The 104,306-nt window shown below is 52.2% G+C and overlaps 4 protein-coding genes and 1 long non-coding RNA gene across 10 annotated transcripts; 1 reads left to right on the forward strand and 4 right to left on the reverse strand.

Annotated features, from left to right (window-relative positions):
• Positions 1–991: 991 nt before the first annotated feature.
• On the reverse strand, positions 992–22,446 carry LOC112442316 (uncharacterized). 2 transcript variants are annotated; one of them, XR_009491392.1, is made up of 5 exons: positions 22,211–22,446; positions 4,626–4,745; positions 2,040–2,159; positions 1,881–1,970; positions 994–1,549 (listed from the first exon to the last, which is right to left on the reverse strand). It is a non-coding gene; the product is annotated as an uncharacterized lncRNA (long non-coding RNA). The 2 variants fall into 2 exon arrangements; XR_009491391.1 differs by having other exon boundaries at positions 992–1,549; positions 1,881–2,159.
• Positions 22,447–22,480: 34 nt separating this feature from the next.
• On the forward strand, positions 22,481–38,867 carry MAP3K10 (mitogen-activated protein kinase kinase kinase 10). Its single transcript, XM_024979088.2, has 10 exons — positions 22,481–23,757; positions 27,320–27,500; positions 30,450–30,598; positions 31,082–31,257; positions 31,891–32,137; positions 34,164–34,280; positions 35,850–36,027; positions 36,159–36,271; positions 36,653–37,333; positions 38,067–38,867. The coding sequence occupies exons 1-10, from the start codon at positions 23,076–23,078 to the stop codon at positions 38,387–38,389; spliced, it is 2,847 nt and encodes a 948-aa protein (XP_024834856.1). The 5' UTR covers positions 22,481–23,075; the 3' UTR covers positions 38,390–38,867.
• TTC9B (tetratricopeptide repeat domain 9B) lies at positions 38,839–41,182 on the reverse strand. Its single transcript, NM_001105507.1, has 3 exons — positions 40,754–41,182; positions 39,994–40,176; positions 38,839–39,056 (listed from the first exon to the last, which is right to left on the reverse strand). The coding sequence occupies exons 1-3, from the start codon at positions 41,166–41,168 to the stop codon at positions 38,947–38,949; spliced, it is 708 nt and encodes a 235-aa protein (NP_001098977.1). The 5' UTR covers positions 41,169–41,182; the 3' UTR covers positions 38,839–38,946.
• Positions 41,183–43,855: 2,673 nt separating this feature from the next.
• Positions 43,856–49,322, reverse strand: CCNP (cyclin P). The gene is given in 7 exon segments (XM_059877324.1): positions 43,856–44,021; positions 44,741–44,892; positions 45,064–45,222; positions 45,816–45,971; positions 46,049–46,138; positions 47,805–48,037; positions 48,040–49,322. Coding segments are annotated over 7 exon segments (1,005 nt in total). The 5' UTR covers positions 48,089–49,322.
• A 4,122-nt stretch (positions 49,323–53,444) lies between these two features.
• AKT2 (AKT serine/threonine kinase 2) lies at positions 53,445–101,009 on the reverse strand. Of its 5 annotated transcripts, XM_059876831.1 has the most exons (15): positions 87,440–100,930; positions 85,998–86,107; positions 80,899–81,028; positions 72,916–73,044; positions 71,409–71,520; positions 62,851–63,004; positions 62,264–62,395; positions 60,747–60,812; positions 59,449–59,517; positions 58,203–58,325; positions 57,036–57,164; positions 56,717–56,931; positions 56,127–56,214; positions 55,935–56,037; positions 53,445–54,966 (listed from the first exon to the last, which is right to left on the reverse strand). In XM_059876831.1, exons 3-15 carry the CDS (start codon positions 80,942–80,944, stop codon positions 54,887–54,889), a joined length of 1,446 nt encoding a protein of 481 aa, XP_059732814.1. In that variant the 5' UTR covers positions 80,945–81,028; positions 85,998–86,107; positions 87,440–100,930; the 3' UTR covers positions 53,445–54,886. The 5 variants fall into 5 exon arrangements, with proteins under 5 accessions (XP_059732814.1, XP_005219038.1, XP_059732815.1 ...); XM_005218981.5 differs by lacking the exon at positions 85,998–86,107 and having other exon boundaries at positions 100,843–101,009; XM_059876832.1 differs by lacking the exons at positions 85,998–86,107; positions 87,440–100,930 and adding an exon at positions 81,896–82,097.
• Between the last annotated feature and the right edge of the window lie 3,297 nt (positions 101,010–104,306).

Genomic DNA, 104,306 nt, shown 5'->3' on the forward strand with positions numbered 1-104,306 from the left:
TGCGATTGCAGGGAAAGAGAAAATTAGCCAAGATGGCGTAGAAAGGCTCTTGCCCCTCGGCCTCTTGCTCTTGCCCCACATTTTGTAAATAATGATCATGTCACAGATGAGATTATTTAAAGCACTGCACATGTGTATCACGAGGCACTCACTTGACCAAGGGCTACTTTCGGTCTGTGGGGCTATATAAGCCCCACCTGGAACGCCCTTGCAGGTATGTGCCTTTAAGTTATGGCTGCTGTTACGGCTGCTGCATCAGCTAGGAGAGAAGGTTATGTTATGGCTGTTGCCCGGAAAGAATAAACATGTCTGCAGTTTCTACGGCTCCTCGAGTTTTCTTCCAGCTTCCTCTCTCATGCCTGGTCTACCCTGGGTTCAGCAAACCCTGTGAGAAGTGAGACAGTGCTAATTTGTTACAGGAGCTGTAGGAAACTCCCATGCCTGCTGGATATTTCTTTCCTTCTTCCTTCTTTCCTTTCTTTTTTTCTGGGTATTTCTTTGAGTCACATTCCTCACTAGCTGAGAGAGCCACTTCCTTCTACAGTGTAGTAGGGCAAGTTCTGGCTGGGTCTTCAATAGCCCCAGAGGGTCTATTCAAACAGGCCCCTTTTCCTCTGTACTAAAGTTGCTAAGCAAGGAGATTGGGGAAACTGTGTGGGGTTCTGGTAAAGAGGACTGGTGTGGGTATGTGTGTGTGTGTGTGTTTCCATGGACTGTAGCCCACCAGGCTCCTCTGTCCCTGGAATTTTCCAGGCAGGAATACTGGAGTGGGTTGCCATTTCCCTCTCCAGGGGATCTTCTCAACCCAGGAATCAAACCTAAGTGTCCTGCATTTCCTACATTGCAGGAGGGTTCTTTACTGCTGAGCCACCTGGGAAGCCCAAGGACTGGCATATTTGTCTGCAGTGGCCATCAGCATAGATGTCTTTCTATAATTAGGACAAGTACCCCAAAATTGGATAGTTGTTCAACATGCTGAGTCCTTTAAATGAGATAAATCATCTCATTTAATTCTGAAAACAACACTATGACTCAGATAACTATCAGTATCTCGTTTTTAAATAAAACATTTTTATAAAATATTGATATTTATTTATTTTGCTGTGCCAGGTCTTAGTTATGGCATTTGGGATCTCCAGTTTTCGTTGCAGTATGTGGGATCCTTTTTAGTTGCAGCACGTGGGATCTAATCCGGAACCCCTGCACTGGGATGGTGGCCACTGGACCACCAAGAAAGTCCCTAGCATCTCATTTTAAACCTAAGAAAACAAAGTCTGAGAGGTTGGGTAATTTGCCCACAATGACTAAGACAGAAAAACATAAGCCAAGAGCTAAACTTAGGCTTACATATTGCTGAGAACCATCCTTTACTGATGTGAGAGACTATGACGAACAGGATGGATCTGTAAGTTTCCTTCATTCATCTCACAGGTAGCTGGGTCCCTGTGTTCAGCATTCAGGGTAGAGTGATGAACAACTCAGGCCAGGCTCTTGCAGCACGGGAGTCACATTCTATCAGAAGGACAGCAGCAACTGAGAAGTCAGCCCACTATGATGAAAGGGATGATGAACATTAAGAGAGAGAGGTGAGAGGGAGTGGACGGGATGGGGAGGAGACTTTTTGAAGCAATATGTGGTTCTGAACTTGAAAGCCCACTGCCCTCCAAAGAGTGTCATAACCAAATTCATCATGTTCCCTATCTTTTGTTTCCCTTGGTAATTCCCCCAACACAAGCTCCTCTTGTTCTCTCAGGTTCTCTCATCTCCATCATTCTCTGTGCTGTCCTCTGCTCTACCCGCTCCTGCCTCCCTCCATCCTTCCCAAATTCTGCCACTGCAACCCCTGTTAGCCTTTCACTCCATGTTCCCTCAGACTCTACCTTAACTAACACCAGATCCTTCTCCAGAGATACTCCCCACAATCTTTACTGAAGGCGCTTCATCCACCCGCTCGCGAAACACCTCAAGGTCTGGAGGAGGAGAGGGGAGTAATCAGGATATGCTACGGAAACAAATGAACCCAAATCCCAGTGACTCACATAAAGGTAGAGACTCCTTCATGTGCCATGTCCAACCTGGGTGGCCCAAGTTCTTCTCCACATGCTCCTTCCTTCACCCAGACTGATGGAGCAGTGTCTAAAACACCACCAATCTCCTAGCTGAGGGAAAAGAGATGTGAACAGCTGTGAGCTGGCTCTTGGAGTTTCAGCTCAAAAGAGATATACATTGATGTGTTCACATTTCATTGGCTAAAGCAGGTCATGTGGCCAAGCTTGATATTAAGTATCTTTAGACTCTGCTATCCCTTAGCAACTTAATGCTGTTTCCAGATATTATTAATCTTTCCCCACACTCTTTTTTTAAATCTTGTTGTTGTTCTTCATTAGCTAAGTCATGTCCGACTCTTTGTGACCCCATGGACTGCAGCTCGCCAGGCTTCCCTGTCCTTCACCATGTCCCAGAGCTTGCTCAAATTCATGTCCACTGAGTCAGTGATGCCATCCAACCATCTTGTCCTCTGTCATCCCCTTTTCCTCCTGTCTTCAATCTTTCCCAGCATCAGGGTCTTTTTCAATGAGTCAGCTCTTCGCATCAGGTACCCAAAGTATTTAAGCTTCAGCATCAGTCTTTCCAACTCTCACATCCATACATGACTACTGGAAAAACCATAGCTTTGACTATATGGACCTTTATTGGCAAAGTAATGTCTCTGCTTTTTAATATGCTGTCTAGGTTCATCCAAGTTTTTTTTAATCTATTTATTTTATTTTTGGCTGTGCTGGGTCTTTGTCATTGTGCATGGGTTTTCTTTGGTTGTGGCAAGCAGGGGCTACTCTTTTTTAATAATTTCATTTATTTGTTTGTTTTTGGCTATGCTGGGTGTGTGTTGCTCCTCGAGCTTTCTCTAGTTGTGGTGAACAGGGGCTACTCTTTAGTTGAGGTGGGCAGGCTTCTCACTGCAGTGGCTTCTCTTGCTGTAGTACATGTGCTCTACAGCGTGCAGGCTCAGTAGTCATGGAGCACAGGTTTAGTCGCCCTGTGGCACGTGGGAGCTTCCCAGACCAGGGATCAGGCCCATGTGCCCTGCATTGCCAGATGGATTCTTAACCATGGGATATCAGGGAAGCCCCTCCTTCTCCATGCTCTTAAAAAAAGTTCCTTCTTCCCCTTGACAGACCTCCTAGAGTAACAGCTAGATCCTCTTCTCTCTTCTCTTCTGATTCCTTAGTCTCCCTAGAAATCTGAGAATCACACTTAGCTCCTCCCACTCCCTCATTCCATATCAGACCCTTTAGAATGTTCCAGAGGTTCAAAATCTATCACTTCTCTCATTCCCCACTGAATCTACCCTCTTCCAAATCACCATCATCTCTCACCTGTACTACTGAGTTGCCCTAAAAGTTCATTCAAGTTTTTCCATAAGCTGTTGCTGAATACAACAGCAACCTTTCAAATCTTACTCCACAGTTCATGCATGACCTAGTTGTTGCTCCCCAGCCTAATCCTTCTGTAGATTCCCATGTCCTTCAGGGAGAGTCTAAAATCCTTGCTGTTCATTTTGTTCAGTCACTAAGTCATGTCTGACTCTTTGCAATTCCATGTAAACCACATATTACTGCAAGCCCTATTTTCCCATTCCATAGGTTGTCTTTTCCGGTTTTGCTTGCTTGTTTATTTACAATTACCTTTGCTGTGCAAAAGTTTGTAAGTTTGATTAGGTCTCATTTGTTTGTTTTTATTTGGACCATAAAGAAGGCTAAGTGATGAAGAATTGATGCTTTTGAACTGTGATGTTAGAGCAGACTCTAGAGAGTCCCTTGGACTGCAAGATCAAACCAGTCAACCCTAGAGGAAACTGATCCTGAATATTCATTGGAAGGCAAATATTATGGCCACCTGATGCGAAGAGCCAACTCACTGGAAAAGACCTTGATGCTGATAAAGATTGAAGGCAAGATGAGAAGGGGATGACAGAGAATGAGATGATTGGATGGCATCACCGACTCAATGGACATGAGCTTGAGCAAGCTCTGGAAGATGGTGAAGGACAGGGAAGCCTGGCGTGCTGCAGTCCATGGGGTTGCAGAGTCAGACACGACTGAGCAACTGAACAGCAATAATAATATGTCAGAGAATGTTTTGCATATACTTTCTTCTAGGAGTTCTATGGTGTCACATCTTAGGTTTAAGTTTTTAAGCCATTTGGTGAAACACTCACTCTGTGAGCACTTGCTCTCCCAGATCTGGAACTGGATGAAGGCAGAGACTGCCACGTGCCCAACACATTGACCATGCTCAGGAAATATTTTTCCAATGAGAGAATGAGTTTGTCATACATGAAGTCAGGGGAAGGGAAATAGTAAAGGTGACTAGATGCAATTATATATGAGTGAATCAGCTTCCCAAGATAATCAAGAGAGGCAGAGGAGGGCTGGGACGCTTGCGCCACTTCTGATTCACTTAGTCCTGAACTCATCGGACATCACTCCCTTCCTGCATTTCCCTCTGTGTTTCTAGACCTCAGAAAATGCTTTCCTCACCCACACTTATTCAGAGAATCTGGTTTCAAGCCTGAGAGAGTGTTCCCGTCCCTCGTCCCCCTCCCTAGCTCCTGCTGTTCTCACCTCTCCCCCAGTTCTCCTTCTCCGCACATCCCACAGGTCCTCTAAGCCAAGGCATCTGCAGAGTCTGAAGCATCCCCGAGATGCTGCCCGTCCTCAGCTTCATTCCTGAGCAGAAGGGCCCTGGAAAAAGAAACATGATGCATGAGTGAGACACATCCCAGGCCTGGGCAGAAGTCTCTCTGCCAAACCGGCCGCGTAATGGGCGTGATGGGAACAGCTTGGTGTTTTGGGGTTTTGTTTATTTATTTGGTTAGCTTTTGCTTTTTCTTTCCTTTTTTTTTGTTTGTTGTTGTTGTTGTTTGTTTTTTGGAATAGCCTTGACAAGGCCCCTGTGTCAAATCATAGTTTCTTCCCTCGAGGCCAAGATGGTGCCTGAAATCATAGCATCAGAGACGCTAGGACTAGCCTTCTGGGACAGTCATAACAACGTACCACAGGCTGGGTGGCTTAAACAATAGAAATTCATTTCTCATGGTTCCAGAGGCAAATACCCAAGAGCAGGGTGAGGGTGGGTGTGGCTTCTTCTGAGCCTCTCTCCTTGCCTTGTAGATGACTGCCTTCTTTCCCCTGCGGACACACACCCCTGATGTTTCTTTGTGTGTCCAAATTTCCTCTTCATGTAAGGACTCCAATCATGATTGAATTAGGACCCATCTAATGGCCTCATTTTCACCTAATCACCTCTTTAAAGGTCCTATCTCCAAAGAAAGTCATTTCAAGGTATTGAGGATTAGGGCTTCAACACATGAATTTGGGGGTAGGGATGGAAGGGAGACAGTTCAGCCCATAAGAGACATTCCTTGGTTTTAGGATATTAACAGTCCTTCAGGGACTTCCCAGTTGGCCCAGTGGTTAAGAATCACTTGCCTATGCAGGGAATATGGGTTCAATCCCTGGTCCAGGAAGATTCCACATCCCACAAGGCAACTGTGGAGCCCGTGCACCATAACGACTGAATTCGAGCTCTAGAGCCTGAGAGCCACAGCTACTGAGCCCACATGCTGCAACTGCTGAACCCCAAGCATGAGGAGCCCCCTCACCACAACGAAGAGTAACCCCCTCTTGCCACAATTAGAGAAAGCCCATGCGCAGCAATGAAGACCTAGGGCAACCAAAAATAAACTAATTTTAAAAAACAGAACTTCAGTGTTCTCTGAATAAAAGCAGTAATGATTAGATTAATGAGTAATTGAATTTGCTGTCTGTGAATGCTAGGGACAGGGTATAATTAATTTAAAAATGAATAGGTACAATTAATTGTATGTAAACTAGCACTCTAATTCAATGCCAGTGGGGGAGGCCTAGGGCCCCAGACATTCCCTCTTGGTTTGGCCAGTCTTGAAGGAGAGAGAGTGTGCGTTAAGTACATCCTTAGAGCTCCAGAAACAAGAAAGCATGAATCTAGAAAAGTAAAGATAGCTCTAGACTCGATGCTTTTTCTGGGGTTATCAGCATAAAGCCAGGATGATAAAGGGCCATTTTCAGAGAAGAAAAATCCTGGGACTTAATCAGAGTGAAAGGAAAGATCACAGTTCTAGATATAAAATTCTAGAACCTGAGAGCAAACCCTTGGTTGGTACTTTTTTAAAAGCCCTTCCTCTAAAAAACACGATGGGAATATATGTTTGTCTCTGCCTTCATGATGAGTAAAGCAAGAGAAAAATTTCCCCTGAGAATTTGCAACAGTAAATCCATATTCCTGTGTGTTTAAAGTCTAAATTTGTACTATCTATGTAGCCTGAAAGATGTCCAGACAAAATTTTAGAGTGGTCCCAAGTTGGCTATATCAACCCTGAATATTAATTGGAAGAACTGATGCTGAAGCTGAAGCTCCAATACTTTAGCCATGTGATGGGAAGAGCCAGATCCCTGGAAAAGGCCCTGATGCTGGGAGAGATTGAAGGTGGGAGGAGAAGGGGATGATAGAGGATGAGATGGTTGGGTGGCATCACCGACTCAATGGACATGGGTTTGAGCAAACTCCAAGAGATGGTGAAGGACAGGGAAGCCTGGCATGCTGTAGTCCATGCGGTCTCAAAGAGTCGACATGACTGAGGGGTTGAATAACAACCCAAGCTAGCTATTCCCACAGGTACATGGCAGAAGTAAACACTAACTCTACCCAGGGAAATGCATTTTAAACCCAGGCTTTAAGGAATTTCCACAGATAAAATCCCAAGGAACATGAGTTCCACAAACCTAACAAGCAGAAGTGACAAACCTCAAGAGTCAGACTCAGAGCTGGTATGAATATTAAATTATAAGGTATTGAATACAAGATAAATAAATGTTTTAAGAAATCAAAGATGGTATTTTGAAAATACTGAAGGGAAAAACAGACTCTCAAGACTGGCAAGGAAGATTTGAACAAGGGAAACTATAAATTACATATGTGAACATTTAAAAACCCAGTGGAAAAATGAAATAGATTATATCACCATTGAAAGGAGAAGAAACTATAACACATATATATTTTAAGAAAGTACACAGGGTGCAGCATAGGGAGAAAAAATGATGGATATTAGGAACAATGGGTTAAGAAATATGGAACAGAGTAGGAAGGTCCAACATACATCTAATTTGTGGGTTTTTTTAAAAAAAGATAGGGGCTTCTCTGGTGGTTTCCTGGTAGTAAAGAGTCTGCCTGCCAATGAGGGAGACATGAGTTCAATCCCTGGTAGGAGAAGATCCCACATGCTGTGCCACAACCACCGAGCCTGTGCTCTAGAACCTGGGAGCCACAGCCACTGAAGACCGTACACCCTAGAGCCTGTGCCTTTCAACAAGAGAAGCCACTGCAGTGAGAATCCCGTGCATTACAAGAGAGTAACCCCTGCCTGCTGCAACTAGAGAAAAGCCCGGGCAGCAATGGAGACCCAGCAGAGCCAGAATAAATAAAAAGATAATAGAAGGGAGAGAAGCACATTTGATAATGTCTGGAAAATTTTCAGAATTGATAAGAAAGATTCTTCCTCAAATTCAGGAAACCCAATGAATCCCAAGCAGAATATTTTTTTTAAATATCCACACTAGGTAATTAGTAAACCTTAGCCCACTAGAGAGAATATCATTAGAATAGCCCAAGCATTACTTTTTATTTTTCAATAGCAATAATCCAGAAGATAGTGGAATGAGATCCTCAAAGGGCTAAAATAAAATAACTGTCACACTAGCACTGTATGCCCAGCAAAATACCTTTCAAGAACAAAAAGAAAATGATTGTTTAGACAAACTAAAAAGTAGGAATTAATTCCCAAGATACCCTTTTCAAAAGAATTTCTAAGAGATATACTTTGGGAGGAAGAAAACTAATCCTAGAATGAAGTTCTGAAACACAAGAAAGAATAAGAAAAGAAAAAGTAAACAAAGGCATGAGGGAAACATACCAAAAATATCAAAACTCTACCAAAAGTACAGTAACAATGTCAAATTTTAATGTTTAAAAAAGAACTAAAATCTTGAACAACTTATAAATGGAGAAGATTTTGTGGAAAGCACATGATGATATTTTTAGAGTAAGCACGAAAAGAACAGAAAGTAACTGTAAAACTTTCAGTATAGCATAGAGAGGAAAACGGAAATGGTGGGAGCAGACTCAATCCAAATGAATGCCGGAAGGAGAATAATGGGAAAGGCAAAACAGAAATGGATAATATGACAGGAGGAATTCTGTATCTCCCCTTTTTGGAGAATAGATGAGAGAATCTTTGTGCAAATCAGTTGAAACATGATGTTTATAGTTGTTAAATGGAAGTCTGAATATGTGTAGAAAGATACATATGGGACTTCCCTGGTGGTCCAGTGGCCAAGACTCCATGCTTCCATAGTGGGGGGCATGGGTTGATCCCTGGTCAGGGAACTAAGATCCATTTGCTGCATGGCATGGCCAAAAAAAACCCACATATGTATGGATGCTGAGTAGTCAAAAGGGTGGGTGAACTGCCTTCGTGACTAATTGTTTCTTAGCCCAAACCCACCCTTTCACACTCCACTTTCTGGCTCTGAGGCTGCCAGCTCCCTCTTTGATTCTGCTGAGAGGGAGCACAAGAAAGACAAAAGGCTGGAAGGAGAAAGTACATGTTTCTTCCTGTTTCGCTTGCTGTTCCTGTCAGCATTACTCCAGCAGTAGTTCTTCTCCCTGATGGCAGCAGCTGACTCCTGTCTTTTCCACATTCTCAGTCTCATTTCTGTCTCTGAAACACCGAAACCAGCTGTCCCCTCATCAGAGGACTGGGTTCTGGCTCTACAGGAGTATTCCTTCAACCTTCTAGATTCTAATAACCTTATTATAATAACTCTATGATGTTCACATCATAGTAAACAGGGCTTTCCTGGTGGCTCAGTGGTAAAGAATCTGCCTGCCAAAGTAGGAGATTCGGGTTTGATCCTTGGGTTGGGAAAATCCCCTGGAGAAGGGAATGGCAACCCACTCCAGTATTCTTGCTTGGAGAATCCTATGGACAGAGGAGTCTGGCTGGCTCTAGTCCACGGGGTTGAAAAAGAGCTGGACGCAACTTAGGGACTAAGCAACAACAACAGTCACAACTAGAAACCTATTCCCTTTGTTGCCTCAGTCCCGGGGGCTGAATGCCTGCATCTGTTATCTCTGATTAATACAACGTCCCCATTTTGTCATCTCAACATCTATTTCACCAACTCAGCCAATTCCTTATATTAAATTCTCTCTGTTAAAATAACTGGTACAGTTTCTGTTTTTCTGACCAAACCCTAGTTAGTATTGTCTCCTGTAGCTATATGACCAAATTTTGGCCAGTGGAATAAGAGCAGATGTAAGGTAGGTAACTTCTGGGTCTTGTCTTTAAAATGAAGCTAATTATTCCATACTTCTGCCTTCTGTCTTCTGATACAGGGGAACAGATTTAGTGACCCTAAGATGGCTTTACCCATATGAGCCAGGATGATGCCTCGAGCGAAGCAGTAAGATAGCTGGGACCTGATGACCTCTTGGGGCGGGGCCACCCACCTACTCTGGGACATTTTGTGAAATAAATGTCTTCTGAGGCAGCGTGTTCTAGACTCTCTTTATTATACCATAGTCATTCATCCTAGTGTAAATGGCTCTAAACACCAAAAACACAGGATCCCCAAAACTTAAATAATATAATACAAATAACTCTCGGCTTAGAAAATAAAACACAGGAATTTCCTAGTGGTCCAGTAGTTAAGAATCTGCCTGTCAATGCAGGGAACATGGGCTTGATCCCTGGGCCAGGAAGATTTCACATGGCATGACGCAATTAAGCCTATGCACCACAACTACTGAGCCTGAGCTCCAGCACACGAGCACCGCAGCTGCTGAAGCCAGCATGTCTCAGAGCTAGCGCTCTGCAAAAGGACAAGCTGCTGCAGTCAGAAGCCCGTGCACCGCAACTAGAGAGTAGCCTCTGTTCTGTGCAACTAGAGAAAGCCCATACACAGCAACAAAGACTCAGTGCGGCCAAAAATAAATGAAATAAATCCTATAACTGAATGGCAATAAAAGCGCTACGAAAGCAAAGTTTCAAGGGTAATTCGTTGCTTTGAACATTTTTATCAAAAGACTGAAAACAAATGGAGGAAGCCTCAGCTTAGAACTTAAATATGAAACAACAGAGGAAAATCCAAAAAGGAAAAAGAAAATGATTTAAAGGCTGAAATTGATAGAGTGAAAACACAGAGAAGACCAAGAATAAAAAAAAGCTCAAAACTTGGCAATTTGAAATTCTAATAAGATAGAAATGCTTCAGGCAAGACTGATAGAAAAAAGAAAGATGCAAATAAAAACAAAATGCATAACTTAAAAGGGGGAACTATAGATAGAGATATTTTCAAATGATAAAATAAATTTTTGAACTACATAGACCAGTGCACTTGAAAATCTTGACAAAACAGACAAATTTCCACAAGAATAGAAAACGCCAATACTGAAATAGGAAACAGGAAACTCTGAAGAGACCAACAGCCATTAAAGAAACTTTAGTTAAAAGAACTGATGCTGAAGCTGAAACTCCAGTACTTTGGCCACCTCATGCGAAGAGCTGACTCATTTGAAAAGACCCTGATGCTGGGAAAGATTAAGGGCAGGCGGAGAAGGGGACAACAGAGGATAAGATGGTTGGATGACATCACCGACTCAATGGACATGAGTTTGGGTAAACTCTGGGAGTTGGTGATGGACAGGGAGGCCTGGTCTCAAAGAGTCGGACACAACTGAGCGACTGAACTAAACTGAACTGATATGATAGTAAACAACTAGAAACTCTAACAAAAATAAGATCCCATTCAGAACAGTAACAAAATTTAAAGGTAATCTAGGAATTCATCTGTCAATCCACAAGATGTTTATGAAGAAACAAAATTTAGGGAATTCCCTGGCAGTCTAATGGTTAGAACTCCGAGCTTTCACTGCCGAGTACTTGGATTCAATCCCTGGTCTGGGAATTAAGATCCCAGAAGTCACGTGGCATGGCCAAAAAAGAAAATAATAATAATGTTATTAAAGGAAACAGAAGAAATCTAACAAGGGGAGATGTACCATGTTCGTGAATGCAACAATTTAATATTATTAAGATGTTTCTTCTATCTAAATCGAGCTATAAATTCAACACAAGCCCAAATTCCAAAAAGATTTTTTTAAGAAACAAAATAAATGGATTAAAAAATGTATGTGGAAGAATCAAGACTCACAAACAGATAAGAGGATCTGTATCAAGTAAGATATGCCAAATGGACTTCCTGGTGATCCAGGTGATCCAGTAGCTAAGACTTCATGTCCCCAATCACATGCTGCAACAAAGACCTGCCACAGCCAAACAAATAAATAAAAATAGTTTATCAAAAAGATACCAAAAAGCCAGAGTAAAGAAAGAAAACAAAGGTGGAATGGCACATGGTCAGACAAACTGATCAAAGGAACAGGAAAGAGACATGTGTATATGAAAGACCTTGAGATATTCCAGAATAAGCATCCTAATCAGAAGGGAAGAGATGGGCTGTTAAAGGATAACATCGTGAAAACTGATTCTTTATAAGGAGAAAAGAAAAGTTGGTTCCCTACTTTTCACCACAATACAAAGGTCCAACAAATGGATTAGAGACCTAAACATGAAAGATAATAAGTCTATAAGGCTAGCATATGCCTTTCACAAGGCTGCAGGAACAAGGGACCACAGACTGGGTGGCTTAACACAACAGAAATGTACTGTCTCCCAGTTCTCCAGGCTAGAAGTCGAAAACCGAGGTGTTAAGGGGCCAAGCTCCCTCTGGAATCTGTAGGGGAATCCTTCCTTGCTTTGTCTTAGCTTTGGGTGATTTGCTGGCAATCCTTGCGGTTCCTGGGCTTGCAGCTGCACTGCGGAACTCCAGTCTCAGCCTTTCTCATCACATGGCACTTTTCCCTCTGGGTGTCTGTCTCCAAGTGGCTGTCTTCTTATAAGGACATCAGTCCTATTGGGCTAGGGCCCCGCCCTACTCCAGTATGACCTCATCTTCATTTAATTCATTACATCTGCATCCACTCTGTTTCCAAATAAAAGCACATTCTGGACTACTCGGGGTAAGGATTTCAGCATATCTGTTTTTAAGAGATGTAAGTCAACCCAGAACAGCTAGTAGAAAAATGCAGAATATTTTTATGACTTTGGAGTGAATACAGATGTTTAAACCAAGAAAACAGAAACCATATAATGAGATGGATTTGACTGTATTAAGATTAAAGTTTTCCTGCAAACAAAGACATGATTGAAAAAGTTTAATAAGTGACAAACCAGGAGAACATATTTCTAGCTTCAAAAAAAAATGTGATTAAAATCCAGAATATACAACAAAATCCTGCAAATATTTAAGAATGCATGCATGCATACTCAATCGCTCAGTCAGGAACCCCAATATAAAAATGGGCAAAAGATATGAATAGGCCTATTTCCCTGGTACTCCAGTGGTTAAGAATCTGCCTGACAAAAGTTCCTTCTGGGTAACAAAACACTCATGTATTAGCCAGGAATATAGCCATCCGGAATCAAGATTACATTTCAAAGAATCTCTTGAAGCTAAAAAGCCAGGCAACAATGTTCAGATCCATTGAATACAAGTGGAAGTGATTAGATCACTTCCAGGAAATGTCCTCAAACGGATATGTCATGATTATCTGTCCTTTCTTCCTTTCCTATGTCCAGAATGTGGTCAGGATGGCTGGAGACAAATAAGTCATCTTTGACTACATAGTGATTTGGGGATGGAGGAAACTCATGGTGGAGCCTGAGTCCCTAACACTATGGAGACAAGTCAACCATGAATCATCTTCTTTCCGGGATACAAAAGTAAATGTATATCTTGTTTAACTGAGTGTTATTTGACAAACCACACAACCCAACATAATCCTACCAGAACTCCCCAAAGGAAAATCTTGGCACATCTGGAAAAAGATAGAGGCAGGGATTAAGCACAGGCATGTCCACTATCTCACTCCCTGAAAAATGTTGTCTCAGTCATGGTCATTACTCCGGTTGGAAATCTGAAGAGGGAAATCTGTCTGTCTCTGATCAATCTGAATAATCCAGAAATTTCAGAGTTTATTAATTTCAAGACAAAACTAATCTGAAAGTTGAGTCAAGCACAAAATTATCAGAAATGGCTATATCCATGGTTTTCTCCACCCAGGAAAACAAGCACCTGTCAGAGTAGATTAATCCACAATTAACCTGCAGGTTTGCAATGCGGAGAACTGCTGAAAGTACATATTAGAACTTCTTTCAATATTTGTTTTGACATTTTTATTAAGAGTTTGAGTGAGGAATTAAATTGTAATCAAAAACAGAGATGGCATGATGCCAATAGAACAGTTCATGCCTTGAATAATGGAATCAGAATTACACAACATCAGAACCCCGAGAGGTTTTAAGCTATCATAACTCCCCATTTTACAGCCCAGAAAACTGAGGCTCAGAGTTGTCAACTTGCTTGCCTGGAATCAAGGGTAAAGTTGTTGGTATACCTTCTTTCTACTTTTTCTTTTTGAATGAATGAAAACTATGTCATTAAAAAAAAAAAGGAGAATCTGTCTGATAATGCATGTCCTGGTCCAGGAAGATCCCACATGCCCCAGGATATCTAAGCCCATGCCCCAACTACTGAGCCTGCGCACTAGAGTGGGGAGCTGCAACTACGGAAGCCCGAGTGCCCTACAGCCCGTGCTCTGCAACAAGAGAAGTCACTGCAGTGAGACGCCCATGCAGCGCAACTAGAGGGTAACCCCTGCTCACCACAACTAGAGAAAGCCCACACGCAGAAATGAATACCCAGTGTAGCCAAATAAATAAAATTTTAAAGATATGAATAGGCAATTAACATAAAAGGAAATCTAACTGGTTAACAAGTCTGAAGAGATGCTCAACTTCCTTCATAATCAGTTAGAAAATTATAACTTTTTTAAACTTTTTATTTTGTATTGCGGTATGGCCAGTTACAACATGACATTTTAAATCTATCAGACTGGTCAAAATTAAAAGGTCAGTGAGGGACTAGTATTAGTGAAGTCATGTAGAATTTGGAACTATCATGCACTTTGGTTAGCATAATTCAGTATGTATATCGTATGATCCAGCAACCCCAATCTTGGTGTATAATCCAGAGAAACTGTCACTCAAATCCCAAAGGATGTAAGTACAAGACTCTTAATTGAAGTGCTGTTTGTAGTAGCTAAGAATTCAAGGCAATGTAGGTCTTCTTCATTGGTAGGTGAATAATTAAGGATGGCGAACTAATAAATTAGAGTGCTATGCAGCAAACAGAAGCAATTACCTAGATACACAAACAATATAGAATGCTCTTAAAACAATATTGAGCAAAAAATGTAAAAACAGAAACATAGTTGGTTCAATTTTTATAAATTAAAACCATATACATATACAAAGCACTATACATCTTTTAGAAATACAGACATAAAAGTACTACTATATTTAAAAAAAAAGAAATAAAGACATATCCAAGAACCACAAACACATCAGAAAGTGTGCCTTTGAGGAGGAGGAAGAAATGAAAGTTGGAATGGGAATATGGAGAAAAAAATAACGTAAGAGAATAACTTCATACAAACTACTGTTACAGTGTATCAGAAATGAAACAGCATGGTAAAATCAACTCTCAGAAAAAGAAAAGAAAAAAGAATAATGGAAGAATGAAAAAAGAAGTACCAAGGAAATGTTAAGAAAAAAGTTGCATTAAAAGCAAAACTCATTAGGAAAGACAACAAAGGCTTTTTCATATTGATAAAAGAAATAATTCACTTATGTCATACTAATATCATAAACCCTTATGCTCCTAACAACGTAACTTCAAAATATATGAAGCAAACACTGTTACAGTTAAAAGGAGAAATGAACATAGCCTCACTCATAATAGGAGACTTACTTGCACCTTCCAGAAGCCAACAGATCAGAGGGGGAAAAAAGGACGGACGTAATAGTTAAGAATTAGATCATTAATAAACTTGTATGGTCAGACCTCTTATCCCAACAACTGGAATGCACATCATTTAAAGACGGAACACAGTCGGGCTCAGCCCCAGGCCGAGGCCAGGTCAGGGCTCCTGCTCGGGGTCCTTGGGCCCCTCGTCGGGGCGCCCGGGGTCCCTATGTACGCACCAAGTTCTTGCAAGGACCGGTCGAAGCTGGGGCCGGAGGGAGGGGACCTTATTTCCTAGGGTCAATTCTCTTGCGGTCTCGGCCTGCTGACCCTTTGACCTCTCACCTACAGGGCCCTTGGCGGCCGTAAACCAGCCGGTCGCCCGAGCTCCGCCCCGTCGCCTCCCGGCCTCATTAGGCCGGCCGGGCTGTAAAGCAGGAATCAGCCGCTGCCTAATCCGGACCTGGGGTCAATGCGAGCCCAAACAATGTGCACAAAGACGGCTTTGGAGCAAGAATTTGGAATATGCATTTAAGTTGTCCTGCTTTGCACTGGAAACCCCTGGGCGATTAAAATAAGCCTGCCTCGTCGTATTTTCTGTCTTTTTTTTATGTGTAGTTCCTGCAAGTCAAAGAGGCCGGAGTCCCTTCTGCAGTTTGGGAACTTGTTTTGAAATAGCCACCAAACAGATTTTTTCCCCTTTTGGGTGAAGTTTCCTTCCAGGCTTCAGCCTCTTCACCCCACCCTCTGACTGGAATAGAGTATTGACATCTTTGAGAGCGCAAAGGAGGTAGATGGTGCTTGCTGTATACTTTATTTTTGATGATGCTTGCTGTATGCTTTATTTTTCCATGCTATAGTTTGAACCCTGAGGTTTGAGCTTTTTCCTGGTTAAATCTCTTGGTACCAAAAGTGTGGAAAATGAAATGTTCATTAACTTGAAAAATCTTTAGCCAATGGATAGGCAGTTTGTCTCTTTGAGAACTGCAGTACCCAGTCTCTAACATTGACTTTAAAATCAAGCTAAAGATGCACTGGTGAACTATCTCCCCTGGATACCTGCGGTGTTCTTTGGGTCATTTGATATGGTAAAACTGTGGTTGATTTTCACAAGACTTACGTGAATGGAATTTCTATAAAACTGGACGAGTGACAAATTGGTAGAGATCTTTTTGTTTGTTTGAATGATAACTCCAAAGGGCTCTCCCTTTCCCTCTGAGGTGTGGTTTCTACCATCACTCTTGAAATTTACGGCCTGAAAAACACTAAGTTCGTGGAAGCCTTTAAAGGGGGGAGTGTTCAGAACACTTGGACTAATAATAACTTAACACAGGAGCAAAACTTCTTTGAATAAGATTCTTGTTGTCAAAAACCTGTTGAAACTAAAGAAAACATATTTCTTTGAAAATCATCTAATAGAGCAAACAGTTTTGTATATTTTTAATGTGATGACAGTCCAACCTGTCTACTGATCTGATGAATAGAGAAATGTGAGCTCTATAGTAACTAGAAGAATCAGATCAGATCAGATCAGATCAGTCACTCAGTCGTGTCCGACTCTTTGCGACCCCATGAATCGCAGCACGCCAGGCCTCCCTGTCCATCACCAACTCCCGGAGTTCACTCAGACTCACGTCCATCGAGTCAGTGATGCCATCCAGCCATCTCATCCTCTGTCGTCCCCTTCTCCTCCTGCCCCCAATCCCTCCCAGCATCAGAGTCTTTTCCAATGAGTCAACTCTTCGCATGAGGTGGCCAAAGCACTGGAGTTTCAGCTTTAGCATCATTCCCTCCAAAGAAATCCCAGGGCTGATCTCCTTCAGAATGGACTGGTTGGATCTCCTTGCAGTCCAGGGGACTCTCAAGAGTCTTCTCCAACACCACAGTTCAAAAGCATCAATTCTTCGGCGCTCAGCCTTCTTCACAGTCCAACTCTCACATCCATACATGACCACAGGAAAAACCATAGCCTTGACTAGACGAACCTTTGTTGGCAAAGTAATGTCTCTGCTTTTGAATATGCTATCTAGGTGGGTCATAACTTTCCTTCCAAGGAGTAAGCGTCTTTTAATTTCATGGCTGCAGTCACCATCTGTAGTGATTTTGGAGCCCAGAAAAATAAAGTCTGACACCGTTTCCACTGTTTCCCCATCTATTTCCCATGAAGTGGTGGGACCGGATGCCATGATCTTCGTTTTCTGAATGTTGAGCTTTAAGCCAACTTTTTCACTCTCCACTTTCACTTTCATCAACAGACTTTTGAGTTCCTCTTCACTTTCTGCCATAAGGGTGGTGTCATCTGCATATCTGGGGTTATTGATATTTCTCCCAGCAATCTTGATTCCAGCTTGTGCTTCTTCCAGTCCAGCGTTTCTCATGATGTACTCTGCATATAAATTAAATAAACAGGGTAACAATATACAGCCTTGACGAACTCCTTTGCCTATTTGGAACCAGTCTGTTGTTCCATGTCCAGTTCTAACTGTTGCTTCCTGACCTGCATACAAATTTCTCAAGAGGCAGATCAGGTGGTCTGGTATTCCCATCTCTTTCAGAATTTTCCACAGTTTACTGTGATCCACACAGTCAAAGGCTTTGGCATAGTCAATAAAGCAGAACTAGAAGAATAACCTTCACCAAATGGCAAGTTTCTAATGTTTGTTCTCTGATCGGGTGTGTATGTTGTTTTATTAAAACACAACCTATGTAAAGACCATTTGAGCATAAGATGTTAAAAATAGAAGATTCCATTGTGTTTTATAATAAGCTAGCTTTTAAAACAACATATCCAATAACATTTTATGATATTTTTCTAAGAGTAAATGTAGCTTGTTTTGACCTATCTGCAGTTCACTTTTTGTTTTTTTTTGCCAGTGTTGTCCTGCTTGGTATCTGGGACAGTCTCTAATTCCTGACAGTGAACTTGATACTGATGTTGGTATATAGCAGCCAGCCCTCCATAACACTATCTATCCTAAATTCAGGGTTAATGCCAAACCTACTGTGTAAGAAATGATTTACCGAAGTTTCAAAGAAAACCACATCAATTTGGATGTCTGTTACCTTGAAGTGATCATTTTAAGAGGAGTAGCTTCTTCCCTAGGTATAAAAAGACTATTTTCTTCTTTTGGTGTATTTCATTCTGTATTGAGCAATCATTTGTGAAATGAAAAAGCAAAAAAACACCCCCTCCACACACACAAACCTCCAGCCAATTTAGGATCATAAACATGAAGATGGAGGTGAAGACTAGCCTAATTCAGTGTGTATTATCTCATGCATTGTGTTGACTGTTGAAAATCTCTTTCAAATATCCGCATTCCACATGTAGAACTAAAGTGTTTAAAACTAGAAATATGAATGCTTGTTTTGTTAGTTTCATGTTTGTGTTCAAAAAGCAACATCCAGGATCTCTACAATTGACTTAAATAAAACCATTTAAATTAAAAAAAAAAAAAAAAAAACAGAACACTTCCAAAACAAAACCAAAAAATGCTGCATACTAGGTCAAAAACGAAATCTCAATAAATTCCTAGAATTTATGTCATTCAAAATACATTCATTAAATAAAATTAGAAATCAACTACAAAAAGAAAATCAAAGAAAAATCCATTACCTAGATATTAAAAACCACATTTCTAAATAATTTGGGGGTTAATAGGAATTGAAATTACATTTTTTTGGAACTGAATGACAGTGAAAGCACTACATATTAAAACCTGGGGTATACATAATAACAATAAATACTAATGTGGAAAAAATGAATCAACAAGGCAGAAATTAATGAAATAAAATATCCCTCCAAAAAATTAGTAAAAGGGATTATCTTCTACTTATTTTCAGCAAACAAAAAGCTGAAAGCTTTTTAAAGACCAATAAAACTGTAAATTTTGTTTCAAATCTGATCCAGAAAGATAAGAGAAGGAATAAATAAACATCAGGAAAGCCAAAAGAAATATAACTTCGGATCCATATGATTCATCAGAAATAATAAGCATAAAGTTATGCCAATGAATCTGAAATCCCAGCTAAAATACTGTTCTAGGCATATATAAATTACAAAAATGTATTCTGGGAGAAAGTAATAAATTTGAATAAACCAATATCCACAGAAGAGGTTGAAATTGTAGTCAAAGACCTACTAAAAAGGCACCCAATACGAATGCTCTGACACTCAAATTCTACACTCAAATGTCCAAGGGACAGATACCTCTAATGTATCACAAACCATTCCAGAGTGTAAGCAAAGGTAGGTGGCTCCCTCCCGCAAAGCACAGAGCACTGCTAGCTTCCCTTACGTCATAACTGGGCAAGGACAGCGCAAGAAGGAAAACCATGAGTCAGTCAATTCCACTCATGAAAACAAATGCACAGCAACTCTGAATAAAATGGTATTAAATCAAATCCAGCAATAGTGAAAGAAAGGCGGATGATACTACATTAACAACACAAAAGTCATCTGATTATATCAATAAATGTATAGAAAGCATTTAATAAGAGTCAATACCTACTAAAAAAAACCTTCATAGCAATAAGGAATAAATTTTTTAAATGTACTGAAAACATCATACTTGATGAAATCTTAGGGGCATTCTTTTAAAAAGTCTAGAACAAGAACAAGGATTGTCCATTATCATGACTGTCATTCAACACTGTATTGGAACTCTGAACCAAAGAGCGAGGGGTGAGAAATGAGTTATAAAGATTGGAAAAATTAAGCTTTTATTTCTCTCCTGGACACCAGAACCATCTAGCTAGAATAGTGTGGAGAATTATCTGTCAAGCTATTCTAGAATGAATAAGAGTGAGTTCAACAAGGTAGCCAGATCCAAGCTCAGCATTAAAAACAGCAGTAACTGATTAGGAGAGAAAAAAAAAAAAAACCTCAGCCATTAGTAAAAAAGTAAAAACAGTCAAGTCCAGCCAGTGAACCAAAAAGCCATGTATAACATATCCCAGGAAAAAATTGTATGTACACCCAAGAACGGAAGACTCAGTATTACAAAGTAATAGATTCTCCCCAAATTAATAATTATTCATTATATTCCCAACCAAAATCCGAAGGATTTTTTTATGGATTACACAAATGCCACCCCACTCCCCATTCCCATCGCAGAGTCCCCCGGGTTTAGAACCAAGCCAAGTCCTCCTCACCAAAGTCTAGGCATCTGCTTGGAGACCACCTGTTCTGCTGCTCACCTTCTTCGACTTGAATCACCCCATAAACAATTGGTAAACAAAATAAGATGGTAGCATATCACCGTCATATTGGTTAATAGGCAATTTTCTCTAGGAGGCCAATGTTTTGAAGCAATCAGAGGTAAATTTTCTCATAATTAAAGGGGAAGACTTAGTAATAAAAGAAGATATTAAAGGGAAAAGCTGCAACTCTACAAAAATGTGTTCCTTTAGATCCACAATGGATGGTTTAGTGATTTCAAAAACCATAACATTTATTACAATGATATTGTTCAGTCACAAAGTCCTGTCTGGCTCTTTGCGATCCCATGGATTGCTGCAAACCAGGTTTCTCTGTCCTTCGCTATTCCCCAGAGTTACTCAAACTAATGTCCATTGAGTTGGTGATGCTATTCAACCCTCTCATCCTCTGTTGCCCCCTTCTCCTCTTGCCCTCAATCTTTCCCAGCATCAGGGTCTTTTCCAGTGAGATAGTATGTGCCAAAGCTGTGAAAGCAGGTGAAGAAACTACAACATTTTCCCACATTAAAATAACAGATTAATGAAGACTACATCTTGGATCAGATTTTCTTTTTTTTGGCAGCCCTGGGCAGCTTACAGGGATCTTAGTTCCCTGACACACAGGAAGTATTACTAAGTGCATATGACCTACGGAGATTTAACTGTGATTGTATTTTTATTAGGGTTTCCCAGGTGGCTCAGTGATAAAAGAATCTGCCTGCCAAGGCAGGAGACATGGGCACCCTCCCTGGGTTGGGAAGATCCCCTGGAGGAGGAAATGACAACCCACTCCCAATATTCTTGCCTGGGAATCCCCTGAACAGAGGCGTCTGGCGGGCTACAGTCCAGGGGGTCAAAAAGAATGGGACGGCTGAGCACATTTTTATTGGAATTCGTTACTGGTTTTGTATAACTCATTATACAGTTACATGTGTTTTCAGCAAGCTGTCCCTAATTCTGTTTTTCCCCATAAAGCCTTTTTATTTTTAACATGCACTGTTTTGCAGAACTACAGGTTTTTCAGGAAAGCATGTATCAGGTTATAGCAGAAAGACGTGTCCTCAAGAAGCTGGGGCCTCTCTTGTAACAAGCAACCAATTCTTGAGAATTCCTGAGCTTCCCTCACATGTAGCCAGGAGAGCAGGTACCCTTTTCCCTCTGAGCCGGGAACAATTTCCCAGGAGACTGTGGGGCAGTTCTCTAGGGTTCAGGCACCAGAGCCCGTCATTGTCCTCTTCTCTCCTCCTGCCAGACCCCCACACCAGTCAGGAGAGGCTCAGTGAAAAGATCCAGAATTTTGCTGCTTACAAGCTTTCGGATCTTGAGCAATTCCCAGAACCTCTGCAGGACTGTTTACCCACTCTTTAAATGGGAAGGCATGTTTTTTCCCCCTAATCATTACTGTCGTTGCGGCCGTGGTGGGTTTTCATTTAAAAATCTGCCTTTGATTTTTGCTTTGTCATTTACCTTTGTGACCTTGGACAAGACACTTTACTTCCCTAGGCGTCATCTGTAAAATGGGGCTTTGAGAGCATTTAGTACTGCCGTGTGGGCAGGCACTTAGCAATAAGATGCATATTAAGCCTCAGGAAATTGAAGTTCCCATTATGAAAGGCGGGGATTCTCGAGTTGTGACTGTGGAGGCAGAGGAACCCAGGGCTGGTGGCGAAAGCAGATGTGGCGGTGATTTCCTCAGGGACACTCCACACATCCTCCCAGCCCCGTCTTCCCAGCAGAGGCCTCACGGTCAGCTCGACCCGCGAGCTTGTGGGAGCTCTCTGGGGGGCTGCCTCCCCACAGCTCCGGTCCGGCGTGTAGTCCGAACGGACTACACTTCCCGGCGTGCACCTCGGGTCGGGCCCCCGAGGGGCAGTCCAGCCGTGGGGACCTCGTCCTGGCCGCGTTAGAGGCGCTGGGCAGTAACCACCATTCACGCAGCTCCTACTTTTCCCTTTGCGAAGCGCGTCAGTCACCATCAACCCCACCTTGGGCCGCGGCCCTCGAAGGGACTGTGAGGAGCGCTCGGCCCTTTCCTCCTCTCCTCCTCCAGGGGTCCGGCCCACCGCGTCCCAGGGAGGGTCCGAGGCCAGGCTTATCTACCCGGGAGGATTCCTTCGTCCCCGCGTAGTCCCCACTTCGGCCCGAGGCTGGCAGTCAGGCTCTGGAGGCTGAGGGACCGGGACGGACTTCGAAGCCGCGCTGCCGGAGACTACAACTCCCAGGCGGCACCGCGGCTCGGCGGCAGCGAGCACGTCACTCAGGCACCGCCGGCGGCCCCGGGAAGCGGCGCGGGCGGGGGCAGGGGCTGGGGCCAACCGGGAGGCCGGTGCTGAGGATGGGGGCCGCCCGGCCGCCCCGCGCGTGAGGAGGCCGAGGGGCGCGCCACCCCGTCCTGGGGCGGGCGCCCCCGGAGCCCTGCCAGCCCCGCCCCGCCCGGAGGTTGTGGCCCGGGATGCGGAGCCGGGGGCCGCCGGTGGAGCTGCGCGGGGTGAGAGGCGCGGGGAAGGGGGCTGCCTGCTTCCCTCACCCTCGTCCCCCACCGGCGGACCCCGGCAGGAATTCGGCAGCTGAGCGGCCAGGCCTTCTTAGCGCCCTGACGTTTAGGGGGGACAGGTGAACCCGCTGCCCTTCCCCCACCCCACCCTGCCTGGACAGCTGAATCAGGGGGCACGACCCTGCCCTTTTAAAGAGGCTTTTTCTTGCTCCTGTGGAGGGCCCCCTAGCCATGGCGCCCAGGAGTCCCCTAGAATCCGCAGGGACTGCCCCCCATCCTGGCCGCCGGGGCCCGCCCTCTGCATCCCGCGGGCAGCCTGTGTGAAGCGGCCTCCCGCAGCCCCCGGCCCCTCCCCCATGGAGGAGGAGGAGTGGGGGGCGGCCAAGGAGTGGGGCACGACCCCCGCGGGGCCCGTCTGGACCGCAGTGTTCGACTACGAGGCGGCGGGCGAAGAGGAGCTGACCCTGCGGAGGGGTGACCGCGTCCAGGTGCTTTCCCAGGACTGTGCCGTGTCGGGCGACGAGGGCTGGTGGACCGGGCAGCTACCCAGCGGTCGTGTGGGCGTCTTCCCCAGCAACTACGTGGCCCTCGGCACCCCCGCCGCGCCCGCCGGCCTCCAGCTGCCCCAGGAGATCCCCTTCCACGAGCTGCAGCTAGAGGAGATCATCGGCGTAGGGGGCTTTGGCAAGGTCTATCGGGCCCTGTGGCGAGGCGAGGAGGTGGCCGTCAAGGCCGCCCGGCTGGACCCTGAACGGGACCCGGCAGTGACAGCAGAGCAGGTGCGCCAGGAGGCCCGACTCTTCGGAGCCCTGCAGCACCCCAACATCATTGCCCTCAGGGGCGCCTGCCTCAGCCCCCCACACCTCTGCCTGGTGATGGAGTATGCCAGAGGGGGCGCCCTGAGCAGGGTGCTGGCAGGGCGCCGGGTGCCCCCTCACGTGCTGGTCAACTGGGCTGTGCAGGTGGCCCGGGGCATGAACTACCTACACAATGATGCCCCTGTGCCCATCATCCACCGGGACCTCAAGTCCATCAACAGTAAGTGGTGTCCTCCTCCAAAAACTTGCTTCCATTGAACTTTGTGAGGCCAAGCCTTGGTGGCGGGAGGGGGACACCAGAAAATCTTGGCTGGGGCAAGAGGGGGCAGCAGTATACCTTCAGGGCTGGGTGAGACAGTCCTTGTCCCATTAAGGGAGGAAAAGGAAGCCCAGAAAGGTTGAAGACTACAGTCACAGTAGCTCTGTAAACATGTATCCATGAACACTGTGACAGGCCCTGTGTTCCCTGCTGTGAACAGGACAGGTACAGTGCCTGCCCTCGTGGCCCTTACCGTCCAGCGCTACCACAGTCCACCAGGCAGAGGCAGAAAGAGCCTGGCCAGAGTCAGGGGTTCTCAGCCTCAGTGCTATGGACATTTGCACCGGAGGGTTGCAGAGGGGCTGACCTGGGTGCTGTAAGTTATGGAGTAGCATCCTTGGCCTCTACCCACTAGATGCCATTAGCATTCCCCACCCCCCAGTTAGGAGAACCAAAAACGTTTTCAGACATTGCCAAATGTCCTCTGTAGGGCAAAATAGCCCTCAGTTGAGAACCACTTCCTGGTGTCCTCCTGGGCCTCTGTCCCAGCTAGCCAAGACAAACTGGGAAAGAGGAGGAGAAGGAAGAAAAGGGATGTAGCTTATGTAAAAGCTTCCAGGCTGCCTGACCTATCATAAGACTCTCAAAAGTTGATTGGTTGCTTGAAGGAGAACTGGGGCCAGATGGAAGGGAAGGTTCCCCAGAACTTACATCTAGATCAACCAGCTTCTCATGATGTCAGTTAATATTGACTGAGTAGCTATTATGTTGAAGCCCAACAGGGACCAAAAGAGCCATGGTTTCTGCCCTTCTGGCACTCACCATCTAGGGGTTTCGTTCATTTCCTGGATATTTCCTGAGCACCTGTTGGGTACCAGACCCTGTCCTGACTGTTAGGACACAGCCGGGAAAGAAAAATCCTACCTTGCTGGCTCTCCCATCCTTCGTCTGCCCCATGTCACTCCCTTTCTTGTCTGCGTTGATTTGTTTATTCTGCCGTCTGGTATTTACTGGATCAGATCATATACTAAGAAAAAGAGGTCCATTGTGAGTGAGGCCAACGTGTTCCCTGCCCTCACATAATATGGGAGGGTTTTCTCTTTGCCCTCAACCCTCACGTCTCATCTATTTCTGATTCATGTCAATTCTACATCTTGAAATGTTTGACTCCACCGCACTATTTTTCTGCGAGCCCCTGGAGTAGAGGGGTGGGGTCTTCGTCACTTGTTAGGTCTGGCATTCACCCAACAGACAGCTACCATGTGCCCAGGGTGTGACCAGTCCTGCGCCAGGGCCGGGGAATTGAGCAAGACAGACAGACAGCCCCCATCCTCTTTGACTCTCACGCTCTAACTCTGAAATTCTGGGTAAATGGAGGCAGGACTGCCAACACACTCCTCTTGAAGCCCGGGGTCCCTTCTCAGTCCTTCCCCCCACCCCTGCTGATTCACAGCCTGCAGGTGGGGTGCAAGGACATGCTCCCATGGACCCCAATTTTTCTGTAGCCAATGCCACTTGGACAAGGGGTCAGTGGGGCCCTTAGCCTGGCTTCCTGGTTGGGCACTGGGACTGATGCATGCCTGAGACAGAGGGAACAGGGCCTCCACAGCACAGCTTCCCCCGTTTAGCCTCCCCTGAGGAACTCCTCATCTGATGTCATTCATTCATTGGTTCATTCAGCTAATAATTCTGAAGCAGAATTAAGTGTAGGCACTGTCCTGGGCTCTGGGGATTACAGAAGTGAACAAGATAAGATTACCCCCCACACACACTTATGGAAGTTATATTCTAGTGGACAGAAATAGATGGTTGATGTTTAAATAGATAGATAACAAAATATCAGAGTATCAAGGGCTCTGAAGGAAATAAAGCAGGTTAAGAATGGGGCAGAAGGAGCTCTTTAGATCAGATGGTCCAGGAAGGCAACATTTGAGCAGAGACCTGAACCCATAGGACCCAGCTTTATGAAGACCTGGGCAGGGCAAAGGTCCTAAGGTGCCTGGAAGAGCAGGAGTCAGGCAGAAGAAGGAGATGAGGTCGTAAAAGTAGAAGGGCCAGATCACGTCAGTCTTGAGGGGCTACGGTGAAGACTTTGATAGAAGCCATTAGAGGGTCTTAAGCAGGGGCAACATAATTATATATGTATATAATTATGTTATATATATATAACGTATATGTAACATGGGCTTCCCTTGTGGCTCAGCTGGTAAAGAATCCGACTGCAATGTGGGAGACCTGGGTTCAGTCCCTGGGTTGGGAAGATCCCCTGGAGAAAGGAATGGCTACCCACTCCAGTATTCTGACCTGGAGAATTCCATGGGCTGTATAGTATATATATGTGTGTTGTATATACATATATACGTGTGTGTGTGTGTGTGTGTGTGTGTGTGTGTATAAGTGAATTGAATTAGGCCCAGCATGGGAGAAATAAAGTGTAAGATCATGGGGTGTTCCCTGTGTCACAGGGTCACACCACAAACAGGAGTTGGTGACTTGAGAAGGGAAGACTTGTAGAAGGTAGAGTCACATGCCAAAGCCTCAGTTTTCTTGTCAATAAAATGGGTTGCTTGCTAGTTAATTTGCTAAAGGGTTCAGCCCTGTACCTGCCATATAATAGGCTCCTGATAAACACTGGCCGTGATTGTTACTGTTGTTAGTAATCACTCTAGGCAGCAAGTAAGCTGGAACCATTCCATATGCTTGGGGGATAGATCAGTCAGTCAGATTTTGTTATAATACTGCTGTGTAACAAGCCATCCTCACACACACACACACCGGCAAACTTGGTGTCTTAAAACTCAGTGTCCTTCGTTACTCCTCATGCATTTGCAGGCCTGCTGGAGGTCAACTGATTTAGGTGGGGCTCCTCTTCCTTGGACCAGCAGGCTAGCCAAGGCATGTTGTCGTGGTGATGGCGGAAGGGCAAGAGGGCAAGTAGATATGAGAGGCCGGGGCTTGGGACTGGCATTCTGTCTCTTCTGCCTCATTTTATCAGACAAGTTGAGTCATACAGCCAACCCAAAGTAAAGGATGGGGAGATACATGCTGCCTCTTTAGTGGAAAGAACTTCAAAGTCACATGGCAAAGAGTGTGACGAAAAAAAGAGTAGAACTGGGGCCACGGAGGCCCCATAGCAGGTGACAAAATGGGGAGGAAAACCGTCCCCTCCCGCTCATGTCTGCAGTTGCCACTTTTGGGGTGATTGGGAATCTGAGACGTAGACCAAGGAGAACCAAGGCCATGGCTATCAAACCTTTCACTGAACTCCTGGGAGCCCAGGTTAGACTCAGGAGGCCAGTGAACTCAGGAGAAGCTCCCCAACCCTTGGTGGGAGGCTAAGGCAGCAATTAGACCAGGGGGAGAGGGTTCATGGTCTTCTGGCCTGGAAAGGAGCTACTGCAGAAGGGGGTGACCCACGGTGACAGGGAGAGAACAAATAGGAGATTCCAGGTGAGGTGGAGGTAGGATGCAGGACTGCAGCCAAGCAGATCCAGGATGACCCCCCTTTCTTTCCACCCTGCAGTCCTTATCCTGGAGGCCATAGAGAACCACAACCTCGCAGACACGGTGCTCAAGATCACGGACTTTGGCCTCGCCCGCGAGTGGCACAAGACCACCAAAATGAGCGCTGCGGGGACATACGCCTGGATGGCCCCAGAGGTTATCCGTCTCTCCCTCTTCTCCAAAAGCAGTGACGTCTGGAGGTGCTGATGCTGGGGGCGGGGAGGGGGGAGGCCTCCTGGGCGTGGAGGAGGGAGGAAGGGGGAGAAGGGCAGAGTGGGAGGGACCGGCTGCCACAGCCACTGGGAGCTGGGATCTGGGTCCAGGGGCAGCCAGCAAGGTCAGACCAGCAGATGAGCACCAAAGCAGGTGCCTGCTCTGCTAGCAGAAGTGGTATAAAGATAGGCTGTCAGTACCAAAGACCCTCAAAACCCCGTCCATGACATGGCCCCCACTCCTGAGACAGGAAACTGAGACCTTTATAGGTAACCATTCATCATTCATCCAACTGCCCTGGGCTCAGGGGATACAGCAGCATATAAAAACAGACCCAGTTCCTGCCCACAGGAATAATACATACATACATGGGCTTCCCTAATGGTTCAGTGGGTAAAGAATGCCTTGCAATGCAGGAGACACAGAAGACATGGGTTCAATCCCTGGGTTGGGAAGAGCCCCTGGAGGAGGGCATGGCAACCCACTCCAGTATTCTTGCCTGGAGAATCCCATGGACTGAGGAGCCTGGCTGGCTGCAGTCCAAAGGGTCACAAAGAGTCAGACACGACTGAGCAACTTTCACTTCACTTTCACATACATACATGTGAAGCTGAAAAGGCTGTTTTTAAGTTAAGAAAATTGTAAAATAATTTTTAAAAGATAATAAGTTAATAATAAGTTAACCCACCAGATAAAGGACTAGACAGTATTACGAGCTAAGAAGCTAACTGAAAAGCACTCTGTGGTCTGGCAATGACTTTGGGGAAGGTTTTTATGAGAAATGGCACTTGAGCCCGGTTCTGGATGACGAGAAGGAGCCAGTCATGCAGAGTTTAGGGGAAGAAGCTTCCCAGGCAGGGGGAGCAGCTGCCACAAAGGAAATACTGAGGTGAGAACAAGCAGGACGTGCTCCAGAAAAGGACACATGGCTGGAGCAGAGCAGGCAGGGAGGAAAGTCGTGGGAAATGACGGAGGGGAGAGAGAGCCGAGGGCTCCACAGAGAAGGGAGCAGACTCCAGGTTTATTCCAAGTGCACTGGAAAGCCACTGGAGGCATTTGTGAATGACACTATCTGATGGAGCATCACAAAGGCTCCCTCGGCTGATGGACTTCAGGGGACAGGAGTGGGGGCAGGAGGCCAGGGAGGCGGCTGTTTGTCACCTGCAGGACCTGGTGACAGCAGAAACTCAGCCTTCTCTTGGGAGGAAGCCAAACCCAGGTCAGTCCCCAGCTGAGGCTCCAGATGGACCAAGCAGCAAAGTCATGGTCCTGGGGCAGAGAGATCAGACAGGAAGTCTCAACTAGAGCAGCGCAGCCCTTGGGGGGAAGTTTAGTCTTGCTTCACATAAGGCATTCATTTATGATCCCAAACATTTATAGAAGCCATATTTCAGTGACAACAGAAAACCCAAAATAAAAATAATACGGATGCTTTTGCACTCATGTAAAAGCCCAGGACTGATGTAATATTAGGAATTCAGAGTCCTATTTTAGGGTTTTAATGGGGATGTCATTCACGTTGGGCAATCACAACATCCCCACAGGTTTCCAGAGATGTAGAAGAGGTAGAGGGGGTGGGGTCTGGCTACCCACACTTACAACCCACTGTTATCTTCCTCCACCTTGTATGGCCTCCATTCCCAAGGCTACTTCATGGTCCAGGATGGCCAGCTTTTATTGTCTGTATTCCAACCAGTAGGACGGAGCAAAGAGGAAAGGGGACCCCTTCCCTTTAAGGAGACTTTTTGGAAATTAGTTGCACGCTGCACAGTTCATATCCCACTGGCCAGAACCCTTGCCATATGGGCATACTTTGATGCAAAGGAGGATGGAAAATTATCCCAGGCAGCATTCCTCCAGCTCAAATTTACCAGAGCTGTCACTGAGAAAGGAGAGGCTGTGAGCTACATGAGGGCAGGGGCTGTGTCTATCTTATTCCAGTACCCGGAACAGTGCCTAGCACACAGCAGATGTTTAATAAGTGTACGGTGAATGAATGCATGCCTGGATATGGGGGAGCGTGGGGATCCGCTCCGTGTTAGGCAGTACGTAAAACACCGGTGAGGACCAGAAGGAGCGTGGTTTACTGGAGAAGATGAGTTTGCAGGTGGCAGTGGCACAGTGATGCGTGCTCTGGAAGGTGTAGCCGCCAGGGCTGCTGCGGGCTTCAGGAGGGCCCGAGTGCAGCGGGGCTCCACCGCTTACAAGCTCTGTGACCTTGGGCAAACAACTTAACCTCTCTGAGCCTGCACCCACTCACTGGATAAAATAGGGATCATACCCAGTGCCTTCTGCCTTACAGGACTTGAGTAATGCTGGCCTGGAGTGAGTGCTCTGTAAATGTTAAACAGTGTTAACTTGTATTTAGAGGTAAGTGCAGAGGGTTCAATGGAAATGTAGTGAAGGGGCCTCCGACCCAGATTTGGAGGCTGTGGAATCAAGGAAGCCTTCCTGGTTAGAGAGGGCACCTGAGTTGTGACTTAAAGGACAGTTAGGCAAAGGGGAAGGGTGTTCTCAACCAAGGGAACAATGTGTGCAAAGGCCAGAGGTTAGGAAAAATAGGATTTGTTCAACTGTTTAGCATGGCTGCGAGATGCAACCGGGGTTGGTACAGGGGCCAAGAGTGTTTAGAGGGGGAAGCTGCAGGGTCAGCAAGATCAGGGTGGATTTGCCCAGTGGGCACAAGGAACCCACCGAAGGTTTTCAGGCAGAGGAGAGGAAAGGGGGACAGAGCAAAGGAGAGACACCAGAGGACCAACCCCACCACATCTGTTTGAGATCAGGCTGTGACGGTCAAAGGCAGTTCTTGTGGCCTCACTGGCCGGGGCTGGGTGCTGGGGGGAGGGAGGCTCACCACGGGACTGGAAGCAGGGCTGGGGTGTGGGTGAGGATGAGGGTGGGCTCTGGCGTCACCCCTCCCTCTCCCCCACCTGCAGCTTCGGGGTACTGCTCTGGGAGCTGCTGACGGGTGAGGTCCCCTACCGTGAAATCGACGCCTTGGCCGTGGCATATGGCGTGGCTATGAACAAGCTGACTCTGCCCATTCCCTCCACATGCCCCGAGCCCTTTGCCCGCCTACTGGAGGGTGAGCCAGGGCCCCGTGGAGAGGGTAGGCTCAGCTTGGGGTGGCAAGGAGCCCTCAGGCCCAGACCTCACCCCTTCACACCCATCCATTCCATTGGGCCCAGGAGTGAGGGAGAAGGGGCTGGAACCATGGGTCCATGATCAGTCTCCCCTCCGGTTGGCTCCATGGCCTCCAGACCTTTGTTCTGGCCAGGCAAGCCCACAGCGCTTGAGGGCAGCCTATTAGGATTCACTGGCCCTGGGATTCCTCCCTGACCCTTGATTCTACCACCAGTCAGGGAACAGGTCCCTGAGTTTCTCTCCCCAGAGTTTCACCAAGTGAAACGCTTCCAAAAGCTTGGCTTTGAATTCCTTCCCCCGGGCTCCATGGGAGCTATTTGTCCACAGTCCCTTAAAGTCCTGCCTCCACTGAGCAGGCTGATGCCCCAGAGCATGGCCATTGACATCTCCACTCCCACTGCTGTCCTTCCCACCCCAACCCCAGAATGCTGGGACCCAGACCCCCACGGGCGGCCAGATTTTGGCAGCATCTTGAAGCAACTTGAAGTCATCGAACAGTCAGCCCTGTTCCAGATGCCGCTGGAGTCTTTTCACTCGCTGCAGGAAGACTGGAAGCTGGAGATTCAACACATGTTTGATGACCTCCGGACCAAGGAGAAGGTGAAGGCGGGGGTGAGGTGGGAGGGATGGAGCAAGATCCCTGAGTTCTGATACCATGGATGGGGCAGAGTCCCTTTCCGTGAGCCCAGGGGTCTTCGGGTCCCATGCAGGGTGAGGGAGCCTTTTTCACATGTTAAGGAAAGACAGTCTCCTGTTGGCAGATTGATAAGAAAAAGACACCCTACCCTGAAGTACTTACAGGTGACACTGCATGAGGTCTAGAAATTGGCTTTAAAACCCCACAGCAAAAGTGAGAGGAAGAGAGGAGCAGGAAGGTAATGCGTGAAAAAAGATTTGTAAAGTAACTATCGAAGTTGGACGAATGGTGAGTGCGTCGGATGCACCAATGCTTTTGTGGATGTTTTCCAAATTGAAAACTTCAAAAATTAAAAATCAAAGAGAAAGAGAAAAAAAAAAGAAGAAGAAAGAAAAGCCAGCCCTTTCTTTGGGCCAACACAGCCTCCTGCCCTGGCCCCCAACCTGGTTAGTGAAGAGTAAGTCGGATCGTGCTCCCAATTTGCCCCACAGCAGGATGGCCTGTGCGGGACACCAAACAAGCCCAGCAGCCCCGGGACCATCCCTGGGGGCAGGGTAGCTCCGGCCCTCTCCCCAAGCCGCCCATCTCCTCTGCAGGAGCTCCGGAGCCGTGAAGAGGAGCTGCTGCGGGCGGCTCAGGAGCAGCGCTTCCAGGAGGAGCAGCTGCGGCGGCGCGAGCAGGAGCTGGCCGAGCGCGAGATGGACATCGTGGAGCGGGAGCTGCACCTGCTCATGTGCCAGCTGAGCCAGGAGAAGCCCCGGGTCCGCAAACGCAAGGGCAACTTCAAGCGCAGCCGCCTGCTCAAGCTGCGGGAAGGTGGCAGCCACATCAGCCTGCCCTCCGGTACCCGGCCACACCCCTTCAGCAGCCCCGAGAGGCCGCTGGGAGCAGCGCTAACCCAGGGGTCATCTCTTCCTTTTATTTCTTTACTTTTCAAGCCTTTTTTATTATTATTACTAAGTATATCACAACTACAGAAAATGACCCCCCCCAAAAAAAAAACAAAAAACTGCATAGCTTAATGCATTAATAGAATCTCCCAGGAGAGCAGAGAGACCCTACAGCCACCCCAGATGCCTGCATACACACCCTCCAAACAATCCCCCTGCCATTCCCTAAGAGTAAACGCCTGCCTTGACTTTCAGGGCCATCACTTCCTTACTTTTCCTCATAGTTTCGTCTCCCAGCTATTAGTTTAATATCTTTTTAAATCTTCTTTGTCCTCCTTGCCTCATTTATGCCAGAGCATTTCCCATAGTCTGGATTTTGCTGCTTGCAGCTCCCTGGTATCTCTTAACATGTCCCTCTGTCCCCTGAATTTCCTGTTAATTGGTATTAGGTTGAACCATGTGAAATTGCTGGTGTTCAGCCATTTTTGACCTACAGAAACAGAAGTTTCACATGGCTCAACCTAAGAGTTGGATCTCAAGGCTTACTCAGTTTTAAGTTCAGGTTTGATTTCTTTTTTGGCCGGGGAGGGGTGGGGGGGGGGGGAGACTGCTTTCTAGGTAACGTCAGAAGGCACTTCATGCTGATATTCTCTGTTACAAGAGATGTTACAAGCCCTATAGCAGTGCCTAGAATAACACCAGCCAACAGAAATAATGCAGGCTGCGTGTGTCATTTACATTTTCCAGTAGCCATATGGAAAAGGGGAAAACAGGTGAAATTAACTTTGTATTAATATAATTTAACAGTGTATAATTTAACAGTGTATTCTGTTTAGCCCAATATTCACATGTAGTCGTTACAAGAAAAATTTTAAATAAGATATTTTACCTTTTTTCCACACTAAATCTTTGAAATCCAGGGTGCATCTTACGGGCTTCCCAGGTGGCACTGAAAGTGAAAGTCACTCAGTCGTGTCCAGCTCTTTGCGACCCCATGGACTATACAGTCCATAGAATTCTCCAGGCCAGAATACTGCAATGGGTAGCCTTTCCCTTCTCCAGGGGATCTTCCCAACCCAGGGATCAAACCCAGGTCTTCCACATTGCAGGCGGGTTCTTCACCAGCTGAGCCACCAGGGAAGCCAGGCGGCACTAGTTGTGAAGAACTCACCTGCCTGCCAATGCAGGAGGTGTAAGCATTTCAGGTTTGCTCCCTGGATCGGGAAGATCCCCTGGAGGAGGGCATGGCAACCCACTCCAGTATTCTTGCTTGGAGAATCCCTATGAACAGAGGAGCCTGGCGGGCTCCAGTCCATGGGGTCTCAGAGTCAGATATGACTGAAGCGACTTCACTCAGGCATTCTTATGCCTGAGTTCATTTTATATTCTTAGTGCATCTCAATCTGGGCTCTAAATTTTCCTCAAAATTTCTTGACCTATATTTAGGTTTCATAAAATGTACAGTTAAAAGAGCAGATTCACATACCACAGTTGTTCCAAACATACTTAAATGTTTCCAATGACTGAACTGAGTATCTGTTTTTAAAAGTAAATTTAAATTACTTACAACTAAATAACTAAAGGTAACACTCTCCAGTTCCTCGGTTGCACAAGCCACATTTCAAGCGCTTACTTTCCATGTGTGGCTAATGGCTGCCATATTGGACGCTCAAGCCTAGATCCTCGGGGCAGCGGCTCTCAAACCTGAGTGAGCAGCAGAGGTCACTTGGGTACTGTTACACAGCAGTTGGATTGCTGCACCTCACCCCCACAGTTCCTGATTCAGGGAGGGCATCAAGATTCTGCATTTCCAAGAGGTTTCCACTTGACGTCGATGCTGCTGGTCTGGGAACACACTTTGAGAACCACTGCATTAAGGAATATAAAATGGTGGCATTCCTTCTATCTTCCTTCAAAGGGAACTTCTCTTTGGCTACTCATGGAATCCTGTGCTTAGGAAAGTCTCTTTCTTTTTGCAGGCTTTGAACATAAGATCACAGTCCAGGCCTCTCCAACCCTGGACAAGCGGAAAGGATCAGATGGGGCCAGCCCACCCGCAAGCCCCAGCATCATTCCCCGGCTGAGGGCCATTCGCTGTGAGTATCTCCCAAGGCCCTGACCAGTCAGTGAACAGACTTCCCTGAGCACATACCTGGCACCAAGCCAGAGCAACATCAGGGTGGCAGGCAGGCAGGAAGGACTCCCCTCCCTCATTCTCATCGGGGGAAACAGACAACAAGTAAACAAACTGGTGAACAGGAAATTTCCTGTAGTGATACGCACCCTAAAGGAAATCAGGGAAGGAGCTAAACAGAAGAGCTCCTATTTTTAAATCACAAAGAAAGCCTGCAGAGAAGCTGAGGTTTAAGTAGGGACCTGCATGGTCAGGAGGAGTAACATATGCAGAGATCTGAAGGAACAGTGTCCCTGGCAGAGGAAACAGCAGAGGCGGAAGCCCAGAGGCAGGAACAAGTATGCTGATTATCAGCTGGAAAGGCCAACTTGGATGAAGTAGAAAGAATGGGAGGGAGAGCAGTGAGTTTATGGTCGAGGGTTCAGCAGGAGAGGATTGCCCTGGGCCTCAAGAGCGGGGATAAGGAATCTGGATTTTATCTAACATCTGAGGGGGAGCCTCTGGAGGGCTGTGAGCAAGGCAGTGATGGAGGCAACTTGACCTTTTCCCTCTGACTGCCGTGAGGAGTAGGGATTGTAGGCGGGCAGGAGTCAAGAGGGGAGACAGGTGGGACGAGGGTGCTGGGCCAGGGCAGGGACCTTGAATGGGGCAGACGGCCTGTCAGCCGCATGGCAGGTACAGGGTTCACTGAGGAGGTGAAGGATTCCCGGTCAGCTTCCCCACTCCATTCTGCTCCATCATTCACCCCTGGCCTTACCCCACACACCACCCCTGCCACACACTACTGTTTGGGCACCTGCTTTGTACCCAGAGGTCATTCTTCTGGGAGGACGCAGAGACAAATAATGACTGAACCATGGTGGTCAGGATGTTCAACGTGTGATGGGAACAGAGGAGAGAGAGCAGTCGACTCTGCAGGCGACAGACTGTTCCGGAACACTCCACAGGGACTTGGCATCTGCTCCTCCCTCTGCCTTGTGTCCCCCCTGACTCCCTCCCTCACCTCCTTCAAGTCTCTGCTCAGATCTCTCCTTCTCACACACCAGACCATCCCTAACTCCCCAAGCCCCCTGTCAGCTTTCCATGCCCCACACTGCTGATCACCTTCTAGCCCCCGACCCAGATGACAACCTAGGGTGACTCCTGTTGATCATTTGTCCTCAGCCCCTAAAATGTAAACTCTTCCAGGGCCAGGGCAGGGTGTCTGGTCTACTCTTAGCACTGCTGTCTTCTCAGCATCTCCCACAGGGCTTGGCACATAGACGGTGCTAGTGAACATTTGGGAATGAAGGGATGGCTGAAGAGTTAACCGGTGAGGGGTGACCGGTGATGACACGGAGGAAGCCAGGACATCAGGATAGCTGGGGGGAGCTATGTGAGGATGGATAGCAGGGAAGGGTCATGACTGGAGTCAGAATCTCAGCTCCCTTGGGCTTCCAGGTGGAGGGGGAGACGAAGGCGGGGAGATTAAGGCTGGAGATCAACTGGGACAGGCTGAGACCCAGTGACCAAGTGGCTTCTCTGGGCCCAGTGACCCCTGTGGATGGTGGTGGCTGTAGCACCAGTTGCAGCAGCAGTGGTGGCGGTGGGACGTGGGGCCGCAGCAGTGGACCCCCAAAGAAGGAAGAGCTGGTCGGGGGCAAGAAGAAGGGCCGGACCTGGGGGCCCAGCTCCACGCTGCAGAAGGAACGGGCTGGCGGAGAGGAGAGGTACTGGCCGCATGGAGCACCACCCCCCCACGCGCCCCCCCTCCCCACGCCCTGTGCCTCTCTCCTAGGCCCTTGACAGCCAGGAGGCCTATGACTGCCCCCACCCCCCCAATCTTTGGTGCCCCCTGCAGGCTGAAGGCCCTGGGAGAAGGAAGCAAACAGTGGTCATCAAGTGCCCCCAACCTGGGCAAATCCCCCAAACACACACCCATCGCCCCAGGCTTTGCCAGCCTCAATGAAATGGGTAAGAGGGCGAGGGTGCCTTTAAAAGGGAGGGAGAGGGACATTCCCTGGCAAAGGGGAACATAACCCAAGACCAAGGGGTGACCATTCCCCAGGGTTGCGCGGAGGGAGCCGGATTTCACTGGCCAGAGGGTAGGACGCATTCCTGGAATGGGAGATAGCTGGTCCCTGGGAGGTGGGGGTCATTCCCAAGGGAAGGGGGATTTGGGGGAGAAATGCTCAAGAACCACGCTTAGTGGGACTTGGTGATCTTGGCGGGGGGGGGGGGGTCACTGGGGACAACTCCTTGCCTCCAAGTCCTGGGGTGGGGGGATGGGCCGAAAGGCCCTGGGCCCAGAGTTAAGTGAGTCAGAGGCCAGTGACAGCCCTCTCCCGGTTGCAGAGGAGTTTGCGGAGTCGGACGGAGGCAACAGCGTGCCCCCGTCCCCCTACACCACCCCGTCCTACCTCACGGTGCCGCTGCCCGCCCAGCCCTCCCCGGGGGCGCGGGCGCCATGGGAGCCGAGTCCGCCCGCCCGGCTCGGGCACGGCTCCCGGCGGCGCTGCGAGCTCGCCCTGCTGGGCTGCGCCACGCTGCTGGGCGCCGTGGGCCTGGGCGCCGACGTGGCCGAGGCGCGCGCGGCGGACGGCGAGGAGCAGCGGCGCTGGCTCGACGGCCTTTTCTTCCCCCGTGGCGGCCGCTTCCCGCGGGGCCTGAGCCCGACCGGGCGCTCTCCCGGCCGCCGTGACGACGCGGCCCCCGGCCCGGGCCTGGCGCCCTCCGCCACCCTCGTGTCACTGTCGTCGGTGTCCGACTGCAACTCCACGCGTTCGCTGCTGCGCTCCGACAGCGACGAGGCTGCGCCGGCCGCGCCCTCCCCGCCACCCTCCCCACCCCCGCCCCAACCCAGCACCAACCCCCTGGTGGACCTGGAGCTGGAGAGCTTCAAGAAGGACCCCCGGCAGTCGCTCACGCCCACCCACGTCACGGCCGCGCGCGCTGTGAGCCGCGGACACCGGCGGACGCCGTCGGATGGGGCGCTGGGGCAGCGAGGGGCGCCGGAGCCCATGGGCCCCGGCCCTGGTGAGTGAGGCTCCAAGCGCTCAGAAAAGGGCCAATCTCCCTTGACCCCGCCAAAGCTCTATGTCCCAGCCCAGCGGAGTCCTCTTGCTTAGCGTGGGGAGAGTCAGTGTCCCCATGGCCCCCACTGCTTCAAGAGGCTTTGTGGATCCCTGGGTAACTGAGACGCAGGAGGAAGCAGGGGTGGCAACTCTAATGCCTACAGGGGCCAGGCAGGTGACATTAATGGCAACGATTACTAGCGCTAACAGGTGTTAGGTACCCGTTCTCTATTAGCAGGACAAAGACGATTAGAACAGAAAGGAACTAAGGACCTCCTATCAGGCACTGTGCTCCTTGTTCTACAATTACTGTATTTAATCCTGGCCTGTGTAGCGAGGTGCTGAAATCCCCGTTCACAGACAGCAACATGCCTAAGGTGCCTCTGGGTCTTGGTGAGCCTGCCCAGGGTTGGAGAGGCGGGAGGGATGAGGCTTTGTCTGGAGTACTAGCAAGGAGACAGGCTCTGAGAGATAAAGGGCTGCCCAGAGTCGCACCCAGACGAGTGAGCAGTTAGGAGTCGGGGGCGGGTGGGGGTGGCGAGGTAGATGTCCAAACCCTGCTGGACAGCGGGCCCAAGAAAATCAGATTTTTTTGTCAAGAGAAGTCCAATTCCAATCTTCATGTAAATGCTCCTGCCTTTTAAACACCACCGTCTGGCCCACCTCACTCACCTCCTCCGATCCTCTCTTACCAGGCCCTCGAGATCCCCTGGACTTCCCCCGCCTGCCCGACCCCCAGGCCCTGTTCCCCACCCGCCGTCGGCCCCCCGAGTTCCCGGGCCGCCCCACCACCCTGACCTTCGCCCCAAGGCCCCGGCCAGCCTCCAGCCGTCCCCGCCTGGACCCCTGGAAACTGGTCTCCTTCGGCCAGACGCTCAGCATCTCGCCTCCCAGCAGGCCAGACACTCCGGAGAGCCCGGGGCTCCCCAGCATGCAGCCCACGCTGCTCGACATGGACATGGAGGGGCAAAGCCAGGACAGCACAGTCCCCCTGTGCGGGGCCCATGGCTCCCGCTGAGGCCTGCCCGCAGCCGCCCGCCTGGGCAGCCATGAATGTAGCGCCCCAGGCCCCGCCCCAGCCCACCGTGCCACACGGCAGGGGAGGCCCTGGGCAGGATACTCACTATTTATTGGGGAAGGGGGGAGGGAGGACACTTAATTTATTCCTTTGTACCCCAGGGGTGGGGCCCTGTGCCTGCCCTGCGGTGGGGGGGAGGGTGGGCAGGGGTACTCAGGGACAGGGCGTCATAAGGGATTCGGCACAAAATGCAGCATTAAAGGTAACCCCTGCCCCCTACCGCGTTTGGCTGTGTGTCTTTCCCTGGCCCAGCCCCAGATCCTAGATCATCCCCAGTGGCACAGCACCCCCCATGCTCCGTCCTAGGCCTCTCTAGATTTCTGAGTCCAGGGGTTGTAGCCTAGGCCCTTGTCCCCTCCCAGGCCCCACAAGAATACCACACAAAGAGGTTATGGTCACCAGTGATGAGTGCTTTACCAGAGAACATGAGTCAGAGAAAGTTACACGGTGAGGTGAGGTGGGGTGGGGAGGAGGAGGGACACTCCCCCACGTTGGCCTCAGCCAACGACGTCCCGAGTCCCAGGCCCGGCCCCACTGTCTTCCCGCTGTAGGCTGCAGCGGTTCATCTTGAGCTGAGTCAGCTGGATGTATCGCAGAACGTTGGTGTCTGCAGGGGAGGCAGGCAGGGCATTATCTGTGTGTCCTGGGGCAGCAGGTAACATCCGCACCACCTTGGCTCATATGAGGAGGTCCCCATCCTCCACTGGCTCCCACACACAGCCTGTGTCGCCAGAGCCCTTCTCACAAAGCCCAGCCAAGCTGGCAGAGCAGGACGTGTCACACCTCCATACTTTCGTATCTGCCGTGCCCTCAGCCAGGCACGCCTGAGCTCAGAGACTCCTGTCACACTTCTCACCCTCCAGCGACACTGCAGGAAGTGTGTTCTCTCCAAACCCCTTAGAGGAAAACTCACCTCACATCCTGGGCCACGCACCTGTTGTGCTCCTACTTCACTGGTTATTAATACAGAACTGAGTCTTCTGCCTCCTCCAGCCGATGTGCGCGCGCGCGCGCGCGGATACACACACACACCCTGACACACACACACACACACACACACCCCGATCTCCCACTGGGCAAGGAACAAGCCTCCAGGTCTGCCAACCCCTCCCCCTGCTATTTTCTGGAAGGTGAATGAGTAGGTGAGTGTGTGAATGGGTTAGTGAGTAGGTGAATGAGTTTGAGGGGGGAGGGGTAAATGGAGATGGAGGCGCGGCGGGGGGGGGGGGGGTTGCGGGGGCGGGGGGAAGCGGGGGGGCGGAGGTTGTAAGTGGCCAGGAAAGTGACTGAATAGGTAAACAGAAGGTATCAGAGTGGGTTAATGACCGAAGAGATGAAGTGGTTGGGTGAATGTCAGGAACGACAGGTGAGTGGACACGAGTAACTGGCAGGTGAGTGGATGAGTGTGTGTGTGTGTAAGTAGATGGGTAAAGAGTGGGCGTGGGGTAGGGGGTACAGCACTCCCTGAAGCCGCTCTGCTTTCATGCTCCTTCCCTTGTTTCCTCCTCTCTCCCACCCTCGCTTGCTCCCACCCCGCCCCTCACCTGTGGGCTCCCGGCTGCGGGCCTCCTGCAGGTAGCGCAAGGCGTGTGCATAGTCGCCCAGGTGGTAGAAGGCAATGCCGGCGCGGTAAGTAGCCTTGAAATTGCCCTGCTGCTTCTCCAGCACCTTGAGGCAGTACTCGCGCACCCGCTCATAGTTTACCAGCTCCGACTGCAGGAGGCAGGCTGCGGGAGCACCAGAACCGGTGCTCTCACAGCCTGTCGACACCGAGGCCTCAGCTGATCGCGAGGAGCCTGGCCTTCAGGCTCCGGAGAATCAGTCCCTTCCGTTTCAGACGGCGGAGCCCAGCCTACAGGCTTGCTCCGGCCACCGGGGAACGCCAAGCTTCTGACCAATCAAGACAGAATCAATCTGCGCCGCCGCTAGAGGGCGCAAAAAACACACAGCGGGGCTCTCGGAGCTTCCTTAGCTGGGAGGTGTCTGTTAGGGAGAGTACTAAGGGCGATCTCAGAGATGGTGAAGGATGGGTCCTTGAATGGCTCCTCCAGGTTAAGTTTTTCTCACCTGAGATTAGCAGGTGGCAGCCCAAAGCCCATTTCCTGCATCCCAGCTCCTTCCATCCCTGTGGTCCCCTAGACTCCCAAAGCCTCTTCCTGATCAAGTTCTTAGTTCTTCCTCCCACCTCACAGACCCCAGCCCTAACCCGTTCAAGCCTCCAGCCCCCACCCCAAGGCTTGAGGAGTGCTTCTCACGTCTCGCCCCTCTCACATAGGCACCCTCTGCGCTCCCCGACGGCCGTACCCGTGAGAGAGTCGTAACATTCCACCTCTGTGTTCTCCACCAGGCGCCGCTGCTCCTCGCTGAGGCGGGCTGGCCCGGGGCTGGTGGCGGGCCCGGGGGTGGGTGCGGGCAGGCCTCCAGGGCGGGCTCCCTGCGCCGCCTTCAGCTGCAGTAGCGCTCGATGATACTTGCCGATGGCTTCCCGGAACTTCTTCTCCCGGTAGCAGCGCTGACCCTCCGCCTTAAACGCCACGGCGGCCCGCAGGCTGCTGTCGAGCGCCGCACCCAGGGCTCCCGACGCCTCTGGGGTAGGACTGGACCGAGCCGATCCATGGCGGGGGCTGGGGCCCGGCGGGGAAAGGGCGGGAGGCGGGCGCGGCGGAGGCTCTGGGGCAGCGCTGAGCATCAGCACCGGGGACAGCGCGCCGCGCTGCATTGTGGGAAACTCCTGCGGCCGCCGCTGCAGCTACCGCATCGCCCCCCGCGGGGCTGGTCCCCACCCTTTCTCCGCCCCCGCACCTCCGACAGCCGACTCCGGCTGCCCCCTATGGGTCTAGAGAAACCCCTCAAAACCCTACTCTCTTCAAAACCCTTCTTCCCACTCCTCTTACCTTCCCCACCCTGCTGCTTGCTCTCCTCCCCTATGCCCAGAGCTCCGGAACCTTTCTAGAAGGAAAGAACAAGTCTGGGGAAAAGAGCAGGAAGATAACCTCATGGAAAGCTGGTTTTCAGACCGGTAGGCATCTGGCATAGTTGGATAAGAACACAGGCCATGGATTCAAGCTGCCCAAATTCCTGCTTATTTTCTCGCTAGTTGTTGACTTGGACAAATCACCTACATTACCTGTGATTCTGTATCCTCATCCGTAACACAGGGCTATGATAGCAACTGTGGAACACACTCGTTTATCTATGCAACAAACACATATTGACTGATATCTTTCTGTGCCCAATTCTGGGACTGGGTGATGCTGGGACATAGGAGGGACTGAGAGCACCTCAGACTCTACCCTCACTGGGTTCCTTGGCAAGTGGGGAGACAGACCAGTGGTCAGACAGTGGCAGCCGAGTGGGCTAGCCTGGGAGGTACAGGCAGAGGGGCCAGGGCTGCAATGGGGGAGACACAACAAGCTCTGTGGATCCACAGGAGGCACACCCAGCATAGGCTGAGATGGTGAGTGAAGACTTCCCGAAGGAGGGGAGAACTCGATGAACAAGAGAGATCTGTTTCTTGCCCTCAGCTAGCTCACTGTCTGGGTAGAAAAAAACAGCGAGAAAGCAGCCAAGTGACAGCACAGCATGAGGATCACAGTAATAAAAAATGCACAGAGCAAGAAACACATGAGAGATTTTCGAGAGAAAAACAGTGAATGATTGTCCTGCAACCCTCCTTAGCCGCTTAGTGCTGAGACCTTGAGTAAGCTCCTTGGTCTTCCTCCACTTTCCTTCTGTGTAACATGGAGGTAACAATTGGGGTCACTCCCAAGTAGCTGCAGGAGCTGAATCATGTTATGTAGGTAAAGCATGTAACACGGGGTAAAGCATGTAGTACAGTAATGACCAAACAGCAGCCAGTGTTCCTTATCATTCTTGAGACTGTGAGACATGTGATTGCAAGTGCCTGACTCTGAGTCAGCGTCCACGTAAACTAGTTTCACTTATTTGGCCCCATTGGGTCTTAGTTGCAGCATGCAGGATATTTCCTTACGGTGCATGGACTCTTTAGTTGCAGTGTGTGGCTATAGTTGCTTTTAGGTTTGAGGGATCTTAGTTCCCCGACCAGGGGTCGACTTGGCATTGCCTGCATTGTAAGGTGGATTCTTAACCACTGGAGCACCATGGAAGTCCTGGCACATTCATGAATAGTTGTGGAATGAATGAGTGAATGAGTAACTATGTAGAGCACCATTACCACCCCCACCAAGACCCTAGCCTGGGTCTCATTCCCAAGCATCAACCCTGCATTTCCACTGTCCCCTCCCCCTCCCACAGCAGTTCCCACCCAACAGACCCAAACCTGAACATGACACCTCTCATTCCAACTGCATTTCCATATTTTATTGTACTGAGTCGCTCCCTGATCCTCCAAACGTGAACACCTCAGTGGTGAAAGCTTCCTCTCAGCACCTCCAAACCTAGGCTTGGTTAAGAGTCTAATATTCCCGAGACTATATTCCAGAACAGCATCAGTCACCTTTCTGCACCTCAGACGTGTTTTTAATTGAAAATGTGGAAACCCACTGATTCATAACAACTATTTTCTGAGCAAACCTACTAATGTCTGAGTGCTACAGGCTCAGTAGAACGAGGGGACAACAGTACAAGCTCACAGTTCTGCTGAGATGCAGATGCACTCACAATACCTACGAGGTGTCAGGCACGGTCCTAATGCTTTACGTTTATGTTAACTCACGTCCTTATCACACCACCATGAGGTCGGTACTATAATTATACCCACTGACACTGTGGCACTTCAGATGTTAAATAAACCAGACCCCATTTAACAAACTTGCTATCCAAGGCCCATACGATCACAAATTGATGACCCTCGCAGGCCAGTATATGTGATGTGTTGGATTTATGCAACCGTTAAAAATACTGAATTAGTTGCCAACATTTAAAAGCAGAGATATTTATGGAATCGCAGATTTTCAACTTCCCTTATGAACGAAATCTGAAAACCTGGCACCATGAAGGTGACATACTTCATGGCTAGGAAAGGCATTCTCAGTTTCTGACAGTCGCCCTTCTTCCTAGTTTCTCCCCAACCCGGAGACCAAGGTTCATTAGCCTGGGTTGCTATTTTCCTCTCAGGATCTCTAATTTCCGCAAGTATTTGCGTTTGAGATCCGCGTTTTTCCTCAGCGCAGCGGCGCTTGTGGAAGCCCGCCAGTGCCCCCTCGCGGCGTAATCCAGAATTCTCATCTCGTCTCCCAGCAGCCATTAAGGGACTCGGTGAGACCATCCAATCAGGTGAGTGGGAGGCCCGGAAGTGACCAATCAAAAACTAGAGAAGGGCCAGAATTTGACCACTGAGGATAGAGAGCGCTCGGAATAAAAACTTTTTTATTGAAGTGGGAAACCGACGCACAAGAGGAGTCTTTTTTGCTGGGGTCTCCAGGCTCAGGGAGGCCCCGGTGGGGAGTGGCGGAGCAGGCAGGCGGCGGCGAGGCTGATGCCCTGGCGCTGGGGCCGCGCGTACTTGAGGAAGACGGCGGCGCGGCCGGGCGCGGGGCCTCGGAGCGCAGCGCGGACCATGCACGGCTCGAGCGGGCCCAGCTCCGCTCGGCTGCGTCGGAGAGACGGAGAAACTGAGGTGGGGCAAGAATAGCGGGGGACAGAGCACGACCTGTCCTCGGAGCTAGGGCTCGAGGCTGAGAAGACAAGCTGACTTGCTCAGGGGCTCTCTCGGGGTCGCAAACGCCACCCATCCTCCAGAGCGACTGGAGGGGCGCCGAGGGGCGGACCCTCTGTTCTGCCCTCAGGGCGCGGCTATGGCCGAGCCAGGACCCGCGCGGAGAGGGAAGGAGTGGGGCTGAGGGTGGACAGACAGACATCCAGCTCTACCCCAGGGGCACGGGCTGGAGGAAAAGATGATCACTCTGCCCCGCGGTGGCACAATTAACAAGATGACGGGGTTCGAGCAGCTAAAGGGTCATCGCATTCGCAGTCAGGAGGAGAGTTGGAGAACTCGAGGCTTGCAGACCCCTCATTCGCAACTCTGGAACGCAGTTAGAGCATCTTCTGGGGCTGAGGAAATCCTATTTTTCACCCTAGGACAAGGTTAAGGGCCCCCAAATATGTACAAACACCCCATTCTCTGAGACACCTCCAGAGAAAAGCAAATGGGACCCCACCCAGACTAGGCAGTCACCCCATTCTCTCTCCCACTCAGGAAACAAATCTAGCCCCGCCCCCACATAATTGTCTCATATTCTCCGAGACGGTAAAGACGGCGACAAAGAAGGTAGGCCCTGAAGTCACAGAGACCCTCCACAGCGGCCATACCTGTAGAGTGCCGGCTCAGGCCCGGAACCTGCTCCGTCGAGCGCCCGGTGAGCCAGGCTCAGTGCCGCAGCTGCACGGCGACCCGGCTCCCACCCTGCGGCTTCGGCCTCAAGCAGAGAGAGCTCCAAGAAGTAAGTGGCGAGTAGCAACACCTGCAGTTTTCGCGGGGAGCGTGTCAGGGCACGCCCCTACTCGCGAGGCCACACCCCTACCCGCGAGGCCACGCCCGCCCGCACAAGCCATGCCCTACCCGCGAGGCCAGGCCCGCCCGCACAAGCCATGCCCCTACCCACGAGGCCCCGCCGCGCTCCTGCCCCTTGCACCTGGGGGGCGCTCCGGGCCAGAGCAGCAAGCAACCCGAGGCAAAGTAGCGGGCCCGGGTGGTGCAGCCGGAAATCCAAGCGGCTCAAGATGCGGCGCTCCGCGCGCAGAAGCTCGGCCCTCGAGAAGGAGCCAGCGCCCAGGAGACAGAGGGAGGAGGGCTGGGAATTGGGGGAAAAGAGGTGGGGAAATCTTCGACCCTAGCTCGTTACTCCCTGGACTTGAGCGCCTGGGATCGTTTCAATCCCCGTTCTGGGCCTCAGTTTCCTGGTCTGTAAAATGGGGCCATTGATTTGCTGTCTGGAACTCACGGAAAGCAGAGGTTTCACAGCCAGATAGACTTGGGTTCCTGACCTCAAACCCTACCGTTTACTCACTGTCTGACATGGACATCCACTGAAGCTCTGAGATTCAGTGTCTTCACATAAAACGGAGATATGACTTCCTACTTCACCAGGCCGTTCTGGTAAGGCACTTTGTTCATGCATGTTAACTATACTCAAGAAGGACTATAGCTACTATAACTACTCAAGAGTGAGTCCAAGTCCCAAATGCTTGTCTTCTGGCAAATGTCTTCCTGTCTCTGGGCCTCAGTCTCTTCCTCTGTTAAAAGGACACATTGGTAGCCTCTACCACATAGAGACATGCTGGGATTCCAAGACTAGGTAAAATGCTTGCTTGGCACACACTAGACATTTAATCTGTGAGGCGGGGAGGAAGGGCTCCACCCTCCCAAGCCCCGCCCCGGAAGTACCTCGGGAAGCACGCACTCTTCCACTTTGCACGCCAAGAACAGGCAGGCCATGCCCAGCAGCTGCAGGCGGTGTAGGCGCACTCGGCTCGCGCGCAAGTAGGAATCAAGCAGGTGCACGGCCAGGTAGAGCGTGTCCCCCGCCAGACCCAGGTACTCCTGGGGAGGGGCGCGAGTGAGCACCAAGGTTCTAGACTGCTACGCAGGCCCCTCCCTGCCCCCTCCCGGTTACGTACGTGCACCTGAACCAGCCAGTCCACCACTAGCGCGCGCATCTCCGGGGTCACGGTGCGGGGCAGGGCCCTCCAGGGCAGCGCGCGGCACACCTGCGGTCAGGCAAGGACGGCCTCAGTCTCCACACCTGTGCCTTGGCTTCCCTCCCGGGCTCCAGCCCTGGGTGCCCCAGTCTCCTCGCATCAGTTGGACGTCACGAGTGCCACATACAAACGCCTCCGACATCTCTTCCGAATACGCTCCTCTTGTGTGTCGCCATCTAGAACCCTGGACTTTGTTCTGGACGCCTCACTTTCCAGCTCTCCAGTTTAGCCCCAAGGCCACAGGACTTCATTACTGAGCATCTTCTCCTGGGTTCCCAGACTTCAGTCTTAGTCACCAACCCTCAACCCATCCTCCTCAGAACACCCAGAGGGTCTTTCTAAAGTATGAATCTGACCAAGGAACTACCCAGCCTAAAACCCTTCCGTGGCTTTCAGTACTCTTAAGAGAAAATCCTAATTGCTGTCAGATTCCGGCCCTGCTCCAGCATCACCTATCCCCTCTCTCCCCCCAAAACCCACACTTAAGCTACTTCTTACCTCGTTCCTACCTCAGGTCCTTTGCACTTATGTGCCAGCTGAAATGGTCATTCCCCACTCCTTGCATTTCTGACTTCTCAGTACTTCCAGTCTCAGCTAAAATTTCCCCAGCTTTTTCTATACTTTTCCATGTACCCTATCATCTTTATCTCATTGCTTTATTTTCCTCATGGTATTTTCAGATATCTGGTGTTTACTTCAAAGTCTTGCCTTTTTGCCCCACTAGACTGCCAGCAGGGCAGGGATTTCTGTCCAGATCACAGCTGTATCTTGGTTCCTAACAGAGACCCAGGCATGGGAGAGATGCTCACAAGATGTTAAATGAACGCATCCCTTCAGTATTTCTTCTGGCAATGCCTGTCTCAGACAATATCAGTGGACAACAATAGCCTGTGTTTTGGTTTTTGTGGCCCTTCTGAAATTATCGCCTACTTTGTTTGTTTGTCTCTGCTCATTGAGGCAGACTGTCTCGTGGTGTCCATCACGGCATCCCCAGTGCCTGGAACATGCTCAGAAACATTTGCTAATGACTCACTGAATAATTGATAAGTGGGTCAATGTGAGAGACTGCTGCTGCTAAGTCACTTCAGTCGTGTCTGACTCTGTGCGACCCCATAGACAGAAGCCCGCCAGGATCCCCCATCCCTGGGATTCTCCAGGCGAGAACACTGGAGTGGGTTGCCATTTCCTTCTCCAATGCATGAAAGTGAAAAAAGTGAAGTCTCTCAGTCGTGTCCAACTCGTAGCAACCTCATGGACTGCAGCCTACCAGGCTCCTCTGCCCATGGGATTTTCCAGGCAAGAGCACTGGAGTGGGGTGCCATTGCCTTCTGCAATGTGAGAGACTATGCAGTACCAAAGAAGGGGCTGCAAACAGCTGGGGAGGCTGGGAAAGGGCATTCCACACAGGTACAGTGCGAGAGAAAAAGGCCAAGAAGTTGTGGGTGGCAGCAGTTTAAAGGCCGCAAAGTCAGCCGGAAGTGACGTGAGAGGCTGGTGAGGTGGGAGTTAGGGAAGACTTGTTGAGTGGGTGTTGGGTGAGAGAGTCAGCTTTGGCTTCCTCCAACCCGAACGTTGCCTCTGCTGCCCTCCATGGATGTGGGCGGCGTTAGAGTTGCCCAAAGGCCGCTGGTCCACGGGTGCCCCCCCACCCCACGCCAACCCCAACCCCACTCACCATGACTTCGGTGAAGATGTCCCTGGCGTACTCACGTTCTCCCTCCAGCCCCAGCGTACTCAGAGCCTCCTCCAGCCCCGGTGGCGCGCAAGGCCCCGGGGGCCTCTCTGGGAGTCCTGGGGAGACACTCCTGCCCGCCAGGACGCCATCAGGGATTGAGGTGCTCCGAGGCTCTGGGTCGAGGCAGGCGTTTGGACTCTGCAAAGGAGAGGGGCTGGGGTCAAGAGCATGGAGAGAGGCCCAAGCCGAGAGGCGGGAACCTGGCTCCTGTATCTCACCAGCATCCTTCGGGCTGGCGTCAAGGGTCAAGCCAAGTGCCCACCTCTTCCTAATGAGCGGAGGACCCTCGACAGGTGCTTTAAATGTGCGTGGGCGCATGCGTGCTGAGCACGCTTCACCTGGGCAGGTGCAGAGGCAAAGACGAAATGCTACACAGGCTGTCTCTGCCCCATCCAGACTCTCTAGGTCAGGCAGATGGCTCAAACTCTCTTTCCGCTACTTAACTATGATCAGAAGCAGGCCCTGTGAGCCTCACTCTCCTCAGCAATAAAGCAGGGATTTCAAAACTTACCCGACACATTGGTCCTGAGGAATTTGTAAGATTGTTAAATGTCCAGCACAGGGATCAAAACCTTAAAAGCTCAAGGCAAGGGAGCTATAAAATCATGTAACAAATATTGATAGAAGGCCTCTGTCCCCTGTGGTGGGTATTCAGGGATGAGCCCATGGTCGCTGCCTTTACCAAACCCACAGCTTCCAGGGGAGCTGATCCTCACGACTCACCAGCGATCCGGCTGGGTTAGTGCAGTGGCCTCTTCACTAGTCTTCCTGTAGCCGCCCTCCACAATCACCACCCATTGTGCAGCCCGAAACGACGCTGTGACCCCTAATACACCAATTCATGCTCTGCCTCTGTTCAAAACATTGTGGGCTCCCATAGCCCTCAAGTTGGCTATGACTTTCCTCAAGTTGAAAGTCCAAGAGGCCCTATTATCTTCCCACCCCCAAACATACCTTTGAGCCCATCTCCTATCCCCCTCACTCACTCCTCTCCCATCACACTGGCTTCCTGGCTCAGCCTCACCCACACCAGGCACAATTCTACGTCAGGGCCTTTGCACTGGCTGTGCCCTGTGTCTGGAACCTCCTCCCTCAGAGATCCTTCACTTCCTGCAAAGTGTTTCCTCAGATACTTCCTTCTCCATGAAAAAATGACATCCTGAGCATTTCCTGTTCCCATTCTATGCACGTACTTGCCTTAGCACTTCTCCCTCCTGACTAGACTGTGAACCCCATGAGGGCAGGGCTTATCTAGTTTTTGTTTTCATTGCTGTATTCTCAGTGCCTCGAGGAGGCTTGCCAGTGTCAGTACGTAAATATTTGTTGAATGAATGAGTGAACAGGCAGAAAGGGCCTCTCTGAGGTTATGTTGAAACTGAAACCTCTAAGAGGAGCCAGAACTGCAGATGGAGAGAGTGTTCCAGGTGTGTGTGTGGCGGGGTAGGGGGCGGGGGGGGGGGGGGGGGAGGCGGGAAGCATGAGCAAAGACCCTGAGGCAGGAGAGCTTGCTATTTTCAGGCACTGAGAGGTCAGTGAGGTGAGAAAAGTAAACAGAGTGTGAGATGCTGGACCAGTGGCTTCCTGTCATACTTAAAACTCAAAGACCTTACCTTGGGCCCAAGATCCTTTTGGCCCATTGTTACCTGTTTAACCTCATTTTCCTCTACTCTTCCTATGCCTTCACTCCTTGAGACACTGTCTTTATGTTCCCCAAACACATCAGACACCTGCCTGCCTCAGGACCTTTCCACTTGCCATTCCTTTGCCTGAACCGGGTGAGAACCTGGATATGTATATGCTCAGAGGACCTCTACGCTGTGGGAGGCAGACCTCAGGGGTAGTGCAGGTTTGGCTCCAGACCGCCTCAGGAAAACAAATTATTACAATAAAGTGAGTCACACAAATTTTGGTTTCCCAGTGTATCTAAAAGTTGTGTACACTATTGTAGTCTGTTGTGTGCAACAATATTATGTCTAAAAAAAAAATGTGCGTACCTTAACTTTAAAATACTTTATTGAAAAAAAAAATGCTAACCATCATCTGAAAACAGGGTTGCCACAAACCTTCAATTTGTTTAAAAAAAAATGCAGTCTCTGCAAAGCACAATGAAGTGAAGCACAATAAAATGACATATGCTGTAACAAAATTATTACAAGGGGAAGGTAGTAACTTTAGAGGTAGTCTGTCAGAGGCGAAATCTGACAGACCCCTTAACTGAAGAATCAGTCATCACCAGAAACAGAACAGATTGCCCATGTACCTCTTGATAGGATATATCAAGAAGGGCACCTCATTTCAAGGAAGTTCTTTCAAAAATAGCTTACATATAACCACAAAGAAACATCAGGCAAAAAACCCTGATCAAGAAGCATTCTGCAAAATAACCAGGCTTCCCAGGTGGCTCAGTGGGTAAAGGATTTGCCTATAATGCAGGAGACAGGTTCCATCTCTGGGTGGGGAAGACCCCTGGAGGAGGGGCATGGCAACCCACTCCAGTATTCTTGCCTGGGGAATCCCACGGACAGAGGAGTCTGGCGGGCCACAGTCCACGGGGCCGCAGAGTCAGCCACGACTGAGCGACTGAGCACAGGCATGCGGCAAAATAACCATCCTGTAAGTGTCAGACCAGACAATGGAAATGCAACGTGTTAAGTCTGGATTGAGTCACTGGCCGGGACTTACCCTTTTTTTTATTCAGGGACCCTAATGTGATCATTAATGAAAAGCTGATTAAGGTCCAAGAGAAAAGCATCTCAATGTTAACTTCTGAACTTTGGACTGTGGTTAAGAGAATGTTCTGGTATGGGGACAGACATGTAAATTTTTTAAAAATAAAATTTTGGAGATTCATGGAAAGTTGTAAAGAGGACAGAGTTCCCATATACCCCATACCCACTTCCCCCTATGAAGAGTGTGGTCTGTTTATCACAATTTAATAAGCCCATATGGATACAGTATTATCAAACCCATGCACTCTTCAGAGTTCCTGAATTTTTACCTAGTGTCTTCACTGTCCTAGGACCCCATTGGCTTCTTTTGGTTGACAGCTTCTTAGGCTTTCTTTTTTGGAACCTTGACGAAAAGTTCTAAGAACCCATAGTCAGGTCTTTTGCAGAACATCCCTCAATTGGAATTCTTCTGGTGGCTATTTTCTATTAGATCGAGAGTATGTGTTTTAGGAAGGAAGAGCCCAGGGGTAAAATAACATTCTAATCGCCTATCTAAGGCACACACAGCCCACATGATCCACCACTGTGTTGACCTTGATCACCTGGCTGACATAGCTTCACTTTCTCCACTGAAAAGTTGCCTTCCCTCACTTTTCACGCTGTACTTTGGAGTGTCTTTGCAGCCCACATCAGAGGAATGAGGGTGGGAGTCATGTTTCCCCTCCTTGAAGGCAGAATGTTTACAGAAATTATCTGTAAGTCTGTGCAGGTATGTCTCTTCCCACCATTTCCATCTGCACAGACTCATTTATTTTACCCCTTGGGTGTAACCCAGTATTATGCTATTTATTATTGCTCAAATTGCTTGCAGCTGTGGCCACTGGGGGCTCTTCCCCCTTGGCTCCCGTGCCCCTTCACATGCCCCATCAGTGAGGTTTTGGTTTCAGCATGTCCTTACGTTCCAGCACAAGATGCTCTGAATTCATCTTGAACATCTCCTGCTCCAGTCCTAGAATCCCTGTGGTACTAATTTTGAAAGTTTCAGCAGTTTTCAAAGGACCCGCAGTTACTTCAAAATTAAAGTTTAAAATACTTGAATCGCTACGCTTTGGGGAAAAGCTATCTGACATGTATTAAAATACAGCAACTCCAGAATGTAGGCCTCAAAAATTTAAAAAGCACAAGCGCAGTAAGATGGGTTGTTACACTGAGGTTTATTACATTACTGCTGACGGCAGCAAACTGGAGACCAGATAAGTGTCTGTCATCGGGGGCAGCTGAGCCAGCCGAGGAACCTGCACCTGGAGAAAAGAGCTTGTGAAGCGGCTGGAGGCGTGACAGCAGTGTCCATAAGGAGTCCCTCAGATGCAAAACAGGAGCCGAGAAAGGATCTCGTTTCTACCAGTGACCCAGCGTGGCCTGCTGGTGCTGGTACACTGGCAGGAGGCGGCTGAGACGCGGCAGGATGGAACCCAGCAGCTTGACATCCCAGGCACAGGGGTGACGTGAGAGCCAGAATGACTGCTCAAGTGCTCAAGGCCAGGCGTGGTTCTGACTTTCCTCCTCCTTTCACAAGACTTGTGAGACGGTCTATACGCACATGACAAAAGATCAACCTATTCAAAAGTTAATTTTCACAACTGATGAAATTTTATTAAAACCCGTCCCTCTAAAACGCTTTGGGAAAAGTTCTGCCAGTGAAATAAGCACCACCATTACGTCTAAGGGGATTCGTTCAACGGAGGGCGGCAGCTGAGCGGCCTCTGGGAGCCCATCCGTGGACACGAGACAAGTGCTAACCGGCTGAGGTAGACAAAGGTCTGAGTGACAGTGTGGTGTGACAAGACACGGCACTGGTCATCTCCAGCGGTTGCACCAGAAGGCTGTATTAAAAAAAAAAAAAAATCCTTTTTATCAGAGTGTAGTTGCCATTAAAACGCTTCTCTTTATAAGCCTCTCTGCTGTTTCTCATATGGACACACTTTTATAGCTCAATAATAACATTCATATAAAATTAGAATCTCTGAGTTTTTGTTGTAGGATCTGATTTTTTTCTCTACCCTCATTTATGACCTAAAAGACTCCAGGTGTGTGAAGGCCAACACCGTCTGGCAAAATCTGACAAATTCACCTGTGCCAGGGCTCAGCAGGGGCAGCCCTGGCCTGGGGGCTGCGAGGAATGATTCAAGCACGGGAGCTCCAGGGTTAAAAGGCCAGGCATCAGAGCCCTGAGGGTTATGAACCCATCTGAGGTGCCCCCGGCTGACAGCCACCACACATCCCACTGATCCTCTAACAGCTTTGTACTGGAAAAGTGACTTCCCTGGTGGCTCAGATGGTAAAGGTCTGCCTACAATGCGGGAGACGTGGGTTCGATTCCTGGGTCAGTAAGATCCCCTAGAGAAGAAAATAGCAACCCACTCCAGCACTGCTGCCTTGAAAACCCCACGGGTGGAGAAGCTGGTGGGCTACCGTCCACGGGGCCGCAAGGAGTCGGACACGACTGAGCAACTTCACTTTTATTGGGATTGGGGGCCATAAATGAGAAGGTGTGTGCAGGCAGTACCCTCTCTAGGAAATGAGTCCATTCCCTCCCACACTGGCTCCCAGGGCCCAGCCCTTCCACCCCTCTCTCCACCCCTCCTCTTTTTGCCTAAGCAGTTCCTGGGGGACCAGAATGGTCTCTGTCCACTGTACCCCCAGTCCAGGCATCTTCCAGACTCTTCACCAGCTCCCCCCGAAGTAACCTCCACCTCCCAACCTGCGCTTGAGCACCCCAGGTGCCTCCTCCACCCGCTTCCCCACCTCGTGGCACCTCTGGTCCCCGTGACCAGAGCAATGGGAGCAGGAGGCAGCCGGTGCCAGGGACTGGACTCAGGAAGCAAGGAAAGGCCGGGGTGGTAGGCCCCAGTCTGAAATGAGTGTCTTTATTGCTTGTACCGTACAAATACGAGGAGATGGGGACAGGCCAGTGGGGAGAAGGAAGAATTGTTGGATTAACAACATACACACACAGGAAAAAAGAACCCCACCCACCCAAACCCACCCCCGCCCCACCCCAGAAGGTCTCTCTGTGAACTACCTACAGGAGGTGGGGTGGGGAGAGCAAAACCACAAAAACTAAAGTCCAAACACCCACAGATGCTGGGAGGCAGGGGGGCAGGGCAACAAGTGGACCCCAGGCGTGGCTCCCCTGCTAGGCCAGCGCCCCTCCCCCTCAGGATGAAGTGCTTGAGCCAGGGGTGGGGCCCGAGCCCACTCAAGCCACACACACATACACACACGCACGCACACACCCCCACGTGCATCCACACCCCAGATGCACAGGGATGCCCACAGACACACACAGTCTGAGGCACACACAGGAGTGCCCACAGCACTGACACGTTCACCTTAAGGCTGCAGAACATGGGGCCCAGAGAGGGGGAGAGAGTGAGGGGGCCCCTCCCTCGGCACGTACCAGACCCCCACCCCCTCTCAACCCAAGTCCGCGGGCAGGCCCAATACTGTCTCGGTGCGAGATGTGTAACAGCCGAGGCTGGCGCCCCTCCGCCTCAAGCAGAGAGAAGGGGGAGACCCCGGCCCCTGTCCTCGGAAGGGGCTGGGGCCAGGCCCGGGCTCCAGCGGGAGGTAAGGCCGGCCGGAAGGAAGCCCTGGTAAGGCACGGGGCTGGTGGGTGGGGAGGCTAGCCCCCCTCGTGTTCCTCCTGCCTCATCCACAGGGTCAGGAGAGCAGCTGAGGGGGTGGGGAAGACAGGGCCAGGCAGCCGCACCCGCTCTGGGTTCCCCGAGGGAGAGCGGGCCCCGTCCACGTGAGGGCGCCTGGACCCCCATTCTGCACGCAGCTTCCACAGGCCCGTGCTACTCCCCCACCCCCGGTCCCTGGACATTATTGCTTTTTCACCCCCACGGGAGGAGGGGGCCGGACTGCCCTCCGCCAGGCCACTCGGAGCCTGACGACGGGGCCAGGAAGGCAGCCTCTGAAAGGAGCAGCTGCGCGGAGGCGGGCTGCCCGCGGCTCCACGCTTCGCCCCTCACGGGGGCTTTATGTCGATTAAAAACCGGAATCTCTCCCACTGCCCAAAGGCCTAGTCCTGGGCAGGCAGAGGAGAGGCTCCCGAGTCCTGGTCTGTAACAAAGGTGAGGGCAGGACGGGATCCTGGAGGCAGGGCTGCAAGGACCGCTGAGGTGAGTTTGGCAGAGGGCTGAGGGAAAAACTGGAAATGGGGGGAGGAGGTGAAGGATGGGGACACAAACCAAAAAGGCAAAATAAAAAGTTGAAAAAAAAAAGAAAAATCCCCCGGCAGTGATGGCAGCAGCCTGCATGCGTCCCGTGGCGGCGGCAGGCGGCTGCTCACTCTCGGATGCTGGCCGAATAGGAGAACTGGGGGAAGTGCGTCCGCTGGTCCAGCTCCAGTGAGCCCAGGCTGTCATCTGCAGGGGGCGGTGGATGTAGATGGGGGAGAGCTGGCCGAGAGAGGGCCCGGGCCCCCAGCAGGGCTGCAGCCAGGCCACAGCGCAACCCCCAGAGACAGAATGGGGCCGCGGACCGAGGCTTAGTGGCCTCCCTCCCTCTCAGGCACAGCCCCACCGCCGGACCAGGACCCCGGCCTGCTCGCCCAGCCTCCTGAGCATCCCCCTAGCTTCTCTGACTCGGTCATACCAGGGTCTCGCCCAGACCTCTGTGGTCCCATCTCCTGCCCTGGGCACCACTCCCATCTTCAACCACCCTTCCCCCACACGAAGCCAAGTGGGGGTACCTTCACAAGCCCTCTCCTCCTCTGCTCAAATCCTTCCCCGGCTCATCCTTACTCCTCCAGGTGGCCCCCAAGATTCCCCTGCTCGCCCTTCCCTGCTCTATTCCGACCTGTGCAATGCTCCCATTTCTGGGAGTCCTGGGTGCCATTCCTTTTGCCAAGAACTCAGCTACCCTGTCTCCTTCTCCAGGAGGCAGGCGTTTCCCCTGAGCTCCTCCAGACCTGTATTCCTAACACCATCGGCCTGATCACTCTCGGGTGTCACCCCAGCTGGACTTTTGAGTTCCCTGAGGGCAGGGCCCAGGGCCGTCTCATCACTGCTGTGTCTCCAGCACAGCCCAGCACTGGGGAGGGCGGGGTGGGGCAGCAAGAACTCAAAACAGCTACAGAATCATTGGAACCATCCATGCAGCCCCAAAGCCCTGAGCGGTGAGGGAGCCAATAATGGACACTGGCCACTCCTCTGGGTCTCCTGCCCAGACCCCTCCTCCGACAGTGAGAGCCCTGGCGAGCTCACTGCAGGGTAAACTGCCCAGACACAGAGAGGGCCCTGTGAACTTCCTCCCAGAGAACTGGATCAAGAGCAGACCCCCCGAGCCCCGCTTCCAAGCCACGCCCACGGGAGTGGGGGCCTCAGACACTCACAGCGGTCCGGGGGCGTGACTGTGATGGACTGGGCGGTGAACTCGTCGTCAAAGTACCTTGTGTCGACCTCAGACGTGACCTGAGGCTTGAAGGGTGGCAGGAGCTGTGGAGAAGAGGAGGCAGCCTCAGGTCCCAGAGGAGCACCCAGGAGAGGCTGGGCTCCTGTGGGGAGCAGGCAGGCAGTGGGCTCACCTTCTTCTGGACCACGTCCTGCCAGTTGATACTAAGGAAGAACCTGTGCTCCATGACCTCCTTGGCGTCACTGGGCCCTCCGCCGAGCCTGGGCAGAGACGGCCATGAGCACCCGCCTCCCGGGCAGCCGGGTCCTGGGAGACAGGCTTTCGGTGCAGGCCCTGATAACCTCTAACGACTCCACCTTTAACATCCCGGGACACTCCACCACCTCACAGAGGAGGGATCTGGGGCTCAGGGAGGGAGTCCCTGTGCCCAGAGTCAGAACCTGGAGATTCCAACCTGGCCCCAGGGATGGGGATGCAAGCCCAGAGGGTGGGCTCCACAGACGGCCGCTCACATCCTGGCTCTGTCACCCTAGGCCAGGCACGGCCACTCTGTTCCTCAGTGTCCCCGGGAAACTAGGCAGGGCAGGCGGAGCCTAAGGACAGGCTTGGCCAAGGGAGCGCGCCAAGTGCCACCTGTAGGGCCGGTCAATCAGCACACATCAAGCATTCCACCGGCTTGTGCACCTGTGGACACTGCCCCCTGCAGGCCGAGGGAAGTGGCGGTGCTGGGCTGGGCTGCACCGGGCGAAGGCCAGCCCTCACCTCTGCTTAGGGTCCTTCTTAAGCAGCCCAGCAAGCAGGGACTTGGCCTCAGGGCTGAGCGTGCGCGGGAAGCGGATCTCCTCCATGAGGATGAGCTCGAAGAGGCGCTCGTGATCCTGGTTGTAGAAGGGCAGGCGGCCGCACATCATCTCGTACATGACCACACCCAGCCCCCACCAGTCCACCGCCCGGCCATAGTCGTTGTCCTCCAGCACCTGAGCAGGAAGGGGCAATGAGGGGCCGCCGAAGGAACCGCAGCCAGCCCTCAGGGGCCTGGGCTGAGGGGCCCCGCCTCCCCTGGCCTTCCAACCCCAGACACCTCGGGCGCCAGGTACTCAGGGGTCCCACAAAAGGTCTTCATGGTGGCCCCGTCGCTGATGCCCTCCTTGCACAGGCCGAAGTCAGTGATCTTGATGTGGCCGTCCTTGTCCAGCATGAGGTTTTCCAGCTGCAGGATAAGTCAGCGTGTCAGAGACACAGCATATATCTCAGGGTTTTCTGCCGCCCCCGAAACCCCACACGCCCTTGCCCTTCCCTGGGGTGGGGGGTCGTGGCCGGGGGCAGGGATGGCAGGGCCAGGGTGCTGGGAGGAGGGGTCAGAGAGCAACCCGCCCCCCCAGCAGGGGTCAGGCCCTCTGAGGCTCGGGGGGAGGAGGCAGACCCAGCACCTCCGCAGCCCCTGCAGCCCCCAGGGAGCTGGGAAGACAGGGCAGGGGGAGATGGGAGCCAGGTCCTGCCTGAGTGGCTTCCCCCACTGTGGGCGGTGGTGGTCACACTTCAGGCATGTGGAACACTGAACACTACCTTTCTATTTTTTCTTGAACATAACACGAATGGCCACTTCGGTGGGCCTCTGTGTAACCTCCACCGAGTCAAGAAACACCACCAGCTCTAAGTGCCCCGCTGCATTATCAGCCACCACCTCCTCCAACAGAAAAGGGACTTCATTTCTGCGCTTTTCTTCAGTGTTTCCCACCTACGCATACACTGTGAGTGACACAGACTCATCTCAGCTGTTCTGGCAGCCCCTCAGCCTTAGCCTGTGAGGCCACAGCCTGTCCTCCTGAACTGCTGTACGGAGCTGTGGGTCCACCACCACGTCTTCTATGCCCTCTCCAACAGTGGGCACTGGGCGGCTTCCATCTGGGGTTCGTGTGCACAGAGCTGCTGGAGCGTGTGTGTCCACACGGAGACGCACACAAGCGCCTGTTCTGGCGCATGCTCCCAGGGCAGAGCGGCGGCTCGCAGCGGACGTGTGTGCCGGGCGCTGGTGGACTCTGCCGGGCCATCCTCTGAAGAGCCTGGACCAACTCACACCCTCTCGCCATTGCTCCCAGGAGGCCTGGAAGGGCCCCACGCAGGCCACCTGCCCAAGACCACCACCTTGGGCCTGGGTGGGAGGCTCAGCTCCAAGAAGGACAAGACAGACCCTCCATGGAAGGGAAGCTCAGCAGATGGGTGCGCGGCCCGGGCGTGGCCTGCTCACCTTGATGTCGCGGTACACCACGTCCCGCGAGTGCAGGTACTCCAGGGCTGAGACGATCTCTGCTCCATAAAAGCGGGCCCGCTCCTCTGTGAAGACACGCTCCCGGGACAAGTGGAAGAACAGCTGCCAGCGGAGGGAGGAAGGGAGGGTGAGACCCCTGGCCCAGAGGAGGGGAGGATGGCACTCAGCCCGGTGATGTGGTGACACCTGCCCCACAAACTGCGAGTAATGGTGAGGACCAAGCGAGGGACAGTGAGTACAGAAAAACTCACGTGAGCGACAAAGAAAGAAAAAGTGAGCAAGGGATAAAGAGGGAAGGCCAGACAACAGACGCCAAGTGGAGAGCTGGCGGGGGGCGGTTGCAGGAAGGGGCAGGCAAACGAGGGAGCAACAGCAAGGAGGCAGAGGAACACGACTCGTGAGCAAGCGGCAACAAGCCGTGAGATGAGACCACGTGCGGGATGAAACCAGTGAGTCACACCAGGGGGAGAGAGAGGGTGTGGGGGCGAGGAGTGGGCGCCAGGTGGGCACGGTGAGTGGCGGAGAGAGAGGGTGTGGGGGCGAGGAGAGGGCGCCAGGTGGGCACGGTGAGTGGCGGAGAGAGAGGGTGTGGGGGCGAGGAGTGGGCGCCAGGTGGGCACGGTGAGTGGTGGAGAGAGAGGGTGTGGGGGCGAGGAGTGGGCGCCAGGTGGGCACGGTGAGTGGCGGAGAGAGAGGGTGTGGGGGCGAGGAGTGGGCGCCAGGTGGGCACGGTGAGTGGCGGAGAGAGAGGGTGTGGGGGCGAGGAGTGGGCGCCAGGTGGGCACGGTGAGTGGCGGAGAGAGAGGGTGTGGGGGCGAGGAGTGGGCGCCAGGTGGGCACGGTGAGTGGCGGAGAGAGAGGGTGTGGGGGTGAGGAGTGGGTGCCAGGTGGGCATGGTGAGTGGCTGACGTCTCTCATCAGGAGAACTTGCTGAAAGTAGAGGACAGGGATCCTGACCCACAGACCCTTTCTCTGCAGCCTTTGAGAACATCCTTGCAGCACCGTCGGCCACCACCCCACAGCCCTCTGGACCTCAATCTGTATCCCGCCCCCCAACTCACTAAACCTGTGAAATCAGACAAGCCACTTAACATCTCTGAGCCTGTCTCCCCACCTGCCTCAGGGGAGGGAGCGAAAGGAAAAAGACACTCCAGTAAGTCTCCCTCTGCCCCCCACACCCGGGAACGAGACATCCAGAAGGGCAGGCCGGGGCTTGGGGGCAGACCTCGCCGCCGTTGGCGTACTCCATCACGAAGCACAGGCGGTCGTGTGTCTGGAAGGCGTACTTCAGCGCCTGCGGGAAAGAAGGTGGCAGCGTGGGACGTGGGAAGATGGCTGGCTCTCTGCTGGGTCCCAGGAGACACGGCGCTGCTGATCCCCTCCCCGCCCTCTCCCCCGCAGCCCTGGCCAAGGTCGTGGGAATAACGTGACCAGGGTTCAAATCGCATCTTCACCTTTTGTGGGGAGTGAGGGAGCTCCTGGCTCTGACAGCAGGGAAGGGGTTACAGGGCTCAACGATCCTGTCCTCTGCCTCTAATTAAGCCTCCAAGAGACACAGCCAGGGCACAAACTATGTTCTGAGCAACACAGCTGTTTCACGTCTCTCTTCTTCCCATTTTACAGTCCAGTGTGTTAAAACTTAGGGGCTTCCCTGGTGGGTCAGTGGTAAAGCATCTGCTTGCAATGTAGAAGACCCAGGTTCAATCCCTGGGTGGGGAAGATCCCCCAGAGAAGAGAATGGCAACCTACTCCAGTATTCTTGCCTGGAGAATCCCATGGACAGAGAACTGTTGAACTTACACACACATGTGAGGTTTGCTGGCTGGGGGTTGGCAGTGGCTTGGGAGCCAACTCCCCAGATAGCCTGGACAAGTGATTCTCCAACAAACAAGTAGTTTTCAAACTGTGCTCTAAGGAGCCAGACAGAGTTCCTCAGAGGACCCTTAGGTGACCCCCTGCTCAAGAAACTCTACTGCTCCCTGTCTTCCACACTGAAGAACCTCATAAGGTCTCATTTAAACAAGTGCTTTGGTTCAGCAGGACACCCGAACAGCAAGTGAGATACAGAAACGACCCTTAAACCATTTTCCACCTAGTCCATCCAACTGACATCTGCTGGTCTCGATGGAGACTGCTGCCCAAGAGGTGTCTGTCTGCTCAGCCTAAGTGGACAGGCAGCACAGTGATGGTACATCTGCTTCTAGGATTACTTCCTAAAACTCAACCCGCCGGACTAAGCACCTCTAACCAATACAGAGAGAAGCCATGCTCTCCTGGGGCCATTTCATAATCTGGTATCATCAGACGGCTGAGGGGTTGACACAAAGCCACCGTCTATAAAGAAGCTGCCACCCTGGTGTCTCAGTTCTGGCCACCCGGGGAGCCCGTACAGCTGCACCCCCACCACCAAGCCAACACCAATCCGTGCTCCACAGAACCGGGGGCTGCCTTTCTCCGAGCTCCGTCCTAAGGGCAGCCTGGAGGCCCCACGTGTGCACCCTGCTTGAGACAAGTGTTACTCACGGTGAGGAACGGGTGCCTGGTGTTCTGCAGGACCCGGCTCTCGGTGACCGTGTGGGCGACTTCATCCTGCAAACGGAGGCTGGGTGAAGGGCTGGAGGGCAGCGCCATGTCGGCCTCACGCCCCACCTCCAGCCTGAGAAGATGGGGGAGGAACGGGTTGGTGAACTCCAACTCCGTTCCTAACTAATGCAGAGAACGTGAATGATCACTCACAAGCCCTAATGAAATACCGGACCAGACACGGCCACGCAGTGACTCGCTGTCAAAACCACCCAGTGAAAAGCTGATGGAGACTTCTGACAAGGGAGGGCCCGGCTGTCACCACCCGCCCCACGGGCCAAGTCTGGCGTCTGCAAAGGTGGGGGGCGGGGGGGCGCGGGGCGCAGACACTGAGGGGCCTGAGGTGACGCCACAGGCCGTGGTGTCCCTATAAATGGCAGCGACCCTATACACATCCTTGAAGGACCTAGACCGAGTCAGGACTCTAGGCTGTGAGCAATGATTCCCGGGGTGTGGTCCCTACGCTGGCAGCATCGGTGTGGCCTGGGAATTTGGGAAAAAATTATCAGGCCCCTCCTGGGACCCATGAATCAGAAATTCACGGTGCGGGCCCAGCAGCAGTGTCACAGGGCGCCCCCCCTGCCCCCAGGGCTCTAACAGGGGCTCAAATTTGGTACTGAGTGTACCCGAGAGTGTGGTGCCCAGACACCTGCTATCCTTCCAGGAGGCAAGTCTGTCTCCAGGGATACTGTGATAACATCGGTAACAATGTCTAAGAATGTTTCTGACTCAGGGGTGGAGGGCTGCCCTGGTAGGGGCCAGGGATGCGGGGGCACGTCACAGCCCCCCTGGCAGAGAATGGTCTGGTCTCAAATGTCACATCTGAGGCTGAGAAGCCCTGCCCCACACCAATGATATCTAGGGCTTGATAATTTTTGTTGGACATGACCACAGTACCACAATCACAGTCTTTAAGATCATCACCTATTAAAGATACAAAGCTAAGCATGTATGTCTGGGAATCTCTGATGCCCAGAACATGCTTTAAGGCGCTTCAGAACAAAAAGAGATGAGAGCAGAGCTAATGAAACAAGACTGGCCAAACGGCAGTGCTGAAGCTCGGTGACTAGACTGGGCAATCCACTATATTTTTCTTTAAAAGTTTTTACGTATTTTAAGAATTTCCTAGTTTAAAAAGTTTAAGTAAAAGAAAAGGAACAGAATTCCATTTCCAGCCCAGCCTCCTCCTGAGACCCCCTAAGCCAAGGCCCCGCCCTAGTGGGCCCCCCAGGCCCTGCTGGGTGAAGCCCCTGTCAGACTCTCTCCTTCCTCCCTGGTGTCCAGAGGGTGGGGGACTCAGCAGGCAGGGCCCCACAGGACTGAGCAGTGGCTCTGGGGGTGAGGGGACACAGCAGCAGACGCAGGAGGTGTCCCGCCTGGAGTGTGCTCCGGACCACAGGCACGCTCCAGGCTGGGCCCCACGGTGGCTGGCCCACAGCAGCCCAGGGAGGGCCTACCTTGGCGATGATCACCTCCTTCCGCAGGATCTTCATGGCATAGTAGCGGCCAGTGGCCTTCTCCCGCACCAGGATGACCTTGCCAAAGGTGCCTTTGCCCAGGAGTTTGAGATAGTCGAAGTCATTCATGGTCTGCCCGGGATGGGGAGAGAGTTGGGCAGTCAGAGCTTGGCATGTGGCCCGTGGGAAGAAATTTTAACAAAGAGAAGAGAAAATTCAAAGGACACTGTTGCCAAAATGCTCAGGCGGGAGCAGGGAGGCCCCAGGCAGCAACTGTTTGTTCTGAGGTGGCCTTCAGACTGAGGCTCTCCCACCATCAGCTTTCCCAGGCACGGGGCCCTGGGGGGCTGAGCTAGGGCTCTAAGGTGGGGGCACAGGGGTCTTCACCACTGCTCAGGATGAGGCTGCCCCGCATCCCGTGGGCCCAGGGCAGTACCACGCCATCTACTGCCTGAAATCACCACGCCCACAGGGCAGTCAGGAACTGTCCTGGCCGGGGCCCTGAGCTCTCGGTATGGAATTCCAGGGGGGCAGGGCTGAGAGTGCTCACAGACTGGCAGGCCCCGTCCTCCAGCTCTGGCACTTACCACCTTGGCCCGCGCCTTGCTAACTGCCACCTCCATCTCCTCGGCCGCAGAAGAGTCGCTGGGGGAGCCACACTTGTAGTCCATGGGGTCGTCCCCTGGACCCCTCTGCTTGAGGCTGTTGGCAACCATCTGGATGGCCCGCATCCACTCTTCCCTGTGTGAGGACGCGTCCGGGGAGCCATGAGTCCTGGTGCGCCTGGGCCTCAGGGCAGGAGGGGCTGAGCCCCACAAGCAAATGACTAAAACACCTTCCAGCATTCTGGGGAGATCTGCCTGACCGAGGGGAGCTGAACCATCACAGGCCCCCCTGGCTGTGGCAGATCGGGGAGGGTGAGACTAGAGTAAGAACAGAGACTACCTGTGGATCCACCAAGAGCCTGACCCGAGGGCCACTTGAAATCGAGGAGCAATTACATGACTAGAGGGGAGACCACCTTTCCTCACAGGCTCTGGGAAATAAGCTGCCTTCCTGAGCCTTGAACCAGGGAGACAATGCTCCTCTGAGGCCCTGGGAACGAATGACGAGCTCATGCATACAAGTGACCAGTGTTTTGTAAAAGAAAACCAAGAACAGAAGGAAGCGTTCATTTGCCAAAGAAGGTGGAGATCTTATAAGGCAAGAGCTGACCAACAGGACCCCCTGGAGGCACCTGTCTGGGGGTGGGTGGCTCAGGGGCCATTCTGCTGGGGGTGGGACCGGGGGTGGGGCGGGGTGGGGTGGGGACGCTGCCAAACAGGGAAGCAGGTCCCAGCAGAAGGGAGACAGGTTTAAGAACAATAAACTAGTTCTGTCACTCATGATTTAAACTCGCTGGGAAAGAATTTTCTTTTGATACTTGCAACAGACTGGTCTGTACAGAGGGGAAAAATACACCTAGGAGAAATAAGTAAAAAACTGTCTGCTGTGCTCATTCGTGTCTGACTGTTTGTGATCCCATGGACTGTAGCCCACCAAGACTACTCTGTCCACAGGATTTTCCAGGCAAGAATACTGGAGTGGGTTGCCGTTTCCTTCTCCAGGGAATCTTCCCAATCCAGGGAATGAACCCACGTCTCCTGCATCTCCTGCATTGGCAGGCAGATTCGTTACCACTGAGCCACCTGGGAAGCCCAAGTAAAAAAGACCACACGCCAAAAAGAAAAAAGGATGAAGCTGAATGATACTAAATTGTTTGGACCCACTAGTTTGGTTCCTCTAGTTTGGACCCACCACACAATTTTAGGGGTTTAGCCCAACATTTGTTGAGCCCCCTACGGATTTTGATCATGTCTGTAAAAGCCATGTGACCAGCTCTAGCTGAGTTCCACGGTTTGCTGAGCAAAAGCAGTACCCAAGTCCCAGGATCCCAGTTCACACCTAGAAGCTCTGCCTCTCTCCTGACCTCACTCACTCAAGAAGACCTTGCTTCCTAAGACAGTCTCAAGAGTTCTGGGAGCGCAATTATCAGGGGCTGGCACAGAAGCCCTCCCCAAGCCTGAGCAGAGTCTGGGGGCCCCGGATGCCACACGTGTCCGCCCCACGAGGGCAGGGATTTGGGGCTGGTTGTGACCTGGCCCCCAGCGGGTACTCGGGAGACGTGTGGGGAACGACTGAGCAAGGCAGCCAAAGCCCTGGCTGGCCCTAAGCCTGCTGCACAGCCAGGCCAAGCGGCGCAAGCCTCTCCCCTTCCCAACCCAATACCTCAGGCGGGCATTTCTCAACAGGTTTCACCCAAGCCCTCCTTGGAACAAGTAATGGGACAAATCCCTGGCCCTACATTAATATTCCTGTTTCCAAAAACTGTGGGGGAGGGGAACATACCCAGCGACATGCTCTATCAGACCAGAACTGTCCTCTTAGAAATTTGAAAATGCTGACTTTGGGTATATGACTATGGATTGAAGAAAAAAAAAAAAAATCACACATCTCCTAAAATGGTTTGAATATACTACAAAAAAAAAAAGGCATATACCTCACATGTAGAGATTGTGAGGGACTACCACATGGAAAAAGAATTTGCAGGCCAAGATGTGTGTGTACTATCGTCTGTCTGTAAGGAAGAAACGGTCCATCCTCAGGAGCCTGAATGGACAAGAGATGGAGCCTCCGCACTGCAGAGCTGGGGCTCAGACAGCAGCCCTGGCACTGGGAGAGCCCCTCCCCCCAGCTCGCCCCCTCCTCAGCACCCAGGCAGCACTGAGACGCTGGGGAGCTGCCATGTACAAAACCAGCACCCAGAGAAAGTTCTCGCCTCAAGGAAGGGGCTAAAGATTCCACTGGAGGGGTCTGGACCATCCCACCTGGAGCCAGAACCCACGGGGGTGCACACGGAGGCTGGTCGGGGGTGACTCTCTGCCGCCTGACACGCCCCAGATCTGGTTCCAACTGGACCGAGGTAGCAAGGTTGCAGCACTCAGAATTTCAGAGAAAAGGCAAGGGCCTCTGTCCAGGATACTCCTCAAGGGTTTGCAACATGGTGTCTGGGGCAGAGGGGAGCTTCCTCCCCAGGCTGGGGCTGATGGGCCTTCCACCCCTCAAAGGAAAGCTCCCAGGGAAACGCTGAGGAAAATAATGGTTCCAGACACACCACCTCATTCCATGCTCCTTAAGAGGGCTGCAAAGGGAGCAGCCGTGCTCCCAATGGGAAACTGAGGCTCACGGAGGTGGGGTCTCCTGTGGGCGTTCCACAGTCAGGGGCCGTGGCACTGAGACCCACACTCGGCGCTCCTCCAGGCCCTCCAGCCCAGGGGAATGGCACTGGGGGCGCTCACCAGTGGGCTCAGGGATACCACGCTGTATGCACAGAGCCCAAGGGCACGGCAAAGGCAAGCAGCCTCTCAGGAGCCCTGACCCCGCCATGTTTCTAGCCCACCTTCCGAGAGGACCTCCTTTACTGAACAACACAAGGGCCCTCCTCTTGCTTGCTCCCAGAGCTGCTGAAGTGCTTCATGTGAAGTAACTCCTTGAGCCCTCCCTGCATACCTCTGAAGGAGGTACTATTATTCACCTCTTCTTACAGACAAGGAGACCAAGGCACAGAGGGGCTGACAGTTACCCAGTGGCAGTTAGCAAGCAGAGGCCCAGGGACACAAACCCAGCCAGGCTCTCCACGGGGTGGCGTCAGGCAGGGGGAGCTGGGCCTGACCTCACCCCACTGCCAAATGGCCGTGGGATGCTGGGCGGCCTCACTTCTAGGACCTCCGTCTGCCCACCGCGTTCCCTGGGCCCAACACCACGGCTGAGAGCACAGACTCGAGCTGGAAGGCCTGGAGGGACTCCGGGCTCTGCCCCTTCCTGAGGCAACCATAGACGGGCCACTTGACTTTCCAAGGGCTATCCAAGGAAGGAATGAGACACCAACATCAAGTGCTCAGGACAGAGCAAACACCTCAAAGGGTTGTGAGGAGTCACCCAGCCAGTCCCTCCTGAGTGGCTTCTGTGTGCCAGGCCTTCTTCCGGGCACTGGGGGTGCAGCAGGGAACCAGCCCCATTGTAGTTCCAGGCCTAACATTCAAGACACCTGTGTCAAGGCTCCAAGGCAGGGGCCAGAGAGGAAGCCCTGGCTCAGAGGGTGGCTTGGGAAGGCCTCTTCAGGGAGGTGGCACATAAGTCAGGACCTGGAGGACCTCCCCGGAACATGGGGCCTCCCCAGGGCCAAGAACAGGCACTTGGCTGTGAAATAGGTGAAACAGAGGAGAGGAGGCAGCCCTGTGAAGTGCCAGGAGGGAAAAGAATCCAGGCAGAGTAACCAGCATGGCGAAGGCCCTGAGGAGGGAGCCTGGGGTGTCTGTGGAAGGCCCAGCCAACAGAGAGAGAGGAATGGAAGAGATGAGAACAGGAGGGAGGCCACGGCGTGAAGGAGTTAAGTCTTGATCCTTCACATCACAGAAGTCCTGGAAGGGTCTATCAGGGCTGACAGGACCTGACTTTTCTGCTCTAAGTCAGCAGCTGCTGTGTGGAGTATAGGCTGAGAGTCTCAAGAGGAAGCACAAGGCTAGTCCCACAGCAAGAGGAGATGGTGGCAGACGATTCGGAGGCGAGAAAAGGTGGTGTGACTCTACAGGCCCCCCGAGCCAAGACGCTTCCACATCCTTCTAGTTCCTCATAACCAGGTCTGAGCCCCACTGGGACAGCGGCACAGTGGCTGGTCTGACTCTAGATCCTGGGCCATCCTGCTGAACAGAATGAACTGTACCCTGGAGGGAAGGCCAGTGGCCTGGAAGTGACAGGGCTGTCCTTGTCACAGCCTCGGGAAGAACAGCTGACTGCTGGTCTGACGCCAGATGGGGCCCTCTCCCCTAACCAGGGTCCCCCTCAGAATCAGAGGGGCATTCACAGCTGGAGGCATCTGGGGTCCCCCTCTGCTCAGACACTCTCAAATGGGCTGCCCTGGCTGATTCAGGCCCAGCCCTGCTTGGCAGGGAAAACATAGGCCCTTCAGATCTTCTTTTTTTACTTTGTACCTCTCTGGGCTTCAGTCTCATTATGTCTCATCATTATGTCTGTTTAGCAGGTGAGGAACTCCTGCCTGGAGGTGTAGTGAGGATAAGTGAATTAATACATGTGAAGACCTTAGAACAGGGTCTGGCTCAACAGAGCATTAGTCCTAACTGTTCTTTTATTTATTTGACAAATATTTACTGAACACCTAGTTATGTTCCTGGCACAAATAAACAAACAGAAAATGTCACACCAGGTAGGATAGATGCTATGAGGACAAATAAAGCAGGCTAAGGGTAACAGAAGTGGAAGGCAGGCAGGACCCTCCAAGAAGGTGACATCTGAGCAGAGACCCCACAAAGTTAAAAGCAGAAATATAATGACATCTGGGGGAAGAGGAGTCCAAGCAAATAGCAAGTGCAAAGGTCCTGAGGTAGGAAATGTGCCTGGCATGTTTAAGGAACAGCATGGAGGCCACAGTGGCTAAAGTGAGGGAACTGGTGGCAGGAAAGTATTCTGAGGCCAGATCAAGCAGGTCTTTGTAGAATAGGGCATCAACTTTGGAGTTTACTCCAAGTGAGACTAAGAGCCTCAGAATTCCAAACAGAAGCTGCACGGTAAGATTTCCATTAAAAAAGCTCACACTAATGTGATGCCCTGTTAAATATTCCTGCCAAGACCAGGGGTCTGCCAACTTATCCTGGAAAGAGCCGAAGAGTAAATATTTTCGGCCTTGCAGGTCACACAGTCTCTGTTACAACTCGGTCACTGCTCAATTCTGCCACAGGACAGCAAAGAGCAGTCACAGATAATTGGTAAGTGAATAGGCGTGGTGTTCCAATAAAACTTTATTTATAAAAATAGGAGGTTGGGCCACAGTTTGCCAACCTTAATTCAGACCTAATTTCCGGTTTACAGGAAATACAGGCACAGAAGAACAAAGCAAACAGTGCCAAAAGACAATAATAGGACACGTCCAGAGTATAGGGCATCCTACAAGACAACCAGTCTGGCTCGTCAAAAAAGAAAAAAAATAAATAAAAAAATCAGTGTCGTGGTGGGGGAAGAGACACAAAGGCTAAACTAGATTATAACAGGACACAGACAGCATGTACCTTGGTTTATCAAATCCTGGTCTGAAAAACAACATTTTGAGGACAACTGGGGAAATTTAACTATGGCTCAGATCTGGGGAGGATGTTAGTAAGTATAAATATTACAAATAATCATCTGTGGTGTGATAAGGGCACCAAGATTCTGTAGAAGAAGCTACTTATTCTTAGGAGATGCCTGCTGATGTATTAAGGAGGAAAGTGTCACAAAGTATGAACAGAAGTTCAAGATTCAGCATAAAATACAGCCAGATGAGGCCAACACGGCATATGCTCAACTGCTGAACCTAAGTGCAGGGTATCTAGCTGTTCATTTACGACAGTGGTCTTTCAACTGTCCCGTCCGCCTGAAACAACAAGTCATGGCAGGGAGTAGTGGAATTGCTCCAGTTGCCCTGGGGAGAGCCTGCTGGCGGAGGAAGCGAGCAGGCTGCTGCAGCAGCGACCGGTCACCGGAGTGGCCCCGTCAGCCCCCACCCCACCCCCGCTCCCCAGGCTCAGGCCTGGCAGGGCAACGAGGACAGTCATAAGCAGAGCAGCCTCCCTCTCCTGGGTTTCAGACTCATGCCTTCCCTAGGGTTAAGGTCAGGAATCTGGGGTCTGGTCTCAGAGCAATCCCATTAGATTTCTCTCCAGTGGCAGCAGCAGGTACTAAGCAAAGGACGAAAGTGGGGGCTCTCCAGTCCCTTCGGTCTCAGTAAAGGGACTCTTCCCCACGCCAAAGAGCATGGCATTATGAAAATGGAAACTAGAGCAGGTCTGTTGCTACTAAAATTCTGTCGGCTCCCCACGGCTCCTGCTCCAGGCTTGCAAAGCGTGTGCCAGGTACTGCTGAGTCCAGGGCTTCCTGTTTATCATCCCCCTGAATCTTCCGGCAACCCTGTGACAAACCCCAATTGATTCACTGCTTGCCAAGCTCTGTGGGGACCTCCGTCTGGAGCCCAGGCGCCGGCTGAGCTCGCCAGCTCTAAGGCCTCTACTTCCCCTCTTCCAAGACCCTTAGCTCTTGATTCTTTAGTCATGCAGAACCCTCTGCGATCCCTGGGATGACAGGCTGCCTCGCATCCAGGCTTTTTCATAGGCTGGTCCCTTTTCCCGAAGCCACCTTCTTCTTCCTATCTCCGCGGCTGACTCCTCCCCAATTCCTCAAAACTCAGCCCAACGCGTAGACCCTATGCATCTTCTGATCCCAACTGGCTTTTACTGGCACGCCGTGTTTCCTGTGCCCAGTTTTCATCTGAGTAATATCTCAGGGGGCCTGAGATGACCATTCTGTTCCCCATAGTGGGGCAAGTATATTTTCAACCTTGGGAAGCTTTGCAAGGACACAGTTTAGATTACAGTAGCATGTCTTTTCGCTCTAGAAATGCACTGCCCACAGGGGCAGCCACTAGCCTTAGGCAGCTATTTAAATTTAAATTAATTAAATAAAATACAAAATTCTGTTTCACAGCTTCATGAGCCACATTTCATGTGCTCAGCAGGCACACGTGTTAGTGGCTACCCTGCTGGACACTGCATTTCCACCATAGCAGAAGCTTCTCTTGGACAGCACTGATTTAGGGTGCTCCAGAGGATCAGCTGAATCCTCACCCCAAAGACAAGCTAAAAAAAAGTTTCTCGAAATGAAGGCCACATAGGTTCGAACCCTGGTCAGGGAATGAAGATCCCACATGCCACACGGCACAGCCAAAAAAAAGGAAAAAAAAAAAAATCTATCAAAGTGAAGCCCAAAGGGACAACATGAGGGGAAAATATTTGCCACTCATTACAAAGGGCTAAGCTCTCTAATATATAAAGAGCTTTCAGAAATAAATAAGCAAAAGACCAAGTACCCCAAAGAAAAACAGACAAAGGACATAAACAGACAATTCAGAAACAGAAACTCACATGGCCCTTGAGCACATGACACATAAGGACACACACTCACCAAACGTTTGGTAAAAAGTTGAACGTTTGAAAACACAGGCTGTGAGAACCCTTAGACATAGACATAACCCTCTTAGAATTAGAATTCTATTATGCCTAGTACCAAAAGAATTAGTAATAAAAATTACCAATGCATTTCCCTGTGACCCAGCAATTCCACATCTAAGAATCCACCTTACAGATTTACCTGCAAGTATGTCAAACAAGGTAACCACAAGTTGTTTCACTGTGGCATTGCTTCTCCCATCCAAGTACTAACCAGGCCCAATCCTGCTTAGCTTCTGAGATTAGATGAGATCGGGCGTGTTCAGGGTGGCATGGCCCATAGACTGTGGCACTGCTTCTAATAAGCCCAAAAGGTCGAAATAACCCCAATCACCATTAATAAAGAACTGCTAAACTCAGGGACACAGATGTACACCTGTTGAAAAGAAAAATGCAGCAGCAGCATCTCTGTATACACACAGAAGCAGAAAGAGTCCCCAAGATGCATTAAATAAAACAACAGTTTGGGCACGGTGCCACCTTTTGTATAAAAAGGAAAAACAAGAGGAGCAGGGCACAGAAGTGATGTCTGAACGAGCTTATCCACACTCAGTGAGAAGCAGCTCCTGCAGGACACGCAAGAACAGCAGTCAGCCTGGTGGTGGGGATACAGCGTGCAGGGCTGAAGTGAGAGTGACGCTTTCGCTACACACCTCCTCGTGCTGTTCTGCATTTGTGAACTAGGTGAAGCTGCTATCTCTTCTGATTAATAAGTTGATCTTTTAAAAAATGGAATCTCTGGACCACCTGCCCCTGTATCAATGGAGATGCTCATCAAAAAGGCAGCTCCCTGACCCTGTGCAGGTCTCTGGATAAACAGAGGCCCTGAAGAGGCCCAGAGCGCCTCACTGCTAACAAACTATCGTGATTCCAGTATACCCTCCCACCTGAGGACACAGAACGGGGAGAACCCCTGCTCCTCCTAGCTCACACAAGGGCTGAGATGGGAAACTCCTAGGTAGGGGCGCAGGGGAATCTGTCCCTTTGCACCCCTCGTCTCAAACTGAGCCTGGCCCCTCCCACAGGGCGGCCACATTGAGGCCCCTACTTGCCTCTCGTCTGGGGAGTCAACATGGAAGGTCCTCTCGATGACTGTGGTCCACTGCAGACAGCGAATGACGAAGGTATTGGGCCGAGGTCTCTCGGTCTTCATCAGCTGGCATTCTGCAGAAGAGGGGTGAGAGCAGAGTGTGAGGGGCAGCCCGCATTCCCCAAGTCAACCCCCATGTGCTAGCCCCGTGACACTACTGACCAAGACAGCCTGTCCCTACAGGTCCAGTGTGTGTGTGTGTGTGTGTGTGTGTGTGTGTGTGAGGGGGACAGCCCACCCAACAGCGATGGCTCAGTGGTCAGGGCTGTGATGGGGGATGGAGGGGCATTCAAAGAGGCAGCCAACCCTGTCCAGGGGCTTGGAAGGCTTTCCCAGAGGAAGGGCATCCCTGTACTGAGCTCTGAAGGCAGAATAGGGCATTGGGCACCGAAGCCTAGAGGTGAGAGAGGGCGCGGTATACTTAGGGAAGAGCAAATTCCGTGTGAGAAGGAGAAAAGGGAGAGACAGGCTGGAGAGGTGAGCAGGGGCAGCCTGCAGGGCTTGGGGGCATGGCAACGAACCCGGACTGTGTCCTGAGGCAGCAGGAAGAGCCAAGAACAGACTCAAACAGCCCCCTCTGGTTTTTGTGTAGAGGAGAGAGAAGGGAGGCTGGAAGCCCAGGGAGGGCATGGGGCCATCCAGAGCAGGGGAGGGGAGGGAAGGCAGAGAGACCACAGGGCCACAGTGGGGTGTGTAGAAGCATCTGGGTCGCTGCCCTGGCCTGAGGATGAGAGGCAACAAGGCCCTCCCGGAAGAGACGGGGGCGGGTGGGTGGGGGAAGTTCAGGGAGGGAGAGGGGACTCAAAGGATGGTGTGGCTCACGGAGGGGATCTCACCGCGGGACACTCAAGAATACTCAAAAGAGATGAGCAGAAAAGCAGCTCAGGCCAGGTGGGGAGTTCGGGAGGGCAGCCAGGGCCAGGGACAGCCGTGTTGGGGTCACCAGCACATGGGAAAGCCACCAAGGCAGGGCTTTAAGCAGGATGGAGAGGGGAGTGGGGCTGGATTCCAGAAAGAGCAGGTGGGCTGCTCGAGAGGCGAGGCTGGGGTTGAGGCTAGGGCAGAGGGTTGGTGGGGCAAGGACCGTGTCTGGGCTACCTAGTGGCAGTAGAGATGAGTGACTTTGAAACATTCTTAGCGGGTGTGACAAGGACGTGGTGACTCATCGGGTCAGCGGGGAAGGAAGGTGGTGGCGGGGGGAGGGCAGGTTCTATGAGGCCCAGGCAGGGGTTCTGCATGGGCCAGGCTTTCACTGGTCAGCTTCCGGCTAGAAGGCTCCGCCTCAGGTGCCACAGAGGGGCCAGAAGGCTGCAAAGTGCCCTGGCTCCTTTCTTCCTCCAGCTCTCCACTGGCGATCAACACAGCCCCCAGGCCCAGGAAAGAGAGGTGGAGCAGGAGAGAGTAGAAAACAGACCCCAGACAGGCCTACAGCGTAGAACGAACATGCCCCATGTGCCCCCAAGACGCACCTGCGACAGAGAAGTTGTTTAAGGGGGGCAGGGTCTGGTCGGGGGCCTCAGGCCGCTCCTTATAGCCAATGAAGGAGCCGTCGCTCTTCAGCAGGAAGTACCGGGGCCGCCAGGTCTTGATATATTCACCTGAACAGGCAGGGCGGGAGGGAGAGAGGTCAGGGCAGCCAGCCCCAGGGGGCAGTGCCTGGCAAGGGGCCCCACACTGGGAGGAAGATGGACAAGAGGGTGAGGAGTGTGCTTCTCCCGGAGAAACCCTCCAGGCGGCCCCAGCTGACGCAGGCTGGGCGCTGGGCTGGGCCCAGTGATCCAGAGGTCACGCCTGGCAGGAAGGCGCTGCACCGCCCTGGGGCACCAGCTGCCTCACAGTGTGGCCAGCAGTGAGCCATCCTTGCCAGCGCGTGGCCCAGTCCCAGGGGAGGCCCAAATCCCATGGGCGGGTTTTCACTCTACAGCTGTGCGGGGGATCGAATGTCCAAACGCTGTGCCAGGCCGGTGTTACTGTTGCTGTGCCCTCCATGTGCTCCTCAACCCCTCCATTTGTTCTAACCACGAATATCCAAGGCCCCCGTGTACGTACGCATGTACGTACACACACACACGCTCCTCAGAGGGGTGGCGAAGGACTAAGATGAAATGGTGAAGCACATCCACACAGAAACTTATATATATATAAATGCCCATAGCAACATTATTCTTAATAGTAAAGAGCAGAAGCTCCAAAGTGCCTCCACTAACAAATGGATAGACGAAATGTGGCAGATCCGTGTGATGGAGTATTAGTATTACTTGGTCATTAAAAGAAATGAAGTATTGGGAATTCCCTGCCGGTCCAGTGGTTAGGGCTCTGCACTTCCATGCAGAGGGTGAGGGTTTGACCCCTTGTCGAGGAACTAAAATCCAATATGCAATGCAATGCGGCCAAAAAAAGTATTGATACACGAAGTATTAATACACGCTACAAGGTGGGTGAACCATAACAACGCCAACTGCAAAAAGCTTGTCACAAAGGACCACAAATTATATGACTTCATCTATATAAAATGTCCAGAGCAGGGAAACTTCTAAAGATGAAAACTTGATTAGTGGGCCTAGGGCTGAGGAGGGGGCGAGTCTGGGTGGGGACTGGAGGGTCCTTTTTTAGGGTAGTGAGAATGTTCCGAAGTTGACTGTGGTGATGGAAGCACAGCTCTAAATACACTCAAGGCCCCAAGTGGCCGAACTGCAATGGTATGTGAACTGTGTCTCAAGCTGCTTTAAAAAAAAGAGAGAGATGGCAAATACAAAGCAAAGACAAAGCGCCCAGCCTAGCCAGGGACCAGCGCACCAATAAATCGATGAACGCTCTTTATCGTCAGCCCACTGGCCAAGCCAAAAGCGTGTACATCGTAACTGCGGCGGCAGGGTGGGCTCCCGTAGTCACCACCAGAAGCCAGGCTGGGCTTCTCTAAGTCCTTGTTTCCTCTCGTGGGAAGGACATCCAGCAAGCAACGACAATAATTGGATAATACTACAGGGGACTATGTGCCTGCCAGGCACCATCCTAAGTTTCTTAGAGGCTTTAACTTGTTGAATTCTTTCAAATGTCAATACTAAATGATTCGATGTACGTAAAGTTCAAAAACTAGCAAAACCACAAATCTGACAGCACCATAAAAGGATCATATACCATGACCAAGTGGGTTTTATCCCAGGACTGCAGGGGTAGTTCAAAAATATGGAAAGCGATCAGTGTCGTATACCTCAACAGAATGAAGTGGGAGAAAACAACACAAGGTCATCTAGATTGACACAGAAAAAGCATTTGACAAAATCCAGCACTCTTTCATGATAAAAATACTCAGTAAGCTAGGAAGAGAAGGGGGACTCCTTCACAAGAGGGCATCTATGAAAAACCCACAAGTCAACATCACACTCAAGGATGAAAGAATGAAAGCTTTCCCTTAGCTAAGATCAGGAACAAGACAGATTTCCACTTTGACCACTGCTCTGAAACACTGTAATGTAAGTTCTAGCCAGAGAAAAAGACAAAAAGTATCCAATTTGAAAAGGAGTAAGTAAAACTACCTTTATTTGCAGATAACAGGATCCTATATACAGAAAACCACAAAAATCCACAAAACAATTACTAGAGCTAACAAATTCAGCAAGATCAACACACAAAAACAAATTGTGTTTCTACATACTAGCAATGAATAATCCAAAAAAGAAATTAAAGAAAACAAATCCATTTACAACAGCACAACTAGGCAAAGATTTATATGCTAAAAACTACGAAACGGGCTTCCCTGCTGGCTCACTGGTAAGGAATCTGCCTGCCAATGCAGGAGACCCAAGTTCGATCCCTGGTCCAGCAAGACCCAAATGCCTCAGAGCAACTAAGCCGGCGCTCCACAACTATTGAGCCTGCGCTCCAGAGCCCGGGAGCCAAAACTACTGAGCCCATTTCCACAACCACTGAAGCCCGTGTGCCCTAGAGCCTGTGCTCTGCAACAAGAGAAACCACCGCAATAAAAAGCCTGTGTACCACAGCGAGAGTAGCCCCTGCTCACTGCAACTAGAAGAAAGCCCGTGCAGCAACGTAGACCCAGCACAGCCAGAAATAAATAAATAAAAATTATTAAAAAAAAAAAAAAAACTGCTGAAAGAAACTAAAGACTTAAATAAATGCAAGGATCCTGTGTCGTGGATTGAGACTTGGCATTAAGACTGCAATACTACCCAAAGCCATTTACATACAGATTTAACACATTCCCTATCAAAATTCCAATAGCCCTTTTTTGCTGCTGAGGAATAATCAACCCTCAAATTTACACGGAATTCAAATTCATGTGGCAAGCGGTTCCAAACAGCCAAAGCAACGTTGAAAAAGAACAAAGGGAAAGGACTCGTACTTCCTGATTTCAAAACTTACTACAAAGCTACAATAATCAAATCAGTGTGGCACAGGATAGCCATACAGACCAAAGGAGCAGAACTGAGAGTCAAAAAATAAATCTACACAACTTCAGGCAACGAATTTTCAACAACAGTACCGAGACCATTCCACTGGGGAAGACCAGTCTCTGCAACAAACAGTGCTGGAAAAACTGGACACCCACATGCAAAAGAACAGACATGGAACTCTACACCAGGTTTAAAAAATTGACTCAGAGTGCATCTACCTAAAAATAAGAGCTAAAACTATAAAACTGTTAGAAGGATACACAGGTCAACCTCTGTGACCTTGAACTTGGCAACAGATTCTTAGATATGATGACAAAGGAAAAAAAAAAATAAAGTGGATTCATTGAAATAAAAAATTTTGTGCAAAAGATGTTATCACGAAAATAAAAAGACAACCAACCAATAGAATGGATGAAAACATTTGCATATCATATGTCTCATAAGAGTCTAGTATCCAGAATACATAATGAACTTTACAACTCAGCAACAACCAAAAAAAAAAAAACACCCAATTTAAAAAAGTGGGTGAAGGACTTCCCAGGTGGCTCAGTGGTTAAGAATTCGCCTGCCAGTGTAGAAGATACAGGAGATACGGGTTCAATCCTGGGGTGGGAAGATTCCTTGGAGGAGGAAATGGCAACCCACTCCAGTATTCTTCCCTGGACAATCCCAGGGACAGAGAAGGCTGGTGGGCTACAGTCCAAGGGGTCGCAGGGAGTCAGACACAACTGAGCACACATGCACGAAGTGTCTAAACGCTATACACGAAGGACTATAAAGGTATTTCTCCAAAAATAAACAATGACCAACAAACATATAAAAAGATGCTTAACACCATCAATCATTAGGGAAATGTAAATCAAAACCACGATGAAACACCACTTAACACCCACCAGGATGGCTTTTATTAAAAACAAACAACAAAAACTCAAAGAAAAATAACAAGTGTGGGTGAGGATCTGGAGAAACTGAAACCGTACGCACTGCTGGTGGGCATGTGAAACGGTGCAGCCCCGTGCGACTTGGGCGCTCCCGCAAAAAGCCAGACGCAGGCACACTGCGGGTCACAGCACAGAATGTGCGACCCAGACATTTTATAGTTTTTTCTATATTATCTAACTACATAGAATACATTTGATTATAAGCAATATAATTTAACAGATACCTATTGGGGCTTCCCTGGCAGTTAAGGGGTAAAGAACCCACCTGCCACTGAAGAAGATGTGGGTTCAGTCCCTGAGCTGAGAAGATCCCCTGAAGAAGGAAATGGCAACACTCCAGTATTCTTGCCTGGTGATTCCCATGGACAGTGGAGACTGGTGGGCTACAGTCCATGGGGTCGCAAAGAATCGGACATGAATGAGTGACTCAACAACAATAGATATGTATGTCCCAGCAATTCCACTCCTGGGTGGATGCCCCCCAAAACTGAAAACAAGTACTCAAACACTTGTATACAAATATTCATGGCAGCACTATTCACAACAGCCAAAAGGCAGGAATAACTCAGATGTCCATCAACAGACATACAGATAAAGAAAATGTGATATATTGATACAATGGAACATTGTTTGTCTATAAAAAGGAATGAAGTACTGTCTGATACATGCTACAGCGTAGATGAACCTTAAAAACGTTATGCTCAGTCAAAGAAACCAGACTTCAGTAGCCACATATTGTATGCTTCATGTATATGAAATGTCCAAAGTAAGTACATCCATAAAGACAAGAAACGAGCTGGCGGCTGCCGGGGGCTGGGAGGAGGGAGACTGAGAGCTGACTACGCAAGGCGTGGAGGGCAGCCTTTCAGGCAGATGAAGATGTTCCGGAGCTAGACAGAGCTAGTGGTCACGCAGCACTGTGAAAGTACTAAGGGCCACTCACCGAACTGTGCACTTTAAAACACTTAATTCTGTGTTGTGTAAATTTTACCTCAATTTGAGAAACAAAAACAAAACTAGACAAATTCACCGATGCTACTGGAGGTTAGGAGAGTGGTTACTGCTTGCAAGAGGCAGACAGCCTTCTGGGGATTGACTTACTCTATTTCCTGACCTGGACACAGGTTTTGGAGTGAGTTTATGATCCAGGCACTTACCTGTGAGGTTTTATATGTCGGTAACAAGCTACAAAAAAACTAGAAGGGAAAACACACTCACAACAATCCCATTTTACAGATAGGGAAACTGAGGCACAAAGAGATTCCACTTGCCTGAGGCTCATGGTTGATAACTGGGAGAGCTGGGACTGGAACCTGGGTTCGCTCTGCCCATAGACATCGACACTGCCTGTAAACTGTCAGACGTGGCCCGGCCCGGAGGGGCCTGGCAAAGAGTGTGCTGAGGCTGTGTCAGAAAGGGGACCCACACATGGCATGAAGGACCCGATCCTTGAGTGGACCTTGCTGAGCCAGAGGCAGCATGTGAGCCAGGCGCTGGCTCAGGACTTGGAGCCTGAACCCTGGCGCTGCCACCTCCCTGCTGAAGCCCCAGGCAACTCAGTCTTCCTGCTGAGCTGCAGCCTCCAGTCTGCAAGGTGGTGCCCACCTCACGGGGCAGTAACAGAAACTCAACAAAACTGGGCCTCCTGTGAACACAGCCCCAGGCCCAGCACCGAGCAGGCACACAGTAAGCTGGGCTGCTGTTATTTCAACCACCAGGAGTAGGGCAGGGTGGCGCATGTGTCTCAAGGGCGGTAGGGCCCACCTCACCCTGCCCACCACTGCTGGCTGCTGCTTGGAACGAAAGACACTGGGAGACACAGGAGAGACTGCATGAGTGTGTGTGGGTATGGTACAAAGCCAAGACAAAAGGTCATCTCAGCAGCTTGTCTGGGCCCCCGTAGACGAACGGAGACTCTGAAGGCCTGGGAGGGGCTGAGATTCACTCAATGCCAGCAGCAGCCTCGGGAGCCACTGCCCAGCCATAGTTCTCCAGCCACCTCCAGAGAAGGTCCCACCCCAGCCTAGAGAGCAACGGCCTCAGAAAACTCAGGAGCCTGAGGCCTGGCACATGTTATTACACTCATACCTTCCACACACACGATCCCAAGCATCCATCCAACAGTTATTAAGTGCCTACTGCAGGCCAAGCACTTTTCTAGGGCACTGGCACTATCCCAGTGAACAAGCCAGATAAACCCCTGCTCTCATGAAGCTGACACTCCCAGAGCCCTGGGCTGTTGACCCATTTTACAGAGGGGGACACCAAGGTTCAGAGAGATGATAGTCACACTGAGAGGAAGTGGCAGGGCCAGGGTTACAACTTTGACACCTGCCAAGGTGCAGAGGGCTCCATCAACAGCCCCAAACTCAGGGCCCAATCTAGGCAGCTAGGCCAAGGGGCCCTGAATACCACCCTGCCTGGGAAGGCTCCTCTCCTGCTCATGCCGGGGGGCGGGGGACCCTCGGCACCGCTCCGGGTGGGTGGGCTGGGTGCAGTGCAGGGTGCGCGGGCACTTCTCCCAGTTTCGGTAGGGCTAGCCCACCAGCTTCCCGGCCCGCCTCAAGCATGCCCAGCCCACTCCCCTTCACGAATTCGGTCCCCTTCACCCATGTCCCCCATTAACTGTGGGGCTCACTCCCTTGCCTCCTTCAGATCTTTATTCAAACACCCCCTTCTTAGTGAGACCCTCCCTGGCCAGCCCGTCTCTGATAGCTCCCTCACCCCTCTCCTCACACTGTTGGGTTTCTCTCCGAGGCACTAGCCCCACTGGACACGCTCCTGTACTCAGGTGCCCTTGTCTCTCCTACTTAATGTATGACATCAACACAGGATGGGAACCGCGGGCCCATTTGGTTCACTGCTGTATCCCCAGTGCCTAGAATGTGCCTAAAACACGGCAGCTACTTGATGCACGTCTGCCGAGTGAATGAGAGCGTGCAAAGTGGCAGCCCCCCCAAGCCGGGCACCCCACTCTGCAGGGGAAGGTCCGCGGAAGCTAGGACAGCCGGGTTCCTTCACTCCTGGGTGCCTGGGTAAGCTGGCTCTCGGCACGTGCTTCTTCCCAGCTGCCTCGAACAGCAGTGAGCCCGTTCAGTGCGGAAGTGCTGGGGCAGAGGCCTGGGGCCCCAGGGTCGAGTCTCTCAGTGTCTCCCCTGTAAGTGACTTCATCTCTTAGCCGCCCACCAGCACAACCAGACCTGGTCCCGAGCTCGCTCACAATATCCTGGGATTCCGAATGCCAGGCGAGTTCCAGCCCCTCCACGGCATCAGGCGCCATTGGTCCGGTGCTGTGTCACGGCTCTGCCCGCCTCCTCCGGCTCGCGCTCACTTGCTCGCTCTGCTCGGGCCACCCTGGCCCACTCTCTATTTCCAGGCACACGCCCCCCACTTTGTCCTCACTGCCCCATTCCCTGGGACCCCCCTGCCTGGCTATCTGCGTAGCTTGCTCCCTCACCTGCTCCTGGCCTCCACATACTGGTCCCTCCTCAGAGCCACTTCCATGAACCCCTTCTTTCTCCAGCGTTCCCCTCAGAGTTCCTACTCTTCACAATGGCACTTATCATCACCTGACATCTATCAGTTTACTGTTTGTCCTCCGCCCCTCAATGGATCGCAGACTCCATGAGGACACCACAGTGCCCCCAGAGCCTGGGATGGCCAGCCTGGCACACCATGCACCTTCTGAGTATTTGCTGCATGGATAAATGCGGGATAGTGCCTCACTGTGTAACTTTAGCTAAGTGACTTACCCACTCTAGGCCTCAGTTTCTTCATCTATAAAATGGGACCATGAACAGGAACACTTATGCAGAGGCAGAGTTTGAGGCCTGGCATGGGGGTTCATGCAGGGGGTCAGCAAGGCCTGGAGACTCAGGCCCAGATGCAGCCACAGCTCCTCCGTCCAGACTACTTTCAAAGAGTCCAAGACATGGGCTGAAAAGAAGCCACCGGCAGGGGTGGGCAGGCAGGGCTCGGAATGCTGGTTCCTCAGGTGGTAAAGACCCTGTACCTCTGCCTCTCAGGGCACAGCTGCCAGGAGAGCTGGGGCAAAAGGGGGAGACGTGCAATCCTGTGAGTAAACGTAGCCCCTTACCGCGCTTATGGAGCCAGCCTTCTTTGATGACAGACACCTCGTTCATGGTGGCAGCGTGACACGCTGTCACCTCGCTCGGGACAGCTCAGGGCAGAAGGACATGCAGGAGGTGCGCTGGACAGAGCACAGTCTGCAAGACAATAAAGGAGCCCGTCAGTCAGAGCGGCAGGGGGATTTGGCCATGACCCCTTCCCTTGGGGCACCCCGCCTGAAGCCCCTCTGGCAGCTCTGCAAGGGTGGAGCCAGGGAAGGTGGGGAGAGACCAGCCCTCAGGGCCCAAGCTGGTGGAGGGGGACAGTGAGAGGCAGTTGGTCCCGAGGGACCCAGTCTTGGGGAGGAAAGGACACGACCTTGTCCTCAGAGCCCTCCTCTGGAAGGAGCAGAGGGCCCTGGCTATGCCCTCGCCCCGTACTCGGGACCCCTTGCCCAGCAGGGCAGCCCCACCACCGCCACTCCTGACTGGGTGGGAGGCTCCGCCCCCTGCGTCACTCCAGGCCCGGCGCTGAGGTCACCTGGGATGAATCAGACAGCCCCGGGCACCTGAGGGCGTGCTCAAAGCCACCAGGATCTGCCTGCCACCCCCAAACACACACACACACATATACACACACGCACACACGCTCACACTCTCTCCTTTCCAAACCAGGTGCCACCAACCTGCCACCTTTAGCAAATTGAGTACCACCCCCTACCCAGCACCAGGCCACCTCATGTCACTCCCTCAGCCTCCTGGTCCCCACCAGCTGACAAAAGAAAGGAAGGTCTCGGTGCTCCAGATCTTGAACAAGAAAGGAACCAACTGCGTACGCACTTATCTGGGGCCCGGGAGCCAGTCCTGGGGGCTTGAAACAAGGCCCTGGTCCTTCCCCGAGACCTCTGCTTCTGTCCTCACGGACCGGCAGCCGACAGACTGACGGACGCCGAGGCCGCTGCTTCGTCTCAGGTTCCCAGGGCGGAGGGGAGAAGAGGGGGAGGCAGCCACCAGCTGGGCCCCTACCTGGAGCCACAGGCCTGGCCGCAGGCCATGGAGCCCAAGGCGCCTTTTGCCTTTCCTGGCGTGGGGTTATTTGCGGACAGCAGGTCAGGAGCTACGGTGGCCCCCAGAGAAGCGGCAGCTGGCCCTGGGGACACCGTGGGCATCAGCTTTCTCTCGTGCCCCAAGGGAGCTGGTGGGCCGGACACACTACTGCCTGGCATGTGACGGTGGCAGGCTGCCCAGGCCCTGGGCAGAGGGAAGGGAGGTGAGCGGGAGGAAGCCGGAGGAAGACAAGACGGACAGTGACAGGGAAGTAAACAGCGGGTGAGAAGCCATGTCCTGGACTCGGGGCTGCAAAGACAGGGCCCAGAAGGGGCTCCCTCCCCTGGCAAGTACGGCGGCACCCCAGGGGCTCATGCCCACAGACTGAACACACCCAGGGCCACCGGACCCTCACTCTGAAATGTCCCACAGTCTGTGCTTCGATCCTAATGCAACCACGGTCTCCACCCCGGCCTCCTGACCAGGTGGCTCAAGTCCAGCACCGTCCCCTCCCACGAGGACCCACCCCATCTCCTTCTGGGCCTCCCATCCTCCAATCTGTTTCCCATTCAGCAGCCCGAAGACCCTCAAATCTGACCTGTGCTTTCCCACGGGCCTTGGGAAAGACCCAGGCCCCCTAGATTGGGATTCCGGGGCCTTCAGGCCCTGGCCTCTGCTGCCCACCACCCCGGCTCAGCCCCGCAGTCCCCACCACCCATCCACCAGCTTCCAGATCACGTCTCCCACCCCACTTCCCCTCCCACCCAGGCTTTCTTCCTGGGTTCCCAGCCTCTGCTACCCATCCTTATACTCCACCTGAATCTGATCGTGTCCCTCTCTACTCACAACCCTTCCATGGCTCCCCAGAGTGCACAGAACACACAAAAAAGAACGAAGTCTTTTCCACCAGAGAAGGCCCCGTGTAAGTCGAGAGGCACCTAGAAAGCCCTCAAGAAATGCTAATAACCACAACAAGGATGATCACACACCAGCCACCACCCACCTCCCCAGGTCCTTCTCCCCCGACTCCCACCCTCTACCAGACTTCTGTCGCTCAGGCCTCCATTCCCACATCTTTTATGTACTGGGGTTCTCCCTCTTCTCTAAGGTCTCAGCTGAACCAATGCCTCCCCCAGGAAGCCTTCCTGACCTGAGAGGCTGCACTGGGTGCTGTGTGCCCCGTGATCAACTCTCCCCACAGCCACAGGCGCTAATTCAGCACACCAGCCCAGCACCTGGCTGTCCACTGAAGGCACAATGAATAAACCCAAGTCTCGGGAGGGGACATGTGTATACCTATGGCAGATTCATGCGGATTACGGCAGAAATCAACACAACATTGTAAAGCAATCATCCTCCAACTCAAAATAAATAAGTAAATACGAGACACCACAGAGTTTGCTCTTTTCCTCTGCCATGTGAGGACACAGCAAGATGGCAGCCATCAGTGACCAGGAAGTCAGCACCCACCAGGAACCAGCCCTGTGGATGCCCTGAGAGTGGGCTTCTCAGCCCTGAGACCTGGGAGAAAGTAAAGGTCTGCTCTTTAAACAAAAAAAGAGAAACAATCTCCCCAAAAGATCCCCAGCCCAAGACCAAACACAGCCACAGAAACAACTCCAGAGTCTATTCATGCCACCAATCTTTCTCTGAGTATGTTCTAAGCTTCAGACTCTATCCTGGGTCCCATAGACGTGCATCACTAAGCCACAGCTCCTGCCTTCAGGAAGGTCACATTCCAGTGCAGAAGGCAGACGATAGACAGGACACAAGGTCTGATGGTGGCAAAGAAACACAAACAGGAGAAAGGAGGACAGGGACGGGTGCTGCGTTAGCCACACAGTATGGGGGACACATGAGCCAACACCTGAATTAACCGGGGCGGGGCGGGGGTGACACATTAAGGAACAGATTTTAGGCAGGGGATCAGCAAGTGCAAAGCCCTGAGGAAGCTTGGGAAGGAGCTCCGGGAGTGTGGAGAAGCGCCCAGAGGCTGGCCCAGGGTGAGGGGCTGAGACAAGGAGAACGCTCAGGGCCTGGAGGCACGTGTGCCGGGGAGTTCGGAATTCCTCTCCAACACAGGGGCCAATACCACACTTTCGCCAGGTGTGAGCTCTGTTCAGAATAGGGCTAGGTTCCCAAACTAGGCTGCGATGGAGAACCCAGGGGCCAGAGGAAGAGCGGATGTACAAGCAAAGACAGGGACCCCCTACGTCCACTCGCAGCCCTCCCCTCCTCTCCCCTCCTCGGCCCAGCAACCTCCCCTCTCAGAGCCGCTGTGAGCAGCACCCCTGTGCAGAGGCTTGGCCCACTGCCTGGCCCCCAGTGAACATGCAAACACGTGGCTGCCTCGATCAGAGAGACAGACGTGAAGGCGGCCAGGTGTGTCCGAGGTTGCAGAATCCAAGAACTGGTGCCAGCTGGGTGGCCTTGAGCCTAAGGGCGCGCCTCCAGTCTCCCCTGATCACTCTCGCCCCCCACGCTCCCAGAGGGCCATCCATGCCCGTGCCCAGGGACAGCAGACGCTGACACAGGGGAGGCTTTTACCTTGGGTCTCCCAGCTGGCTGCTGCTCGGCACGCCAGAGCCACTTGTTACGTTCTCACTTCAGCAACTAAGCAGCCAGCAGCAGCCAGGGCAAGGGGAGGACCTGGAGAGCCCCTGCATCCTGCCTGGATCCTGCCTGTCCTCCCACGGAGGGTGGCGCCTCCGCCGAGGTATCTGACGCAGTCCCGTGGTGATGAAACACCAGCACCGCAGCCAAGAAGATGGCCTGCCCCCTGGGGAGCTGCGGGTGGAGGACACCCAGCACGCAGGGGCCTGCTGGGCCGCGGCCTGCGTGCCCCACGGCGGGGGCCCCAACCCTACTCACTGCTGCCTGGGGTGTCTGGGCTTCACTCGGCTGAGGGTCTGGGTAGGAGCTGGAGCTGTGGCTTAGAGGCGAGCCACCTGGGAGGCAAGGTGAAAAGAGCAAGGGCACCTCACAGGAGGGAACACACACACACAACGAAGGACTGTGTGCAATAGCCTTAGTTACAGGGAAACCAGCCACCGGGATGGCTAAAAATTAAAAATCTGACAACGCCAAGTGTTGTCAAGAATGTAAGAGGGCTTGGGGGCTAGGGGGTTCCCTGGTGGCTCAGAGGTAAAGAATCCACCTGCCAACGCAGGAGACATGGGTTCAATTCCTGGTACTGAAAGACCCCCCATGCCACGGAGCAACTAAGCCCGTGCGCCACAACTACTGAGCACCCTAGAGCCCGTGCTCCGCAACAAGAGCAGCCACTGCAACAGGAAGCCCGGGCGCCGCAATGACGATTAGCCCCTGCGCGCCACAACCAGGGAACAGCCTGTACAGCAACGAAGACTCAACACTGCCAAAAATAAATAAAGGAATAAGTAAATACAATTAAAAAAAAAAAAAAAGAATGTTTTAAAGGGGCACTTCTTTGGTGGCCCAGTGCTTAAGGATCAGCCTCCCAATGTGGGGAATGTGGGTTCAATCCCTGGTCAAGGAACTAAGATCCCACATGCCAAGGGGCAACTGAGCATGTGCATCAAGACAAAAGATCACGCATGATGCAACTAAGACCTGACACAGCCAAATACATTTTTCAAAAAATCAGTAAGTAAAAACTGTTAAAAGAATGTAAAGGAATTGCTACTGGTGGGAGTATAAAACAGTTCCACCACTATGGAAAACTGTTTGGCAATAAGAATTAAAGCTCAACATATCCCTACCCCATGACCCAGCAATTCCATGGCCCTCCAACAGAAATGGGCATATCTGTTTACTAAACCACGTGTACTAGATCTTCCACAGCAGCAACATTCTCAGTAACCTCAAAACTGGAAACAGACCAGGTGTCCACCCACAGGAGAATGGATAAACAAACTAAGGTAAATTCATAGAGATCAAGGCCACTCAGCAAGAAAGAGGATCCAACTCCTGAAGCCTACAACAGGGTGAAGCGTGAGAACTTCACCTGGAGTGAAAGAAGCCAGATGCGAAATGACCCACTGAGTGCGAGTCCACGGACTGCAAGCTCAAAACAGGCAACGCAACACGATTTGTTTCTCACCAGTGAAACTGTGCAGAAGATCCAGGAAGCAAATATCCACAGGTCAGGAGAGCTGTTACATTCGGGAGTGACCCAGGATGGGGTGGCTTCTGGGAGCTGACAATGTTCTGCTGTGATTACAGAGCGTCACTTTTACACTTATTTGTCATACTGTATGGTTTAAAACATGTTGAAGATATCTTTCTGTATTTTATGACAAAATGACAACAACAAAAAAAGAACCTGGGTTTGGGAGCCTGGATGACAACAGGAAGTTAAACTCGGGCCTCCTGGTCTCCGGGGCCCCCTCTGACCCCAGGCTAGCTTGCCTGGAGTTTCAACGCAAGGCCAGTCACTGATGAGTAAGGAAGAGGACTCTAGGGCCTGGATTTCAACCCCAGGCTCTGCTGCTCCTTGGCCCTTCTGAGCCTTAGTGCTCCATCTGCACAACAGCCAGCCAGAGGAAGGACCCACGCGCCCTGAAGGGAAGGGCTTGAGTTTGGGTGAGTCTTTTTAACACAGAAGAAAGCTGAATGGGAATGAAAATCACCACCTGCCGCGGTCAGCTCTCAGCAAAGAAGAGAGAGGTGACTGGAGACAGGACCCTGAAGGGACTCTGTATTAGCAGGGTTTGATTTTTAAATATCTGCTAAGTACATGGTAAATATCACTGACGCATTCCACAGTATGTCTCAAATGCTCTCCTCCATTTTTTCTTTTCGTAATTTCAGGCCTTATTTCTGCCTGTCTGCCTCGTAGGTCTTATTTCTCAATGGTTTCCAAACTGCCTATGAGTTTCATCTCACCCTGCTGGTATCATGTCCGTTAGAGGAGATTTATAGGATGACACAGGGTGGCGGATGACAAGGCAGGGGAGAGAGGCTGTTGTGTCCTACCTGGCAGCCGTCGGAAAGGGTTGGGCCCTGGAAAGGTTCCTTTCAGACCTCCTTCCTCAAGTGTAAAATCAAAGTCGCTGTGGTTCCTGCCACTAGGGGGACTGTGTGGCCTAGGTGAGCTCACTGCTTCTGTCCTCCCTCCTTCCCCTCTTAAACTCCAGGATGCTTGACCACCTGGGTCAGAGGAAACTGCTCTCCCCCAAACCCTGCCATGCCCCCACCTCACCTAGAGTAAAAGAAGCAAAAGTCCTTCCAGGAGCCCCAGAACCCTATTCTGCATCATCTCCTCTTCACTCTTCCAAACACTCCATGGCACTGGTGCCTCCGACACACCAGAGGCTCCCCGCACCTGCGCTCCTGCCCCCGACCTCAGGACCCTTGCACATGCTACCCCTTCAGTGAGCACTGTCTTCTTCAAGTCCCTGTGGGCCCCGCCTGGCTTCTTCAGCCGCTGCTCACATGTCTCCTCCTGTGCAAAGTCACCCTGTCCTCCACAGTCAAGAGTGTACCTGCTACCTTCACAAAAGTGAAGCGCTCATCGCCACTGACAGTACCGTACACGTTTACCTGTTCACAAGGTTACTGTCGACCTCTCTCCACTGTGACGTCGGCACAGTGAGGGCAGGGTTCCAGCCTGCTCGGGCACTGCTGGGTTCTCAGCATCTCCCACGGTGCTGGGTCCACAGTGGGCACTCAGTAACTATCTGTGGAATGAATGTGTGGAAGAGGGAAGCCCTATGCCCAGAACATGCTCAAAATCAATTAAATTCCTTTTCCTGCCACTCGTCAGGTCTTTTTCTCTCATCTCCTCTCCCTGACCTGCTTTCTACACCAGACAGCACAGATGGGACGAGGGGGAGGCAGAGGCGCTGCATCTCCTGGAGCTGCAGACAGTGAGGAGGGCGCGCCTTCCTGACACCTTGATCCCCCAGGAGCCCGTCACCCACCCTGTAATCTGCGCCTTACCTACTCCCAGGAGGAGTTGCTCGGGAGGGAAATTCAATAGACACCAATTGTTCGACAGGCAGCGTCTGCCAGTGGGAATCTGGGCAGGCAAAACGACTCCCTCACTCCCCACCTGCAGCTCCGGGAACCGGCCCGTGTTCTGTGAGGGCCCGTCAGCAAAACTGATACAGTAGAAAACGCACATGTCCTCAGAGCAATTTCTCTCGCACAGATCGCTTATGCAGGTGCACAGAGGTTGTCAGGTGGAGTCTCTCAACCTCAGCACCAGTGACATTTAGATAATTCTTGTCTTGGGGCTGTCCTGAGAACTGGAGGGGGCTTGCAGCATCCTGGTCTCTGCTTGCTAAAACCAGCAGCATGACCTCCCCAGGAGTTCTGACCATCAAATATGTCTTCAGACATGACCCAGTGTCCCTTGGGGGCCAAGCCAACAGGTGAGAATGCCGTTCTGAGGATATCGTTGCTGGAATAGTGAAACCCAGGGAGCAGTCTAAATGCCCACAACAAGGGTCTGGTATCACCCCAAGGGCTGACATTACGCCAGTACTACGAAGCGCCAACGCCTGCGCACACTCGGCACATGTCAGGCACACCTAAGTGTTCTGTACCTGCCAGTTCAACTCTCACAGAAACCCTATGCAGCAGGCACTCGTTAGCAAGGGATTTTTTTTTAATCTTCTTGTATAATTATATTGAGATTGTTTTGTTTTTTGGCCACCCCGCATGGCTTACAGGATCTTAGTTTCCCAACCAGGGACTGAACCCCAGCCCTGCAGTGAAAGAGCAACGTACTAACCACTAGACCTCCAGGGAATTCCCACAGCCCTCTTATCCCCTCCGCTTTCATGAAGAAACTAAGCCACTAGAGTGAAGTGACTTGCCCCATCACCTGATCAGGAAGTACGGAGCTGGGCTGGGACCACACAGCACCACGTGGCTGGTGGAATTGTTGTTCAGTCGCTCAGTTGCGTCTGACTCTTTGCGACCCCACGCACTACAGCACGCCAGGCCTCCCTGTCCTTCACCATTTCCCGGAGCTTGCTCAAACTCAGGTCCACTGAGTCAGTGACGCCACCCAACCATCTCAACCTATTGCGCTCTTCTTTGCTTGCCCTCAAGCTTTTCCAGCATCAGTCTTTTCCAAAGAGTCGGCTCTTCACATCAGGTGGTCAAAGTACTGGAGCTTCAGCTTCAGCCCTTTCGGTGAATGTTCAGGCTGGCGGCATTGGGAGACCTGGATTCAGGTCCCTGCACCTCAGCTTCTAGCCTCCCCGAGTCTCAGCTCCATTCTCTGTGCAGTGAGGACGACAGCAGTGCCTCCACTGCAGGCTCCTGTGTGGGGAGCGCCCAGCACAGCACCCCACCCTCCACGAGGGCCCGGCCCCGACAGAACACAGCCGGGCGTCCCACGTGTGAGGCCCCACCTCGATGTGAGGTACAGACGCTGCCCGTCAGCGTTCAGCATGCTCCCGCACCTGATCCCTTTCTGCAGCACAAACGTGTCCCTACCACGTCGCCTCAATTCGGACCTGCTTCTTTTTTCACGAGCTGACATTACTGAGATCTACGGGCATCACACAATCCACGTATAACTTCATTCACACATCCTTCGCAGAAAAGCAGTTATACGATCAACAAGAGATCTTATGGGGAATAGAGTCTTTCACAGGAGGGTCGGAGGTCCATGGTAAACGTCACGTTCAGAGAAGGAACTGTGCCGAAGAGCCAACGGGAGCAGAACAACGGGAGCAGGAGTGACGGTGGCCTTGGGAACCAAATGCATCTCAGCCTCAGCTCCTCCACCTGCCATGTGACCTTGGGCAGGTGCTCCCCTAGCTCCACTAGTTTGTGCTCCCCGTTCTCCACCAGTTTCCTCATTCGCAGGTTAGATAACAAAGCTCCAAGGTTGCTGTGAGGATTAAATGAGTTCATCCACGTGAGGTCCTTCAAACAGTGCCCGAGACAGTGACTGCACAGCACCTATCTCCTGTCATCCCTTCCCCTGAAGTGGAGACGCGGGGACCGTGAACTTCCACCTCCACTGCCTCTGCGGTACGCAGGCGGCACTGAAGACACCTTTTCCTCTCTTGATCACCACACGCTCCCCACAACTGCCCCATCTGTCTACTTGGAGCAGGTAGGACTGAAGACAGGCTGAAGATGTGGGTGGGCTGCAAACAACACTGGGACAAGAATAGGCACCAGAGCAGGCTTCCTTCTGCTCCCTGCCAACCCGGGCCTTAGAGCACCCACAGAAACCATGTCAAATGTTTGAGTCTGCCTGGCCACAGACTCGAAGCACGCTGACAGCACCATGCTGCAGCCAGTTCAGTTTAGTCACTCAGTCATGTCCGACTCTTTGCGACCCCACGGACTCCTGGAGCCTACTCAAACTCATGTCCAGTGAGTCGGTGAAGCCATCCAACCATCTCATCCTCTGCCGTCCCCTTCTCCTCCCGCCGTCAATCTTGCCCAGCGTCAGGGTCTTTTCAAATGAGTCAGTTCTTGCCATCAGGTGGCCAAATATTGGAGTTTCAGCTTCAGCATCAGTCCTTCCAATGAATATTCAGGACTGATTTCCTTTAGGATAGACTGGTTGGATCTCCTTGCAGTCCAAGGGACTCTCAAGAGTCTTCTCCAACACAGTTCAAAAGCAACAATTCTCCGGCCCACAAGTCACAGGCCTTCTGAGCTCGGCTTTCCTGCCTCCTCACAGCACTCACCTCTACTGTGCTCAGTCACTTGTGTAAGTCTCTGGTAACAGTGCCTCCCCCCAGACTAGTCGCCCCGCAAGGCAGGGACAGGGTCGGTCCTGATCCACACTGTATCTCCAACCCCACCCAGCCAGGGCCAGGCCCAGAGCTTTCATTAATTCAGGATGGGGGTGGCAAACAGAACCACAGCTTTGGAGCTCTGAGTTCTGCCAAGTGAAGGTGAAACAAAAAATCCTGCCTCCACTCATTCCACAAGTATGGCGCCCGTGCTGGGTCAGCACTGCTCTGGTCCCCGGGGAGGCGGCAGAGACCAAAACAGCACTCCCTGCCCCGGGGGAATTTACAGAGGGGAGGGCAGGGGAGAGTGGACAGGCATTAAAACACAAACAAGTTAAACAAACAGGTGAGCTATACAGTACAGCAGGATTTGACAAATATTGTGGAAAAGGCATACAAAGGACTAGGTGTGTGGGAACGGGGCAAGAGTTTCCGATTTTGTAAATGGTGGTCGGAGCAGGGCTCACTGACACAGTGCAATCTGAGCAGAAATCTGAAAGAGATGCGGCAGCTTCATAGAGACCCGGGGGAGGGCGGTCCAGGCCGAGGAAGAGCAGCACGGAGGTGTGGACTGTGTGAGACACAGCCAGGAGGTGGTCGGGGGGGAAGCAAGGCGCCACGTGGCCACAGAGAAAGCCGGGGACCTGGCTGGGCAGGGCCTGAGAGGCCACTACACGGGCTGTGGCTAGGAATTCTCCAGCAGGACCATGGTTAGGACTCGGTGCTCTCACTGCAGGGGCCTGGGTTCAACCCCTGGTCGGAGAACTAAGATCTCAGGTACCACGTGGCACGGCCAAAACAAAAAACAAAAAAACCCCCACAGTGGGCTGTGGCTATTTCCTGGGGAGGGATGGGAACTGCCAGCGTGAAGAGGGAGCAGTGTATGGAGTCCCGGCCCCAGCGAGGCCGGAGCTGTCCCCAGGAGAAGCACTGAGCACTGGCCTGACTCTCCCGCCGCCTGCTTCCCTTGGGGACCAAAGGACCCACACCTCACAGATGGGGAACTGAGGACAGGAGGCTGCACAGGAGGGCATGGCCAACGGACAGGCTCACAGCACCCCAGACCGAGCCTCTTCCCTCGCTCCCAAGGACAGAGCCCCACCGACCCCAGCCAGCCCTCCCTTACCACCCTGGATACCCTGCAGAACTGGGCCGCCCCTGACACACACAAGCACGTCTGCGCGTGCACACACACACACACACACACACAGCCCCTACAGTCTGGCTGAGGGGCTCCTCCCTCACAGACATTGCTCCACATCGCCAGCATCTGCCTGCTGCCCCAGCCACGAGGCGGGTGCTGGTGGTGTGAGTCTCCACCTTATCCCTAGGGCACCTTGGAGCAAAGACACGGGGTCCTGACCAGGGCCAGTGAGCACATCTATTGAGTGCTCACAGCAGGCCAGGCCTGGATGTGTATGACAATCCTGCCCGCGACCCTGTGAGGTGGATGCTATGACTACCCGTTCTTCTGAAGAAGAAACAGACCCAGCGAGAATAAATCGTGTGCCTAAGACTGTAACGGCGGGCAGATGCAGACAAGAGAATTTTCTGTAATGATGCAAGCGTGGCTACCAGGGCTAGTCCAACTGAAGAACTAAATTCTCACTTTAATTGTAACTACTTAAAATTTAAATAGCCCCTCGTGGCCAGTGGCCAGCACGGTGGAGGTGCAGCACCGGGAGCCTGAAGGCAGGGGTGCGGGGTGGGGCGAGCACCACGGTGCTCAGCGGCCCAGGGCCTGATCACCCCGGGCTGCCGAGGAGCCTCGGCCACACAACACCGTGCCTCCCCGGCCCTGACCCGGCCCCACTCACCCCAGAGTGAGACCCACACCCACACCTGCTCCTGTTCGATTCAAAGCCCGACCACCACTTCCAGGCTGCAAGAGACGCTTCTCCGAACATCAGCATTCTTGTCTACAAAACTGGATCCTAACCCCAACCTGACCAAGCATTTATTTTGTTATTTCAAAAGATGCCTTTTTTGACAACCCAGGGTTGTTGTGGGGACCCCACGAGACATGCTGCAAGCACAGTTGACAATGAGGCCAGTGCTCTGGAAGACAGGCAGCAATTACACCACGGCGAACTCTTCCAAGTCAAGGCCAGCCTGAGCCTCAGTTAGCCAGAGCTATGGTGGAAGTGGCAGCTATGTTAATACTGTCACTAGCAGGTTAAACGGAGAAGGCGATGGCACCCCACTCCAGTACTCCTGCCTGGAAAATCCCATGGACGGAGGAGCCTGGTAGGCTGCAGTCCATGGGGTCGCTTTGAGTCGGACACGACTGAGCGACTTCACTTTCACTTTTCACTTTCATGCATTGGAGAAGGAAATGGCAACCCACTCCAGTGATCTTGCCTGGAGAATCCCAGGGGCGGGGGAGCCTGGTGGGCTTCCATCTATGGGGTCGCACAGAGTCGGACACGATTGAAGCGACTTAGCAGCAGTAGCAGCAGGTTAAAAGGACTCATCCAGATGATTCATGACATGCCCATATTAACTTTTCAAAACTACCATCTAAATGAAAACACACAGCTAAAAAAAGCAGACAACTTGCAGACACTACCCCAAAACTCAAGCTCAGCACCCCGCACTGGCACACACACCTCCCCCCCGCAGCTAGGTCTCTGGACACCAGTTTGAGAAGCACGACCCTAGGGAACCCCAGACCTGCCCAAACGACCTGGCGTCTGCCACCCTCCTCTCCTCCCCCAGCTCCAGCACAGTGGCCTACTCTCGGGGTCCCCACCACATCAAGGCTCTCCCACCTCAGGGCCTTTCCCACACTCTACCCTGCCTGGCCATTTCTTCCGGCAGTTCACCTCGCAGCCTGGATGCCTCGCCTCAGGAGGTCGCCCCAAGGCCCTTCCCGCCAGGGCCAGCTGGGTCTCTGCCCTTCCTGGGGCGCTCGCAGGGCGCACTCCCTCTCTGCACCCGCCTCTAGACCAGGCACCGCTCCCTGGTGGCCAGAGCCGTACAGGCCACAAAGCAAGACACCGGCGAGAGAAGGGGCACACAAACAACCGGACACAGCCACGGGCTGGCTCCAAAGTCACTCAGGAATCAAGACTCCACGGCAGGGGTAGGGGACCCCCTCACCCCTTCTCCCTGGCCTCTGTCAGGGGGAGGATGGGGCTGGCCAAGGTCAAGGCTCCATGGGCCTTAGCAGATAGAGACAGGCAGCCGCATGCCATCTCCCAAGCAGACATCGTATGGATCTAACTCAATCATTTCCAGGACAACTGAGGCTTGCTTTGTGTCAGCTCTGTAGGAGAGAAAGCAAAAAAAAAAAGACCTTTAGACCAACAGTAGCAATCCCAGAAACAGTGGCCATGGCGTTGGTTCAGAAGCAGAAGAGCCAGTCTTAAAAAAGCGGACTTGACCCCAGATAGAGCTGGGTTCAAATTTCACATCTGTCACCTACTAAAACTTTAACTTTGGGTAAAGCCGATAGATAACCTTCCAAGCCTTCGTCTGGGGAGAAGAGCTGCCCCAAGCTCCCAGGCTGTGCTGGGGAGCAGTGCCTGGCAGAGAGAGCCCGCTCCGCCAGTTCTCAACAACCACACGGCATTCTATGCAGCACCGTGCACCTTGATTTTCCATCCACAAAATGGGGGGACTGCTGCCTGCCTCACAGGCTGCTGTGTGTCTGAGGGAGCACACACACAGTGCTCAAAGCGTCTGCTGGGTGACGGGCGTGATGAATATTCCTGTCCGGTGCCCTCCCTGGTGGGAGCCTCAGCTGACTGGCCTGCCACCCCTTCCCTGTCAACCCCAGGCCCAGGCTGGCCGCATCCAGAGCCCCTTCTCCACTCTCAGGTACCCAGCCTGACAATCTCCAGCAATAGCAGCTCAGATCTGCTGAACACCTTCTCTGGACACGCTAGCTCCATGAACCCTCCCTCCAGGGCCTCTCGGCAGGGACAGCCCCCTTTCAGAGAGATGAAATGAGGCCCCAGGGCTACAAGGCAACTGAGAGAGGAGCCAGGAGCAGGGTTCATACCCAGGTTGGCCGCCCCCAGTCTGAACTCCTACACAATGACCCACAGATGATGAACACCCTGAGACTGGGCTGGAAAGGCCAGAGGCGGGGGTGGAGGGGAGGCAAGGGAGAGGCAGGCACCCCAGCCTGTTCGGAAAAGGGCCCACAAGGTGGCAAAGCAAGGCAGCCTTGGATTTCTGGCCTCACCCTTAGAAACAACATCTGCGGAGGCGCTTCCTGGGCAGGACAGCTGGGCCTGAGGAACTTCCTGCGGGAACCTGTGACATGCAGGCTCCCCTTAACCAGCCCAGCTCACTGTCCCCCCGTTCCCGCACCCAGGGCAGCCAGGCCTCGATGTGGGCGGGCGCCCGGGGGTGCCGAGCTGGGGGCCAGGCTGAGCTCCTACCCCAGCTCCCTCACTCCCTCCCTCCTGGTCCTGCTCCCAGGGCAGTCTCCCCAAGCTGGGCCTCTTGCTGCTTGGCTGGTTGTCCAGAGGAGCCTGCCACGGAACCACCCCACTGTGCAGCCCAGAGGCCTGGTGGCTGACAGTCTTCCACTGAGAGCTCTTGGGAAGTTGAAGAGAGGCCTAGGGAGGGGTGGGTGTCCCTGGAATCCCTGGAGACTTGGAGATCAACTGCCAAAGACGCTCCCTTCCAATCCCCCTTCCCAAGGAACCAGAGGCCCAAGGATGTCTGCTCTGAGGGGCTCTGCTCCTTTCAGGAAGACACTCCAGACAGAGCTTGGGAAAATCAAGAGCCAGGCTCCTGCTTACCACACTAACCCTTAAATCCCAGGCTCAGGTGTGGGGTTAGACGTCCCTCTCACCCCTGGTTATCAAGCACCTTTCTGGGTTGGGGGGGAGGAGGGCCTTGGGAGCCACTCTGCCCAAATACAAAGCCTGTCAGTGTTGGGGGAACCAGCACAGGTTACCCGGGCTCTCCAGGCCTCAGTTCTCACTCCTGGGAGGTGGGAAAGTAAAGTTGCCCAGTCGTGTCTGACTCTTTGTGACCCCATGGGCTGTAGCCTACCAGGCTCCTCCGTCCATGGGATTTTACAGGCAAGAGTACTGGAGTGGGGTGCCATTTCCTTCTCCAGGAGATCTTCCCGACCCAGGGATTGAACCTGGGTCTCCTGCATTGTAGGCAGACAATTGTAGGCAGGCTTTACCGTCTGAGCCACCAAGGAAATCCAAGGGAGGTGGGAACCAGAGCCAATTCCTCCTCGGTCTGAGGGATCTTCACTCATGCACGTCCTCCCACGGCTCTTCACTGCGTCACCTCCCCTGGGAGGCCTTCTCAGATCATTCCAGCTAAAACATTAGGTCCCCACTCCCTCTTTCCCGATTCATTCCACTGAGAGCTCTTAGGAAGTTGATCAATTTGAAACATTAATCACAACCTGATTCCTATCACTGGCTTGCTTGCTGCGAACCTGCCTCCACTAGAAGGCAGGCCCCGCCATCCAAGTTCTAGAGCAGTGCCAGGAATGCTGCAGGCCCTCAGGGACATAAGCGGAATGGAAGGCAGAACCCGCAGGTATAGTTTTTATCAGGCATTACTGTTGTTCTGTGCTGTTGTTTGAGATTAGCCCAGCTGCTGGGTTGGGGAGGGGTGAGCAGATCAGCCCATTGAGCCTCCCCCATGTGTCCCTTAAAGGGAACAGATATGGGCCCTGGGGAACACGGTGTGAAAACCACAGAGGAGGCGGCAACCATCAAGGTCTTTGCTCTTTCTCTAGCAGAGATTCTACTCAAGGGGGAAGTGGGAGGCCTGTGAAACTCCCTGACGGGCTCCAAAGTCTATCCCCACCCCAGGGAGAAGCCTGAGAACCTCTCAGATGGCAAAAGGCATCTTCTAACACCCTAAGTCTGCCCAAGCCACTCTTCAAGATGGTCTGCGAAGCTCCAAGTGACCCTGCCTGCCTGCCCTCAGCCCCTGGCCTGGCCGCCCCCCTGCACGGCCGCCCAGGCCTCTGTGCAACCTACCTGCACCTCACCAAGCCCTGTCCTTCCTTGCCACTTCTGCGCTGTGGTTCCCCACACCCCCAGGCTGTTCCTTCTCCTCAGGTCACCTTGCCAATTGGGATCCGCTCAAAGGCCTTCCTGGCAGCCCGTCACACCTGACTTTAATTGCCAAGCCCCTACCCCGAATCTGCCCCTGTTTATGCATCAAGTTCAGGGTTTACCTCCCTTAACTCTACAGAGGCAGAGCCTTCATCAAGTGCCCCTCTGTATCCCTGGCACCTGAAGAAATGCTGGGCACAGATCAGGTGTTCAATAAATGCTGGTGGATCAATGCAAACCTCTCGTTTCACTCAGCAATGCCTTCAGGATCACTGCCACGCTTCCTGCCCTGGCCCGCAAAGCAGCCTGGCCCCTGACTCCCACAGGCACTTCTGCTGCCCTCTGGGCTGGAGACTGCCCTTGTGCCTCTCGGCCTTCAAAGGGACTGCTCTCCCCTGGGTCGAGGTGGTCACCAGCACTCCTGGGAGCTGTGGTGGTGGAGAGTCAATGAAAGCACACAGAGCAAAATGGGTTCTGCAGAACCTGACATCTGGAGAGGAGCTCGAACTTCGGCCTCGGTGGGGCTCTGGGCAGCAACGGTGGAAGACGGCAGGGACCTGGGGGATGCATGTGCCGGTCTCTCACAGTATGTCCCTACCCCTTAATCCTCCAGAACCTCAGTCTCCTCATCTGGAAAATGGAGATGCTAATTTCAGCCCTGCCCTCCTCCTGGGGTTACCTGACAGGGCTCTTTAACCTGGGAAGGACCTGCAAAATCCTAGCAGAAAAAAATAAGAATTACAATTGTTAGGATCTCCTGAGGGTTCGCTGGGTGTCCAGCACTATTCTTAAATACTGATAACAGGAAACGTTTGCTGCAGGCTCACTGCTATACCTGCACAGTTACAAGTGCCTTCCGCAAATTAACCTGTTTAACCTTCACAGCAACCTATGAGGAGGGACTCAGCCCACGACACAAGTGATGAAATGAGCTCAGGAAGACTGAGAACCTGCTCCTAGTCACAAAGGCACCAAGGGGCAGGGCTGGACTTGAACCTGATGCTCTGAAGCACTTCAATACAGCTCTCCCCAGAGATTACAAACCAGGACACCAGACTCCTGGATTCTGGCTAGGCCAGGCCGGGGGACTGAATGCCAGGACAATGCCTGAGAGGGTTGAGGGTGCCGAGGTGGGGAAGGACAGATGCCCTCAGACTGCCACCAGAGCATTTATGCAGTGCCAGGCACGGTTCAAGAAGCTTCTCTTGGATTAATTGATGTGGTCCTCACAAAAGCCTGAGGTGGATGCTGCTCTAAGCCCACTGCATGCAGGTGAACACTGTGGCCCAAGGTCACACAACCAGAACGCGAAAGCACTAGAAGGTGCACACGAGCCCTCCACGCCATCCTTGTGCAGGGACCTCACACACGGGTGCCCTGGTAACTGTGTCATGTCTCTCCTGCTTGTTCCCTCCCGGCGTCCAGCAGAGAGTCTGCCCCCAGTTAAAAGACACCCTGGCTCAACTCTGAGGAGGAACCAAGTTTTACCTGCAAGCCCTGAAATTGCTGGGCTGGCTGCTGGCAGAGGTGCTCGAGGCAGCCCTAGGCCCCAAGGCTGAGGGGAAGAAAACACCCAAGGATGCAGCTGCCTGGAGGCCTGAGGTGACTGCGCCCCACCCCGCCCCACCCCACCCCCCACCCTGCCACAAGCTTGGGGACCTAGTGACTGAAGAATTTGTTCAAACCCCAGTATGGCCCCCAAGTGTCTGACAGACCTGGGAGAAAGCAATTCCTCCTCCGAGCCCCAATTTTCTGACTCTGAAAAATGGACAGAAACACCACATCCACCCCTGGGTTCAACGAAACCACTGTTCCAGTTACACGCCGGCAAGAGGTTCACTCTGAGGCCAAACTAGGCCAGGGGTGCACTTCCCAGCTCTACCCCTTCCACCTTTGAGATGTCGAGCAAATCATTTTACTTCGTAGCAAGGGTCTCAGTTTCTTCACCTGTAAAATGGATATCACACTGCTGCCTAGCTCATGGGAGTGTATAACACGGGAAGAACTGTATCTACCCCATGGGTGTGTTTGGAAGTTTGAATGAGGTCGTGTGTGTAAACAGCCTGTCATGTGCCTGACAGGTTGAGTGTTCAATAAAATTCCTGAACTCTGGAGCTGATTTGCTACTCTGTGCCTCTGTTTCCCCTTCTAAAATGGAGATCATGACAACAGAACACAAAGTTCTAGGATGTGAGTATCCTGCAAGTTAACCCTTGTGAAGCATTCTAAACAGCGTACCGCACACAGAATGCGCTCAATAGGCACTGACCTCACAATTATTGTTTTGACTACTGTTGTTAATCCCATCAGGCAAACCCTCTAAACGTTAGCAGACAAAAGGAAGAAACCCCCAGTGCAGAGAAATTCTACATAGCAGTCACCATGGCCTCACAGAGGCTCACGGACCATTCTCTTGAGCAACCACAACCCATGGAAGCCAGTCAGCTTGGAAGCTGATGGTGTGGACAAGAGCGACTGTCTGCCCGCTTCCACCACATCACCAGCCCACATTAGCTGGGTCAATGAGGGATTACGGCCAGCCCTCCGGGAACTCCAGACCCAGGGCAAAGGTTACGGAGCAAGCCAAGGTCACAGGCTGGCCTGAGGAGCAGGGGCAGTGGCCTCACGACTGGGGCGAGCTGCTCCAAGCTCCCACCCAGAAATCACAGTGAGAAACCAGATTCGTAGGGTAGCTGCCCCCAGTCCTTTAGAGCAGCCTTCCTCCCTGGGTCAGTGTGGGCTGGGGCACCCCCGCCCAAGTCCCCTTGGCCTATGCAGAGAGGAACAGCTGGGAAAACAGCGCTCAGCCTCGCTGCCGCCTAATGGTGAAGCCAACTGTTAATCGCCTGGTGGGGAGTGTAAACATGATGGGCGGCAGGACTGCTAACCAAGGAGACACGACCATGTGTCTGGCCTTTTGGCCAGGATGGAGGGGCCCGGACACCAGCACCCACCACCAACCACTATCAGCCCAGAGGTCCTGATGGATGTTTTCTCTGAGAAGAGTAAACAAGGTTCAAAGGCAGACATGGAGGGCCTCATGACGCCTAGGACTCTTGCTGAGCCCAAGTGGCTTCCAAATGCAAGGAAAAGGGTGCTCAGAATCCCAAGGATAAAGACGTCCCCAGCCACCCTGCCTTCAGGGAGAGGTGGCCCTCAAAACACTCCTTCCCAAGTCTTAAGCAGGTCCAGGGGCACAGGTCCTCAAATCCAAACTTCATAACCCCTCCCCTCCCTAATATGGAGCCGAAAAGCTCAGAAAACAAGTGCCGTCTAAGACGTCTCCCCCCACCACCCCACACCCCAGCTAAAACCATGGCAAGAATCTGCCACAGGTGTCCCACACACCTTAAAATATAGTTTAGTAATATGCAAAGGTTCTAGGGTAGAGAGCAGCCCCACAGACATTCCAGTTCCACCGAAAGTCAACAAGAAGTTCAATAAAAGTGATTCCCCCTCCAACTCAGTGTAAACTCCAAGCTCCACCCACCACACACAGAAGGCAGAACCCCTTCCTCATCGCTCGGCATTACAGGGCTCCCACAGTGCTCCCCTAAAACACCCCTTGGGCCCGGCTCCCCGCCCCGCGCGGTCCCTCAAGATCACAAACATCCCAGCTCTCCTCTGATACGGCGCGGCTCTACTTCTAAGGATGGCTCCCCACCCCCCCCTGCTCCAGGACCTCAGTGGTACAACCCAGAGGGCGCTACCCCGGCCACACTTGGTACAGCCCCCCTCCCCAGAAGCGCCCACCTCTCCAAACAACACGCTCTAGGAACCGTCCCCACAGCCCCGAATAGGTACAGCCCCCTCCAAGGCGCCCCACTCGCTCGCCCAGCGCGCCGTCCCGCCCGGCCCAGTAGCTCAACGCCCAGCCCGCACGCGCCGGGGGTCTGCGGCCCCTAGCCCTCCAAAGAGTCGGTCCCCGCTCTTTGATGTGCGCCCCCTGCCGCCTCAGTGGTACAACCCGCCGCCCCCGCCCCCGCCCCCTCAGGGCCAGTCCCACCGCCCCCGCGCGGCCACCCCCACTCCGTCCCGGAAAGGGGGGGCTCAAGGACCACGGTCCTCGCCCGGCGGACGCCGGTGGTACGGCCCAGAGCGGCTTTGCGGGGGGCTGTGGGGGAGGTCCGGACGCGACCATCGGTGGGGGGGGGGCGCGCTCGGGGACACGCGCTGGCGCACTCACCTGTCACCGCCCGCCGCCCAGCCTCGCAGGCGGGGTTCTCCTCCTGCCCATCGCCACGCTGCGCTTGATCCCGCTCCTTATGTTTCCTGGAGGCGGCGGCGGCGGCGGCAGCGGTGGCAACGCCTTCGCGGAGCCAGGCCCAACGGCTCGCGCGGCGCGGCCCCCCCGCCCCCTCCCCCCAGCCCCCGCTTACCGCCCCCTCCCACCCTCTGGACGGAAATACCGCCTTCTCCCGCCACAAACAGGAACTGACGTAAGGCAGGGAGCGAGGGACCCCCAAAGAGCGCTAGGGCGCAAGCGCAAGGTGGCGGAGGTGGCGGCTCAAGAGAAGGGCGCCTGCGTACAGTCGGCAAGCTTGAGCCGGCGTGGGCCTGGGATGTGCCTCGCGCAGGCGCCAGACGGGAAAAAGAAAAAACAATTGCGCAGGCTCAGTAGGACTCTGACGCCTGCTGTCCCTAGAGGCTGGCTGGCCGCTGTGATATTGCCCGGCATCCCCTGGTCCTTATTTACATACGCTTTGATCTCGCTTTACTCCTTCCTCGTCTTTAGTCCAGGTTCCTAAGCTGTTAAAGAGCCCGGGAGCGGGCGTTAGGCAGGGTTTCCTTTTCAGTACGTCTCCTCGTGGTTGAGCACAGGCTCTGAAGCCGCACAAACCCAGCTTTGCATTTCCTTGCTGGTGGCTGTGGGCAGAAGGCTTGACCGTTTTCTGTGCCTCAGTAGCCACAGATGCAAAATGGAAACAATCATAGTTGCGTCACTGGGCTACTGGACTGTTTTACGTAAACAGAACGGTTCATATCAATTAACACATGCTATGACTGCAAAATATTATTCCTGTCTGCCCATCATAAACATCCAATGAAATATGGGAATGTAACTTTTTACGGGGTAACTTGGGCCTCCAAAGGAAATCGCCCTGTAAAAATAAAACTGCACAGATCCTAGCCCTTTTATTAACTAGAGTAGTAGACAGCTGTGACACATCTGGCACCCCGGTCCCTGCTCTCTTATAGGTTGGGTGGGGCTTCCTACCTTCTGAATTTGGGTTCCAGTAATGCCACATAGCTTCGCAAGTATGCATTAGTTAATGCATACTTCTAGAAAGTCTGGCTGGGAGTTGAAAAATCCTGGGTCTACCTAAGTCTGCAAGAGTGTTTCAGGCAAAGTCCTGCTCAAGTTGTGTGTGTGTGTGTGTGTGTGTGTGTGTGTGTGTATTCAGTCGTGTCTCTTTGTGGCCTTGTGTGTGTGTGTTCAGTTGTGTCTGACTCTTTGTGACCCCATGGACTGTAGCTCACCAGGCTCCTCTGTCCATGGGATTTCCTAGGCAAGAATACTGGAGTGGATTGCCATTCCCTACTCCAGGATTGCCGTTCCCTACTCCCTACCTGTGTCTTCTGGGCCTCCTGCATTGGCAGGTGGATTCTTCATCTCCATGCCTTCTGGGAAGCCCCAGCTTTCCCAGAGGTAAACCGAATGCTGGAACTAACCCTTGCTAATGGGTTTCCAGCTTGGAACTCGCTGCTCTGTGTTCCTCCTCATTCCTGGCCTTCCCCATCACACCCTGACTAATGCGTCCCCCACCACAGCCCTGACCATTTTAGTCTCTCACTGTGTGGTAACAGATCTGTCTCCTCCACTGCCCAGAAGGCCCCAGGAGGGAGAAGTCTAGGACTAACTTAGTCATCACTGTGTACCTAACACTGCCCAGCAAAGGGCCTGGCACAGAATGGGCTCTTGAGGAGTATTTGTTTCAAGAAGTAGTCCTGAGATTTCCCTGGACAGGAAGTGGTTAAGAATCCGCTTTCCAATGCAGGGGACTCAGGTTCAGTCTCTGGTCTGGGAACTAAGATTCCATCTGCCGTGAAACAACTAAGCTTGCATGCCACAACTAGAGAGAAGCCCGCAGGCCAAAATGAAGAACCTGAATGTCAGAAGGGAAGGTCCAAGATCCCACATGCCATAGGGAAGACCCAACAGGGCTAAATAAATACATAAATATTTTTTAAAAGAAATAAAAAGTTAATACATTAAAAAAAAATTTTTTTAAGTAGCTCTTCTGCTCTGCTCTAGGCTCAAGGCTGCTGTGGCCTACCCTCTTTACTCCTCTCCATAGCCCATTCCCCTACCTCTAAGTCTTCCTGGATTAACCTGAATTCCGTCCCTCCTAGGACACAGGGTGGATCACAATGCACAGAGACCTCTCTGAAAGCTCCCATTTGCTTGTGTCTGAACTTGTTGGGGCACTAGTAGTCAAGGGTGTGTGTGTGTGTGTGTCTGGTTAGCTGTGTCCAACTCTTTGGGACCCCATGGGCTGTAGACCGCCAGCCTCCTCTGTTCTTGGAATTCTCCAGGGTGTGTGTGTGTGTGTGTGTGTGTGTGTGTGTGTGTGACTGTCTGGTCAGCTGCATTCAGCTCTTTGGGACAGTACTAGTCAAGGGTGTGTGTGTGTGTCTGGTCAGCGGCATCCAACTCTTTGGACCCCAAGGGTGTGTGTGTGTATGTGTGTCTGGTCAGCTGCCTCCAACTGTTTGGGACCCCATGGGCTATACCCTGCCAGGCTCCTCTCTCCTTGAGATTCTTCAGGCAAGAATACTGGAGTGGGTGGCCATGCCCTCCTCCAGGGGATCTTCCCAACCCAGGGATCAAACCCAACTCTCTTGCATCTTTTGCATTGGTAGGCTGGTTCTTTACCACTAGTGCCCCTTGGGATGCCCAGTAGTCAAGGGTAATGCCTTTCAAACTATTTTAATACCTGGTAGGAATTCCCTGGGGGTCCAGTGGTTAGGATTCAGTGCTTTGACTACTGAAGTGCAAGTTCAGTCCCTTTTTGGGGAACTAAGATCCTACAAGTCATGGTTACAGCCAAAGAAACCCTAGTACAAAAAGGTGTATACTTATAATCTCATGAAACAAAAGTATCACCAAATACTATTTACCCTTATGTATGATCCACTCTAGGGCTTCCCCTAGAGTGGCTCAAGCAGTAAACAATCTGCCTGCAATGCAGGAGACACAGGGAACACGGGTTTGATCCCTGGGTGGGGAAGATCCCCTAGAGGAGGAAATGGCAACCCACTTCAGTATTCTTGCCTGGAAAATCCCATGGACCGAGGAGCCTGGTGGGCCACAGTCCATGAGGTCACAAAGAGTGGGACACGAGTGAGCAAGCATGCACTTATGATGCACTGGTATTTAATTTTTATTTTCAGTGCCATTTGAGACCCTGCTGAACTGATTTTCTGACCCACTATTGGCTTGTGCCTTACAGTTTGAAACAAACTAGTCTCGGGGTGAATAATACGCATTGGCTTTGGAAATACAGACAGGCCCTAGTTTCAATCATGCCTCTCCTGTGTCCTTGCCAGAATCCCTTCACTTCTCTGAGCCTGCCTTTCCTCATTGCAAAACAGCAGCAATAGAACTTACTTAGGAGTCATTACAGGCTAGGTCCTGGGGGCCGTCTT

This window comes from Bos taurus, chromosome 18 (genome assembly GCF_002263795.3).
Source record: "Bos taurus isolate L1 Dominette 01449 registration number 42190680 breed Hereford chromosome 18, ARS-UCD2.0, whole genome shotgun sequence".
NCBI classification, from domain to species: Eukaryota; Metazoa; Chordata; class Mammalia; order Artiodactyla; family Bovidae; genus Bos; species Bos taurus.

Coding starts and splice junctions, on each gene's coding strand:
- MAP3K10 (XM_024979088.2), top strand. CDS start 23,076: ATGGAGGAGGAGGAGTGGGGGGCGGCCAAGGAGTGGGGCACGACCCCC. Junction 36,028..36,158: donor CGGGCTGGCGGAGAGGAGAG/GTACTGGCCGCA, acceptor TGCCCCCTGCAG/GCTGAAGGCCCTGGGAGAAG. Junction 36,272..36,652: donor TGCCAGCCTCAATGAAATGG/GTAAGAGGGCGA, acceptor TCCCGGTTGCAG/AGGAGTTTGCGGAGTCGGAC.
- TTC9B (NM_001105507.1), bottom strand. CDS start 41,168: ATGCAGCGCGGCGCGCTGTCCCCGGTGCTGATGCTCAGCGCTGCCCCA. Junction 40,177..40,753: donor ATGTTACGACTCTCTCACGG/GTACGGCCGTCG, acceptor GTGCTCCCGCAG/CCTGCCTCCTGCAGTCGGAG. Junction 39,057..39,993: donor CCGCAGCCGGGAGCCCACAG/GTGAGGGGCGGG, acceptor CCTCCCCTGCAG/ACACCAACGTTCTGCGATAC.
- AKT2 (XM_005218981.5), bottom strand. CDS start 80,944: ATGAACGAGGTGTCTGTCATCAAAGAAGGCTGGCTCCATAAGCGCG. Junction 73,045..80,898: donor AGGCTGGCTCCATAAGCGCG/GTAAGGGGCTAC, acceptor CTGCCTGTTCAG/GTGAATATATCAAGACCTGG. Junction 63,005..71,408: donor GTTGACTCCCCAGACGAGAG/GCAAGTAGGGGC, acceptor GTCCTCACACAG/GGAAGAGTGGATGCGGGCCA.